Source organism: Talpa europaea, assembly GCF_964194135.1.
Source record: "Talpa europaea genome assembly, chromosome: 7".
Classification (NCBI taxonomy): Eukaryota; Metazoa; Chordata; class Mammalia; order Eulipotyphla; family Talpidae; genus Talpa; species Talpa europaea.
The window spans coordinates 32,274,477-32,418,655 of NC_140074.1; the positions used below are offsets into that span (position 1 = coordinate 32,274,477).

The following is a 144,179-nucleotide window of genomic DNA, read 5'->3' on the forward strand; positions in this document are numbered from 1 at the left end:
GGTGGAAAACCAAGGATAACGCTTCAAAAAGTTGATGGTGACCACCAAGCTCAACTCCTTCAAATCAGGTAGAGTAATGAGCTCTATTTTTCAGGTGTCCTAAAGAACGGGGAAAGCAAAGAAAGAAATAGGAGACCGTAATGTAGGCAAGTCACAACAGCTCTCTAGCTTCTTTAGTAGAATTTATGCTAAGCTTTAAGTAGCTTTAAGTATATAGCTGGGGTGCTTTTCCATTAGCCAAATTGTCACAGTAGGACTGTGAGACAGCCAAGGGTGTTTTGGGCTTGTTAGCCTCTTAAAAGTTATACCTAATATATTTAAACAAAACAGTATGCACATTTATTGGATGAGCCATATTATTTAAAAGTGAGTTCTAAAACTATAAACCCTGCCTACCCTAATTGGAACAAAACAAAGAAAAAGATCCTACCCATCTGAAAATGGCTCAGTACTTTGATTGTAACTACTCTAACTGACTGAATATGATGAATGCAGTGAAAAAGCTCATCTTTCAAGCTGAAACCTAAGAGACAACCAGGTACTATCTATGTCCCACCTTCTGTATCGCTTATGAAATAGTTGCCAGGAAAAAAAAAAAAACAACAAAAAATCCAAATCTGAATGTGGTCATGCTTGAATTCTAGCTATTAATTAATAGAAAATAAAGACAGGTTAAGGTCTATCACATGGTTACAATCAGCAAAATCTATTGTCAGAAAAGCTCTAGACCAATTTCAACACACAAATTGCAAAAGGTAAAAGAAATGAAAGAGTTAGGTGATACAAACAGATGAAAAGATCTTTAAGAGCTAGCAATAATAATGTATGATCCTTATTTGGATCCTAATTCAAATTTAAAATACAACATCCATGTATGATGACACAATGACAATATTTATGTAAGGAAATTTGCTTAAAAAAGTTTAAGAGTAACAGCATTATTTAACTTTGGGCCATTCTTGACATTTCTGAACATGTTAAACTTTAATCAGCTTTCTTTCCTAATCTATCAAGTTATAGCAATGACAATATACAACATAATTGTGGGAATCATTTTGCTAATAAAAGTGATAGAGCTAAATCAGTCAAAGTAGTTGAAACTGGAGCCTATTGCCCACCCTTCATGCAGAGATATGGCCAGTGCTGGAGGGAAAAGATGATGCAAGAAAGCCCTATTTAAATTGGATTCTTCAAAATAAAAATGATTGCAACATCTCTGACTAGCCCCAAGCGACAACAGTTCTAATTGTTATGTTATGTGTTCCAGAAGCTGACTTTGAATTTAAGTATACATAAGTAAAGCAATACTAGTTAGGCTTATAAATTCAAATGTGAGAATATATAGCATAGAAGTAAATATTGACAGTTTTGGACTCAAATTGTTTCAGCATAGGGCATAGCTGTTCCAGTTGCTTTGCATATGATCTTTGACAAGTTTTTTAACCTATATGTGCCTTATGTGTTGATCCATAAGATGGGTAATAGTACTTGCCTCTTAGGATTGTTAGTACATAAAAATGTACAAGTGACTATTGCAAAGCAAATATTTAATAATATTGGCTATACACAGCTCTGAATTCAGAGGTGACAAAACCAATTCAATCATAGTAAAACAGGTCTGATGAAAATATAATCATTTGATGTTTAAGAACACATATCCAACTGAAACACCCAAGATCAATTTTTAAAAATGTCGAGCAAAACATGCAAATAAAAAGGTAAAAATTGCAGCTCTCTAGAACCGTTACTATAAATAGCTGAGTTTCAGTGAAATAAGCCAGAAAGAAAAAGAAAAATACCGGATGATATCACTTTAGCAGGAATTTAGAAAACCTAAATAAGTGACCAGGAAAAAGACTGATTATAATAAAGTAAAAATCAAAATCAACAAGCAATTATAAACCAGAGATATACTACAGGGGCAGAGGGGAGGGGAGGAGGGATTAGGGTGAAAATAAGGGGGGTGGGAATTGTATGGGGAATATAACCAAAATGAAAATGCATACATTGTACAAAAATGAAAAATCATGTAAAAATATATAAAATAAAATTTAAAAAAAGCTGAGTTTTCCAGGTAGCTAAAATGTTCTCCTTTAAGTAATACAATTTTAAGAGTTGTAAACTTAATACTGCAGGAACCATGTGGGTAGAGTATGGCTGAAGTTTCGGCAGTTATTTAATGATTTATTTGTTTTGCTTATCTTTATGCTGTTTGTTGACGCATGAAGTGCACATAGTAAAAAGCACAAATTCTAAGTTTAGAGCTTAATATATATAACTATTACCAATCTCAAGATAAATAATTCTAGTATTTTCTCAATAGTTTCAGAGACTAGAATAATGTTCTATAATATCATGTCTGTTAAGTAAAAAGTACCACTGATTATGCTAAAATTAAACATGACTGAGTTGTTACAGAGAAAAAAAATCATTAGGGTCTTATTTGGAGAATGCTTCCCAACTAGCTAAAAAAAAAATCAAATACAGGGAGAAATCTGTCTTTAGCTGCTTAAGATTTCATACTAGAGCTCATTACCAAAAATCAATAGTAAAAATTGTACAAAATGTTTGTTTCAATAAAAACATACAATGAAATACTCTGGGAATGACTGATTCTTAAAAATACATACTATAAGACAGACAAATATTAAAAAAACTGAAGCAAGATGAGCTATTTTTCTGGTCATAAAATATTTATTAAGGTATACTTTAGGGAATATAGTGAATATAAAATTTAGGATCACAATTATGAAGCAATTTCAATCCTCTCAAAAGTCAGCCCAGCCCTCAATGCTCTGCAGATGTAAAATCACTGGTGAGACTCACTAAAAGCAGTTTGACTAGTACAGAAGAGGCTTTTCATGAACATTTACAACTAGAGCATCTGAATACCTCTTTTAAGTGCAAAACCACACCACATTACACTAATGCAGCAACAATGCATTCATATTGTTCTCATTAGTCATTAGTAGTCAACTTGCATAAAACACCAGAAAAAAGCACAATGGAGTTCACAAAATGGGCTAAAAAACACACATTGCCATGGAAGAAGAGACATTAAAAAAAGTATGCACATTACAGAAGCTGCGTTCATTCCAAAGATCTCAAGTGTCATTTCCTTTTCTGTAAAATCAAATTAAATGAACCAGGCACAACTAATAATTGAGAGGCAGTGTGTAGCTAAAATTTCATTTAACTAATTATTCAATGATTTAAAAAATTCCCATAAATCTTTTCTGTCCTGAGGTAGTTGCAAAATAAATCATAACTTGGATATCAACTAGAGCTGAGGCTTTGACTTTTTACTCATTAAAACTAGTTGTTACTGACAGGAACTACCTTTTGATATTTAAAAGACAGCTGAGAAATGGGCCTCTTACTACACACACAAGATGATGGCTACGTAGGAAAGAGGATTAGCTGCTTCAGAATGTGAGAGATATGGTCTGCCTTTGCTTCCATACTCCACCCATTCCACCCATTTTAGATTCTTTATTGTCCAAAAAGCCAACCAGGAGCAACATGGTAGAAGCAGAGAGATCATCGTCCTTTGCTGTAGCCAGGGAAGAATAGGTCAAGTAGAGTCTGCAGAATCTCATTGGGAATCATGATGTAATTCTGGCCAAGATCATGCCGGCAAGCAGGGCAGGAGAAAACTTGAGCCTTAAAAGAGCGCTGTAAACAATCCTAAAGTGGAGAAAAAAAAAAAAAAAGACATCCACTTTCATCTGAAGATAAAGCATGTAGAAAAGTACTCAACAAGATATGCTTTTAAATTCCAATTAAAAACTTACTGTTTGGTAATAAGAGAAGATTTAAAATGAAATAGCCTATACACACAGCTTTAGTTCCACCTCCAGCACAAACCATGAGAGTTCAGGTAAATGACTTAACCTCTGTGCACTTTAATTTCCTCATCAAGTAAAAGGAGGGTGGGAGATTATTGTCTAGGTTGGACTTTAATCCTTTCCTAAGAGTACTAAAAAAAACCTTATATTCTCTTGCTTAAGACTATGTTACATATTCCATCCAATCATTTAACATACTATGTATCTTCCAAAAATATAGACTAAGAGTTATACAAAAAAATTTAAATGAAAATGTAAATCATGTAAAACATGATTTGTTTCCATTTTATAAAAGAAACTAAAAATCAGAAATTGGGTTAGGGTACACGGCCATCATCAAGCAGTAGCACAAGATTCCAATCTAAGTTTGACTAAAACTCAAATTTTTCTTTTATACTACACTGAAAACTCAATAATCAATTCCTCTGGACATGTTGCCAACATAATATATATTTTAGATTCCATTAAGTGCATAGAATGGTTTCAGTTTAATACATAATATTTGTAAGCTATAACTTAGTTTATATCTTTATAACTTAGAAAACATCAAATGATACCTGACTCTGCTCTTTTCCATTTCAACACCAACAATTCCCAACATGATAGAACACCATATACATCAACCATATATATCTGAATTACTATTTATAAAATTAAAACATAAATTTATCACCAAGATGTAAGTAAATGCTTCTTAATCAACAAGGTTCCATACCTATTCTGGTTTCATGGAAAAATGCTTCCTCACATCCTAAAAGATTTGGAGTTACACTAACTTTTAGTCTGATAATGGGAAATGAGAGTGGAATTCTACTTACTTTGCAGACATTGTGGAGGCAATCTGTTGTTACAGGCTGGTAAACTAGCTCCTGGCAGCAAACACACATAAAAGATTGTTCCAATTTTTTCAGAAAATTCTAAAATGATATCAACGGGGAAGAAAAAGAATTAATATTCTATAGTATGCTAATAAAATTCTAATTAGAAAAAATTGCCAGTCATATTTAATATTTTTTAAATCAAGACATTAATTATTACTTATAATTAATACAGGATCTGGAGGGGCTCAGTATAGTGAGGAACTATAGGTGCCTTGGTCGTGGGCGTGTTATGGTAACACATCTGAAGAGATGTGATCCTATAACTCTGAATTATATACAGCGTTGTAATCCAATATTACCTCAACAGAAATACAAAGACACAAACAGATGGAAGGCTATTCTGTGTCCATGGATAGGGAGAATTAGTATTGTTAAAATGGCCATCTTATTTAAAGAAATATACAGATTCAATGCAATACCTAACAAAATTCCAATGACATTTTTTAAGGAAATAGAACAAATACTAAAATTCTTATGGGAACACAAAAGACCCCCAAACAGCTAAAGCAATGTTGAGAAAAAGAATACAAATGGAGGCATTCTGTTACTCAAATTCAAACTATACTATAAAGCCACATTTATTAAAGCAGTATGATACTGGAGTAAAAATAGACATATGGAAAAATGGAATAGAATCTTTATGCCACCAAACAAACTGACACATATATCAACAGTTAATTTATGACAAAGAAACCATACCCAACAATAGAGAAAGGGAAATCTCTTCAACAAGTGGTGCTGGGAAAACTGGACTACCACATACAAAAGAATGAAATTAGATCACTCTATCTCATACACAAAAATAAATTTAAAAATGGATCAAAGACTTGGCTGTAAAACCTGAAGCCATAAAATACATAGAGGAAAACAGGCAATACATTCCAAGACATTGGCCTTAGAGACTCGATGCTAATGGCAAGGGAAATGAAAGCAAAAATAACAAATAGGATTATATCAAATTAAAGTTTCTACAAAATGAAAGAAAATATCAGAATGAAGAGACAGGCTATTAAACAGGAAACGATATAATATCCATCAGGGGGTTAGTACCCAAAATATGTAAAGAAATCAAATCCAATAAAAAAATGGGAGAAAATTCTCAATAAAACTTTTTCAAAGAGAACATACAGCTAGCAAGAGACACAAGTAAAAAAATGCTCATCACCACTTACTATTAGAAAGATACAGATCAAAACCATGAGATATCATCTTACACCTGTGAGAATGTCTTATATCAAAAAAATTTAAAAGCAAGTATTGGTGAGGGTGCAAAGAAAAAGGAACCCTTGGACACTGTTGGTGGAATGTAAACTGCAGCAACCATTTTGGAAAACAGTATGGAGTTCCCTCTAAAACTGAAAATAGAACTATCATATAATCTAGCAATCCCTCTTCTGAGTATCCAAAGAACATGAAATTATTGACTTGAAGAGATACATATACTCCTATGTCTCGTGCAGTATTTTTCAAAACTAAGATATGGAAACAACTTAATCGTCTCGTATATAAATGACTGGATAAAGAAGATGTGGTATATATACACAATGGAATTCTATTCAGCTAGATAAAACATGAAATTTTTCTATTTGCAACAAAATGTGATGAACTTGAGCAGATTATGCTATGTGAAGTAATTCAGAAGGAGGAAAACAAATATTGGATGATTGTCCTAATCTATGGAGTATAAGGAAACAAAGCAAATGAACAGATAAAACAAAAATAGTTAACTAGTGGATTTAACATCGGTATTGAAGTTATTAGAGAGGAGTAGGGTGAAGGGTAAGAGCAAAGAATGTAACGCATAATGGTGTTTTAAAAAGGAAAAAAAAATTATGATAGTAACAGAAACTTGGCAACAATAAAAGGGCCATTAAAAAAGAAAAAAACACATAAGAAATCTAAAATCAACATTATAACATTTTATATACTTCCTCAATTGATTTCTGAAAGGTGGTGGCACTGGACAATGGATAAAAAGTAAATTTTGACTGACTTGTGAAAATAACGCTTTAAAGGGAAATTATTTTTCATTATTTGTTAATATAGAACATTCTTACTAAAAAAAAAATCTGTACATACTGGTCCTTCCACAAGAGATGCAAGTACTTCATCCCATAGCTTCTGGTTTTGATGATCTTCCTTGATTAAGTTTTGTTGTTGAGGAGTTAGTTGGAAAGCTTCAACAGCTTCCGATGAATCTGATGCTTTGAACACTTTGGAGGCACTTGGACAATCATCTAGATTTATTTAAAAATACATCAGCAGGGCCTCCCTGGTGGCACAGTGGGTTGAGCACAGCACTGTGAAGCCACAGCCTTTGCAGCGCTGGTTCGATTCCCGGCTGACCAGTGAGAAATCCACATGGCGCGGCAGACGTCTCCTGCCTCACCCGCTGCTCCCCTCAGCAGTGTATTTTGGTCTGTCTGCCTGTTCTGCTCCCTGCTCTGTCTCTGGCGAATCCTCTTACCCTCCCGCGGTTCTAGCCTGTACCCTAGTTCTTGCATAAATAAATAAATCTTAAACAAATAAATAAGAATACATCAGTAGACTTACAAGAGATTCTAAGTAGAACTATGAAACAAAAGCATTGACTGGTTTAGCATGAATATAATCTGCTAAAGCAGCAACTGATTCACCCTGAGTGTAGGATACTATTTGTTATTTTGACTCTGACACTTAAAATACAAAAAAAGTCATTCCCCTCTCCCTAGGAAAAAACCTTTGACTTTACATTTACTTTCTTAGGAATTTCAATTTATTCTCCAAACATTTTATTAGAAACTATGTTATCAAAATTTATGTTCTGTAACCATTACTTACCATCTATATTTGACCTTTTGGAGACTCCACTGGTCTGTTTCTTTGACTGTCCTTTAGCCTTCTTCCCTTCCTTATCTGAAGGGTAACCTACTGGATACTGAGGGAGAAAAAAAGCACAATGTAGACTTAAGGTTCACAGAGATGTGGATGGGTTCTAGATCTTGGTGAGAAATTTTTAATGGGGAGGGTGGGGAAGAGTCTTTATTTTCCCTGAACTGAAAGACAATATAAAGGAAACAGATATTTAAAGAAATAAAACTTAAAAAATCTTAAGTTCAGTATAAAACCATGTGGTTTTGACTATTAAGATATTTCATTTTGTAATACAATGATCTTAGTTTCAGATCTAAGAGGGGGGTTAATAAGTTTTCAGGAGATGTGACTAGGTGGCTTGAAAGGTCTGAGGAAGAAAGGAAAGTACAATCTGGATAGGAAGGTAAATGAAGCCAACCACAGAGCACAATAGATGGTACCCACATATATGGGATTACACTAAATTGTGGAGTCAATCTTAAAAACAAAAAACTCCAACAAAGCCAAATTAAGGGTCAAAACATTAAGGGTCAAATTTCTTATCTTCTAAAATTGGGGTGTGAAGCTTTTAGAAGGACTAAAGCAACTAAATTACTTAATTCCTTATCAGCCAAAGGGTAAGCTTCAAGGAATAAATTCTACCTATTATCCTTGCATTTTACTGGCTACTTTTCCTTCTTTTTGGTGGGGGGCGGGACATGTTTTGTGCTAGTATTCATATTTAAATCTCATTGTATTTCAGGCCTCATCAGTAATAGTACTAATTCATTATAGTAGATGGGCTTTTATGATTCTGCTCAGTTTTAAATCTACCTACACTGATCTGCTGAAAAGTAGATCTGAAAAAAAATCTTATGACAGTTGGCTTTAATGGGCTTTAATATATTAAACTTTAAAAAGTATTTTGGTGGTTATTTTAGTAGTTGATGGGCATCATTTAAATAACTATGAGTTTAAAAAGAAAACAAAAAGACAGAAACAGACTTGCACTAGAAGACACACACTCACCTGCCTGGGTGGTCAGACACTTGCCCATAGTTCAGCCCCTACACATGCAGTGTGGGCAGAGCCAGGGGAAATGACAAAGCTGGCAGTCTTTACAGGAAGCACAGTGATGGGGAATGGAGGATGAACTGAACCATGCTCTGAAGTCAGTGTCAGGGATAAAGTCTAGCGTGTACAGTGGAGGGGGAATGCAGCCATACCATACAGTATATGCACACAAAACCAAGAAAGTCTTATGTGGGTTAATAGCTGATTATGGACAAAGGAAAAAAAAAATAAGGCAAAGCACTAAAGGTGGTGACAGGACAGGGAAGCAGCTTGAGGGGGAAGAGAGAAAAGGGGTGAGGAAAAGTGAGAAGGGTAGAAAGCAGACCACTCTTACAAGCCACCTCCCCCCCATTCCCTACCAGAGACACAACCCATGCCCTCTAGAATAAACTTCCTTTTTCAAAGTCTCCGGTGCCTAAATTATATATATTCCTTTTCTTCATGCTTCAAGTCATTCCAAACAGAATTGAAAGCATTTTACTTTCATTGATAAGCCCAGCTTTTCCCAAGCACAACTTTTGGTCTTAGGCACCTAGTAGAATGCTATCTTTTTACTTTTGTCCTTCTATATACTTGCATGGTCTCATTCCTCACCCCTTACAGTCCACTGATCAATTGTGTGGGTTATAGACAGTGTTAAGGTACATAAGATTGTACAGAGGCGTATGTTTTTATGAAATGTACAAGTAGTGTAAACAAATGTAATCTAACCTGTAAACGTAGACATAATCTTCTTGACCGTTCTATTCCTTCTGAGGTCCAAGGAGCAGGTTCAACATCGTCTCTTCTTAAAAGGTAGCGCCAAACCAAGAATCCATGACTTGATGAAATCTCTGGCCAGTATTTCACCACCTAAATCATAATATTTCAGTACTACCTTGAGATTTAAAAATTTAGACTTACTCATATTGCCATATTAGTGGTTTAAGTAACCATGGTAGAACCAAAATGCAACTTCAAAAGATACTTGCTTTACTGTAAAAATAGTAAATAAATCAAGACTACTCACTAAAATATTGTTCTGAACATATTTCCCATGATTATGTTTATTAATGTTTCAGTAAGTACAGAATGCTACCCATTTGAAATAATGACAAGATTATGCTCATTAGTTAATGGAAATGTGCATAATGGACAAAATGTTGGTAGTAGATGCTTGTTTTAAACAAAGAACACTACCTATTTTAAAAATTATAATGTGTTCTGCTTTGAAAACTATTACAAATAAAATCATTCTGAAAGATATATAAGAATAAAAATATATAATGGCAAAGTTATTTAATGGTTTTATCAGAGAGAGTATATACTTGTAAAAAGCTTAACCCAAAATATGACCCTGCCCTTAGGGACTTCAAATAAGCCTTAAAAGTATACATGTTAAGAGCTCACTTGTGCATCTGCTACATTTCTAGAAAAAGTAGAAATACCAGTGAAAATGGCCTGTTTCCTCAAGCCCACCCACAGTAGAGCAGTTCCCTGTGGTAACCCTGTCTTGAAAGCCCAAGAAGAATGACTAACAAGATGTCATGCCAGATAGAGCACCTTATAAATGCCATCATATCTGTTGCCTTCTTCAGGAGCATATTTGCTGATCTTCCTCCCTTTAAAACTGCGTATCACTCTGACTGGCTTACCAGCTCTCCAATTCCGAGACTCTGCTCCAATTTTATCATCCAATGGAGCATCACAGTTTAGGGCCAACGCCCTAAAAAATAAAACAAAGTCTTTATACCAAGTAATCTTTCTTCAAGTATATAACGCATCATTAGCTCAATTAAAAGGTGAATTATGCCTTACCTGATGGTTAAGATTCTATGATTCTTTCCATATTATTCCAGATAATAGGATTATGCTTTCCCCCACCAGCAGAGAAGACAAATCAGTTTTCTGATGTCACCCCCAAGCCAGGGGATTGGTTCTCAGATAGCCTGTAGGGTTCTTCTGAAAGTAATAACATCTGTGCCACGTATAATAGAAAACAACTAGAAATACATGGAATTTTCTTTAAATAACGTTTGTTGAGGGGAGGGAGAAAGTTGGAAAACTAAAGCAAGTGATTTTGGTAAGTTATTTCTGATAAGGGAGTGAAGTAAAATGCTGGAATAATGTAGAAAGAAATCCAGAAAAATAAATTTGGCAGCAAGGTACAAATGACCTTCCTATGTCTACTTTGCACATTCCATACAACAGATACTCCTTAAAGTTTAGAAGATATTCAGAACAAGTTCAATATGAGAATATCCTTTAAAGACCTCCAGTGAAAAGATAAGTTTAAATAAAACTGAAGCATTCAAATGTCTGTGCTAAATCATGACAATAAAGATTTTGGTTGATAAGATCACTACATTTTATTGATGATACATGAAGAAAGGGGAAACACTGAATTGGAAGCAGCACCTGATTTAGCTGAAGCTTCCTTAGTATATACTCTGTTAGTAGCAAGTAATCAGTAAGTTTAGTAGATGTTAGAAGACCTTTCTTGGCAGAACTTAATCCTGCCAAAAAAACCCAAAAAAACAAAAAAAAAAAACCACAACAACAACAAAAACAAAACGCAAAAATCCCAACCCAACCTAGAATTTGTTTAAAATTAGTATTTTTTCCTCTAAGACACCTATTTCCTAAGTTAAGTGAAAAGAAACCACTGAGAACATATAAAGTTACATGCACACACACACACAATCTGATAAAATAAAATACAATACAAAATACTTCTGAATATAGATTCTTTCTTGCAGGCTCAATTAAGCTTAAATGACTAATCTGTTGAAATCTCTTGATCAGTGTTATGTTGTTAAAGTAAATGAATTTAAGAAAGTGATTGTTAAAAAAAACATAGATGTAGTCAAAGAGTTAAGGTTTGCCAAGTTATCTTTTTTTATTTCAAAGGGAGAAGCATTGAAATTCTGGGGAGCAGAAGAAAATATAGCCATCACCTGTAGAGTTAATTTTACATCTTATTTATGGAACACCTATGAGATATATATATATGTTTATCTTCTTGAAGTGTTAGCATAAGGTTTAGTACTACCTTCCTATTAATGAGTGGAATGCTTTGGTGCTCACAGGTACCTTTCAGTCATAACGACTGCCACCACTATCTGGCATTGTTAACTCACTTCTAGTTTCATGTAGTATGCAGGGAGTTCAAATATGTGAAGAGTCCAAGAGGATAAAATGAGTCAAAACAACAATAAGCCTTTCCCTTTCCCTACAGCTCAATGGGTTGCTTCTAAGTCCCCTGATAAGGATAGTCAGGTTACCTTGGTACTCTCTTCACTTTCATAAAGTGGAAAAGTTGAGAAGAAACAGGAACAAACTTCTTAAAAGCAAGAAATAGGTATCAGTATGTCTTAGAGAGGCAAACATGAATTGAACCATATACTAGTTAGGAAAGATTATGTCATGGGCTGGAGCTAAGGCCCTTTTACCTCAGTTTTCATGTTCATAAAACATACAGGTAGATTTGCCCAAGAGCTTGTTCCAATCACAAGGGTACTCACAGCTTAGTGTAAAAATTAACTAAATGGATGTTAGTCTCAGTGATGTCAATTCTAATGGTTTTGAGTTAATATTTCAATTTTACAATTTTCCTTTTAATATAAACATTTTTACTGCTTGTCAATTACTTTCTGACATGATTATAATAGATGGTAAACAGGGTGTGCCTATTAGAGTGCTCAATAGCTTGAAAAGAATCTACTCTGTACTTTATAAGAGCAAGTAGTAATCAGAGAAGTTTCATGCAGGCAAAATAATCTATTATTATTAGAAGGAAAATAAAAGTTTCAGATTTGACAGCTTGAAAAAACCCTTGTACAAATTCAAGATACATTTTCTTAGATGAAAACACATCCAAATACTTCTAACTTAAGATCATTTCTACTGAAGAGCTGCTTTCTTGTTACAAAAAGACTAGCTAAGGACAGGACTCCTGACTCAGGAATGTTTTCACCAGCAAATCTGACCTGTCTCCTCTGCTGGTTCAGTAAAATAATCCTACTGTCAGAAATAATATAGAAGGAAGACATAAAAACAGAGTCTATGTAACTTGGTATGCAACAAAGTCTTAAAATCATACTGGTATATTCTTTATTTCACATAGTAATAAATTAAGGGCACACTATTTAAAACTGATTTAGACTCAAGAAAGCAAAAAAAAAAAAAAACTTTTACTCAATAATTCACAAAAACACTCTTAATGGATACAAAACTTCTCAACTTTATGAAATGATCACAAAAAATTATCAGTATGACCACGTTAAAATGTGATTGTTGCTATCTAATTGCTTTGGTTACTTAATTATTATTGGTATTGGCATGCATTCTTTTATGAAATAAAACACTTTAGGAGCTATAAAATTTTATGTTCCCATGAAAGCTGGAATGTCACTTAATATTTCTGTAGAATAAAGGTCAGTACAAGGTGGCTCTTTGGTAATGCCTTACAAGCATTTAGTCAGAAAAGGTCACTTTTGTAATGAAAAGAATGTTCTCTTTTATAACACTTAAAAGACGTCATATTATTATAAATCCTAAAATCACCGTGAGTGTAGTTCTGATTGAGTTATCTGGTGTTTTGTTTATACACATACATGTGACCTCTCAGACACAGGCATATTTCTAGAGTTACCTCTAGAAAGAAATTTGTCACTTTCAAAGATAAATCTGTTATGAGTAGAACATAACTTTAACCTAGGGGTAGTAAATAAGCCACCTAGTTCTCAATTTCACTTCTATTATGTAGATTCCTTTCCTTCAAAATTTTTAAATGCAAAGCACAGGTATTAAAACCAGGAATTATGCCATTTTAAAAATAATGATACAAAGAAGTAAGTCAGGATGCTTACAAACAGTTATATATTCAGTAATGGAATTTTAATTTTACTTCTTTAATTATTAACTTAAGATGTTCCTCTAGAGTCTAAGTTACAAGTTGTAGTCCTGTAATCAAAGGTCACATTTCAAATAGTCTTTACAAACTCAAGAATACCTGTTCATGTTTGTTAATGTTTGATCAGCCGATGGTGCACCAATTCTTTTATTACCAGCAAGATTTTTACCACCACTCCCAGTGTATGTGAATTCATCACCTCGGTCCTGCAGGAGAAGATTTTTAGCAGTAAGACACCTAAACCCAAGTATAATTTCACCAATTCTTGTTTTAGATTCAGAATATTTGGTTGGGGTGTTAGGGGTGTTGCCTTACCAAAAATAAGGGAAAATTTCAAATACAATATTGTATTTTTTCTATTTCACACATGGAGAAATTGAGGTTTAATGGAGTTAAATAATTTTGGCAATGTTTTACATACAACAAATGTCAGAGCCCAGACCAAATATAATTAGCTAGCTACTAAAAATAAATGTTAAAGAGATTCCATTTTCTGTTGGCTTATTTTCTTATAGAGCCTTATTAAAAAAATGCTACGTGTTGACTGTAATAAACTATATAACATCCTTGCATTCTATAAAATATTTATTTATTTTAAAGATTTATTTATTTATTTATACAAGCACTGGGGACAGTCAGAAGCGCAGGAGGGTGAGAGAATTCACCAGAGCCAGAGTGGAGAGCAGAACAGGCAGACTGATGAAGTACACTGCTGAGAGGAGCAGTGGGCGGCAAGAGAAGTCTGCGTGCCATGTGGGACCCTTGCCTGGCGGCCGGGGATCCAACTGGCACTGCAGAGGCTGCAGGCAGCTTCGCAACCCAGTGCTCAACCGCTGCACCACCGGGGAGGCCCTCTATAAAATATTTAAATATATAGCTTCAAAATATGCGTGCTATAGGAATACTCAAAGGATTAGCCCGAATATTTCAATTTTAAATTTCTTTTTCTATGCTAATAATATATATACCAAATTTGCCTTTCAGAAAGAGGGCAAACTTTTCTACCTCTGAAGACATACTACATCTTGTGCTCTCCATAGCTACTCTAATTCATCATAACATACGACGGAAGCTAGGAAACAAAACAGACTAGGAGAAAATACCAGCAAATCACATATCCAATAAACAGAAAAAACAAACAAAACCCAATTAAAAGTGGGCAAAAGACCTGAAGAGATATACCCCTAAGAGGCTATATGTATAGCAAATAAACAAATTAACAACATCATCAGTCACTGGGGAAATGTTAACTAAAACCAAATGTTAACTAAATAAGGATCCTCCCTGGTAGCACAGGGGTTAAAGTCTCAGCGCCATCAACCTATCACCAGCAACTGCAGCATGAGTTCTATCCCCAGCCAGGGAGCTAACCCATATAGGGCAGCAGACCTCTTGTGTCTCACCTGCTGCTCCCCTGAGCAGTGTATCTCAGAAGATCTGCCTATTCTTCTTCCTACTCTGTCCCTGGTGACTCCTCTCACCCCCCAACCCTGCATCTCTGGCCTACACCCCAACTCTTATATGCATAAATAAATAGATCTTAAAAAAAAAGAATTCCATAGAGAATGTGAGTATTTTCATTGCAATAATCAGTTACTACATATATATATAAATCAAACCAGTACACACAAAGACTGATGATTGATTTTGTAACTTATGTGCAACTAACCACTTGAATATTTCCTGAACAAAGCCTCCTGTAGTTCACTGAATGATCAAGATAGGTTTTTTCCCCCTGTTTTAAATTAAATTTAAAAGACTGTTTTTTTTTTAAGATTTATTTATTTATTTATTTATACAAGAACTGGGGTACAGGCCAGATGCGTGGGAGGGTGACAGGATTCACCAGAGACAGAGCAGGGAACAGAACAGGCAGAATGCCGAAATTCACTGCTGAGGGGAGCAGCAGGCGAGACAGGAGAGATTTGCCGTGCCATGTGGGACCCTCGCCGGCCAGCCAGGATCAACTGGTGCTGCAGAGGCTGCGGACAGCTTCACAACGCTGTGTTCAACCACCTGTGTCACCAGGGGTGGCCTAAGACTGTTTTTTAAAGGTCACCATCTGACATGGTAAAATAAAGCTCTTTATAAAAATTTTTTATTGAAGTAACACTGGTTTATAACATTATATAAGTTTCATGTACACATCAACATCTGTATATATGACATTAAGTTCACCACTTAAAGTATAATGCCACCTGTCATCCAAACAAGTTCTAAGGAACAAGATTATATCAGGACTTACTACTTCATCTGCAAATCCACCAGCCAGGACAAGAGAATAAGCTCCGTCGTTACTTCGACCATGAATTCCACCAACATGGGGCCTATGGACACCTGCTTCGCTCACCTATAAAATAAATGAGAATCTTAAAATATGGTTGAAATCTTGGTTAAGTTAAATTTACAATATGCTTTAATATATATTCTTGAACCTTAAAGCCTCCACCTAAAATCTGAATGTTACCCAGAGTTCTATGTTTTGTTCTCTGACTTTAATTCTTCCCAAGTATATATCCCTAGGTACTGAGCTGATCATTCTTCAAACTGCTCAGACTTAGAACTCTGATTTTCAAAATTACTATGATATAACCATCATATATTTATTGATAAATTTAGCTCAAATGAGGTAAAAAGGAGTTTACTTTCAGGAATCCAGATCTCTTCCTTCTTATTTTTACATTTGATTATGGCAATGTTCCCTAGCCAAGTCAGAAATGCAATAATCATATTAGTGTCATTCTTCTCTTTTACTCTTTAAACCCATTTGGTCACAATATACTGCTGATTTGATTTCCCAAGTCTCTCACTACCATTTATTTTAATATTTTTTACTAATGTTGGTATACAATATTGTATATTTAAGGAGTACAGGTTCACACCTCTCTGAATGCAAGTGACCACACCATGCCCACCACCAAAACACCCATAATCCTCCTTGACAGTCTATTGGTCCATTGAGCTTACTCTATCCTTTGCTCTCTCCTCCAGCCAACTCTGGTTGCCTCACTTCTGCAGTTAGATTCCAAAGGGTTGCAAAATCACCATTTCTACTTCTATTTTCACTGCTATCAACTTAGTTTGAGTCACAAATGTTTAAAATAGACCTCCTTTTCTCACTGCCTCTAATGTTCCTTTAAGGCCATTCTACCCATCAAAAACTCAGTGATGGTTTTAAGGGGGAAAAAAATCTGCTTTTAATGTGCAACTGCTTAAAATAAATTGTCTTACAGTATCAAGCTTAAATTAAGTATTACACATTACCCTCTCTCAATCTGGCTCCTGTCTACTTTCCTGTCTTATCTCCAGCTTCTCCTTCAAGGATCCTATACGTTTGAGCCAAATGTGCCACCCTTTTCCTTAAGCTCATGCTAGTCTACTATTTTTTTAAAGATTTAATTTATTTATTTATGCATACAAGAGCTGGGGTGTAAGCCAGAAGTACAGGGCAGGGGGTAAGAGGATTCATTAGAGATAAAGTGGGGAACAGAACAGGCAGATTGACTTAAATACACTGCTGAGGGGAGTAGTGGGTGAGACAGGAGAGGTCTGCTGAGCCATGTGGGTCAGCTCCCCAGACAGGGATAGAACTTGTGCTGCAGTGGCTGCAGACAGCTTCATAGTACTGAGACTTAACCCTTTGTGTCACCAGGGAGGCCTGTATTCTACTATTTAAATGCCTCTGCTTTACCCCCCATCTTCAATTATGACTCATTGAAACAAGTGTCACTTATTTGGATTCTTGAGATTTCCTGAGAGAAGTTTTATAATTCATGTGTTTGTCATACATTTTTCTTAACAAAGAAACAAAAGCTGAAATCCAAGTCTGCATAGTAGGTTAGGGAAAGAGGCACATTAGAAACAAACAAGAAGCTGGTAAGAACAGAACTCAGATTTAGGCCTTGGAAATACCAGTACTTCACATATAGGATCACTTTAATTCCCAATCTCACCAACCCTTATAAAAATCTGAATATTCCCCACTTTCTAAATGGCAAGCGATTTTTCTAGTTACTCAGACCAACAATCTCAAAGTCATCTTAGACCACATTAAAAGGGTTTTTAGAGTTTGGAAATTAATTAGTTAAAGGTACAAAAAAATAAATAAAAAATAAGGCAATTAGCTCATATAAAATACCACATGTATTTTCACTGTATAGATTTTTTTTTTTTAAGATTTATTTATCCACGCATACAAGAACTGGGATACAGGCCAGAAGTGTGGGGGGTGGTGAGAGGATTCACTAGAGACAAAGTGAGGAGCAGAACAGGCAGAGCAACTGAAGTACACTGCTGAGGGGAGCAGCAGGCAAGCCAGGAGAGGTCTGCTGCACCATGCGGGTAGCTCCCTGGCCAGGGATTGAACTCATGCTGCAGTGGCAACAGATTAACTTCAAAGGTTGCATCCCAACCCTTGCGCCACCAGGGAGGCCCGTATAGATATTATTTTAATACACTGCATTTATAGAGCCAAAATCACACAATATAAACATCAACTAAATAAACATTTAGCCAAAATTACAATAAAACCTTTGCAAGAATGGGGGGACAAAATCTATTAAAGTAAATGTTAACCTTCCATAGAAGGAAGTTAATACAACTAAATTATGAAGATAGAAGCAATATAAACATGTCACGTAGAAATGAGGTAAATCCAGAAGAATTGACTATGTAACTCTGGGTATGTGTGTTACATTATTTAAAATAAAATTATAAATTTTATTAACATTCTAAACACCAAGGACACTTGATGTTTATTTAAAGTTCAGAATCCTGAGTGACTTTAATTGGAAACTGCTTAAACAAAGAGATTTTTTTATATTAAATTTTCCATAATAATAAAACTACCTTTCTAAACAAGCAATCAGACTGAATATAATAGAGCCTTCTTCAAGGTAAAAAGAGAAGTAATTTTATCCTTGGATTATATGGCACTCCCTTTGACCAATATCTATGTTAACATTCATTCAAGAAGAGAAACTCCAAAGAAAACAACTGAAATGAATTTTCTTGGTGTTCAGTGACATCAATGAGAACTCACCACATGACTTAAAAAAATTAATATTTTAGCCAGGTGGATGGGAATAAAATAGAAAGAGGGCCCAATGGCTTAGAATAAAGGACTATGGGTACTTTTAAGTAGGAGTAGTACGGTAACATATATTTAAACATATGCCCCTAAATCAGGTACAGTGTTATAAACCAATTTTACCTCAATTAAAAAAAAAAAAGATTAACGTTTTAATTTAATTTTTGAATTACTTCTACTGTGTTTAAATTTTAAAAAAAAAAATCTTTATTTATTTATTTATACAAGCACTGGAGCACAGGCCAGAGGCACAGGAGGGTGAGAGAATCCACCAGAGACAGAGTGGGGGACAGAACAGGCGGATCGACTGAAATACGCTGCTGAGGGGAGCAGAGGGCAAGACAGGAGAGGTCTGCCGCACCATGTGGGAATCTCCCCGGCTGACCGGGAATTGAACTGGCGCTGTGGAGGCTGTGGACAGCCTCAGAGCGCTGCACTCAACCCACTGCGCCACCGGGGAGGCCCTGTGTTTAAATTTTTTGGCAAGAAAATTCTTTGGAAAGTTTAATATACTACTAATATTAACTACCATAATTAGTGGTGGGAATTTCATGGGGACTATAATCGAGATGAGAAAGCATACATTGCACAAAATTGAAGTATGTTGTATATAAAATAAAAAAAGAAAAAAACTACCATAATAATAACAGAAGAGTAAGTAAAACAGTGATGAAAAGGCAGAGTGATGCCTAATTCCATGATGACCGTTCCTCTGGATAGAGTCTACCCATACTACAGAAAATCTCATTCTAACAACTGAAGGCCATTTGATACTTCCTAAATTAGTCCATTTAATCAACAGACACTGATATTGTCATAATTTGAACTGTACCAACTTTCACCCTTTCAAGTAAGCCTATTTAAAAACATACCTGAACTCTAAATCTCCAAGTTGATCCTACAGGGATCCCAGGAATAGGTCCATAATGATTGGAAGGAACAATAGTACATTCTTTAGTGCGACCAACACAGGCCATTCCCTACAAGTCACAGAACAAGCTGCTTGAGAAATAAGTTGTGTAAAATCTTAAAGAAAGCTCTTAATTCTTACAAAATGGGAATAAAATAGAAACCCAACTATTTACATGCTAAACACATGACAATTTACATAGTCATATCAACTTATAATTAATAATTATGGCATAACAATTTATGTCTAAATAAAATTATTTGCTATTATAGCTGATATTTAAATAACACCTATACCTTTGCTATTATGGGTACTACAACATTCTAACTTGAATTATGGTAACAAATTGTATAACTAGGAAGAAGAAACTTTCTTCTTTACCCTGCCCCAATCTCTCCGGCTTTCTGTACTTGCTGATGGCATTTTTGCTTTCTTTTTACTCATCTTGAGTCTTTCACCAGCCTTTACAACTTCACTGGAATCAGTTTTACAGGAAGGGCAATACCTTTAGAAGAAAAAAGGAAATTTGTTAATGCCATATTAAAGTCAGTAATAGATTAATGGCATTCCTAGCTTAAAACAAATTTTAAAATGTATTTCTTAGTGTATATTACAAAGCTCCTGTTGGCATTTACCTATTATTAAACTTTTCAAAAATATTTACAGGGTAGATTGACCAAAACAAAAATGTTGTCATTCTTTTAGAAAATTTAAGATTTTAATATAAATTCTCAAATTCAGTTCAAAAGTCAGACAAAGCTGTCTAATTCAAATGACATGAACTGATCTTATCACTAACCCTGAGAATGGAAATCATTAAAAGTAGCAAGAATAGGTGATTCTTGACTGAAAACTAGATTATGCAACTGATATATCTCCCCATCTAAACTGGCAATTAGAATTTTCAAAGTCAAAAATGTATAGTCTATTATATAACAATTTTACAGGATTTCAAGGATGTTTGTTTATATTTGCCTTATCCCTAGTTCAATTTTATTTATTTTTTAAAGATTTATTTATTAACACATATAAACACTATGGTGCAGGCCAGAGGTGCAGGGGGTGAGAGGAAACACCAGAAACAGAGTGGATCTACTGAAATACACTGCTGAGGGAGCAGCAGGCAAGACAGAAGTCTGCTGTGCCTTGTAGGTTACATCTCTGGCCCGGGATCAAATTCATGTTGCAGTGGCTGGAGATAGCTTGATAGCCCTGTGTCTTTAACCTCTGTGCCACCAGGGAGGCCCACCCTAGCTCAATTTTATTTTTATAAATTTGTTTTGTCTTTTAGCCTATTTGTGGTTAGTTACCTTATTGTAGTTTGTATAACACTATATACTGTCTTAAGTAATTTTTAAAAAGCAAAGTATGTCTATAGAGTGAGATGTAATGAAAGCTTTGGAAAATATCCTAACAAAGACTGAATGGCCACTTCTCCCAATAATCTTCAGTTTGTCCATATTATCCATTTCACATGGCCAACAGAGCAAAGACAATACCCGTGCTCCTAATTAATTTTGACTGCCTAATTATAAGATCTTGATTTGTATTAAAAGAAATATGTAAATTCAGTCCTTGATACTGAGAAAAAGAAACAGTGAGATACATGTACAAACTCAAGACAAACCCACATATGCAGAACCAAATACTACCAAGTAAAATCCTTTCTGAGTAAGGCAAGCTTCCAAAATTAATTTTTTATAATCAACATTGTATTTACCTGATGTGCTGTCCTTTATAACTATGACTTTATCAAAGACCTTACAGTTAAAGAAACTATTTTTCTGATGAGAAATGGGTTCAGAAATTAAATATAAAGAACACATAATTTTGAGAGCTTGTTTGGAGGTTCTAGCAGGGGAGCGCAGCTACTCGTATACCCTCGACCGAAGACCGGTCCGTCTCTATTCGGGGAAGGCCGTCCTCTTCGACCGAGCGCGCAGCTTCGGGAGGGACGCACATGGAGCGGTGAGGGAGGAAGGGGACACCCGCCTAGCCAGCCAGATCAGCCGAATCAACCCTGGCGATCAATGGGGTGACAGATGTCGCAGCCAGATCGCCCTCACATCCGAACACATAATTTTGAGTAGAAAAGAATATTTAAGGTAAAGAAGTTCAGGTGAAGTAAAGGACTTCATATGAATATAGAGATATATTCCACAGAGTAAACAAAGACAGTCTTGTACATGCTAAAGTAATCCCTGTGATTCAGACCTCCATCAAGTTTGTTCAGAATCTCCTATATGCCAGTTGCTAATCTAGTGCTGAATCTAAATGTTTGTGATTAAAATGTTTGTAAGCAATAGTTAAAGAAAATTAATAGATTCAATGAAAATTTCAGAAAGCATAAGTGTGCAAAGAAAATACATCAGAGTTTTGTGGTAGTAAGAGTGGTTAGATGTGGTATGCATTTTTTATCTATCTATCTATCTATCTATCTATCTATCTATCTATCTATCTATCTATCTATCTGTCTATCTATCTTTCATTCATTCATTCCAGCACTGGGTACAGTCAGAAGCACGGGAAGGTGAGAGATTTCACCAGAGCCAGAGGGCAGAGCAGAGCAGACAGACTGACGAAACACACTGCTGAGGGGAGAAGCGGGCGGGCGGCAGGAGAGGTCTGCGCACCATGTGGGACCCTCGCCCAGTGGCTGGGGATTGAACCGGTGCTGCAGAGGCTGCGGGCAGCTTTGCAACCCAGCGCTCAATCGCTGTGCCACCAGGGAAGCCCTGATATGCATTTTTAGATAAAGATTCTGAGGAGGTATTCTAGCTGAGGCCAGGAGTCATCATTTGTAGAAGCTAGGGAATAAATTCCAGACAAAAAAACATTTAAGTGTAAAGGTCCTGAGGCATGAGAAAGAATGGTATACTTTGAGGAACAAAATGATAGATGAAGTTTATTAAATAAAATGATAGTAAAAAGCAATGAGATTAGGGCCTCCCTGGTGGTGCAATGGTTGAGGCTGGGTTGCGAAGCTGCCTGCGGCCTCTGCAGGGCCGGTTCGATCCCCGCTGCTCCCTGGCCTCCGGAGGAGGGTCCCACATGGCGCGCAGACCTCTCCTCCCGCCCGCTGCTCCCCTCAGCAGTGTACTTTGGTCCTTCTGCCTGCTCTGCTCCCCGCTCTGGCTCTGGTGAATTCTCTCACCCTCCCGCGCTTCTGACTGTACCCAGTGCATGTATAAACAAACAAACAAATAAATAAAATTAAAAAAAAAATGCCTCTTAAAAAAAAAAAAAGGAATGAGATTAGAGAGTAGACAGGCTTTCAATTTTATTCTAAGTGGAGCAGGAAGACATTAGGGGTTTTTCAACAAGTGTGTAACCTGATTCAATACTTAGTAAGATCACAGGAGAAAGGATAATTTGCTCTCATACTGGATATAGATATGTGAGAACAGGCAAAGAGGTGATCAAAGTGAAGTTTAGCTTTTCAGCCTGCAAGAGTGAATAAGATGATGATATTATTTAACAGAGATTGGAGGAGGAGCAGAATTTTAGGCGGGTGCTCATGGAAATGAAGGTCTTCATTTGAACTCTCAAATTTTGTGATTCCAGTAAGGTGAGCAGTTGAATTTAGGAATATAAAGCTCAGGGGATTAGGTTTCGAGATGTAAATTCAGAACTATTAGGTTGGTATTTAAAGTCACAATTGGATGAAGTTATCTAGGGAGAAGCAAGAAGAAAGAAGTGAGTAGTACTTTGGGAAACTGAAATCTGGTAGTTGAGAGAAAACCAACAAAAGATTAAGAAGGAAAGGCCAGTCAAGGAGGAAGAAAATTAAGTCATATGGTATCATACAATCTATAAAGCCAGCTATCAACTGAGCAGCTCAATAACCAGTGGGCTTGGCAACATGGAATGTGTCTAATGAGACTGACATAAACAGGGAGAATACGAGGAAAAGCAGACTGAAAGACTGAGTTATGGACGGGAGGAGAGAAATATAAATAAACAGTGGAGACAGCACTTGAGAAATTTTGCCATAAGAGCAGAGAAATATGATAGGCAGCTGGTGGGAGAAATGGGATCAAGAGAGGGCTGTGTGTACCCTTTGAAAACCAAGAGTCTAGGATACTAATGAGAATAATCCAGTAACTTAAATGTAGGAGCAAAGTTTCTGAAAAGGCAAAAGGACATGTAACTGAGAGAGTAGGGAGAAGGGTCTACATTTTATAAAATAGGAAACAGATCCAAACAAACACAAGGTGAGAAAAATATAACAAGACTCGAGAAGCAATAGTTACTGGTGTTGGTAAAATTCAGGTCATAGTGGTTGTGAGTAAAAGGAAAAAAGTGTACCCCTTCCCTTCTCCCACCCCTACAGCCTCTATTGTAATACAGAAACAACCTTCTCAACAAATGGGGAGAGATGAAAAGAATGGAGAACAACCCAGTCTTCACAATAATACCACCTATGCAATTGTGTATTAGTATTTGAGCATGTTAAAGTTAAAAAGTTCTTTTAACTTTAATAGGGCATATTTTTTCCAACCTCTTTTCTATTTTTTTGTAGTTAACATTACTCAATAGAGGTATAGATACTTTAGCATTTGACCTTGACACCTGGTTCTATTTATTTATTTATGCATACAATAACTGGGGTATAGGCCAGAGGTGTGGGGGGTGAGAGGATTCACCAGACACAGAGTGGGGAACAGAACAGGAGGATCAACTGAAATAACACTACTGAGGAGAGCAGCGGACGAGCCAGAAGAGGTCTAGTGCACCATGTGGGTTTCTCCCTGGCTAGGGATCGAACTCATGCTGCAGTGGCTGCGGACCGCTTCACAGGCTGCATCTTAACCCCTTGCTCCACAGGGAGGCCCCCTGGTTCTATTTATTAACCTCACAGGATTAAGTCTATACATCTATATAAAGCACTTTGCTAATATATAGCATACATAACCACTCAATAACTACTAAGTACCATTATAGGACATAATAAGTACATCCAAAATAACCAGGTGATAGAGGGGACCCATCCATAAAGCTAACCAGATGAAGTCATCTTTAAGTGAAAACCTGAAGGACAGATATCACCCTAAAGTTATGCAAAAAGGGAAATGTTCCCGAGAGTATTTACATTTCTGTCAACTGCAATACCTCACAGGAGAGAAAGAACATGATTTATTTAAGGAATTGAAAAATACTTAATTTGGCTTGAGTATAGACTATTTGGAGAGACGGAAGAGGAAAGTGGTAAGAGATACTGCTAGACAAAAAATAAAAAATATTGTGCTGGGTCCTATAAGGTAACATAAAACCTTTGAAGTAAAGAAGTAACATAATCAAATTTGCATAAGAACACAGATTCTGTATGGGAGAAGTGACTAGAGGGACTACAAAATGGAATTTGAGATCATATCAGAAACTACTGTAATAATCAAATAAAGGCATCAAAATCAAGTAACCACTGGCTATAAAATTTTAAGAACTTTAATGCACAATATTTGTTAAAGTTGTTTGGATCTAAAAACACTATGTATTTTTAGAAATCTATTTCTGAGGCCTGGTGGCCTAGGGGCTAAGTCTCAGTACTATCACCGCTGCGGCCTAAGTTTGATCCCCAGCCAGGGAGCTAACACACAATATGGTGTAGCAGACCTCTCCTGTCTCGCCTGCTGCTCCCCTTAGCAGTGTATTTCAGTATATCTGCCCATTCTGCTCCCTACTCTGTCTCTGGTGAATCCTCTCACCCCCTACACCTCTGGCCTAACCCCCAGTTCTTTTATGCAGAAATAAATAAATAATTCATAAAGAAAAAATAAAACTTACTTCTGGTAATTCAAGTACATATTTTATATTCAATTCTTAAGACGGTAACAACAAAAAGCTCCTGATAGTCATACCAGTATTCCTCTTCAGGGATCTTGTCCAATGGTGGATTCAGGCAGTAAATATGATAAGCCATATTACATTCATCACACAGAAGCTGCATGTTGGGTTCCTGTTTTCCACCACATATATGACAAGAGCAAGAATGACATTGCTTGTCTGGGTCTCCACCACAAGAGTCACATTCAGGGTCATTTTTCCCTTTTAAGAACAAAATTATAGAAAGCCAGTCTTAAAATCATTTTTGTATCCACAGATCTTATAAAGAAATGAAAACAATCACTGAAGTCAGTAGCCCTTTATTTCCCCCCTCTAATTTGTCAGATACTGTTCCTCATATACCATAGTGATTTCAGTACTAACTTTCTGAGTGATTACTGCCTAGTTCTTGCTAACAAAAAAACTTTGTTCCAATTTGACTAAGGTACTTGACAGCATGTAAGTAATGGAAATATAATAGACCTAAAATGTCAAAGACTGATGTTTAGATTTTTGGTTTGGAGAATGATGTGATCAGTGATAGTCTGGCTATAGCTCTGAAATAGTTTCTTCACACATGAGCTTAAAAGTGAAGCTATAATGTGATGAGCATTGGGCAAAAGAGAAAATAACAAATAAATACAGATATACTGAGAGTGAGAGAGAACAGAATGACACAAGAAAAACCTAGTCAATTTTGTTTTTCTACTGTGGTTTACTGACAGCTCCTAAGCCACATAAACTAGGTTTACTTATCAACTTACCTTTATTTCTAGGATCTAACCATACAAGTAATCACATAAAGTGGGCCCTTAATTCAAATATAGATATATTAGCACTGATGCCCCAGAAAATGAGAATGGCCACACTGGTAACATGGAAATCTATTTACTGATTTGTTAAAGGCTTTGTCATATCCTAATCTGTACAACTGTGGTAAGAGGTTTGGCAGAGTTTTATAATCTTCAGTATTTATTTTCAGAATACATTAGATTGACACATGGCATATAATCAATGGATTATTCTCTGCAAAAAATTCAGAACTAAGAGTAAATAATGTAATTCGTTTGGAAAGATAGCAATAAAAAGATGAATGAAAAAAAAATCACCCTGTTAGATTAGCTCTGTTACCAATTAGCTGCATGCTATTAAGCAAGTAAAATGTGTACAATGAAGAGGCAAGGGCTACATGCTAACATTCTTATGATCAGATAAACTTTATTTGTTACCTCCCCAAAATTCAAGGCCCCATCAGCAATATTATTTTGACTCGATGGTATAAAAATAAGTCATATTATTAAACATTAATTTTATTAAGGTCACAAAATTATTGAAATGGGTCTTTTATTTGGACAGAACCTGTAACAGGAAATAGCATGAAAATGGCAATAAAACACCAAGTTGAGAAAATACATCTTTGAAAACAAATGTTATCATATGAGAAAAATCCATTAAACAAAAAAGATCTTAGATCAAAGCTGCTGTCTTGAAAATAAATTTGCATGGTGTACAGTTTCACACTTTTTCAAAAGTTAATCTCTGATCAGTTAAAATGCAAATCATGTGCAATACACACACACACACACACACACAGTCTCTAAGTTTATAAGAAATATACATACTTAAAAACTTTCCATCGGCCAATGAAAGAGGATGGGCTCCCGGTTTCTCGATCTTGAAGATTTCATTTACAAATGTTATTTGGCAGTCATTTAATTTTCCTTCTGAACCCCTGTTTGAAAAAGGAAGAAAGGTCAATGTCTGCCAGAGAAATCTAAACCATGCAGCTAATAATTAAAAGTCAGTTTGGAAATTCCCTGAACATTGTCTTTAAATTCGGAATATAGTTATTCCAATAACAGGAAAAGTTCAATAGTGATTAGGTAATAGTACAAGGTAAGTGTAACTTTAGTGCAGTATTAGGAAAAAAATTTTGAGACTTTTGATTGTCTGGTAAGAAGATAGTTAAATAATTTAAATTACATTTAAAGAGAACAAAATGATACTGTCAATTAAAAGGAAAAACAAACATATTTCCAATAAATATAGTAAGTTTCTGGGTGCAAAATAACTTTTATTGAAAAACCTCTCAAATACTAAGCCCTATTTTTTATGGAAACAATTTATACCTGTGGCATTATGCTTCTAAGTGCCTTTCTATTATTATGGATTTGCATATTTGTCCTTTTAATCTGTCAACTTTGGATTTTTATATATATATATATTTAAGATTTATTTATTTATTTATTTATACAAGCACTGGGTACAGTCAGAAGTGCGGGAGGGTAAGAGAATTCACCAGAGCCAGAGCGGGGAACAGATCAGGCAGAATGACAAAGAAATACACTGCTGGGGCCTCCCCGGTGGCGCAGCGGTTGAGCGCTGGGTTGCGAAGCTGCCCGCAGCCTCTGCAGCGCCGGTTCGATCCCCGGCTGCTCCCCGGCCACCGGAGGAGGGTCCCACATGGCGCGTAGACCTCTCCTGCCGCCCGCTGCTCCCCTCAGCAGTGTCCTTCGGTCCCTCTGCCTGCTCTGCTCCCCGCTCTGGCTCTGGTGAATTCTCTCACCCTCCCGCGCTTCTGACTGTACCCAGTGCATGTATAAACAAAACAAACAAACAAACAAATAAATAAATAAAGAAAAACATGCCTCTATAAAAAAAAAAAAAAAAGAAATACACTGCTGAAGGGAGCAGCAGGCGGCAGGAGAGGTCTGTGGCGCCATGTGGGACCCTCACCGGTGGCCATGGATCAAACTGGCGCTGCAGAGGCTGTGGGCAGCTTCACAGCCCAGCACTCAATTGCTGAACCACCAGGGAAGGCCCTGGATTTATATTTTTGATGCTGTTATTGGAGGCATACAGATTTAGGATTCTTAAATCTTTTAATGAAACGTCTATATCTTTAATAATGCATTCTGAATCAAAAATGTGCCTTTGTTTTTTTGGTTTAGCATTTGCTTGATATTTCTATTCTTTCATCTTTTCTTTGAAAGTTTTTAAGGTTATATATACACCAAAACAGACATGCATAGAAGTATATACTTCAACCAATTACAAGGTACACATTCTTGTAATCACCAACCATGACAAAAGATAGGGCTGTCAATTATCTCTGAAGACTATGACATCCTCCCTTTCAATCACAAACCCTTCTCTTCCTCCCAAGAGTTACATTATGTTAATTTTCCTTCAGTTTTACCACCTGTTTATCATCCTAAACATATGGTAATTCTGCCATGTTTTAAAGACTCTCTAAATTCCCATTTTATCTTTCTTCCTTGCAATTTGTTGGGGAAAAAATAAACAACAAAACCCTCATTATTTGTACTATAGTTTCCCTACAGTCTTGATATTGATACCTGCATTCCCAAAGTATGTTTAAATAGTTTTTTTTCTGTCATCTGTATTTCCAGTATTTTAGTAGTTGGATGTGGAGCAAAGGTGAAGAAATCTTGATTTGGCATCTGCGTTTCTAATTAAAATTTTACTGGACTGTAGCAGCTCTTAGTCATTTATGTATTGGCTATGGCTACTTTTGTGCTACAAAGGCAGAGTTGTAGAACTGTGACAGACCACCTGAGCCCCAAAGTTAAAAAAAAAAAAAATTACTGTCTAGGGGCCTCCCTGGTGGCACAAGGGGTTAAGCACTGCACTGTGAAGCAATCCACAGGCTCTGCAATAGGAGTTCGATCCCTGGTCGGCCAGGGAGAAACCCACATGGCACAGCAGACCTCTCCTGTCTAGCCTGCTGCTCCCCTCAGAAGTGTATTTCGGTCAGTCTGCCTGTTCTGTTCCCCACTCTGTCTCTGGTGAGTCCTCTCACCCCCTGCATCTCTGGCTTGTACCCCAGCTCTTGTCTGAATAAATAAATAAATCTTAAAAAAAAAAAATTACTGTCTAGAACTTTACAGAAAAAACAAAAACAAAATCCTTAATCAAATCTAACTTCATTTTTTGGTAAAAGTATTTATTTATATGCCTATTTCCATTAGGAAGGACCAAGTTATATAATGGCTTTTCCTATGATGACAGCAATCATACTCAACACCTTTGTTTATATTTATTAATTCACTGGGGATATTCCCTTCTTATTTATTGTTGTAATTCTATAAAGAGAACCAGATTGAACTATTGGTGACTCAATAGCATAGCTCACATAGCAAATACACATTTAATTCTTTCTTTAGAAGTTTTTAAAATAAATAATTCTTTAGTATACTCTGTAGGTGACCAATGATTTTCTACATAACTAGGAATTCATGTATTTGAAGTGTTTCAATTCCACTGTATTTTCCTTATCAATGTTCAAATTGTCTCTTTTAGCCATATGATCTTCCAGTTGACCTCAAATTCTTGTCACAGAACTTAGTAGTCTTTGTGGACTGCCTTATTGTCCTCAATAAGACAAGAAGTTCCAAGTTTATCTTGTACATTATCTGCCCCCGGTCTAGAGTAAAGTCTCCAAGGAAGCCTGATTTCTTTCAGGTGAAAATGATTTATTTTAAAACCACAATTTAAGCATCAGAAAAGATTACAGCAAGTCACTATAGGTTTTGTCAGTGGACAAAACAGCAAAATTTAAACATACATATTAATACATGTACAAAAGACCTCGTAAGTTCACAAATAATTTGTTCAAATTCAGGGATCCTTGAGTCCCTTTCGGAAACCTAATTCTCAAATACCAAGAATGTATGAAATTAGAATGCTTAAGTACTTATTTGCTTTATCTCATATTACATACAAAACAATCTTACTAGTTGTCTTTATGATTACTTTAGAAAGGTCAGTTTTTGTGTACCTTATAGTTACATCTATAGTGTAGATCATGACCATTTCATGCTGTACTTTCCCCTTCATATATCACCCTCTTTCATTCAAGTTCTAAATGTATAAACTTTTTTTAAAGTGATAAACATGAAACTGATAAAATGATAAAGTTCTCTTTATATCATATTCTCTTCATCATTTTGATGGAATACAGTCCTCTAAAAGATTCCTCAAGGAAGGGTTCCTTGGGAGAGTTAACTCCCAATTGGGAGAGTAATTCTCCCAATTCTTAAAATTTAATGATAATTTGTCTCCAGTCTTATATTGAAGATCATTATGGTTGAATCTAACTCATCTTTTCTTGACTCATGCACATCTTTCTGAGATGCTTTCTTTTTAAAAGTGTCATCCTGATTTCTCATTTTTCTTCTAATTTTGTATGGAATTAATATCAAAGTTTTTCTTTCACTTGTTTTAGTATTAATTTTCTTGAATCTTTAGAGGGTAAAATTTTACTTAGTTTTGTCAGTTCACAGTCATACCTCCAGAGTTCATAATTTTTTGCTGCTTTTTGGAAAAACATTAAAAACTATGAAACCAACAGAAAGCAGCTAAGTCACTGAGGCCATGGCTGAGAGTAGTGGTGCAGACTATAATAATGTTGTGCATGGGAACTTTTTGGGGGTGATGAAATGTTCTTTATCTTCAATATAGTGGTAGCACAAATATATACACTTGTCAATATTCACTTAAAATACACAGTATATTACTGTATGTAAATTATAGCTCAAAAATTACTGAAAAAAGACACTATAGAAGCTTACTTTCTGAAATCTCCTGGCACTATTCCCCTCCCCTATTTTTAACTGGACACTTTCCCTTTGTCTTTATTGTCCCTGTTCTACCGTTTGGATTGTATTCCCAGTACTTACTACTTTAAATGGGGGCGCTTTTCTGGAATGGAGCTTTAGTTGACTAAATTTGAGAATTCAGAGGGCTCTAATTCTCTCAGTCCTTACTGCAAGCTCCTTGTACTCATGCAAGGATATCCCTTCTAACTTTAGCTGCTATATTAATTTTCTATTAATTTTCAAATCACCCAAAAACTAGCAGCTTAAAACAAAAATTACCTCAGTTTTTGTGGATCAGGAAATTGGGTGCAGCTGAGCTGGGTAGATCTGGCTCAAGATCTCTCATGAGGTCTCAGTCAAGCTGTTGACCAGGGCTGCAGTCTCATCTAATGGCTCAACTGGGGTAAGGTAGACAGGCTGTCTGAATCCTCACAACACAGCTGATGGCTTCTCCCAGAGGAAGTGATCTGAGAGAGCCCAAAAATGGAAGCTTCAATGTTTTATAAACTCAATCTCAGAAGTGGTATACCATCACTTCTGCCATATTCTATTGATCACATAGACCAACTCTAACAAAATGTGGAAGGGAACTATGTAAAGTACAAGTACCATAAGTAAGAATCACTGGAGGTCATCTTGAAAAATGGCCACCACAGCATTATACTAAAAATTTCTTGCTAGCTAATTTATTATTTTGGAGTTCTTGGATTCATCATATATTCCCTAGGACTTTCTCCACACTCTTGCACAATTGCTGATATCACAAACGTCTTTAGCTTTTTGCTTATTCCACCAGCTATTTTGGCGTTAGTGGGGGATACCACATCACCTTAAATGGTTGTAGATGTTACTCAGGAGTTTTTGGATTAGATATTTTATTTATTCTGTTTTATATGAAAATCTAGGGAGAATGGAAAACTGTACTTTTGTCATCTTCCCAGAATTCCATCCATCCTTCTATTGTCAATGTCAATGATTTCATATTTAAAGAGTCCTTGTTGCAAATAGCGTATGGATTTTGTTTTTACTTCAGTCTATTATCTTTGTTTTTAATTTTAATATTTAGTCCACATATAGTTAATATAATGGCTGATATTTACATTTATTCCTGTCACTTCACTGTTTTCTATTTTATCTATCTTTTTGTTTCTTTTCTTTTGTCTTGATTGCCTTCTTTTGGATTATTCTAATATCTAGTATTCCATTTCCACTTGACTAATTTGCAAGTAATTTATGGTAGATCTAAGAGACTGCATCAGGTAAAACTAACAAATCCGTCTTTTTAAACTTTATTTTCATTAATTCCTTCAACATTCTAGAATAGCATAGCTCAGCTTTAAAACCTGATATTTTTACATAGCTGTCATGCATTTTTATTCTAAACACATTTTAAACTTCACTCTTAACATTTTGGGGAATCTATTTGCACTTACTCATATATTATGCCTTCCTTTGTTCTTAACTCCTTCCTATATTACCATGTTTCTGAGATCACCTTCCTTCTCTTAGAGAAGTCCCTTTAGTATTTATTTTCATCCTGGTCTTGGATATTGAATTCTCTCAGGTTTGGTTTATTTTGGCTTCATTTTGTAGGATATTTTAATTAGAAGTACATTTCTAAGCTGAGTATATTTTTATCTTTGTTTTCAGATGCCATTTCATTGTGTTCTATCTTACAATATTTCTGATGAAAACTCAGTAGTCTCCTTTGACTTGTCTTTAGTTTTCAGCAGGCTTATTGAGATGTCACTGTGTTTTCTTTATATTTACCCTGCTTAAGTTTTACATTCAATCTTGGCTGATATCTTTTATCTGTTTTCAAAAATTCTAACTATTCTATTTGCAGGTACTGTTTTCATCCTACTCTTTGAATAACAATACATATCTTTCACTAAATCCCACTATCTAACAGTCTTCTCTGTTTTTTCCCATTGTTTCCCCCATGTTTCAGTATGGATATTTTCCTAAACTTGCCTTTCAGCTCAGTAATCCTATCTTCTGTTATGTCTTTTGCACTGTTAAACCACTTTTCTGAGGTATTAGTTTCAGAAACTGCATTTTCCAGTTCTATAGTGTCCATATGATTACTTCATAGATTCTAATCCTCAGTTAAAGTTCTCCCTGTTTTCAACTATTTTCTTGAGTTATTATTAATCACAATTAGTCATGTATCACTTAACAATAGGGTTATGTTCTGAAAATGCATTGTAAGGAGATTTTATTGTACAAATATAATAGAATGTAGTTACATAAACCTAGATGGTATGGCCTAGACTATATGCCATAGCCTATTGGTACTACCCTTGTATATGCAGTCTGAAATCGATCTATGACTATACTTTAAAGTCCCTGTATGACAACTTTAATTATCAATACTACCTATGAATCCATTTCTATTGTTTCTTTTTTTGTTTTGTTTTTTCTTCTTGTTCTTGATTATGTAGTCTGCTTTTTTCCCCCTTTTCTTCACAGCATAGTATTTCTGGCACTATGCAGGACAGTGTATATAAAACATTAAATGATTCAGATGTTATAGAAGGCCCAACATTCCTCTGCTGAGGAGATACTGTGGTGGTTTACACTTGAATCAGTAACTACACTCTGGGAAGACTCATTTACAGCCTTGGTAAGGTTTTGCATACCTGTTTGCCTTATTCATCCACTGCTTTCAGCTAAGAGCTTTTTTGTGTGCAATCTGTAGAATCATTTCACCAGTAATTGTAAAATCTAAATTTGCCCTTTCATACTGCTGAAAATTCCACTCTGCTTCTAACTTACGCTTTTAGCTTCCCACCTAGTAGCCCAGTATTCAGCCAAAGTCCTGACAGGAAAACAGGCCATATGTTTGAAGCATCCCAAATATCTGCCAAAAGTTCTTATTTCTGTCCCCATCTTGTCCCCAGTTGATCTCTAGGTTTGCACTGCATCCATAATTAGCAAAGTCTCCAGGGCAAAAAGCAACTACAAAATCCAACTGCCATCTAACATTCTTCCCTTTCCAGAGTCATAACCACAGTAGTCCTTGCCTCTCTGCTAATTTCAAACATGATAACTACACTTAATATGGCTATTTTAGTTCTTCTGGGTAAGAATACTGATCTAATGCCAGCTATTTATTCCATCCTACCTGGAAACACAAGCCTTCCATGCACTTAAGTGTTTCAATAAATGTCACAAAATAGCTTCAAAACAAAAATACCCTTTCACCCATTTATTTATTATTTTAGTTGAAGAGTCACTGTATCCTCTACATAAAAACTAGTGCCAAACATGACAACCCAAACACATAAGTAGTAAATTCCTTCAAGAAATACCATTTTTCACCGAGTCCAATACACACACAATTGTAAAACACATTGTTTTATATACTGCCAAAACATAAATAGGCCTACTATAGGACAGTCTAAAAAGAAAACGCAAATAAAGTTGAGACACCAAATGAAAGCCAACAACTATAAGACACATTACTTTATAAAATCCCAAGAAAAAAAGCCGGAGATGAGGTGTTTAAAAAGGACCCTTAAATAAAGCCAAATGACTTCTTTCATAGATAAAGATAAAGGGGAAAGATAAAGATATAGACCACCTTGCAGAGAGAACAGAAAATATATAAGCCTCTTTCAATAAATAGAAAATATATCCCCTAGGAGTTGAACCACAAGGGATGGTTTACTCAGGTTTGCAGATAAGATTTTACACTACCAGCGTGGTCTAAAACAGTTCTAGCAGATAATTAATTCTGATTTAGATGATTATCAGGTGATTATCAGAAACACACTCAAGTCTTTGAGAGAATCCAACTTCAGTCAGTCCATTATCAATTTTAAGATACAACTTCAGAGATATTAAAATATGAAAAATTGTTAACATCAGATTCTACAAACTATTGTATTTACTGAATTCTCATTGTAACCAGTGTCCAGACAGGGTCTGGCAAAAGCAAAAAAACAAAAATTAAGGCATTAATTTTGTTATATCACCATTCCAGTGATATAACAGATAAATAATGGACCTAACAGATGCCCATATCCTGGGCCCAGGAACCTGTCAATGTATTATCTAATATGACAAAAGAGACATTACAGAAATGATGACTTTGAAAGAGGAGGATTATTCAGGAAGGCTGATATATTGATAATCACAGAAGACCTTAAAAGTGGACGATGGAAGAAGTTTGATAGAGTTGTAACTACAAAAGAATGATTCAGAGATGCAACACTGTTGGTTTTGTAAATGGAGAGGGGCCATGGGCCAAGGAGTTGAGAGGACCCTAAAATCTGGAAAAGGCAAGGAAAGGGATTCCCCTTTAGTGTTCCTCTGCTCACATTTTGATTTTAGGCCAGTGAAAATCATGTAAAACTGACTTACAGAACTGTAAAATACTATGTTTTATTGTGCAAGTAACTAAATTGTTGTCATTTGTTGCAGCAACAATAGGGAACTAATATAAATGGGGCAGGAGAAATAAGTCAAGTGATAATAGTGTAAGGAAAAATGTCAGAGAAAAGGAGAATTCAACTAATCTATGCCAGGTATGTGGATATGACTTTAAGTAGTGTAATCAAGAAAGGTCTTTCTTGAAGTGATGTTTGAACAAAAAATTGAAACAAACGAGACAGAAAAAGCCAATGAGTATCTGTGCAGGCCGAGGGAACAGCAAATGCAAAGGACCTGAAATACCAACATGCTTACATAATTAAGCAACATAAGGAGGCCAATACAGTTGGAAAACAGTGAGTTTTGATTATAACTTGATATGGATTTCAAATTTGTACTCTGTAAGAAAGTTGCATTCAATATTACTAAATATATTTCATGATAAGCAAGCATGGATAAAATTTAGTAAGTAGATAAAATCCTATAAAAGTGACCCTGAAACTAAGAACACCAATAGCTTTAGTAAGTTCAGATAAATTATCTTCTTGCCATACGATTATTTCAAATTCTATTTTACTTATGAACATCTAAACATGTATAACTTCAGGTGGTACTGAATATCATATATATTACAGTAGTAAGTAAACAAATTATTTTGAAGACTTGATTTAAACCCAAAACTTTTGTTTTGAATTTTCTTGAAAGCTAATGTACAAGTAGAATATGACAAGTTATAAAATAGAATTTGATAACTAGAATTAGACAGTTCAAGCATAGTCACTTTTTGGTACTCACAAATTAAAAACAGAAACAAGCATGAACTTTAACTCCAAGTTCCCTTATCAAATCTCCAAGGCAGATAAAAAATCATGTCCTCTATTTGCTTCTTCCTTTGTACCTTCAATACAATAGAGAGGGTCAAAGCTGAAGATTAGTACTTTGCAAAAGTCTAATAAAACTGATAAACCTCTGGTGAGATTGATTAAAAAGTCACAAACTAAATTCAGGAATAAAAAAAGGAACATCACAAGAAAGACTACACACATTAAAAGATGATGCTACCCAACTAACTTATGACAATAAATTAAAATTTAGGTAAATCCACAAGTGCCTAGAAACTTAATCCTATTTCAAGAAGAAATAGAAAATCTGAACTATCCCATAATCATTACAGAAAATGAATCACTCATTAAAAAAAAAAATTTCTTCCCACAAAGAAAACTCAAATCCTAGAGGATTTGACTGGAATGTTCTACTGAATATTCAAGACAAGGGCACAAAACTCTAACATAAGACCATAAGAGAATATTCCACTAAATTATTTTATAAAACCAGCATAATTTTTGAAAGGTGGACTGAGAGTAAATTTACATGCAAATTTTATTCATTAACACAAATGTGAAAATCTCATACAAAATACTATCTAGACAATCAAAGCCATGAAAGCACATCTAAGAAATACTTGTATCAAACATTATCATTATCAGTAAAATTTTCAAAGTGTTTTTCTTAGAGATCAAAGGGAAAAGAGATGCCTGCTATTATCACTTCCTTTCAACAATGTACTAAAGTTCAGCTGGTGAATAAAGACAAGAGGAAGAAATCAAAAGAAAAGACAGAAAATATTTTAATTCACAGATGATTATAATCATAAAAATTCCAAACCACCTAATGTGAATTAAAATTAATAAATCTAGCAAGCCTACTGGATCCAAGATCAAAGATTATTTGTATACCAATAGCAAAGAGTAAAATGAAATAAAAACAACATATACAGTGTTGCCTAAGGTTAACAAGTGTTGCCTAAGGTTAAAAAAGATAACAGACACATAAGATCAGCTCTCTGAAAAGAATTATATCAGGTTGAATTATATAAATGACAACATTCAAGTATTTTGAACTTACAAAAACATTTTGTATCATTCCAGCTAAGAAAAACATGAAAAAAAAAAAGGAAACTATTAAAGATGAAAATAAGTGAATCACATTCATGGATTAGATTCAATGCAATACCTATCAAATTCCAATGATTTTTTTATGTGGCAATTACAGATGACTAGAAAATTCAAATGAAAGTACACAGAGCTAAGAACTGAGAAGAACAAGGTAGAAAGATCTGCTCTTTCATATTAAGAAAGCATGTAACTGTTTATGACACAGAATAGAGATGAAATATAAAGATACTTGACATCTGAGGCGATATTGAAGGTCATGAAGGAAAAATGGGCTTCTCAGTAAAGTGTTTAAAAAACAAGATTATTCATATGTATCAAACTCTTACACTGCACACAAGTCAAACTCTTAGCTTATATTGTATACAAAAACCTACCAAGTGGATTAAAGACCTAAAGAAAAGCAAAAACACAAAAATTTTCATAAGGTAATAAAGAAGACTATTTTCTGAGTAGGGAAACCTTCCCACCAACCTTTATATTTTATTGAGCTATAATTGATATATAATAACAGTACAAATTTAAGGCATACAACATGATATATGAATAAAAACAAATGATTGCCACAACTAATTTAGTTAACATCCATCACCTCAGAGTTACATTTTTCTTTCTTGGGACCTTTTAAGATTCACTCTCCAAGAATTTTTTTCATATATACAATATAGTATTGTTAACTATGATTACCATGCTATACACTATACACCCAGAACTTATATGTCTTACAACTGAATGTTTGACCACTGTCATCCATTATACACACACACACACACACGCACAAGCACACACACACAAGATTTCTTAAACATGACATAGAAAGTATAAGCATAAGGAAAAAAATGTGATAAATTCAAATACATAAAATTAAAAATACCATTCAAACATAAAGAGAAAATTCATAGAATCAGAGAAGGCATTTTCTCCACATGAAAATACATTGGTCAAATTTCTACAATTAGAACTCCTGAATATCAGTAAGAGAGACTATCTAACCAACAACAACAGAACACCAATGTTTGCTACACTAAACGGTCCTCAAAAAATTATCCAAATTGCCAATTAATTAAGAAAAAAAGCTGTCAATCTCATTAGTTGTCAGGAAAATGCAAATAAAAGCCACAAAAGTATACATACTATTTTATTAATACCCACCTGATTTTCAAAGGCTTGAGACTAAAAATTAAGTATGCATGAGAATTCAGAGCAAAGGAAACTCCTCATACTGTTGTGGAAATGTAATTTGTCTGAACCACTTAAATATTTGTGCTAGCTACTAAAATTGAAGATGCATAGATTTTACAATCCAGCAATTCTACTCCTAGATAGTAGATGCCCTGTAGTAACAAATAAGCACTGGGACATAGGAACGAGAATATTGTGGCAACACTGTTTATAATGGCCCCAAATTATCCCTCAACAGCAGAATACATTTATACTTTCTCTGATTATTTAACTACTTTTTCCAGTCAGGGATAAAGGATTCTAATCTTAAAAAAAATTCCCACACTGGCTCCCCTTTGGCTCTTGTGTTCCTAACATGTTTAACAAAAAAATTAAATGACAGAGAACATAATACCTTACAGGACAGTGTATTTTATAGTTGGAATAGCTATCAAAATATCATTTGAGTGAGTCAATATTTGCCTATCTAAAATTTCCACTCACTCTTAGTTCTAGTCCTGAAAATCAGGGTAGTCCAATCTAACTGTACCTCCGAACACTTTCAAAATAGTGTGTGTGTGTCTGTGTGTGTGTTTAGGTCAATGATCTGAGTCCAGGTGTTTTTTTATATGTCCTATATTCATGTATCTAAGATACAGATTCTCTAATAACCAATTTATGTAGGTGCTCTCTCCTTTTTTGCTTCATGATTTATTTATCAGAATTTCAAGTGGCTTAGAAGTCTGAAATTCAGTTACATCCTTACGTCTGGCAAAAGCATCACACTTGTGTTGGTAGCAAGTTCAGAAACTTTTCTAAATTATAAGCCATTTTCAGCATCTTACAGCATTCTTTTTCGTAGGAGTCAGTAAACTTTTCCCCCTGAAGGGTCTTAGAGTAAACAGATTAGGCTTTACAAACCAGATAATCTCAACTACAATAATTCAACAATGCTATTAAATGCAAAAACAGCTGCAGATAAAACAAATGAATAGGCATTGCAGTGCACCAATAGAACTTTCTTTCCATAAAAAACAGGCAGCCAGTGGGCTGTAGTTTACTGATCCTTGCTTTATATTGTTAACTTAAGCAGATGCCTAATCTCAGATTTATCACTATGTTATAATGGTATAGTATAATTGATATACTATACCACATTATATACATATATATTAGATTATATATATGCATTATATGCAATAATCCAGTTATTCAAAACTTGACAATAATATTAGTTGGGCTGCTTCCCTTATGTAAAATTAAAATGTCAGGATCATTCTAAAATCAACAACACTCAACAAAACAAATGTACTCCTAAGAATTCATTCTAAAGAAAATGCCTATGGACAAAGTTTTTAAACATTATTTATAACAAAGACCAGAAACAAGTTAACGGGCTTTCGTAAAAAAGTAAATTAATGACTATTCATCAAAAAAATTCTATTCAAAAGATTCAGACCCAGAAAGAGGGTGATAATATTTACCTAAGTATAAAAAGATAGCTGTGAAATAATACATAGTATTATATATAGCACTTGAGGGAAACATCTGAAAGAATTACTTAAACAATCAATTAAATAGCTGAGTGACTTGGTATTTAGGGCAAATATTTCACATTTCCTGAATGTCTTCTTTAAGTTTATTGAATTCTGTAAATTAAAATTATGTTAAAGAAAATTATGAAGGAAAAGTTCAGCTAGTCATGTAAGTTTAACAGACAGCTCATTAGGTAGACATTCACTGCTATATAAGCGGTATTATTTCCAAGATGCTTCCAAACAGTATTTTCAACCTTAAAGCAGCAATGGAGATTTTATGACTACTTTTAATAAAAAATTCCCAAGAACTTATTAAAAAGTTCTCTTTCAGTATGAAAACTTCAATCTTTGATATATTACATTTTTTTTTACTAATAATCATGTGTTTAATGCCCCAAAATTACAATCCTTGATTAATTCAGAAATTAAGTGGTATCAGTGAGGTGACTCTCTTACCCCAAGAAAATATTCACGTGAAGTTCCTTTTTAGTCCTTGAGATTGTCTTCAATGAGGTAATTTCTGCATCAAACCAAAATCCTCTGTCTTTAGGACTTTCTACATTGTAATTAACCATTACCACATCGCCGATATTTAATTCACTCCATTTCAAATTGGTTCTAGCTCGTGGTCGAAGATCCTTGACATTTATTTCTACAGTACCACTTTCTGGATATCTGAGGAGAGACAAAGAGAATAATCACAGAACATTGCTTATGATTATCGTCAATATATAATAAGTTAATTTTCAAAGTTAATCACCTAGGAGAAAAAGTACAACAAATTGCAAAGTCCTTAAATAGCAGGAATACTTCATTCTAACCTCTCCCCTGAATTTTGATACCACAGGTTGTTTTCTAAAATGTGAGCAAGAACTTTCTAAACATTCTCTCTAAGCCTTGGAGATGTGGCTCTCTTCATGGCTTGCAGAGGACAGTGACTAGCAAGTGTTCACCCCTATACTTAACAATCACTACCCTATCTACTTTCAGTGGACTATTACTTTAACTCTAGAACATACTATGTGTAATATCTATTCAGGTAAGTATTATTGCTGTCATTTGGATATTCTCAATGAAATTATATAATTATATGGACATACTTGCGAATTATATAATCCACAATGAAAAGTAAATGATATACATTCATTACCTTTAACTGACAGAGTGAACAACTCTTATTTCAGTAAGCCATTCTTTTCTAGCTTAAAGTAGTTAAAAAACTAAGTTCTTTTTGCTCTTCATTTTCTTAACCCAAGTTTAAGAATGACTTTCTAGGACTAGATAGTGACCTTTCTGAATTTTGAAACCAGTTCATAAAGTTTTGCCATTTGCTCTATGCACAATAACAAGAACCTGGTATGTTTTAACAGCCTCCATTATTTCAGGAAGAGAAAAATAAGATTCTGATTCTGATTCTTACATGCAAACAACGCCCTAGCAATGGCAAAAAGACATAAATTAAAAAATTAAACACTATCCAAAAGTAGAACCATGTGAAAGAATTCTAGCTGAAACTTGTATTTCTAAAGTAAACTTAGATAAACCTAAACGTGAATAGGACCTTAAACTTTAGAAGGTTCCTTAATTTTAGGAATAACTCCTTGGGTCAACAGGCCAACAACAGCAATGTAACAGTCCACACTGGTTTCTATGAAATCAAGACATGTTGCTTTATGTTTTGTTTGGTAGTAGGGGACAAGGAAATGAGTTATTTACTATCTGATTACCACACTTAGAAAGCTGAATCTATACTGGGGTAGGTCAAACTACAATAGAAGTGGTTCTCAAGTGTGGGCTCCAAACCAGAAGCATCAGCATTATCTGGAAACAAGTTAAAAAAAGCAAACTCTTGTGCTCCACTTCCAATCTACTGAATCAGAAACACAATAGCAATCTTTGTTTACAGATTCTCACAGTGATTTTAAATTATGTTCAAGTTTGACAGTCCACAATATTAGAGTAACACAAGAATAATTATCACACCCTGGTATGTCCATATTAACAAGGTAGAAGCTAAAGGAAGACACCATTAACCACTAACCAACTTTGTTGCCTGCTCAAAATCTAAGTGGGTCTAACACTGGAATCTGCTCTAGCAGTTAGCCTTGGCTTTTTCTCAAGTCAAACAAGAACTACGAAAAAGCCTACTTTTCTCAGTGTATCTAACTCATTTAGAATAAATGAATATTAATATCCTGGGTGGGATCTTTGTTCAACCACCCAATTTAATCAAGTTTCTTTAAAAGTTAGTGGGAAAAAAATAAATCTCAGGATTGTAAAGGAGCCTGAAAGATTTACCCTGTCATTGCCACAATTCCCTTCTACTACGAGTCTTCCAAATTACCATCCAAAGCCTGTTTGGCTAGCAAGTGATGAAAGGGCAGTTTTAACACTAAGAAAAGACTTCTGTCATCACATAACTCTGACACAGAAAAATTACTTGATACTGGTTCAAAGGTAAGCACTGGAACCCATTCTATTCCTAAGTTCTGTGAAAAAAATACACCTAGGAAAGACCCAATACTTGACAGTCTAAACGTCCCTGCTATCTTCAATAGTCTCAAATAAAAATTTTTTTAAATGCATTTCCTTCAATTTTATATGACAAAGTTTTAAATCCTTTATTATCCTCATGTCTTCACTTGAGTTATGTTTTATTTTCAGTCAGTCTGGATTTAAATTCCTTTTAGCTTCTTGATACTGTATATCCTTAAGGAACTTACTAACCTTCTGTCTCTTGTGTGTAAAATGTATCTAATGGTTACTAATTGTACCTAATGGTTACTAATTGTATATGTTTTCATAATTAAAATAAGAAGACTTGTAAAGTGCCTGAACAGCATATGATGGGGTAAAAGTCAGTTAATATTTCGTCATTGCCACAGAAGTAATCTTCTAAAATTGAAAATTTTCTAATCTAAAGTTGTTTCGATTTTCTTAGGGCCATGTAGGATAGATAACTTTTTTTTTAGAAAAGATTCCTTTTCAGCTATAATGTGAAATTACATTTTGATATGACATTACGTATTACTATATTTTAATACAGTAAAATAATGGTAAAATATTTTCTATTTATTTACCCAAGTTTATCAAAATTAGATACCAAATATGGAAATATATTTAAAAAAGTAGAGAATTTGAACAAAGTTTTGAAATTGTGTATAAAACCATGTTTATTGGAGAGAAAACATAATAAATCATTTCATACATCAAAACAAGGGAATTTAATCTATGTTACCCTGGAACTAAATCTGTATGATTTCAGAACAAAATTATATAGCAGAGTATACATGTATATACTTTATGTATACAATAAGTCTGTACAAGATAAGCCATAAAAATGAACAACACTATCTCTAATTCTAGCCAAAGAGATGTTCAATTGCATGCAAGAAAACACAAAGGTTACATAAAACTACTATTACCAAAGTCAATAACATCTCAGGGCCACACATGTAACTGTTATTCTTCACCTATACATCTTACCACCACATACAGTGACAACACAAAAGCTCCACTCCAACCCAGATTTTCCTCTTCTTATTTGTATATCTTTGTCTCAGAAACACCTCAAATTCAAACCTTTAAGATGGAATCCTTCTCTGCCTTAATCTACTGATTTTCAGTATCCTCTAAAGAAACTTCATATTCTCAGAAATTTATGCATCATCCCCAATTTCTCTTCTAATGCTTTTACCCAGTTATTTAGCTCTCCTTATGCTATATCTTTAACACTCCTTGGATGTAACTATATAGTGAATATCTGCATTTCTGAAACTATTGTTAAGGTCCAACACATCTCTAATAACACACCTTATGATCCATATCATACTTTTGCCAAAGATTCTAAAACACAGATCTAATAAAATATTTTGTGAAATAAGATAACTATCTGCTTGCAAGTTGTGGGAAAACAAGTATTCTCATACATTGTTGATAGGAATACAAAGGGGTACTGTGTCTTTTAGAGAGGAATTCAAACATAGTCATGAAAATTGCCTACAAATTTACCTTTTGATCCAGGATTCTACTTCTGGGAGTCCATCCCAAATATAAATTTCAAAAGCCCCATGAAAAGTCACATACATAAGCCTATTTATAGCTATATTATTCATAATAGCAGGATTAAGGAACAAAATCAAGTGTCCACAATAGAAAACCACTTAACATAGTGGTACAACAATATAATGGAATATTATGCTCCTATAAAAAGGAATATGCTATATGATACATGCTTGGAGTGATATAAATGAAGAGATATTAATTCAAAATGAGCAAGAGGAAAACAGGGTATATAATGTGCTACATTCTAATGAGTATGCATAAATATGCATACATACATTGTATGTGTAACTAACATAGTAACTATATATATATTAAGAGGTAAGAAATGAGGTAGAAGGAACAAATGGATGCTCAGTTTCTCTTAATGTACCTCATTTTAGAGATTTAACAGTATAATCATATAATGCTTCAATTAATTATCAAAAAAATTAGCAAAATATAAGACACCCCCTACCCTCCAAAAAACCCAAAAACATAATCAAACAAAAGTAGTAAAACATAATTGGTGGCATATAGAGAGGAGAATTATAACTGACTTCAAAATACATTAAATTAACTGTATATTCCTAACATAGTTTTTCCTAAGAACACAAATATTTTTAAAAACTGCATCAACTTTTCATTAACCATACCATTTGTAATATTTAGTAATACTAGTCTAAAAGTACCAGATAGAGTAAAGGAAATCAGTGGTAATGTAATGTAAGTTATCATGGTTTTCAATGAAAGAAAAAATAGACTGAATTTTAGCCCTTTACATTATATTGAAATATCAATACAAATCTATGGTGCATTTAAACATATCTTAGACATGTCCAATGAGGAGATCCAGAAACAGAATCAGTGAGCAACCCAGATTATGACTAATAAATAACGTTTTTAACTAAAAAGACTAAGATTACTTGAAGCAATGGCTGGAACCAGGCTGAGGGTAATAAACAGAAAGTTTGGGATATCCTGTTGGACCTGAAAGAAGTCCTCAAAAACGACCATGTCAGATTCAACCTAAAGGAGACTCATAAGCCAGAGATTGGATAATTTGGGCACCAGAAAGAACTGAGTTGAATTAAAGTAAGTGTTAAAAATCCCTTAGTTCATGGCCTCCCCGGTGGCGCAGCGGTTGAGCGCTGGGTTGCGAAGCTGTGCGCAGCCTCTGCAGCGCCGGTTCGATTCCCGGCTGCTCCCCGGCCGCCAGAGGAGGGTCCCACATGGCGCGCAGACCTCTCCTGCCGCCCGCTGCTCCCCTCAGCAGTGTACTTCAGTCCTTCTGCCTGCTCTGCTCCCCGCTCTGGCTCTGGTGAATTCTCTCACCCTCCCGCGCTTCTGACTGTACCCAGTGCTTGTATAAACAAAACAAACAAACAAATAAATAAATAAAATAAAACATGCCTCTAAAAAATAAATAAATAAATAAAAATTAAAAAAAAAATCCCTTAGTTCATAATGACACTTAAAGCAAAAATCTCACAAGGGTACTTAAAGTTGCACAAAACCAGCAGTTCCAGTTGTCACAGTTCTGTCTTAACTTCACATGTTTCTCCTTGGCCAAAAAAGCACTAAACTGTCTCCACGTTCAAAACATTCAGCAACCTATAGTAAGACAGAGTCACTAGAAACAGCAAAAATACATTAAAGTAAAATGGAACCTACCCCTTTCGGTAGTCACCCTAAAGGAACAGAGAGGCCAGTAATTATCCCAGCTGGTATAATACTAAATTGTTTCAAAACCAACTCATAATTGATGCCAAGTAAAAAGCATGCACTACTATTAACATGGTACTCTTATGGAAATAAAGTATATTTGAAACTAAAAAAAATATATAAAAGCAAAATTATCACTAGCCAACCTTTGAAAGATGCTAGAAGACTTAACTATTTCTGAACACAGAAAACATTCAAGAATCAAGTTCATTCTACCTTTCAGTATTCAAAGCTCTAAAGGTAACAAGCTCCAACAACAAATTCTGACAACACATGTGAAGGATCACAAACCAGAGACATGCAGTATAGAATATTTAAGATTTTTATTTGGTGTTGATCATATCACTCAATGCCTAGCATATAACAAAATTTCAAACTCCCTGGTGTTCTGCAAAAACCTTATTTGTACAGATTAGTTATTTTTATCTGGGAATGATGAGACTCCTCCTGAAAGTTAAGTCCTTAAATACCAGTAAAGTTCAGCCATACTAACAGACCTTTTGAAGCCTTGGGTCTGATATTAATTTATGCAAACATTAAAAAGAATCCTTTTACTTTTTTTTTGTCAATAGAGTGATCTGAGAAGCAGATGTTAAAATGAACATAAGTCTATGAAAGATAGGGAAAAAGAATAGAACTCGGTAGCAAAAGCCCTTAGACCATGATGATGGCCTGTCATTTGGAAAGAAGATTGGCAGGAAAACATTAGAGCATGATAGAACTCTGACAAACTCTTGGTGAGCCTAATGGTACATTCTGGTTCAGAGTGACCAAAGGGTCCCACATTGGCAGAAGTTGTCAGGAACTTATGGCCAGTCCTCCCACACTTGGTCACTGGTTGGAGGATGCTGGGAACGTGTGGTATTGGCTGAAATACAGTAGCAGATCTCAAGTGTTGTGGCTAAATTTTCGGTTAAATACATTCATTCCTTGCTACTGGTAAGCAAGTTCTTCCCTGAATGGAGAACTGAGTAGAGCACGCACCACAGCAGCTAAGGTCATATGTAAGGCCATTTTTGGTTGAAATGATCCAAAGTTTGGCCTTGCTTCAAAATAATCTGGTGATTCTTAGGGATGCTAGTATAAATAAGATTGGTCAGATGCTCACAGTGGTTGAAACTAGGTAATAGACTCATTACACTTTTCTCTCAACTTCTACATAGGGTTAAGAATTCTGTGATAGAAAATGAAATGCTCTGTGGTTCAAGTTAAGATCTTTTAAAAATTTTTTTTTAAGTTTTTTAAAAAGGTTTTCCCCCAGATGTACAAAATTTAAAGTTAACAATCAAGACATACAATTGGGTCAAGCAGTCTTTTGGCCTAGTCCATCACACTCCTGTTCCCCAGATACAATTTCCAATTGCTAGTTATTTTTTATAGATTTCTGTATTTTTAATGAGTATTTATATGCTGCTTTTTACTTTAAACTGTTACTTGATCCAACCCTCATTTACTTCCATCCTCTTCTTATATTGCTAAACACAAGACACTGCTCTAAGAGTCACATTTATTTACAAAAACTCTTAGGTGTAGGCACTATGCTATCCCTGTTTTACAGATGGGAGACAGACGTTATTTGGACAGGAATAAAGAGCAGAGACACTATACAACTGGTTATCTTGGCTTTATACTTTTGCAAGGACTAAAAAACTTGCTTGCTCTCAAATAAATTATACAAACTAAGTTCTCTGTATTTCACACACAAAACAATGTTTACATGTTGAGCAAATATTATTCACAGTTAAGCAACAAAGTATGATTTAATTATGTCTTTTCTTTTATAGTTCTGTTTTCCATTGACAGTTAAACTGCCCTTTTTGGTTGCTACTTGCTTAGTTTTGCATGTACCTATCATTAATTTTCCTCCATTCTGCTAGATGTAAAGCTCCACCATGTTCAGACATTTCAGGTTACTCTACTAATCTTTTAGAGACCTCCGTTCTATTCTGATCTGGACAGTTTGTTCTGTAGGCCTAGGACTGTCCCATAACTAATATGCTGGCATCTTTCATTACTAACAGTATTAAATCCTTTTTCCTGAATACCACATCTTTCATTCTTTTTTTTAATTGTTATTTATACAAGGACTGGGGTACAGGCCAGAGGCGTGGGCGGGTGAGAGGATTCACTCAGAGACAGTGGGAAGCAGAACAGGCAGACGGACCAAAAGCACTGGTGAGGGGAGCAGGGGGTAAGACAGGAGAGGTCTGTTGCGCAATGTGGGTATCGACCCCATGCTGCAAAGGCTGCGGGCAGCTTCACAGCGCTGCGCTCACCCACTGCACTACCAGGGAGGTCCAATCTTTCTCTTTTATAAGTCATGAGTGGGGTGGGAGTAGTTAAATACTCATTCATATAAATTAAGCAATCCTCTTGTTCTGAGTTTTATTTCATATGCCTACCTCCAAAGTACCTGATGAATCCAAGGCCTGAGCCTTCCAAAGGTTCTTCAGTGTTGATTTAACTTGCTTGCTTGTTGTTGGCTTCTCATCCTTAGGTTTCAGCATTTTTGTTCTGGTCAGTTAGGTATCATATACCCATTAGCTTCTTACCTTCCAAAATGTTTTTGCCTTCTCTTACATGTCTTACTTCTATCCCATTTTTGTCCTTGGGGATTTATATTTTTTTTAAAAATTGTCTTTCTAGGAGGATTTAAGGAGACAAACATTCATCTTAATCTGTCATGTTTAACTTGAAGCCTTTATTCACTTTCAGTTTCATTTCTTACTATTCACCATACACACCCCCTACATTTCTGAAGATACTAGTTTATTCTCTTACAATCCCTCATTTCCTACTTCTTAAACATCAGTAATTATCTGTTGTTCTCTTTCAGGAATACAGAAGTAACTTCTCTACCTTGTACTCTCAAAACTCAACATTAAAACTTCAGTGTGCAAATTTCTATCACACTGGTAACAGCAATTTTTCATTGAGGAGCAGGTACTATGTTCAAACTTCAGTGTATTTGGGATATACTAGGTATACAAGTTTTTGAAAGCATGCAACTCATTAAATAAAAAAATCTGTGTTTATATAGCTAAAACTGTTAATCAAATGAACTATGATGATGGTATTTAAAAAAATTCCCTTGATTCTATGTGTTTGAGAAGAATCTCCTTGAACCTATGTCTCCTCTCCCTTTCTTGATCTAGTTATATGCGAACATAGAATTCTATGCAATGTTAATAAAAAACATAAATGGCCTTTTGAAGACTATATTTTTAGTGTTTGTAAAAACAAGAAACATGTAGTCAGCTCAATTACTATAGCAGTACTAAAAAGAAGGTCAAGAGTACAGGTTGTCCACAACACAGCTCCACTTCCAACTTCTAGCATTTTCATGGAGGAAAACTTCAGGGAACCATATGAAACATTTTTGGAGGTGTTTGAAGTTTTAATAATTTCTGAAACAGGTCTATTCAATGTAGGCATAAAGACAGAGAGATAGGACTTTATCAATACCAACTTTACATTGTGCTAAGGGCTAACCCTTACATATGAAAGGATTTAAACTAGGGTCCCTATTTCTCTTGTACTATGTAACCACCCAGTCTCAAAATCTGAAGTCAAGATATCATTCTATTGCTATTATAGGCAATAAGATCAATTAGCCACAGATTCCTTGAAGGTTGAGAACCACTTTGGTGTTAAAAAGTTTGTATCTCCGGTAAGCCTTAAATACCCCTAAGTTGAAGTTTTCCCATCATTCAGATTACCTGCTTTTGATTATTCTTAGCTATGTGAATATTAACAAAAATCAAGTTGTCAACTGGCAAAACAACAGGTGTTTGAAGTCCAGAGACTAAATTTCAGGGAAACTAACTAAACTCTATTTTCAAAACATAGATTTTAACCTAAAGTAGAAAAATTGCAGTTTCTTTGGTAACTCTTAAGATAACTAAATTTTAAAAGATTCAAGCTGCATTAAGTGAAGTAATACAGTTGATACTTTCTCTTCCTTCAAAACATGGCTTCCTGGGGTTAATATGCTTAAATAAGGACAGCATTCATCTGGAGGCATATACTAATTTAGTATATCTTTAATGTCATACCACATATAAAATAAAATGCATTTCTTATTCTAGTTGATAACATTGCTAAATCTCATACCTTACATGTAAAGCTTACTCACAAGAATAACTTACTTAAAACCGCTTACAGAATTGATATGCTACATGGAAATAAGTCTCATTTGTAGACATATTAACAATTGTAGATTAACTACTTTGATAAGAGTAGAAACAACATAATTAGGTTTAAAATACCTATGCCAAAGATAAATTTGTATTATTTAAATACAAATTTAAATTTGGAGAAAGGCTTTTGGTGGCCCTTAGGATTCTGAATTTTAAACACCTCAGTTAGATGCATCTGCAGTGTTTCTGACCATATTTATGAGAAATACTAATGTAAAGGGATTATCTATGAATTTGAAATTGTTATTTATAAAGCCATTCTTCTAAGCAATAAGTGATCTTACAACACAACAAAAGAGCAAAGATAAGGTCACAGACCTTCTAATTTATTCTACTCTCCTTGCGATTGTCATCTATCCAGAACACTGCAAATGATATAAACTTAGAGGAAATATTCTAAGTCTTCCATGAACATGTTAGTAACAACCAAGAAACAGTGGGTCAGGCTGGTTACTCTAACAGGGTTTTCAAATTAATCCTCTCATTTTAACTCCCTGTATGCAAAGGCAACACAATGCTTTGACTTAATTGAAGAAAAATCTCATTCCTTTTCTCCCATCAAAATCCAGAAATCATTACATTTTGATATTCCTGAAAACATTTTTGAGACTCCTTTAGAAATAGATTACATCAATACATTCAAGAAAATAAGTTTTTACTTAAAAAAAACCTTTCTTTAAAAATATCACTTGATTTTATTCAGAATTGGCTTACTAACTTCTATTTGCAATGGCTATAACTAAAAGGCTAGTCAAATGCATGCACCAATCTGATAGTTAAAAAAAATCTTAAAGAATGCTGGGAGAGGGCCTCCCTGGTGGTGCAAGGGGTTAAGCACCACACTATGAGCAATCTGCAACCTCTGCAGCACGAGTTCGATCCCCTGGCCAGCCAGGGAGCTGCCCACATGGCATAGCAGACCTCTCCTGACTTGCCCACTGCTCCCCTCAGCAGTGTACTTTGGTCAATTTCCCTTTCTGTTGCCACTGTCTCTGGTGAATCCTCTCACCCCCCCACATATCTGGCCTATACCCCAGCTCTTGTATGCATAAATAAATAAATCTTTAAAAAAAAAAAAAAAGGATGCTGGGAGCAATGACATTATCCTAAGAAGACATTTGCCATATGAGCTTTTAATTATAGCCTAGCATAAGTTACCCTCCAAGTCCTAAATGATGCTATGACATTTTCATTTTAGCTCAATGCCATGGTAATAAAGCAGTGTAATCTATTCAATTTAAGTACCCTTTAATACTAATGAGCTATGGATTTAGTTCACAGAAAAAAGCAATTAGACTTTTTTGGACAGGTTAATAACCTTTGGTTTATGTTATCTGTTGTGTGAAAGCATATTTGAATGACAGGAAAATTTTAATTATGTAAACAACCCTACATTCTATATCTCTGTGTGTGTGTATGTGTGTGTGTATATTTTATAAGCATGCTTTTGTGAAAATAAGAGGCAGTTAGTTTGAATGTACAAGTATGTGCTTTTCTGAATCCACCACGTTTTTCATATTAGCTGTTCAATGTTGGACAAGATTCTTAACTTCTCTAAATCTCAGTTATTTCCCACTTTATAAATGTCCACTTCACTCAGTTTTTATGAGGACTACATGAGATGATCCAGATAAAATTATTTATATAGTGTCCAGCACATAGTGTCACTTTAAAAAGAGAATTATTAAATTACTATTTAAAAAGGGTACTCTTTTAATCATTCAAGTCAAAACAAAAAGAATCTTTGCTTCCAAGTAACTGACATTTTTGTTTTAAATGTGAACACTACAGAACATGGAAGATCATGCTCTGTTAAAGAACATTAATGTTAAAGAAAACAATAGCTAACAAGTATAGTCTTCTCTGTAAGACTGCTATATGCCTGTAAGACTAACTAAAGGTGTAATGCTGAGGGCCACCCTGGTGGCGCAAGGGGTTAAGCACAGCACTAAGAAGCTGTACGAAGCCTCTGCAACAGGAGTTCAACCCCCAGCCAACCAGGGAGCGACCCACATGGCGCAGCAGACCTCTCCTGCCTCGGCTGCTGCTCCCCTCAGCAGGGTATTTCAGTCAGTCTGCCTCTCTGCTCCCCACTGTTTCTGGTGAATCCTTTCACCCCGCCCCCCACACCTCTGGCCTGTACCCCTGTTCTTGTATGCATAAATAAATAAATCCTTAAAAAAAAAGGTATAATGTTGAAATCTTAGTAACAAGTTATGAGGACAGATTTGGAGATAAGAAAACTTGTTTTAGAAAGATGGGAAACCAGGATTAGAACTCACAATATTCAACTATTAGAGAGTGTCTCCACCTCACTCAAGAATTTAATAATATAACAAATTTCTCATAAACAAACATGTAACAGACAGTCTTCTATGCAGTTAGTACAAGTGAAGACTGCATAGCGGAAAATGGTTCCCCATTTACAGTTATAAACAGGTTATTTTGCTTAAATTAAATGAGTTTTTTTAGAAAATATCTTTGAACTCCAGCAGTCTTGTCTATTTGACTTGTCTATTTGACTATTTGACTTGTCTATTTGACAAAATGGGGGGAAAATCAACAAGCTGTAATCTAGAGAAGTATTAAAATAAAGATGAACACTCAGATTTCTCAGTTCATAATATTTCCTTTAGCCTTTACTAAAATATATTTCCTATATTCAGTTAAACTGTCAATATCAACCTCTTCCCCTATATATCAGGTACCTGAGAGCAAAGATAAGGTGAGGCCAAAATCAATCACAAGTTTGAGTGGTTCTCAAACTTGTGTGTTCATCAGAACCACTGCAATGACTTAGGAAAACACAAAATGCTTGCCAATTCAGAGAATGATTCATTATGCTTGGAGTGAGCCTCAAAACTTGAATTTCTAATAACTGATGCTGATGCTATTGGCCAAAAAGGGCTCTAAGAACTGCAGGTCTAAAGCGGTGGTTCTCTATCAATCATGGCTATAACAGTAGAGTCGTGGAGAATTTTTGAAAAAGCCAGTGCCTGAAGGTCCCTCAGATCAGTCATATGAGAAGTTCTAGTGCTAGTTTCCAGGCACTGATGCTTAAACACTTCCTAGACAACTAATGTGCAGCCAGGGTTAAAAACCCACTACTTTACTTACAATGAATGTAAAGCAAATCCACTGTTAACAGGTATTTCTTAACACAAAAGCAGGGTAAGAGTTTTATTTTTTCTTTTTAATTTTATTTTTATTGTGGTTAATTATGCTTTGCAACACTGTATGATTTGGGGGAAAAGGTTCTTCAGATAACACCCATAGTCCTTCACCACAGTCCAGTGGGTCGCCTTCCTATTCTGCTCCTCTCGCCTAAATCTGGTAGCTTCAGTTTTATAGCCAGATTTCTAGGGTTTGTTTTGGTTTAGTTTTCCTGCTCCTTTGTTTTGTTCTCTATATTCCACATGAGTAAAATCATCCCGTAATTTTGTCTTTCTCCTTCTAACTTATTTCTCAGTTCCATCCAAGTTGTTACAAATGTCAAATTTCATTTTTTCTTTTGCTGAGTAGTATTCCACTGTGAAGATGTATTCACATCTTCCTAATCTATTCATGTTGTTGGGCATTTAGGTTATTTCTATGACTTAGCTGTTGTAAATAAGGCTGCAAGGAACACAGGAGTGCATACATCCCTTCAAATTAGGTGTTTTTGCACCTTTCGGGTAGATAAGTAGGAGTGAAATTGTGGATCATAAGGTAGATCTGTCTTTAAATTTTTAAGAAACTGCCATATTGTTTACATTCCCACCACCACTGCACAAGGGTTTCCTTTCCTCTACGTCCTCACCAACACTTATTGTTTCTGGTCTTTTTTGATATAGGTCATTCTCACAGGAATGAGATGTTACCTTACTGTGGGTTTGATTTAAATTTCTGTGATGACAAGTGATGATGAGCATTTTTTCCAACTGCGTGTTGACCATCTGTATATCTTTGTTGGAAAAGTGTCAACATAGGTCTACTGTCCACTTCTTAATTTGGTTATTTTTCTTCTTCTTGAGTTGTATGAGTTCTTTGTAGATCTTGGACATTAGCCCCTTGTTGGATTTCGATGCCAAATTTATTCTCTGACTCAGTTAGGTGTCTATATTTATGATAGTTTCTTTTCCTATGGTGAACTTTTTAATTAAATGCAGTCCCATTTGTTTATTTTTGCATTTGTTTCCCTTGTTCTTTGAGTTGGGTCCCCAAAACATCCCTGAAGTCAATGTCATTAAGTATTTTGCCTATGTACTTTATGGTTTCAGATATTCCAAGTTTTTAATCCATTTTGAGTTAAATCTTTATATGGTAAGATATAGTGGTCTAGTTTCATTCTTTTGCATATGGCTGTTCAGTTTTACCAACACCATTTGTTGAAGAGACTTTCATTTCTCCAGTTTATACTCTGTCATAAGGTTAACTGTCCATGTAAGTACTGATTTATTTCTGGGCTCTCATTTCTATTCCAGTGGTCAGTGTATATTTTTATTCCAAAACCTAACTATTGCATTATTGTATGACTTGAAGTCTGGCTGGGAGTGTGATGCCTTTTTCTTCATTTTTTGGGTCAACTATTCATTTTTTGCTTCAACTATTCAAGTTCTTTTGTGGTTCCAAATGATTTCAGTAATGTTCCCTCTACTTCTTTGAAGACTGTCACTGAAACTTTAATAGGAATCACACTGAATCTACATATTGCATTCAATAAGATAGCCATTTTGACAATGTCAGTTCTTCCAGTCCATGAGCAAAGAATATCTTTCCATTTCTTTGTGTCTTCTATTTATTTTAGTAATGCTCTAGAGTTTTCATTGTATAGGTTTTTAATCTCCTTTGTTATGTTTATTCTGAGGTATTTAATTTTTTTTGATGTGATTGTAAATGGGATTGTTTTAATTTCTTGTTTTCTAATTTCAAAATAATTTCACTCTTTTGCATATAGAATACCACAGATTTTTTTGCAGCAATTTTGTGGTCTGTTATTTGGCTGTACTGATTTTTCTTGTTACTAATTGTTTTTTAGTGGAGTCTTTATGGTTTTCATGTATATTATAGGGTAAGGGGCTTTACTGTTTATCTACTGATAAAAGTAGCCAAGTGATGAATAAAGATTAAATCACCAGGGCCTCCCTGGTGGTGCAAGCACACCACTGTGACGTTATCGGCAGCCTCTGCAGCACGAGTTTGACCCCACGACGGCCAGGGAGATACCTACATGGCACAGCAGACCTCTCCTGTCTCACCCGCTGCTCCCCTCAGCAGTGTATTTCAGTCAATCTGCCTGTTCTGTTCCCCACTCTGTCTCTGGTGTATCCTCTCACTCCTTGCACCTCTGGCCTGTACCCCAATTATTGTATGCATAAATAAATAAATCTTTAAAAAAAAGATTAAATCACCAGTCAGGTGATCTCAGTTGCTTATATACCTTGATTTAATGAAACAGAATTCATGTGTGCTCTTTTCTTTAAACCCCAGGTAAATTGTAAAACCAGTCTTTAGGTCATACTTCCTGTATATAAAATGGCTGACCTATGAAGGTACTGAAGTATAAGCTACTACCAAGTATGCGTACCATGCTTAGGCTAAGTGGCAATATTGCATATTGTTGTTACGCTCTGGAGTCAGACTATTTAAATAGATGTGTCCCTTGACAAGTAATATAATTAAGTCACGGTCTCTCCATATAAAAATTAATAATGTAAGTAACATTATAGTTATGCTAAAGATCACATGAGAATCTAACCCATTTAACAAGTTAGCTCAGAGCTTGGCCCTAAGAGTTAATGTAATCTAAACTGCTTATAAGCTATGCCATTAACATATAAACCTACTAGAAACCCCAAAAATGACTGTCCTCCAGCCTCCTTCTGCCCCTTCAGTAAACTTCATGACTCTTTATCAATAGCTTCAGGGTCTCTTACCTTATAAATCCATAGTCATAGCTTTGTGAATTTAAGTATTCAATGCCCTTAACACATTAAATTTTTAATGTCTTAACTACAGAGGAGATAATTAATGGGAATAAACATACCTTTTAGAAAGTTATTAAAGTATATAGTACAAGTTTACTATAAAATAAGGTAAAACTTGATATAGTCTTCCTTTATTATTGATTACTTTATGCTTATATTACCTTGACATTTGTTCAAGTCTAAATTCCTTTCCCTTTTGTCTTCAGTAAGGCAAAATATCTCCCCAGCAAAACAGCTTTGGAAGGGAAAAGCATTCCTCCCTACTAATGGGACACATTTTAAAAAACCTTAAGGATTTAAGGATCCCATGGAATCTAAATCTCTGGACTCTGATTAAATTCAGCATTCTCACTGCCAACTTTTTCTTGCCAAGTACTTGCTAGGTTGGTTGAGCTATCAAAACACAAAGCCTTTGCTGAAACAAGGGTCACAAATAAACAATCAAGGGAAAAAACCGACTTCATACCAGACACTTATGTTAACTGCTTTATATTATTTGCAATGAAATGTATCAAAGCTGGCAAGCCTAATTTGGTCTTAATGATTGACAAACAACATCTTTAAGAAGCCCCCAGAAATTCAGTTTATATCTATCAAAGAATCTACAGAAAAGACTTTTATATATAGTAAAGGTCAAATTAAAACATTTCAAATAGATTTCTTAACATGACCTGCTTTTTATGAATTCATCTGTATTTGATTTTGATAAGAAAAACTAGAGAATGATTATAAAACAAATGATTTCTTTTACATTTTAGAACAATGTCCACTAATTTTATTTGGCTGTTTTTGAAACCTTCTATATAGTATCATAAATCTGTAATATCTTTCCTCATAGGTATTAAAAATATATTAGATCTTCAGTTCATTACAAAAAATAGCTCTTAACCAACACTATTTTAACTGACAAACACTGTATATCCCAAAAGAATCCTGAAGGCAGGTTCCTTGGTCCTATGTATGGTAACCCCTCATCTTGGCTAAATGACAGTGTGTTCAAATTGCTCTGCCACAGGGAGGTTTGTAGATATGATAATGTATAGATTTGCCAAATAAGCAAATTACTTTCAACTTACTCCAGTAAGAGAAAAACAAATCTTTCAGTATTCAGTATTCTTACTTTTAGTAAACGTAAATACCAAAAAACAGTATTAAATAGAAATACTCTATTTGAATTAAAAGCTATAGAGGAGATAAAGGTCATCTAATCACTGCACCTTATATAAATTTTCTCTGCACTGTAAATCTCTACTAATTCTACTTGCCTATGTTTGAAGATGGTTAATACTTATTTATCAAACTCTAAGGCAGACCATTCACCACATTTAAAGACCTGACTGGAAGAAGAGCACATATTTATTGGGTTAAGCTCTCAAGATGCCTCAGGTCCTGCTGTTGTTAAAGCATGGAATATGGACGATTAAGTAGAGAATAACCAGTCCAGTGCAATAGTACCATCACTTTACTTACTCTGCTGCCTGACTTGAAGCTTAAAACTCAATAACGATCCATGAGTGCTCCTAAGTCATACATTCCAAGGGCTCTCTTCAGTGCATCCACTTCATCTCAGCGGAACCTGTTTAATAACTTACTGAAATCAACATGTACTTTAAATTCATCTATTTATCTTTTTATTTTATACTGTTCTTTTTATTTGTATTTTCATTTTGTACTATTCTTTTTTCTTTTTTAATGATGTAAATGACATTTACCTACCACAAGTTTGTTATCTTATTTCTCAATGAAAGTTCAGCTAGCTTAAGTTGTCAGGGCTGAAATACTTAATGTCATGTAAAATTATTTAGAGCAAATAAAATTTTAAGTCCTCTAGTATCTGTTTGATTTAGACCCCTCTTTACCAACATTCTTTCTAAGAAAGACAAATGTCTCCTTCATTTAAATAAAAAACCTAAATAAACACCAAGGTATTGTGATTTATGCTAACATTACACCAGACTCAGGCCCACCCCTTAGAAAGTCTTACTCCAAAAATAACTTTAAGAACTCATTTATAGGGCCTCCCCGGTGGCGCAGCGGTTAAGCGCTGGGTTGCGAAACTGCGCGCGGCCTCTGCGGCGCCGGTTCGATCCCCGGCTGCTCCCCGGCCACCACAGGAGGGTCCCACATGGCGTGCAGACCTCTCCTGCCGCCCGCTGCTCCCCTCAGCAGTGTACTTCGGTCCTTCTGCCTGCTCTGCTCCCTGCTCTGGCTCTGGTGAATTCTCTCACCCTCCCGCGCTTCTGACTGTACCCAGTGCATGTATAAACAAAACAAACAAACAAACCAGCAAAACAAATAAATAAAGCATGCCTCTATAAAAAAAAAAAAAAAAAAAAAAGAACTCATTTATAAGTTAATAAGTCTTACTATTTAAAGCCATGTCATGTACTATTTCTAGGCCATGTTATTCCATACATAAGTTTTTGCTCCTTTTCGGTCAGAATAATATCTCAGATAGCAGTTTTCCTATTATTTCTTCTATACAAAACTCAAAGCAAAACTAGAACTTACTTATTGACAACACATAAGACAGCTGAAGTCCCCCACACTAAATTTATCTTGTTATAGTATTCATAACCCAGACACTGACTACAATTCATATACTAACTCTAATCCCTTTTTACCTCCCAACCTCGATTTACCAGTATTGCCAACCTTGGTCAATCCCATATCTTAATACTCATTCTAACCGCTGATTCTATTACCATCTACTAGGGTAAAAAGAGTACAATGGCTCATTTGAAATAAGCCATGTTGGCAGGGTAGAGACAATCAAGTATCAGAAGTAAATATTATGTAGGGATCTACTTTTGACCCTTTCCAAGTAACATGGAAATCTGAGTTTCATATTGTTCATATATAATATAAAGGTATCACTTGAGTGATGACTTAATTTATTTTAAGTGTACTCAATAAATTTGTTCCAATACTATCTTCTGTACTAGGATTTTGATAATGGGTAAAGAAAATATATTTTAGCATTAGAATATAGGCCCTTACATTCTTAAGTTTTCAAATGAACATTTAAAAACATTTCGTTAGAGGAGGAGGACTGATGGGTTTATTTCTGAAGAAATAAAAATGTTCTAAAATTAGTTTTGTGGTAATGCCCAAGCCTGTGAATACACTAAAAAAACAGTGAACTGTATCCTTTAAATGGGGAAATTGTATATATGAATTTCTAACAGTAAGTTGTTTAAAAACTATTTCAACCTCATTCTAATGACTATTACACTACATGTTACTATACTTTCTGAAATATTAAAATACGCTAAAAAAAAAAACCTAACATAATCAAAAGACGAGGAGAAATCCTTGTATAGTGAATTAAGCCAGGTATGATGACACCAAAACAAATATACTACTTAGGAGCCAGGGATGACTGAGCACTACAGAACCCTTATTATTTTACAACCAGCAAATAAAAGAAAGGTACTATAGACTTAAGGTAAACATGGCACCTGAATGACTTTTCCAGAAAGACTATTATTCTAAAACAATCTTGAAAAGGAAGACTTTGCTTCTATAAATAAAAACATGAAGTCCTCAATAGCATGACCACTTACTCATCATACTCGATATGATAAATAACGTCTTCATCAGCAGCAACAGAATCTGAATAAGACGTAGAGGGTACATTGTCCAATTTATTTGTGTTGTCTTTGGAATTATGATTTACATTTCCATTAGTCCTTTTACAAGAACTGCCATTCTTCAATGGAGTTTTGCCACGTGAATGTCCATCAGAAGCTCTAGTAACACTATGTATACGTGCTTCAAACCAAGCACCAAGGCCGACATCTCTGGCATCCACCAATTCATTTACCTAAAAAAAGTTTAAAATTAGTTAATGAAATGTCATTCCAGCCACTGCTTCAAAGAATCTTTACATAACTCAAGTTATCTGAGGGTTATCATGGTTTGCAACATTTGCAGCTACGCATGTTTAATTTCAAAGATTGGATGTAAAAAGGCATTCTTTTTTGATAATGCTATTTTTAATCTATTATTACTAAATACAAAAATTTATTTTCCTCCCAGGTTCTTTTCAATGAAGTAGGTGTTTTCTTCAATTAATCCTTCTTTACCCTTTTTTAAGGGTAGACTTAAAAAAAAAAAAGATTCTTATGTACACGGAATCATTCTGGCAAGCCACTCAATAAGAAATACTGCTAACAAAAAGCCAGGACTTGAAAATATTATGACTAAAATACTAATTTGTTTCATTAATTTCTTCAAAATGCCTAGCACAATTTACAGAGTCCAACAAGAAAACAGTAAAGTAGTAAACAAAACTCAAAAATTTGGGAAATATGCACATGAAACAAAAGAATCTAGTGACGCCACCTATACAAAATGGGGTAAGTTCCAGCACCAGTTAAGAACTAGTGTTAAGAAATGTATTATTGGGGGGCCTCCCTGGTGGCACAAGGGGTTAAGCTCGTCCTATGAAGCTGTCCGCAGCCTCTGCGGTTTGATGCTGGCCAGGGAGCTATGCACATGGCTCAGCAGACCTCTCCTGACTCAACTGCTGCTCCCCTCAGCAGTGTATTTCAGTCAATCTGCCTGTTCCCTACTCTGTCTCTGGTGAATCCTCTCACCCCTTGCATCTCTGGTCTGTACCCCAGTTCTTGTATGCATAAATAAATAAATCTTCAAAAAATGTATTATTTTGTACTTCAAAGAATGATGATAAAACATAAAAGAATAGGCTACATGATACAAAAGATACGTAGTCACGTCTAGCGAATAATTCTGGAGTAAACAGCGCAATGTGACAAATGAGAAACAGTACTAAAAAACAGGTATAGCTAAGAATTTAAGAGTCACAGTATTTACGATGATTCAAAAAATCACTCCTAAAAAATTTGAGGAAATTAAACTAAAAGTGAAAACCCTTACACAGCTGAGATGCTTACAGGAACAATAACTAAGGGACATCCCTTCAACCTTTTATTTCACCCCTAAAAAGAGAAAAGTGATAAATACAAAATCATCACCTAATTAAGGAAGATCTGAGGGTTTAAGAGACAACATAAGGTGGCCAATACAATTCTAACAGGATAGGGTAAGGGAAAATAGTATAAACTTAAATACCTATAAGCCAGATATTATAGGAGTCTCCTTACTTAGGCTTGTCTAACTCTTTAACAACCTTAATTCCTATTTTAAAAGATCAAAAACAAAGGTTCTGACAAGTTAACTTTCTCCAAATGAAAGCTAATGAAATGCAAGCTAGGGTTTTAAAGCATCTTGTCTGTGAAGCTTCTAATTGATGGTGCTTAATGACAAGATTACAATATAAATAGGAACTTCAAAGGTTAAGCAATGAACTTAGAAATACAGCACTAAAAATACAAAAGTTTCAAACCACCAAACTAACAAAGAAGGTAACAAAAGTAAAGACCTAACCAAATGTTTACTGTCACTACCAGAAGAGGCACAACATTAAACCTAAAACACTATGTAATGAACTTTATAGCAATAAAACTACTTGAAAGACTTCAGATTCAATGTAACACAAGAATGAAGTATTTAGGAGAAGAAAAAGACCTAAGGGCCATCCTAACTAGACATAAAGATTCAGAGACGGAAAATAGTATAAACTGCATAAACCAATTCACATATTAAATGGACACATACTCTTTTCCATAATAGTCACTGATGAGTTCAAAGACAGTTTCTTACAGGCATCAGGGCTAAAACAAAAACAATCAATGTCTACCATACTTGGGAGAATAAGCTGTGGCTACTATTTTCACAGCAAATTAAAATGCCAAAGTTTGACACAGCACTATACAATTACTACTCTGGCAGAGAATGGGGTACACAATTGATATTAAAAAAGTTACAGCAAAAAATACAGCTAGCAATATAAATCTTTTTATTTATTTATTTATTTATTTCAATATTAGAATAGAAGACAAAATCATTTATATTTTCAGACTGCTTAAACCAAACTAGTATTAGCATGTCTTAGCTAGATAAATTACCATCAGTATATGTTAAGTATTCAATAAATAGGTAGTTTTCTTAGAAAACAATTAAATAGCAAGTGATAATAACTTGAAAATAAGTTATCATAGAAGTAAATAAAAGAGAAATTAGCAATTACATACAGGAATTTTTACAACTGTACACACAAAAAAACCTTGGATATCTTATAGTGGTATAACCCATTGTGATTTTTTTTTCCTGGTATTTATAATTTTTTTATTATTATTTTTTTAATATTAAATTTTATTTTTATATTCCCCCATACAATTGCAAACGCCCCATTCTGACCCTAATCCTTCCCCTCCCGCCCCCCACCCCCCAAAAAGTGTCTCTGGTTCATAGTTTTTTGTTGTTTTTGATTTTCACTTTCTTATATTCATTTTCCTGGTCCCTTATTTAAGTTTTCTAGATTCCTGCTATGAGTGAGACCATCCGGTATTTTTCTTTTTCTTTTTGGCTTATTTCGCTGAGCATGATCCCTTCCAGCGCCATCCATGTTGCTGCAAATTGCATGTGTTTATCTTTTTTGAATGCTGAGTAATATTCCATGGTATATATGTACCACATCTTCTTGATCCAGTCATCTATTTTTGGGCATTTGGGCTGTTTCCAAAGCTTAGCTATTGTAAACAGTGCTGCTATAAACATAGGGGTGCAGGTGCTCTTTGGAATTGATGTTTCTGTGTCCTTTGGGTAAATACCTAGGAGTGGAATTGCTGGATCATATGGAAGCTCTATGTTTAGTAGGTCCAGAAATCTCCACACAGCTCTCCATAGTGGTTGGACCAGTTTGCACTCCCACCAACAGTGCAGAAGAGTTCCTTTTTCTCCACACCCTCGCCAACATTTGTTGTTGCTAGTTTTTTTAATATGTGCCATTCTCACTGGTGTGAGATGGTAAGCAATATAAATCTTATTGTGGAACAGTGAGATGAAATACTGAATTTGCATATCAAATATAAGAAACTAACAGGCAGATCCAGTACCTAGATACCTCAATAGTTGTTATTACAATTGGAGTTAACAGAAAATAAGTCAATCTAAAAATCAATGCTCAAACATCATTCATAATAGCACTTATTTGCCCATAAAAGTAGGGGGCAGCATTCTTGAGTAATATTAGATTTCTGAGTGACAGACAATGCTGAAGTCTGCAATATCTATTGTTATATATTAAAATGAAATTAAAAGATTTTTTTTTAAAAACACTGGAGATTATAAATAGATACAGATTAGAAGCAATGATTGCCAAAGCAGTAACACTGCAATAAAAAGCACAGATCTGCTAAGAGAAGTTTCCCATTATATTTTTCTGAATTCTATTGTGGCAAGAAAGCAAGAAAGGGTATTGAAAGAAAATTTAAATTTAAATAAAGAACTGCTTGATTTGTCTCATAACTACAGACACATAAGCTGCCCTGCCTATTAGTAAAAATGAATTCATACTTTCACTGCCCAAAACAAATCAAGTCAAAAAGTAGCAGTTTCTAAACTATTATTCTTAAACAAAAGTTAAAAAGTAATAATGTAAGCTTAATATAGATACAGATGGTTACATAAGTACTTATCGGTATGTAGATATACATTCCCTAGCTCTGTCAGTTGAAAGCCCTAAAAACAGTAATAGCTCAGTAACAAGAAACACATCCAAGGCAGGGATCTTGATTTCAAATATCATTCTCCAATTAGAGAAACCAACACTCCTTGGAGAAGCAGTTGATTTCAGGACGGGGACAGGAAATACATAAAATGAACCTGGAGCACCTTCTCCAGAGTGTTTAGAAAAGAAATAAATAACCACAGACTAACAATGATGGACAGTTGAGACAAAATATTCAGTCATATAAATGATTGAATATATCAATGAGGGAGAAGTGACACATTTCCCACATAGAAAAATTCCCAATAAATTTTGTAGATAATCTGCTTTTAAGGAAATGAAATATGCAACCCCCCACTTCTCAAGTGTTGGCTGAATACAGTCACTTCCTCTCAAAAATACAGTACGGAAGAAAGGGGGAAATAACCTCACACTTGATAAACCACTATCTTATTTCAGGGGATTAAGGTTCACTTCACCAATAAGTACTACTGACATAAAATCTAAGTTATAGTTAGCAAATAGAATGTTGACAGCACATGCCCGAGATACGAAGTGATGAAAATAAACTACTGCTGATCTTTCTCCCCAAAATAAATAAAATCAGTCTGATGATGACAAAGACAACAGATGAATACTCGTGAAAGGACATTTTACAAAATATCTGAGCAATCCATCCCAAAACTGTCAAGGTTTATCAAAAACAGAGTCTGAGAAGCTATCACAGTTAAGAGTAGACATGACAATAATTTAGTACAACACTAAAGTAAATGTAAACGTATTTTCTAAAATAAATGTAACGTGTATCCTAGATGGGATTCTCGAACAAAAAAAAAAATGTATAGGTAAAAGCTAAGGAGAGACAGTTCATTAATTGTAACAAATGTAGCACACTAATTTGAAATTATTAATAACAGGGCAAACTGGGTGTGGGATATATGGAAACTTTGTATTATCTTCCCAAGTATGCTGTAAATCTAAAACTGTTCTAAAATCACAAGTACTGGTATCTGAAAGAGGGGTGAAATCAATGGATGATGTAGATAACAAAATGGAAAGCTGGCTTTCAACACTAACACTTCTGTGTGAATTGTGAGCGTCACATAAGGCACTGTTTAAACTAATGTTGTCTTGTCCATCTCCAGACTTTACCTTTTAGTAATACAATTGTTTCTTTTTATTAAATGACTATAGTAAGAACTATAGGTATTTAAATAGTCATTTTACTGATTGCTTACAAAGTTCTAAGATATGTGTTTACTAAGTTTCTCCAGGTGTCCATAACAAATGACTTTGCTTTTCCAATATTTACACTTCATTATCCTACTGCCTATCTGTATTATCTAGCACTTCTATAAATACGTTAAACAACAACAGCCTTAACTGACTTCCTTGTCTGGCTCCTGTATTTAATGGGAATGTTCTGGCTTTTTTCCACCATTAAGCATGACACCGGGTGTGGTTTAACATATTCATCTATTCCATCTGTTCCTTTTACCAAGGATTTTTTATTTAATCAGAAATGCATTCAAAGTTTTACTTAGATGCAGAAAACATTTTAGATTAGGTCATTTGTTTATTCTGGTTTATTAATGAGATTATACTAAAATATCTCATAATAATGAACTAGTCCACTTCCTTACAAACCATACTTGGCCAAGCTAGTTATGTTCTTTCAGTATGCAGTCAATTTTATTTGTGAAATATAACACAGGATTTACACAAGATGTAGGGATACTGGTGTGTTGTCTGTCATCTCTTAGTATCAGTGTTATATTAAATTTATAAAGCAAAAGGATACTTTCCATTTTTTAATGTTGTGGGTCAATTTAGGTACCCTAATTATCTTTTCATATAGGTTTAAAATAAATGATCAGTGTTACCACCCACCAGTCCAGGTACTTTTAAGATACAGCTCTTTGCCAGTGTTCTTCATACTTTTCACATATAGGGGTCTGTTTGCATTTTTCTATCAATCCAAAAATTATATTTACATTTTCTTAAATAATTCACACCTTATCAATCAATTTTTAGGCTTAAAATTGTTATGGGAAATTGAAACTGGTACCAATTTATTCCCACTGATAAGAATTAAGAAAAGGGCCTCCCTGGTGGTGCAAGGGGTTAAGCACCGCACTATGAAGCGATCCACAGCCTCTGCAGCACGAGTTCGATCCCCAGGCCGGCCAGGGAACAACCCACATGGCACAGGAGACCTCTCCTGCCTTGGCTGCTGCTACCCTCAGCAGTATATTTCAGTCAGTCTGCCTGTTCTGCTCCCCACTGTCACTGGTGAATCCTTTCACCCCCCACACCTCTGGCCTGTTCCCCAGCTCTTGTATGCATAAATAAATAAATCTTAAAAAAAATAAAGAAAAAGTAGATTATAAGGATAGGAAAGGAAGGAGCAAAATTGTCAACTATTTCTACACAATTTATTAAAAGTAGAATTTGAAAAAGTTGCTGGATACAAAGGTGAATATATCAGTTGTATTTCCTTTAGTGCAATGCCTATCAAGGCTTCAATGGTATTCTTCAAAAATACAACAGTGTTTGCTTCGGCAGCACATATACTTAAAAAAAAAAAAAATACAACAAACATTATTGAAATTCATATGGAACCACAAAAGACCCCACACAACCAAAACAAGCCTGAAAAAAGAGGAAGAATGATGGTAACACACTCCCCACTTCAAACTACACTACACAAAGCTATGGTAATCAAAATATGGTACTGCAATAAAAAGACATAGACCAATGAAATAGAACTAAGAGCTCAGAAATAAGCCCACAACTACATGAACACTTAATCTATGAAAAAGGAGCCAAGACTATATCGGGAGCAAGGAAAGTCACTTCAACAAATAGTGTTGGGGAAATTGGGCAACCACATGCAAAAAAATGAAACTAGATCACAATCTTGCACCTTATATACAAATTTACTCAAAATGGGTTAAAAACATGGATGTAAAACCCAAAACCATAAATAAATTGTGATATCTTTGTGGATTTGTCTCCAACAGCAAAAGAAACAAAAGTAAATACAAAAAAATGGGACTACAAACTAAAAAGTTCTGCACAGTAAAAATAAACTCTCACCCTTCTGAATGGGAGAAAATATTTCCACATCATACATCTGACCAAAGGCTGATATTCAAAATATATAAAGAACTCATAGAACTCAACAAAAGGAAAACAAATAATCTCATCAAAAAACGGGCAGAAGAGCTAACTAGACACTTCTCCAAAGAAGACATACAAATGGTCAACAGACACATGAAAAAATGATTATCATCACTATCATCAGGGAAATGCAAATCAAAACCATGAGCTACCATCTCACATCTGTGAGAATGACACCCCATAAAAAAGGCCAGAAACAAGTGTTAATGAATGTGTAGAAAAAGGAACCCTTGTACACTGTTGGGAATGTAGGCTGCTGTCTAGCCCCTATGGAAAACAGGACAGAGATTACTCAAAACAGTGAAAATTGATCTATCACGTGATCCAGCAATTCCACTCTTAGATATCTACCTAAATGATGCAAAAATGGGGGCCTCCCTGGTGGCACAAGGGGTTAAGTTTCGGCGCTCTGAAGTTATCCTCAACTACTGTAGCACAGTTAGATCCCTGGCCAGGGAGGTGACCCACAAGAGGCAGCAGACCTCTCCTGTCTCACCCTCTGCTCCCCGCAGCAGTGTATTTCAGTCAATTCACCTGTTCTCTTCCCCACTCTCTCTGTGAATCCTCTCACCCTCTGTACCTCTGGCCTGTACCCCAGTTCTTGTATGCATAAATAAATAAATCTTTAAAATAAATAAATAAATCAGAAGGAGGAAAGACAGATACTGGATGGTTTCACTAATATGTGGAATATGGAGACCCAAAACAAAGGGTCAGACAAAACCAAGCCAATTAACAAACCCTAGAAGTCTGACCCTAGAATTGAGGCTATAAGACTTGGGGTGGGAGGGAGGGGGGAGAGGCAGGGGGGTAACAAGGGGAGGAGGGAACGCAATGGACTATGTTGGAGGGCTGAGGGTGACTTGGTGCTGCATGTGACGTGACCTATGTTTTTGAATTACATACAGTGTTATAAATCATTGTCACCTCACTCAATGAAAACATAAAATTTTTAAAAAATCAGCTGCATTTCTATATAGTGGCAAACAAATTATAATTTTAAAAGATAATCATTTATAATAACATCAGAAACAAAGCTACTAGAAATAAATCAAATAATATATTTTTACAAAGAGAAAACTGAGAAAGATAACTAAAGATCTAAATCAACTAAGACAACTATCATGTTCAGGAACTAAAGGACTCAACACTATAAAGATGCCAGTTCTCTAAGCTGATGTACAGATATAATCCCCATTGAAATCCTACCATATTATTTATCTGTAGTTATTCTAAAATTTTTACTTGCAAGTGTTAAAAGACACTCTTGGAAAGGGCAAAAGAAAATATCAAGTCTACAAGGCACAGTACTTTGACAAGTGTGGGCACAGGGACAAACACTGGAAAACATAGTAGAGAGCAGTTTGGCAGTACCCTGCTACCCAACAAGCAGCACTTTTATTTCTAGGTAAAAATCAGGAAAGAAATTCTTAAGCATATGCATGAGGATACACACAGAAGGCTCAAAACAGCACAGCGCTGTTCAAGAGAGCTAAAGACTGGAAAAAGCCCAAAAATCTAGAAAGCATGGGTCAGATAGCTGTACTGTGGCATATTAATAAAATGTAATGTGCGAGTGAAAAATAGAACCACATGTATGAGAATCTCAAAAAAAGAATTCCATTCAACTATTGGGTTGTCGGAAAAGTCATGATGCATTTTTTTCTGTTTTACATCATGACTTTTCTGACAGCCCAATATATAAAATTAAAGGCAAAATGACAATTTTAGATATATACATTAAGTAGTAACACCAAAGAAAAATGTTTTCTCTGACTTGTTTTGAAGTCAGAAAAGGTAGTTAGTTACCTCTTAGGCTGACAATAATTGCTAGCAGGGGCATACGGTAGACTTTACAAAGGAACCAGCATCATTCTACCTCTTAACCTTGATGAAATTACACAGGTGAGTACTTTATTATTCTTGAAATTGTATATATTCATTTAATACATTTGTGTATATAATGTTTCACAATTTTAAAAGTTAAAGTACTAACAGCCCAATCTTTATTTTCAAATGGCAATGCTTAACTTATTCACAACATCCTAAAGACAATAGAATCCATCTGTATTCTCACAACTTACAAGTGTGAAAAAGACAACATACCTTATATAGTCCAATGCCAGGATCAATAAGAAAATCACGAGTTGATGTAGATGGCTGACTGGAAGGCCCAACTCTTGGGGCTTTCTTTGTTTTAGGTGGACTATTAGAGCAGGGTTTGGCCTGTATATCAGTCTGTTTAGATGTGCTTGGAAGATCAGAATCTGGGCGAACTAGTAGCTGAATTATGTCATTTAGCCCAACATCATAGTCAAATAGAGTATATCCGTTTTCCAACTAGAAAAAAAAAAAAAGAGAAAAAGATTAAAATGTGTTTCTCAATCTGATCCTTCTCTTCCTCTTTAGTTACTCAAATTTATAGAAATAAAATCGACAGTATTGCAGTCAATCTATAGCCTATGATTTCAGCATCTTCTCTGGACCTCAATAAATTTTTAAAAATCACTCCATATTAGCTACACTTACAGACATTAAAATCAAAAACATATTGTGGCTGTTATAACCTCACTGCCTGGGCAGAAAAACTCTAAATAAATAAAGAAATAAAACTTCTGGTGATACAAGGGGTTAAACTGCAACACTTTGAAGCTATCCACAGCCATTGGTGCAGCAGAATGCTCCTGTCTCACCCACTGCTCCCCCAGCAGTGTTTTTCAGTCAATCCACCTGTTCTGCTCTCCACTCTGTCTCTGGTGAATCCTCTTATTCCCCCACACCTCTGACCTGTACCCCAGTTCTTGTATGCATAAATAAATATTTAAAAAAATAAAATTCTTATGAAGTTGTTTATTAAAACATGAAATTAACCATTTTATCTTTGTGAAAGCATTGCAATTTTTTAAAGAAAATCAAGCAAAAAATTTAATCAGGAACAATTACAACTTTTGCTCACACTATTTTCATTTGCTTAAAGTTCTTTAATGCTACTCATCTGTAAAGGTTATCAAGTTGTGCCATGCAAATTCTTCCAGGATGAATAATGAGCAAATTACTTTACAACTCACTCATATTTTAGCAAGGTCATGTAATGAATTGAATTGTGTCCCCTATCCTTCTCCCCAAATATCTCGGAATGTGACCTTATTTGGAAATAGGGTATTTACAGAGATAATGAGGTAAAATTAGGTCATATAGGGGGTTCCTGACCCATTGTGATAGGTGTCTTTATAAAAAGTTAAAATCTGGACAGATAGGCATACAGAAGTATACAGGGAGAAGAAGATAGCTACCTGATTGGAGTGCTGTATCTCAGGAATTGCTAGTAAACAATGGAAGCTAAGGGAGCAAGAAAGGATTTTTCCACTGGAATTGTCAGAGAGCATGAGCCTGTTTACACCTTATTTTAGATTTACAGTCTAAAGAACTGTGTCTCCAGAACTGTGAGACAATAAATTTTTGTTGTTTTAAGTCACCTAGGTTTTAGTACTTTCTTATGAAAGTCAACATTTTGTTTCTTTATAAAATTCAGTTGGCCACTTCACTATGACCAAGTAAGAAAACTAAGCTCCTTGAAGATCAGAACTATCATTTCCCCAGAAACATTATCAATTTAAACACGGTTCATTAGTCCCTCTGTTTATCTAATAGCTGCCACCATCCACAACTCTCTAACACAGTAAGACCATATTTGAAAAGCTGACCAAAGGAAAAGCATGAGAATCTGTCCTTGAATGATAAATTTCTAATATAGTAAGACCATATTTGAGAAGTTAGCCAAAGGGAAAGAATGAGAATCTGTACTTGAATGATAAATTTACTAATGTGGGGGCCTCCCGGGTGACACAAGGGGTTAAGACACAACCTATAAAGCTGTCCGCAGCCACTGCAGTACGAGTTCAATACCCCAGCCAGCCAGGGAGCAACCCACATGGTGCAGCAGACCTCTCCTGACTCACCCGCTGCTCCCCTCAGCAGTGTACTTTGGTCAATCTGCCTGTTCTTCTGTTCCCCACTCTGTCTCTGGTGAATCCTCTCACCCCCCCACACCTCTGGCCTATACCCCAGCTCTTGCATGCATAAATAAATAAATCTTTAAAAAAATTACAAATGTGTTAGATAAGTAGTTCAAGTAGTTCAAGAATACAGCTAGCACGATTCTGTATATTATAGGTATTCACAATTGTTAAACAGAACACAGAGGATCAAGAAACCTGCAAATTTCCTAGAGGGGAATCAGATGCATCTCACCAGTTAGTTAATATCTATCTGTATTCCAAATAACCTAGTCAGTAAGTGAAGAAATCCTGATAGAGGTAAGAATGTTACCAGTGCTTACCTTATTAAAAACAAACAAGAACTCCCACTAATCCTTAACTCTTGGGGAAAAAACTAGGAGCAAAGAACTATACACTCACACCTTCATTTCAACATTCTCCAAAAACCCATGCCCCACCTTCAAAGAAAGTAGAATGCACTAATCCTACTAAAACCACAATGTAGTTAAACATAGAACTGTTGCACATTATGTTTAAAAAATGTAAGTGTTCAATGTCAAAAATAAAAATAAACTCCTAATAGCATAAAGCATGCAATTAATTGACAGGCCTTGCCCCAAAATTAAGACAGCTGTTATGGTGGCAAAATCTGAAATTCAAAATGTCTGCATAAACATTTTTCCATTGAAATCTGAAGCGCAAGAATGAGGGACTTTGAGGGCATTCTTATACTCAACCCCTTTACTAATTTCTACCAAGTGATCATAGTAAATAATAACTGCTTCAAGAGGTTTTTTAGTTTGAAAGGAAAAGCAATGTCTGAAGTCAGAGTGAAGCACAGAAGTATATAAAAGCATTAGGCCCATGTAGAAGTTGGGCCCACAATCACCTTTCCTCCAATTATTTATATTTGTTATGATAGCCAGTTTAAGCCAGATTATCCATTTCTTTCCTAATTTATGGGTCTTCCTAAAACAGTGATTATCCATTGCATAAAAAGCTCCACACACTTGTGAAGAGTTGTAAAGAAAACTGAGGAGTTTTGTTACTAGAAAAGCACTTACGTTCTTCCAAATTTAATGAAACTAGAGAGTAAAAGTTTTTGTCATTTAAATTATGTTCTAAGTGGGAGAAAGGGATTGGGTCATTTAGAAATTGCAGACATGAATTTCAGACATATAACTATAGTCCATCCATGTCTCATAGAAGAAAATATCTGGAAGGATGCTGGCAGCAACAGCAGAAGTGCCAAGAAAAAGAAGCTGTCAAAAATACCCCAGAAAGATTAACAGGGACATTTTCCCCTCATGGGATGCACCCCATAGTGACATTTCCCACCCCATCACATGTACCCCAATTAAACCCAAAAAATTCACAAGAAAGAAAAGAAAATATTTGAGAACAGCCATGCTAGAATTCGTTTTGTCAGAGGCCACTCTTGAATTTTTACTGGAATGAAGAAATTTTGCAGACCAGCAGGAAGAAGTACTGCACTGATGTAAGGATAAAAAGAAAGCAGCAGCAAATACCAAGTGGTGAAGACAGTGAGGAAATCATTACCAAGGGCTATTGATAGGGATGTATTAACTTAGTAACTTTCTTATACCTTTCACATCATAGACATAAATCCCATACCTATACTGCTTTTAAACAAATACCTTTTGTTTTTCATGTGAAAATGAAAAGTCTAGGGACAAAATTTTGCTTCAAACTCAATTTTTCTTAGCTCTGGTTCATGCCCCAACTTTGCAAACTATTCTAATATTATCCCTACAGTGATACAAGGGAAAGAATGAGGAACGAAGCTTCAAAAAGGAAAAGCTCTGGATTCTGAAAAGATTTAAATTCACCAATATAACTCTTCCTTAAACTCAATCCCCAGGTGCTTCAAACCCAACCTCCCAGGTAAAAACATCCAAACCAGGTTACCCTACTCTAACCAGAACTTACAGTCCTGAATCACTGCTCTCCATAGGAAGCTATTACACAATTTCTCAAATTTAATTTGCCTACAGATCACCTGGGGAATTTGTAAAATACAGATTCTATACCAGTAGGTCTGGCACGAGACTCCCAGTGAAGCTAATGCTGCTGGATCTGCTGACCCTGTGACCATACTTTGAAAAAAAAACTCATAGGAGACAAACTATCCTTTCACATTCATTTTCAAATTCTGGTGTACAGCAGAACCTCTCATGGGGTCTTGTTAAATTTCACTACTACTTGTAATTCTGGACGTGAGCTGGGCATTCATAGCAAGTATCCACAAGTGACTCTGATATACACCAAAGATTAAAACAGCAGCAGACCTAACATGTTAGGAGAAAGGAAAAGGGTACCATTTACCTCAAATACATCATAGTCACTGTAATTCTGTTTTTATTTTATTACTATGTGGCAGTAATGCATTCTGAGGAAGGGGTGCCTTTTTCTAATAAACATGAAAGCATTTTACAGGAATGGTGCAACCTTATACCACCTTAGTAGTTGTAAGCTCTATACACACTACCTTGGAATGGGAATTCCAAAGAGGAAAAGAAATGGACAATAATCACTGCCATGGCTATTCCTTAGCTCAAGAGGAAGCAAATACAACTCAACAGTATCTTCCTACTCTCTCTCCAACTCAGTGAGGGTACCAAGGGTTCCCACTGGATTATCACGAACCTGAAGAAAGGGACAGCACTACAAAAGTTGTTATTCTCAAAAGTTTTTCCAGAACTTACAATCAGTTTCCTGGTCTATTAAAGTCTACCTTATTGCCCTGAATTTCAAGCAACCACAACCTTTTCCTCAAGACAGGTGCACACATTCTTTTCTTTTAGCATATTTGACAGACTTCGAGGAATTGCCCAGGAGTGCATTCTCAAGCTTCATTTCTGGAGCTCCAGCTACCTCTGGAGCTGAAGTCACCAAAGTATCCTAGGGTTTCATGTGCTACTGTCCCTAAATAGAAAATAAAATTCAGAAGACTTCACTACATGCTCTTCACCTTGATCAACAGATACTTTCTACTGTAGGTCAACAGCAATATAAAACCAAAAAGAAATACCTGTATAATTATTTCAAAAACAAAAGTGTACAACTAAACCAAACACCTCTTTTTACAAATCAAATTCAGGAATCAATATGAAATTGGCTGCAACACATATAAAGGGTACCATAACTTATTTAAAAGCGACTTAAATCAATCCTAGCACTTTCTTTTTCACGCTGGAGTTTCACTCCGAAGTTTCTGGGCAATCTTGGTAGGGTAAGCCTATGAAGGAGAGAAAAATATCCCTTTCAAGTCCTTTGTGGCCCTAGGGAAACGATTACTTCTACCAAATCAAAGAACAATATTTATTTTAAAACCACAGGATGTGAGCCAAACTGTGGTCTATCAATTGAAGAAGGCCAACTTTTAAAATGAATCTGAATTTTAAAAATGGATTAACATTTCTAAAAAGAAAAAGGCAAGAGAAATAAAATGGGTTTAGGGGGCTAGGTATAGACCACAAGAGACTTGTGGGATAGGAAAAACCTTCCGTGGGCCAGACCATGGCCATGCAATACAAGTACCAGAGACGCCCACAGACACCCTCACCGCCAAAATCACTTTCAAGTATGTACCCACGGGCTATGTTCCAACTGCTGTGTTAAAAGCTTGGGTAAGGGCAACATTAGATGGTGAGAAGCAATGAGAGCCAAACAATCTTTTAAATTCGTTTCGCTGAGAATAAACTCTCTGGCCTACACTAGGCAGTTTAAAACCGGTCGGGGATCTATGAATAGCTCTTTCCGTCTAGGTCTCTAAACGCTCCCGAAACAGATCACAACTCTAGGAAAGACCGGGGATTGCAAGGGGGGGGGGGAGGGTGGAAGTGCAGAAGTTCTGGAAACCCTTTGAACCTCCAGTGTTTACAAACCCCTTCCACAGAGAGGAAGCAAAGGAACAGTTCTTCTGGTAGATTAGGAGTTGTGGGTAGGATTTCCCCCTCCCATTTGGAAACCCGGGGTGCAGAAGAGACGGGAAAGCGCAGCGAGCCGTTAGCCCGATCAGCGCTGCCAGAAGCCAGCGCCGCCGGCCCTCCACACCCGCACTGTGGCATGGCCGCCAGAGCCCGCTGCCCTCCCTGCCCGGCAGGAGCCCCAAGCCCTGGCGAGCGCGGGAAGTAAGCAAAAACCAGGCACTTGGCGAATTGTCTGCCGGTGGGGCACCTCTGGGAAAGAGCGGTGAGATCCCCGCACTCCCGACGCCGCCATCTCCAACTGCGCCTGGGGCACCTGCACTCGGGGCTGGCGGGGACCCCGGTTGGGCCCCTTGGCTGAGTCCAGGCCCGCGTTCAGCGCCTCGCCCGCTGCCCACCCGAAGTGCAGCCAGGTGCCCTCCGCGTGCGCGCTGCACCAAACCCTCGGGCCCGCCGGGTCTACGCGTCCAAGAGATGCCCAGATGCCCTCATCATGGGCTTCGCGAAGGGTGCGGCGAGTGCGCCTCACCTGCTTGCCCCGGTAGAACAGGCGCTGGCACTCGGGCCGCACGTCGAACAGCGCCCACACCCGCTCGCGCAGCTCCTCAATCGTGGCTTTGCGAGACACGTCCTCAATGGTGCGCGTCTGAGAACCGTCGATGGTGCGAACCTGGATCCACATCTTGGCGCAGGGGAGGGGGCCGACTCGGCTTTGTCTCCCCCTGCGCTCGGGGCGCCGCGCCCCGCCCGGCCCGCGCCGCCTCCTTGGCGGCTCCGGCTCTCCGCGGCCGGGGGGCGAGCGAGCGAGTTCACGGGCGAGGGAGACCGATCGGATCGGGCTCGACAGGCGGCAGCTACTCTAGATCGCGCGATTGCCCAGCAGAGCTGAGGAAAAGAAACCGGAACCAGTTCGCGGCTCCGGCGCTCTGCAGCCGCCGCAAGCCCAGCCTCGCGAATTGGAGGAAGCCTGGTCGGCGCCGCGCGGAGTGTTTACTTATAGAGCTCTAGCTCCCACATGGAGGTCACGGCGCCAACCCGGATCTCGCGAGATCTGGGCCGGCTCCGCCTTAAAGAGGAAGCGATCCGGGAAGTAGCCACAGATCTGGGAGAACGAAAATGGGCGGGTGCGGAGAGGGCGGGGCGGGGCGGGGGGCGGGGCTACCGCGAGCCGTTATTTGCCCCTTCACCTGCACCTGGGCCCAGGACACGCCCTCAAGCCTTCGGGTTTCGAGCGGTTACCAGGCTGCCCACAACACTTGCCATATAAGTCCTGGTTTCAGAACCCGGGAGGCGAGGGACTCCTCAGGCCTAGCGGATACGGTTCTCTGCTCTCAAAAACACACCAAAAATAAGAAACCCTGACGTGCATTTGTGTGACCATGAAAAGGGGACTGCGGGCGGGTGCGGCCCATATTTCTGAGAAAGCAGAGGAAATGCGCGCGCTCCACGCTTTTGGCCGGACACCGCCCGCCACGAGGCCTAGTGGGGCCCGCCGCCCGGCCAAGGCCACGGGGAGCCTTCTGCTTCTCGAGCTCGTTTCTCGCCCGTCCCGAATGCTGCCTTCGCGCGGAAACCTGCGCTCCCTGGGGTTTCCCGCCGCTAGGCCGAGGTGGCCTCAGGCCCACGGGGCCGCGAGTCCTGCTGGGATTGTTGATGCAAACGCCTGGAGGACCGCGGGCGGGAAGCGAACGTCACCGTGTGGGGACCCTTCCTGTTCGTGCGCCTTTGACCTAAGGTATTGAGGGGTCACGAGAAACACCTTTACAGGATGTAGCACCACACACCTCGAAGAAAGAACTCCAAAGGTCCTACTAGGAATACATTGTCAGAAACAAGCCCGATGCAGTATTTCCTAGCTTGTTTAAAACGACAATGTCTTCATGAAAAGGAAGAAAACATATCAGAGTAGAAAAATACCTATAACTTGAACTTTGTTTTGTCAAAATCCATAACTTGAATATTCAGACCAGGGCTAATTATTGCCGTAAAGCTGGAGCAGCATTTTTGTAGTGACCAGTTAAAGTAATTACAAGCACGGAGAAATTTAGTAGTATCATTTTAAAGAGAGAGATGGTTCAACATGGGAGGGACAGGAAAAATAAAATGCATATACGTATTTAAGATTTCTGCCCTTACTGAACATGTCCCGTTCTAATATATCCTCTCAATATAATTCAGCATATCTGCTCCTGGTTAAAGTAAAGCAAGCATTGAATAATGTGAAAATGAGAGGACAGAGATGAATTTGCTTATAACCTGCCCCAATAAGGGGTAGCTATGTGCATTATAAGCTTATTCTGTGCTCTGATGGAAGTGTTTTAAGAATTTCTCCCTAAAAATTTAGATTTAGAAAAATGAATATATTTTAAAATAATTGATATTAAACAATTTGGTATTAGTTAAAATAGGAATTAAGAGATGATGGGAGGACTAAAATGATCTGGGAGCTTGAAGGTAGGGGTATAACTTGACCTGAGTTTGATGATATCTGTAATGGGGGCAGGCAGCATTTAAATGTTTACTTCATGGATTGAGGTAGATTTGAATTGTAATCCCAGTTCTACTGCTTACATGAAATGTGATTTGGGGCACATTACTTTTTACAGTTTCCTCAAAGTAAAATGTGCCTTTAACATCTAATGAACGTGAATTGTTTAGTCATAATACAGATCCTTGGTAATACACAATAAATTATTTTGATGCTATTATTGTGGAAAAGATTTAGATAAGGAGAAAATGCCCAGAGAGGTGAGAGTGTTTAAGCAAAGACCTAAGGTATGCTTTTCTTTTTTTTTTAAAACGGGTCTGAAGAGGTTGCATATCAAAGAAAGGTTGAGTCAATAGAAAAGGGCAGAGCGTGAAGATTAGCATTCAAAGCAGTAGGTTTTGTAGGCCCCAGGGAGAAACTAAGATTTTAAAAGAGTTGGCTGACATGATTAAATATGCATTTGGAAAGACTGTGGAAGGATGCCTTAGGGGAAGTGTAAGGGATGGCAGAGGATGGGGAAATGTTAATTTTAGTGAAATTTGTGGTAGGGGTAAGAGAGGACTACTTTAGAAAACGGAGCCTATATGACTTAGAGAATTGTGGATATGAGGAATGAGACAAAAATAGAATGCTGAGGGCAATTCCCATATTCCGAGTTTGAGAGACTGAAATGGATAGTTTGGGTTGATGGTGATGATCTTTACTAAACTAGAAAAGGAAACAAGTTGGGGGGATGTGGTGAGTTGAGCTGTATTGCGTTTGAAATGCATCCAAAATACCAAGATGAGGATTTCTAATTAACAAACACACATCCAAAGTTTTGAAGTCAAGTAGAAACTTTCTGAAAAAGGAACACCTCTTTTACTCTGATGAGGTGATTTTTCTCTCTAAATGTGGTACAGCTTTAATGGAGAACCCTTGAGGAAATAGAAAGTTTACTGTCAAAAAAGGGTATCTACTGAGACTGTAGGGGATTTATGTTAATCTAGTTACTATTGTACATCCCTAAGGATGGGCGAGGCAGGGTTTAGAGATGAGACCCAGAAATGATATATTTGTTCTCTGCACACCAATTTAATTACATCTGGTAACCTGATTTGTGTGGTAAGTTACTTAGTATGCAAGTAAGTAATTATAAATAGATCTATATGTAACAGGATATATCCTTTTGTGTTTCCACATAGTATACATTGTAACTAAGTTTCTCTTTCCCTAAAATAACTTTGTTTTCTATTTAGGAAGCTACCCAGTTGTAAAAACAAGACAGAAGTTCTCTGACAACACCCAACAACATTAGACAGTTCTGACATGCCATGCCTTATTACCAGATCTGTAGCTAAAACAACTTGAATATGAATAGGGAAAGAAAAGGGAAACTATTTAGGGCCTCCCCGGTGGCGCAGCGGTTGAGCACTGGGTTGCGAAGCTGCCCGCAGCCTCTGCGGCGCCGGTTCGGTCCCCGGCTGCTCCCCGGCCACCAGAGGAGGGTCCCACATGGCGCGCAGACCTCTCCTGCCGCCCGCTGCTCCCCTCAGCAGTGTCCTTCGGTCCTTCTGCCTGCTCTGCTCCCCGCTCTGGCTCTGGTGAATTCTCTCACCCTCCCGCGCTTCTGACTGTACCCAGTGCTTGAATAAATAAATAAATAAATCTTTAAAAAAAAAAAAAAAAAAAAAAAAAAAAAAGAAAAGGGAAACTATTTACATGGATGAAGAGCAAATACTAAAGTTTATGCTTGGGGGCTTCCTGTTGGAGCAAGGGGTTAAGATGCAACCTATGAAGCTAGCCACAGCCACTGCAGCAGGTGTTCGATCCCTGACTGGGGAGCTAACCCATGTGGCGCAGCAGACCTCTCCTGTCTCACCTGCTGCTCCCTTCAGCAGAGTATTTCAGTCTGCCTGTTCTGTTCCCCACTCTGTCTCTGGTGAATCCTCTCACCACCACCCCCCACCCCCAACACCTCTGGCCTGTATCCCAGTTCTCGTATGCATAAATAAATAAATGTTTAAAAAAATTAAAAAAAATAAAGTTTATGCCATCAGTCATTGAACAATATTTGTTCAAATCAAAAGAGGCAAAACAGGAAAAGATTGAATAACTAATTATTCTAGTATCTTATTACATCTCAGATTTTACTCCAGTTTTCTCAATTTCTCAAACTCATGAACTTGTGTGTGTATAAAATATGTAATATATAAAATGAATTTCAATCTGCTCTCTGAAGCTATTACCACCTTTTCATCTGTACTTCCTTTTGCTCCTCCAGGGCCATTCTTTCTATCTGCTTGCTGTCCTGGAATCCAAGAGCAGGTAGTACACCACATAGTCAGTACTCTCAGGCTGATTTCTGAGAAATCACAACTTTTAAGTAACCTGTTCTACGTGGCACACATCCATGGGTAAGATAACCTCTCTCTCCTCTTATTGCTTTTGGTGTGGGGATTTTATCCTACTTATTGTTACTTATCTGAAATCATACATATTACTTCAGTTCTCTATACTTTGTTCCATACCCTTTTAATTTGTCCTGGGGGGGGTGAAGTTGTGGGACATTACCTTAATAGTAGGTTTTCTGTTATGATCTCTATTGCTATTTTTAAAAGAACTGCATATTTTAACATGTGAGCTAGAATTTCTATTGACTAAAATGTACTTCATATTATGGCTTATTACTTAAACTAGCCATATTTTAAAAGATGCAGTCCTTCTTTTCAATAGAATCTCCAGATTTTTACTGTGGAAATCTAGAGGTCATTCCAATTTAACCTGTTTAACAAATATTTATCATAATCACCTTAAGATCCATCTGTTTTGTCCCAAAGTGCCCTGTCATTTCTTTTATCAGCTGAGTAGTATTCCGTTGAGTATGTATTCCACACTTCTGAAATACATATTCAGTTTTCTGTCAGTGGGCATTTAGTTGGTTCCGTGACTTGACTGTTGTGTATAATGCAGCTATGAGCATAGTATATAAATCCTTTCATATTATTTAGGTGAATGCCTAGAAGTGCTATTGCTGGATGTTATGGTGTTTCCATTTTTTATTTTTTGAGGACTCTCCCTATTGCATTCCTACCAACAATGGATGAGTTTTTCTTTTCCTCCACATCTCTCCCCCAACATTTGTTTTTGCCATTCTTTTTGACATACATTCTTACAGGAGTGAGGTGATATTTTATTATGGATTTGATTTTCATTTTCCTTATAATAAGTGATATTGAACATTTTTTTCATGTGCTTATAGTTCATCTGTATGTATTCTTGGAAGAAGTATCAATTTAGGTCTTTTGTCCTTTTTTGATTGGGCTGTATCTTTTTTTGTTGTTGAGTTTTATGAGTTCTTTCTATATTTTGAGTCCTCAAATCTTGACATATTCTATTAGTAACACTGCACACTAATATTCCCGATATAATGATGCAGTTGTGGGGAAGTGGTCAACTTTAGATGGCTGGCTCTGGGGGAAGTAGCGCACAAGGTAGATGCAACAGATACAACACTGGTTCAGATACTACACTCCCAAAATAGGGGGTAGAAGCCTTCTCAAGTAGGATGAAGACCACACTGTTAAAGCCCAAGGAGGAACTTTCTGGGGCAGAGTGAACTTTTAAAGAGCTTGGTGGAAGCATGTCTGGAAGTTATGGTAGTCACCCAAGGGGGCCCTTACCTCTGTTTGTTTGGACCTGCTATATCTACTTCTATATATTGTCCCTATATTGTAATTTACGCTAGCATTTCCTCAATTCTTTAAAAAAGCATATTACCCATTTTGCAACTTTGTATTAGTGGTATGAGGATGGCGAGCAGGAACTAATAGATAAGGCACTAAATGAAAGAAACAGTTTTACCACCTCACCTGTCTCTGATGCCAAAGTAGCAGGAACCACAGGGTATAGAGAAGGAAGATGGTGAAATTAAGGTTCACAAGACACAAAGAATAAAATAAACAGACCCCCCCACTGTGGAGATTGTGGTTTGGATGGTGATTAGGCTCTATGAGAAAACAGAGAAGCTGCTGCAGCATGGACAAATGAAGAAAGGATGAGAGACCACCCCCATGAGGTGAGGCAGACATGGAAAACAAAGGGGAAAGTGGGCAGCACTTGGCCTATACTATGGTTTAGGATCTATGATAGATAGAAGGAAATATGAATGATAGGAAAGAATGAAACTGATTTTTTTCCCCCTGTGTTGAAATATCCCATGTGTCAAAAAGTCCAAATAAAGAGTTACAATGCATTTGCATGTAGCTTCTTGATATCATGATGTTATGGGAACAAATTTAAGCAAGATGGATTTTTTTTAAGTTTTTTAAAGTTTTAAAGTTATATCCAAAATATATTCTTTGAGGGTTTCAATGATTTTGAATTGCTTGTAGATCAGTGGAAGAAAAATCATGGGTTAGATATGAATGTGGTTGAAATTTATTCACATATTCAGCAACTTTATCCAAAGTCAGCAAATATGCTATGTAAATTTTAATTGTCAAAAATGTCAAAAGAAACTCAAGGAGAGTGATGTAGTATGTTCTTGTTTTATTTTTTATTTAATAACTTCAGCTAAGCAATTCTCAAAATACTACTATAAGATTTTTATATGCCCCATAGTCATGGATTGTAAGTAGATATAAAATATATACCCCTGAATGTCTCCTTTGAACAGAAAGTTCAAGCAAATCCTAGAGGTATTAGTGATGCAGAGAGGAAGTATGATTTCCTTGTATCTTTCTGGACTCAGTCCCAGTCCAAATATGGGAGTAAAATAATTCTGAATGTGACCCAGTTCTGAGACAGTCAATTCAACCATAAATTCAAACTTCCAGACCCACATGGTCATTCTATTTTATTGTGTATAGAACGAGTTTATTATTTTCTGCTAAATTATTTGCAAGAATCCTGAAGCATTTTCCCCCCAATTCTCATCAGTAGGCATTTATCTGTGGTTTAAAAACATTCGGCGATTTAAATGCTTTAGATGTTGTGTTATTTTGCTAGAGTTGCTATTAGCAAAATACCACAAAGTAGGTGACTTAACAGAAATTTATTTTCTTACATTTTGGAAACTGGAAGTCCAAGATCAAGGTGCAGGTTTTGTTTCTCCAGAGGCCTCTCACCTTGATTTCTTCTTTTCTTCTCGCTGTGTTCACACATGATCATATGTGTGTGTGCTTGTGTGTGTCTGTGTATGTTCTTCCTTCCCCCTCAGGCATACTCCCCATAGAGTTTCCTTCACCAATGTACTCGTGCACTATCACCACAGTCCCCTGTGCACCTGGTATCCTTCTTCCTCTGATACCCTCCAAGGGTATCAGTTATATTGGATTAGAACTCACCTGTAAGCTTATTTAATATAGCTTATTTAGTCTTAATCACTTCTTTAAGGGCTCTGTTTCTAAATACTTTGGGGGTTAGGGCTTAATACGAATTTTGAGCATGGGGGAGATAAAATTCAGTCTATGGGTATTGCTACATTCATGACCTTGAAATTCTCCCATTCACCACTTTTCTTATACCTATTTGCTATAAATAGCAAAATACCATAAGTAGAGAATGAAATGTTATTAGAACTGGGGAGAGCCCCCAGAACTAATTTAGAAATTTGAAATGTACTTCAGTCTACTAGAAGCTCAAATTATTAAGACCATAATAATTTTAACCACATGTTGACTACTTATCATAGAAAATTATCTAAAAAATTGGTATTACAAATCAGAGACATCCTGCAAGGGAGGAGGAGGGAGAGGCATCAGATGGAGGGAGGGAGAGAGGAGCACAGGGGACTGAGGTGATGGTGCACAGGTGCATTGGTGAAAGAAACTCTATGGGGACTACACCTTAGGGGGTGGGGAGAAACAAATATTGTTTAAAAATGAACAATGATGTACAAAAATATATTGGTAGATCACTGGCAAATAAGTAACACAAAACAGCTGCATAGAATAAATGGTACTCTGAAAAAGAATACTATGATCTAATCTTTTTGACTTTGCAAATTAGCAAAAAGATGTAGATGAGATTTTTTTCAGAGCTCTTTTTCCTTTTAATGGATTATATTTAATCCTAAAATGACCAAAGAGTTTTGATTTCTAAAGCTAGTCATTAAAAAAAGAACCCAATAATTCAAATTAATAAGTTCTGAAAATACGTAGTGAGACAGAAAGTACTTTGCATATATAACCTGAAGTTATAGAAAATCTAAGTTCTTTTGGTTTTAAGAATAGTTATTTACTGTAGAAAAAGAAGAAACTATGTATTGAGATAAATAGCTTTGAAATATGATTGCTGTTCTTATTTGGCCTCCTACTTTTTAAATAAACATGGCATGGACACAAGCTATGGTAGCTTGGTTGGTTTGTACATATATCTATAGTGACTCTTGTGTGCTGACAAGTTATGATGTGCTTGTTCTAAGAAATCCTGCCTATTTCAAAAGCCTAAGCAATTCATTAGACTTTAAAATACAATACGACCCTTAAAGTTATAGATAACAATATCTTAATTTTTTAAAATTCAAGTTAAAAAATTCATGATCTGTTCCTTTCCCTCGCTACTCTAATCACAGGTATGACCCATTGAAAAATTATTTGAAAATTCAGATAAGGGGGCTTCCCCGGTGGCTTAGGGGTTAAGTCTCAGTGCTATCACCTCTACAGACTGATTGCCATCCCCACAGGGAGCTAACCCACATATGGCTCAGCAGACCTTTCCTGTCTTGCCTGCTCTTCCCCTTAGCAGTGAATTTCAGTAAATCTGCCTGTTTTGCTTCCCATTCTGTCTCTGGTGAATCCTCTTATCACACCCGCTCCCCCCCACCACACCTTGCCCCACCTCTGGCCTACACCTCAGTTGTTCAATGCAACAACAACGAAAGAAAATTTAGATATTTCTGCTATTGTTACTCTGATATTTTCTGAGAGAAAAGACTGATTTTTAAAAAAGATGTATTTATTTATGCATGCCAGAACTTGGGTACTGGGCAGAGGTGCAGGGAACGTGGCAGGGGGGTGGTGAGAGGATTCACAGAGACAGAGTAGGGAACAGAACAGGCATATTGACTGAAATACACTACTGAAGGGAGTAGCAGGTGAGACAGAAGAGGTCTGCTGTGCCATGTGGGTTAGAACTCATGCTGCAGTGGCTGTGATAGCTTTGTAGTGCTGCAGCTTAACTCCTTGTGCCGCCAGGGAGGCCCTGCTCTATGATATTTTCTTAGAGAAAAGACTTTTTAATTATATGCTTTACCTTAACATTTTCTAGAATGGCATATAAAAATCAAAAAAGAAAGTCATTTCCCTTTCCCTTTTCCCCTCTGACACTTAAAAAATGTGCTTTGAAAGCCTATGAAACAATGGTAAATGGGCCTCCCTGGTGGTGCAGGGGTTAAATACACAGCACTATCAAGCTATTGCCAGCCACTGCAGCATAAGTTCAATTTCTGGCCAGGAGCAACCCACATGGTGCAGCAGACCTGTTCTGCCACGCCCACTGCTCCCCTTTGCATTGTGTGGATCTTCCTGTTCTGCTCTCCACTTTCTCTGATGAATCCTCTCACCCCCCCATCCTCTGGATTACACCCCAGTTCTTGTATGCATAAATAAATAAATCTCAAAAAATGATTATAAAAATCTTTTCTAATAGTTCAAAAAAGGCCATTACAGCAAGATGTTTCTTTCCCCGCCCCCTAAAGATTTATTATTTTCTTATAGGGATGAATTTTTCTCAACTTTCTTTGCCAAGACTCTGAGTTAGCCTGAAGAGTCAGGGCTAACCTTCTGGAGTTAGGGGGTGTCAAGAAGAGATGCCCAGAGATAAGAGCACAGTTGAAATCTTTAGTCTATCTGTAGCTTTAGGAGACTGAAGCAGGGGGTTTATTAGAAGGTGCCTGAAGTTTTCATTTGTGAAACAGGTAGGAACTATTTTAAGTCTCAGCCTTCTCAGAAAAGTATGGAACTAAAAATACATGAGCATCAGTTTGAGATGTTTATGTCCACTGAAGAGGACATTTGGTAAGAGAATTACCCTTGAGAACAAATAGTTGGTGTCAGAGTGTCTCTTAGTAAAATTTAAGAGATAAGAGAACTTCTACTGAACGCTTTCTTACATACATCTCCTCTTTTAACATTATCATCATTCCTTTAAAAATTTAAAATTGGGGGCCTCCCCTGGTGGCAAAGCAGTTGCGCTCTGGGTTGCAAGGCTGCCCGCAGCCTCTGCAGCGCCAGTTCAATCCCCGGCCATCGACGAGGATCCCACCAAAAAAAAAAAAATAATAATTAAAAATTCGTTGAAATAAAAGGTAAAAGTGTTATAGTGAAAGATACCAGTTCTATAAGACTTGTTTGTGTGGTATAGAATGAGACAGTCTAGACAAGAGAATTGACTGATGTCAGATGGTGATATGTATCAAATACTGTAGTCCTTAATTCATGGATTTACAAGAAAAGAGTCCTTGATTAGATTCAGGTTTGCTGAGCTTAATCCTTAACCTTGTCCTATAAAGACTGCATACTCTGAGAAGAAACTATTTCATTTACCTCCCTATCCCTTCTCCTCTAGACAACAAACTTGAACAAATTCTTGCATGGTTTCTAATGTTCAAGGCCATATCCCTGGGAATGACCTACCCCCACCATTATTTCCTGCCTAGGAAAGCTGAAGTCTGCCAAAAAAAATTTAGTGTTTGTTTTAGTCAACACCTGACTATAGGGCCTCTGTCTCCCAGTCTCTGTGAGAGGGTAGAAGCCTTTGATAAGTTCTAGTGAGTGAACTCAGATGTCCTAATCTCATTGACCAACCTCCCTATCCACTTTTTGTAATTTTCCATTTCCCTGATTTATTCAAGCTCCTGCATTCCCATTGATTCTCACACCATACTTCTTCTTTCTACCTCTTTAAATACCTAGTCACTTCTACATGGATTAAAGTTATTGTTTTTTTAAGATTTTTTTTTTATAAACTATAGCTGGGGTACAGGCCAGAGGCGCGGGAGGGTGAAAGGATTCACCAGAGACAGAGTGGGGAGCAGAACAGGCAGATGGACCGAAGACACTGCTGAGGGGAGCAGCGGGCGAGGCAGGAGAGGTCTGCCACGCCGTGTGGGAATCTCCCTGGCTGGCTGGGAATTGAACCCATGCTACAGGGGCTGTGGACAGCTTCACAGCACTATGCTCAACCTGCTGCGCCACCAAGGAGGCCCTGGATTGAAGTTAAGCTACAGAAGTTACTGAGTAAATCTGTCCTATTTCCTTTCAATGGTGTCCAACTTTGTTTCTCTTTGGCAGTTTTCATTACAAGCATGGCTCATTATATTACACTTTGTGGTAATCCTTCATCAAGTAAATTTATCAGTGTTATTTTTCAATAGCATGTGCTTAACGTTGTGTCCCTATATCACATTTTGATAACTCTCACAATATCTCAGACTTTTTCATTATTGTTTCTATTAGGGTGATCTGTGAACAGTGATATTAATATTACTATTGTAATTGTTTTGAAGTGCTACAAATCACACACATACAAGGTGGAGAACTTAGTAAATGTTATGTATGTTTTTTTTTTTTTTAAAGTTTTTTTTTTATATTTATTTTATTCATTTATTCATTTATTCATTTGTTTGTTTTTGTTTATACATGCACTGGGTACAGTCAGAAGCGCGGGAGGGTGAGAGAATTCACCAGAGCCAGAGCGGGGAGCAGAGCAGGCAGAAGGACCGAAGTACACTGCTGAGGGGAGCAGCGGGCGGCAGGAGAGGTCTGCGCGCCATGTGGGACCCTCACCCAGTGGCCGGGGAGCAGCCGGGGATCGAACCGGCGCTGCAGAGGCTGCAGGCAGCTTCGCAACCCAGCGCTCAACCGCTGCGCCACCGGGGAGGCCCAGTAAATGTTATGTATGTTTTGATGCTCCATCAATCAACTGTTCCCCCATCTCCTCAGGTCTCCCTATTCCCTGAGCAATTAACAACTCTATAATGGCCTCTAAGAGCTCAAATGAAAAGAAGAATCACATATCAATTTAAATAAAAAACTAGAAATGATTAAGTTTAGTGAGAAAGACATGTAAAAAGCAAGTCTTGTGCCAAGTTGTGAATGCAAAGGAAAAGTTCTTGAAGTAAATTAAAATTGCTGTTCAATGAACACATGAATGATAAGAAAGCAAAACAACCTATTCCTGTTATGGGGAAATTTTTATTGCATTGGGTAAAAGAGCAAAGCTGCCAGAACTTTCTTTCCCTTAAGCCAAAACTTAAACCCATGCAAGATCCTACCTCTTTTCAGTTCTGTGAAGACCCAGAATGGTAAGGAAGCTTCAGAAGAAAAGTTTCAAGCTAGCAGATATTGGTTCATGCAATTTAAGGAAAGAAACCAACTCTGTAACATAAAAAGTACAAGGTAAAGCGGCAAGTGCTGGTGTAGAAAGTGCAGCAAGATACCCACAATATCTGCTTGGGGAGAAACAGCCTACCTATCAAACAAATGACAGGATCTGCCCATTATATACCAACAGGAAATAAGGAATGTGTGTAGGAGTGGATTTTGAGGATATCAGATTGGGGGAATATAAGGTTAGATAAGGGAGACTTCATTAATACGGGGAATATTCTCCCATGATTCAGGATTCAGTGTAATAGTACTAGAATAGTTTGAGCACAGTTTGGTTGGATCCTTGAAACTTGTTCATGACAATGACTTAGAGTATGAGAGGTGAAGTTGCCAGACGTTTTGCCATTATATTAAACAAAGAGGACATATAGATCAGTTAAGCAGGGATGTTGAAACAGATTTACTATGTACAAACCTATGTTCCCTGAAAAGACCAAGAACTCACTTCCATCTCTAAAGCAATACAAAATATACTAGTGCTGGAGACACCTTTCTCTCCCTACTTCGAATTTTGTCAGTCATTTACATAACTGTATCATTGTTGGGGTACATTTTCACACCTCCATATGTGCATGTTTCACTCACCTTGCACTAAAACACCCATTAGAGATACCAGTTGTTGTTTGTTCTCTACAGATCATGCCTAATTATACTGCCTAATATAAGTGAGGACAATGGGATTCTAGAATGACAGATATCAGTGGCAGTACTTAATTCTCAGGGGCAGGTTGAACATAATTACAATGGACATCAAAATAAGTGTCAATTGAAGTCTTCTTACATGAATCTATAGTTATTTTATGTTTTTTTTAATTATTTTTATTTATGCATGCAAGAACTTGGGTGTAGGCCAGAGATGCGGGGTTGGGGGTGTGAGAGGATTCCCCAGAAAGAGTGGGGAGCAGAATAGATGGATGTACTGAGATACACTGCTGAGGGGAGCAGTGGGTGAGCCAGGAGAGGTCTGTTGTACCATATGAGTTAGTACCCTGCCAGGGGATCTAACTCATGCTGCAGTGGCTGGCAATAGCTTGAAAGCACTGAGACTTTTAGCCCCTGAGCCACCATGGAGGCCCTATAGTGATTTTATGTTTTTAATTTAAAAAAAAAATTTTTTTTGAGGACCTCCCCTGTTGGTGCAGCAGTTGAGCGCTGGGCTGCTAAGCTGCCCGCAGCCTCTGCAATGCCAATTCAATCCCTGGCCACCAGCAAGGGTCCCACAAGGTGCGCAGGCCTCTCCTGCCACGCCCGCTGCTCCCCTCAGCAGTGTATTTTGTCGGTCTGCCTGTTCTGTTCCCCGCTCTGGCTCTGGTGAATTCTCTCACCCTCCGGCGCTTCTGACTGTATCCAGTGCTTTTATAAATAAATAAATAAATAAATCTTTAATTTTTTTTTTTTTTTTTTTATGGGACCCTCGCCGGTGGCCGGAGAACGAACTGGCGCTGCAGAGGCTGCAGGCAGCCTCGCAGCCCAGCGCTCAACCACTGCACCACCAGGGGAGGCCCAAATAAAAAAATTTTTTTTAATATAATTTAAAAACTTCTTTTATTCAGGTAATATTGTTTTACAACATTATATATGATTTAGAGGTATAGGATCATTCCTTTTATGTGTATGTTACCACACCACACCTACCACCAAGACATCCATAGTCATCCACTATAGTCCATTGTATTCCCACCCTGCTTTACTCTCTCCCCCCCACCCCACCCTTATCCTCTAGTGGTCTCAATTGCACAGTCAGATTTATAGGGTTTGCTATTAGTTTGGTTTTATCTGAACCTTTGTTTTGTTTATCTACATTCCACATATAAGTGATACCATCCAGTATATTTTTACTTCTGACTTATTTCACTTAGCATATTCCCTCCAGTTCCATCCATATTATCACAAATAGCAAGAGTTCATCTCTATTTATAGCTGAGTAGTATTCCATTGTGTATTTATACCTGATTTTTATAATCTCTGTTCTTGGGCATTCAGGTTGTTTCCATAACTTGGCTATTATATGCAGTGCTACAGTGAACATAGGAATGCTCACATCCCTTCAACTCACTGTTTTTGCAGATACCTAAGACTGGAATTGCTGGATGACATGGTAGATCTATTTTTAATATTTTGAGAAATCTCCATACTGTTTTCCCACCAACATTGTATAAGAGTTCCTTTTTGTCCACATCCTTACCAACACTTGTTGTTTCTGGTCTTTTTGATATGGGTCATTCTCATAGGTGTAAGGGGGTATCTCATATTTGGTTTTGATTTTCATTTCCCTAATGATAAGTTATAATTTGCATTTTTCAAGTGTCTGTTGGTCATCTCTATACCTTCTTTAGAGAAGTGCCTATTTAGCTTGTCTGCCCATTTTTGATTGGATTATTTTTCTTTTTATTGAGTTGTATGAGTTCTTTGTAGATCTTGGATATCAGTCCCTTGTCAGATGTATGGTGTGAAAATATTTTTTTCCATTCATTTGGGTATGTTTCTCTTTTAATGGTAGTTTTATTTTTGCTGTGCAGAAAGTGTTTAGTTTGATGTAGTACCAATTGTTCATATCTTCTTTTGTTTCTCTTGCTGTAGGAGACAAATCTGCAAAGCCAATGTCATGGAGTGTTTTGCGTTAGTTTGCTTCAGTGTTTTTTATGGTTTCACACCTTACATCCAAGTCTTTTATCCTTTTCGAATTAGTTTTTTAAAATATTTATTTATTTATTTAAGAACTGGGCGACAGGCCAGATGTGTGGGAGGGTGAGAGGATTCACCTGAGACAGAGTGGGGAACAGAACAGGGAGACTGACGAAATACACTGCTGAGGGGAGCAGCAGGTGAGACGGGAGAGGTCTGCTGCGCATTGTGGGATTCTTGCTGGCCGGCCGGGATCGAACCCATCCTGCAGAGGCTGTGGACAGCTTCACAGTGTGGCACTCAACCGCCTGTACTACCACAGAGGCCCCATTTTTAATTAATTTTTGTGTGTGGTGTGAGATAGTGATCTGGTTTCATTTTTTTGCATGTTGACTGTTCAGTTTTCCCAGCACCATTTTTTTGAAGAGAACTTTCTTTCTCCAATGTGTACTCTTCACTCCTTTGTCATAGATTAACTTTGTCCATATAAATCTAGGTTTATTGGGCCTCCCCTGGTGGCGCAGTGGTTGAGCGCCGGGCTGCGAAGCTGCCCGCAGCCTCTGCAGTGCTGGTTCAATCCCCGGCCACTGGCGCTGGCAAGAGTCCCACATGGCGCGCAGACCTCTCCTGCCACCCCACTGCTCCCCTCAGCAGTGTATTTCGTCAGTCTGCCTGTTCTGTTCCCCACTCTGGCTCTGGTGAATTCTCTCACCCTCCCGTGCTTCTGACTGTACCCAGTGCTTGTATAAATAAATAAATCTTTAAAAAAAAATCTAGGTTTATTTCTGATCTCTCATTTCTATTGGCATTGTATTTTTGTTCCAATACCATATTGTTTTGATTATTGCAGCTTTATAGTATAAAGTCTATAAGTGTGATACAATAATTATTTTCTATGTCACTGTATTCCATGATATTGTGTAACACAGATCTGGAGATATACAACTTGTGGGAGTGGTCCTCTCAGAAGGATACTCCTGAGCAAGACATACTTGCACGCTCTAGAAGCAGGCTTAAGGCTATTTGATAAAGTCTCTTTGACCTCAGAAATCTCAGATGTGATCTAAAATATTAGGAGGTTCTGGGACCTAATAGGCAGGTCTTGTCCTATGAAGTTTACCTTGTAGGGAGGGGATAAAGGATAACTAAATAGGACCCTGTAAAATGCATAATTTGGGATAGAATCTGGGTGTAGAGGTAGTACAGGAGTTTGGTATGATCAGGGAACAAAAAGTTTGCAAAAATGTGTAAGCATGGAAGATTATGACAATGACATTGATGAAATAAGCCTTGAAGATCATGACAAGGCATTACACTACCAAGCAATAGACTCATTGCCTGATGTGTATAGAAACACATTATCATTACGACACCCAGGTTTTAGAAAAGAAAGTACTTTATTACATGTCAGCTGCCAAAGAAGCAAGAGGAAAACCTCAAATTTGTTTCCCCAAGGATGAGACTTAGGGCAGTATTTAAAGGGTTGGTGAACAAAGAAACTATAAAAATAGGTCACTTGGTAGAGTCTGGTTAATTGCTTTTTGCTGAATCACAAACTCAAATTTGGGTACAGAAATGCAACAAAACTTGGGGCCTCTGTTAAGATGCAGAACTCGAAGCTGTCCATAGCCACTGCAGCACGAGTTTGATCCCCGGCCAGGGAGGTACCCATATGGTGCAGCAGATCTCTCCAGAATTGCCCACTGCTCCCCTCACCAGTGTATTTCAGTCAATCTGCCTGTTCTGTTCCACACTCTGTCTTCAGTGAATCCTCTCACCCCCCCACACCTCTGGCCTGTACCCCAGTTCTTGAATGCATAAATAAAAATAAGTCTTAAAAAAAAAAAAGAAATGCAACAAAACTGAGCACTCCTTGCTTCTGAATCTTGTCCATTTAACCATGAGTCAGGTATTATAATTCCATTTTACATTACTATTTCTCAGTCTAGGTAGTGTAAGGTTACCTCACGATCAGAGAAAAGTCTTCTGGGCCTGCTCCCCAAAACACAACTATCCATTTATGAAAAACCCATTTTTCCTTATTTAAATGGGTTAGAGGTATTTTTGTCCCATTTTGTAATCTTGCAAGCACACCCTGCTATTTTTACAAGATAAGCAGAACTAGGAAAAGACCACCATGAGCATAGCCTTACTTGGATTTTTGTTTTATTGTCCTTGTTTGCCAGTTTGACATTCTGACTGCTCTTAGATCTTCAGAGCCTTAATTGGGAATTGATTAGGACCTTTGAGACAGGAGACTTTCTGAAAGAAGAGGATTGAGATTTCAGCTAATCTGTGGTCAAGCAGAGGCCAAAGTAGACTAAAATGTTGGGTTAGGACCACGATGATATCACAGACCTGAAGGAGGAGTTTTTTCTACAATATTATTTACTGATGCACAACCCTAAGTCTGGAACTGAAATAGGACCTGTTTAAATTCATCTAAGAGCTGGACAGGAGGTTGCATACTTTGCTTTGAAATATGGCAAATATGTTTCTTATGTTTCTTAGTGACTCTATTTCACATACAAACACACTGAGAATTTTTACAGCAGTATCTGTGGATGCTTCATATGAATTGAACACCAGTTTGCCTGATTCTCAAGTCCTGGTTCTATAATTCTAAATTCTGGTGTTTGGGTTCTCTGTTAGCTCTTTGCCAGATTTTCAATATAAGCTTTTCCTAATAGTTTCTCACTTAGCAAACACTATTCTGTTTCTGACCACTTGGAATGTAACTTCTACTCTAGCTAGAACAACCTCTGCCTCCTAGCAAGAAGAGATTGAGCATTTTGTTATGAACCACTGGATTCAGAGAACTTGCTTGGTTGCCCTGGCAACAAGGCAATGACTGCCTTTTTTTTTTTTTTTTTTTTTTAAGTCCCTGGATCTGGGGAGTATGACATTGTACACAGAAAATTCAGGGCCCAGAGGAAAGCTTCCTGCTGGGTCCACTCAGTCATTGGAGGTTGGAATGCATATATAGATCCTACTTTCACAAATACCAGGACTAGTAGCTGCTATAGGGCAGCTTAGTCTATCCCTGTTCGCTCATCTGGAGAAATTTGGAAGCAATTGACAGAACTCTCTGACATCAAATATCCAAAGCTTTGACGGGGAATTCAGAGGTGGAGGGGAATAGTGGTGGGAGCAAGCAGATTGCATTTCCAATATTTTACATTTTAGAAGATATGGAGGATGGCATTTCTATTCCTGAAGCCCAGCAGTTATTTCCATAGAAGGAGAGAGTAAGGAAGTTCCACTCACAAGAACTCTAGGCATCACCCAGTTGCAAGGAGGACTGACACCTTCAGAGCTTATGGATAATCCTGAGAGAAATTGCGGGGAATAATCTAAACTTCTACCACAGTCCAGTCAACATCTCAAGAGAGGGTAGCAATAACTAGCCCAGGTAATAAACTAGCCCAGGTCACCAGGCTTGAGTGTCCCCAAATTAACAAGCCTCTATATAAAACTAGAGATGGAACTACCTCATACCTTGGCTCCCTCTTTCTTGAGTAGTAGCAGGGCCACTCCCCAAGGTACATAATGTGCACCTTGTGTACATGAGTGCATATATCTGTGGCGCTCTGCCTGGCCCCCTAAGAAAGGCACAGTTATCCCTACAAGACATTATGCCTGTGAATTGCTTTCTTTTAAAGATTTATCTATTTATTCATACAAGAACTAGGGTACAGACCAGGGGTGTGGGAGGTGAGAAGATTCATCAGATACAGAGCAGGGAACAGAACAGGCAGGTAGACTGAAGTACACTGATGAGGGGAGCAGTGGTCAAGTCAGGAGAGGTCTGCTGTGCCATGTGGGTAGCTCCCTGGCCATCCGGGGATCGAACTCATGCTGCAGAGGCTGTGGACAGCTTCACAGCACTGCACTTAACCCTTTGCACCACCAGGGAGGCCCTATGCCTGTTCTTTATGTAGACTATTATTCTATTTCTAAAAGATACCTGTTTAAAGAACTTCTATTGCACATATATTACATTAATTTTAAGGATTTGTTATTGTTAATTATATTCAAGAATACCTTTTTTGGCAAGTATTCTCTTCCCTACAGAAAAAACATCTGGGAGTTTTTTACACATGATGTTTGCACTATAAAGATGCCTCAGGACGATCCTTGGTAATAGCAGCTAATGTTTATCACCAGCAGCAGGACTTCGGCCATTTGGAAGGCAGCATATTAGCTGAGACCCTGGCTGAATCAGATGCACTGGCTTCAGATGTCCACTTTGCCATTTGTAAGCCATGAAGGCTTGGGCAAATGTCTTAATATCTCTGCCTTAATTTTCTCACATGTAAAATGGGAGTTAATTTCCTCAAAAACTTTTAGTGAGAATTAAAGAAGATAGTGGGTATAAAGTTCTTAGCACAGAGCAAATGTTCAAATGCATGATATCCAGGCTTCTAATTTTTTTTATCAATTATGAATCCTTTTTAAATAATTGAATGGCATTCCATATATGTACAAACGCTCATTATTGAAGTATCATGAAAAAGCCTGTTTCATCTCTTGCTAGTTTCAAATAATGTTGATTTCATGTTTGTCCAGAAAAAAACTTCAATGTAGAAATATTTCCATATACTAGAAGTACATTGCATTGTTTTGCTAAGGGCTCCCCAAAAGGATAATATCACTTGGTGGCTAGCTTGCCTATAAACAGTGAGCTACAACTCACTTTGTAATGGCATCTTTTCAGAGTTAATTAGACTTTCTGCTTCACTGAGACCAGATGAGTCATCTTCTGTCTGTTTGTCCATCTCTTCCCCCAACAAACTTACACTAAATTGGCTAAAATACAGTTTAATAATCTCCATTTAGATGGACTTCATTTAGCAAAGAAGTACACTTTTGTCTGATACGCTTTAGTAGTTTTTATGATCAAAATGCTCAAGGAGGTGAAACTTAAACTTCTAACTTTTTAAATAAATTAATATATATTACATCTTTGTTCATTTTTGTACAATGTATGCTTTTTCTTCTAGTGTAGTTCCCGTAAAATTCCCATCAGCAATTCACCCATGAACCATCACCATAGTCCCTTGTGCTCTTTGTTCCCATGTTTTGATCCCTACCCTTCCCTCGCACAATGTCTCTGATTTATGGTTGCCTACAATTTTGTTTTTTATTTATTATTTTTTTCCTAATCCCTTATTTGGTTCCTCTGTATTCCTCCTTTAAGTGAAAGCATGTGATATTTTTCTTTTTTTCCTTCTGGCTTATTTCACTGAGCATAATCCCTTCCAGCTCCATCCATGTTGCTGTGAATGGCATGAGTTTATCTTTTTTGATTGCTGAATAGTATTTCATTGTATATAGATGCCACATCTTCTTGATCCAGTCATCTGTTTTTGGGCATTTGGGTTGTTTCCAAGTCTTACCTATTATCAATAGTGCTGCAATAAACATAGGGATGCAGGTATCCTTTTGAATTAATGTTTTTTGTCCTTTGTTTAGATACCTAGGAGTGGAATTGGTAGGTCATATGGAAGGTCCATTTTTAGTAGTTTGAGGAACTACCACACTGCATTCCCACCAGCAGTGTGGGAGAGTTCCTTTTTCTCCATATCCTTGCCAACATTGCTGTTTTTTAAATATGTACCATTCTCACATTTTTTTGACTGGATTATTGACTTTGTTTTTGTTGAGTCATGCGAGCGCTGTAGATCTTTACAATCAGTCCCTTATCAGTTTATGGAGTGCAAAAATTTTCTCCCAGTCAGTAGGGTATCTCTTTGTTTTGGTTAATGTCTCTTTTGCTGTAAAGAAGCTTTTTAGTTTCATGTAATCCCAGGTATTTATCTTTTCCTTCACTTTCTTTGCTTTAGCGATGAGTCTTTAAAGATGTTACTGAGATGTATGTCATGTAATATTTTACCTGTATTTTCTTCTGTATGTTTTATGTTTTCAGGTGTTTTGTCCAATTCTTTTATCCATTTTGAGGGTTTTTTTGTGTATGGTGTGAGGTAGTTACTTGGTTTGATTCTTTTGCATGTGGTGGTCCAATTTTCCCAGCATCATTTATTGAACAAACTGTCCTTTTTCCATTGCATATTCTTTGTTCCTTTGTAAAAGATTAATTGTCCAAGTATGTGTGGCTTTATTTTTGGGTTTTCTATTTGATTCCAATGATTTGTGCATTTTTTTTGGTTCCAGTACCATGCTATTTTAATAATTACAACTTTGTTGTATAGTTTCAAGTCTAGGAGTGTGATACCGCCATTCTTCTTTTTAGTCAGGAGAGCTTTGGCTATTTGAGGTTTTTTGTGGCTCCATATGAATTTCATCAATATTTGTTCTATTTCTTTGAAGAAATAGAATGTAACGTAATTGAGATTTTTATTGGGATTGCATTGAATCTGTAAATTGCTTTCGATAGGACAGCCATTTTAATAATGTTATTTCTTCCAATCCATGAACAAGGGATGTCTTTCCATTTCTTTGTGTCTTCTATTTCTTTTAACAATGTTTTATGATTTATTTGTATAGGTCACTCACCTCCTTTGTTAGGTTTATTCCCAGGTATTTGATATATTTTTTGTTTCAATTGTTAATGGGATGGTTTTTTAATTTCTTCTTCTTCAGACTGATTGTTTGCGTGTAGGAAAGCTACTGATTTTTGTGTGTTGATTTTGTATCCTGCTACTTTACTAAATTGGTTGATTATTTTGATTAGTTTTCCTGTGGAGTTTTTAGTGTTCTCTAATATATCATATCATCTGCAAATAGTGATAGTTTTACTTCTTTTTTCCCTGTTTGGATTCCTCGTATGTCTTTTTCTTGTCTTATTGCTCTGGCTAGGACTTCCAGTATTATATTGAAAAGCAGTGGCAAGAGTAGAGATCCTTGTTCCTGATCTTAAAGGAAAGGTTTCCAGCTTTTCACCATTGAGAATAATATTGGCTGTGGGTTTGTCATAAATGACTTTTATTATGTTAAGTCATATCCTTCTATCCCAAGAATTTCGAGGGCCTTCATTATAAATGGTTGTTGAACTTTTTCAAATGCTTTCTTAGCATCTATTGATAAGATCATATGGCTTTAATTTTTCTTTTTGTTGATGTGTTGAATTACATTAATTGATTTTTGGATGTTGAACCATGCTTGTACCCCTGGAATAAATCACATTTGGTTGTGATATATTATCCTTTTGATGCATTGCTGTATTCTGTTGACTAGGATTTTATTTTTTTTATTTTTTTTTAATAATAAATTTTATTGTTATATTCCCCATACAATTGCAGGCCCCCCATTCTGACCCCAATCCCTCCCCTCCCACCCCCGCCCCCCTAAAAGTGTCTCTGGTTCATAGTTTTTTGTTGATTTTGATTTTCACTTTCTTATAGTTATTCATTTTCCTGGTCCCTTATTTAAGTTTTCTAGATTCCTGCTATGAGTGAGACCATCCGGTATTTTTCTTTTTCTTTTTGGCTTATTTCGCTGAGCATGATCCCTTCCAGCGCCATCCATGTTGCTGCAAATTGCATGTGTTTATCTTTTTTGAATGCTGAGTAATATTCCATGGTATATATGGACCACATCTTCTTGATCCAGTCATCTATTTTTGGGCATTTGGGTTGTTTCCAAAGCTTAGCTATTGTAAACAGTGCTGCTATAAACATAGGGGTGCAGGTGTTCTTTGCAATTGATGTTTCTGTGTCCTTTGGGTAAATACCTAGGAGTGGAATTGCTGGATCATATGGAAGCTCTATGTTTAGTAGGTCCAGAAATCTCCACACAGCTTTCCACAGTGGTTGAACCAGTTTGCACTCCCACCAACAGTGTAGAAGAGTTCCTTTTTCTCCACACCCTCGCCAGCATTTGTTGTTGCTAGTTTTTTTAATATGTGCCATTCTCACTGGTGTAAGATGGTATCTCATGGTAGTTTTGATTTGCACTTCCCTGATGGCAAGTGATGTTGAACATTTTTTCATATGCCCATTGGCTATTTGCATTTCCTCTTCAGAGAAGTTTCTTTTTAGCTCTTCTGCCCATTTTTTGACTGGATTCTTTTCTTTGTTGTTGTTGACTCTCATCAGCTCTTTGCAGATTTTTGTGATCAGTCCTTTATCATTAGTGTTGGGTGCAAAAATGTTCTCCCAGTTGGTGGGGTTTCTCTTTGTTTTTGTTATTATCTCTTTTGCTGTGCAGAAGCTCTTTAATTTGATGTAGTCCCAGCTGTTTATCTTTGCCTTCACTATCACTGCTTTGGGTGATGTGTTTGTAAAGATGTCTTTGATGTGCAAATCACGTAGTGTTTCGCCTATATTTCCTTCTATATATTTTATGGTTTCAGGTCTTATGTCTAGTTCTTTAATCCATTTTGAGTTGATTTTTGTGTATGGTGTGAGGTAGTGGTCAAGCTTCATTCTTTTGCATGTAGCGACCCAGTTTTCCCAGCACCATTTATTGAACAAACTTTCTTTGCTCCAATGCATAGTCTTTGCTCCTTTGTCAAAGATTAGTTGACCATAAATCTGTGGGTTTATTTCTGGATTTTCTATTCGATTCCATTGGTCTGTATGTCTGTTCTTGTTCCAATACCATGCAGTTTTGATGATTATGGCTTTGTAGTATAGTTTGAAGTCTGGGAGTGTAATGCCTCCATTCCCTTCTTTTTTTTTCAGGAGAGCTTTGGCTATTCGGGGTTTTTTGTGATTCCATATGAATTTCATCAATAATTGTTCTATTTCTTTGAAGAATGACATTGAAATTTTGATTGGAATAGCATTGAATCTGTATATTGCTTTTGGAAGGATGGCCATTTTAATAATGTTTATTCTTCCAATCCACGAGCAGGGGATGTCTCTCCATTTCTTTGTGTCTTCTTCTACTTCTTTTAACAGTGTTTTATAGTTTTCTTTGTATAGGTCCTTTACCTCTTTTGTTAGATTTATTCCCAAATATTTGATTTTTTTTGTTTCAATAACAAAAGGGATGGTTTTTTTGATTTCTTCTTCAGATTTATTGTTGTGTATAGGAAGGCTACTGACTTTTGCGTGTTGATTTTGTATCCTGCCACTTTACTGAACTGATTGATGAGTTGAATTAGCTTTTCTGTGGAGTTTTTGGGGTTCTCTATGTATAATATCATATCGTCTGCAAATAGTGATAGTTTGACTTCTTCTTTTCCTATTTGGATTCCTTGGATGTCTTTCTCTTGTCTTATTGCCCTGGCTAGGACTTCCAGTATTATATTGAAAAGCAGTGGTGAGAGTGGACATCCTTGTCTTGTTCCAGATCTTAATGGAATTGCTTTCAGCTTTTCACCATTGAGAATGATACCGGCTGTTGGCTTGTCATAGATGGCCTTTATGATGTTGAGGTATGTTCCTTGTATCCCAAGAATTTCAAGGGCTTTTATCATGAATGGGTGTTGCACTTTGTTGAAAGCTTTCTCAGCATCTATTGATATTATCATATGGTTTTTATATTTCTTTTTGTTGATGTGTTGGATAACGTTGATTGATTTTCGGATGTTAAACCATCCTTGTGCCCCTGGAATGAATCCTACTTGGTCGTGGTGAATTATCTTATGGATACATTGTTGGATTCTGATGGCTAAAATTTTATTGAGGATTTTTGCATCAGTGTTCATTAGGGAGATTGGCCTGTAGTTTTCCTTTTTTGTGTTGTCCTTGTTCGGTTTTGGTATTAGTGTAATGTTGGCTTCATAGAACGTGTTTGGTATTGTCCCTTCCTTCTCAATTTTTTGGAAGAGTTTGTGAAGGATAGGCACTAAATCGTCTCTGAATGTTTGGTAGAATTCATTTGTAAATCCATCAGGTCCTGGGCTTTTGTTTTTGGGGAGGTTATTGATTACCATTTCAATTTCGCTAATTGTAATTGGTCTGTTTGGGTGTTCTATTTCTTCTTTATCTAGCTTTGGGTGATTGTAGAGTTGTAGGAATTTGTCCATCTCCTCTAGATTGTTAAACTTGTTTCCATATAACTGTTCATAGTAGTTACTGATTATTCTTTTGATTTCTGCTGTGTCCATTGTGATTTCTCCTCTTTCATTGATGATCCTGTTTATTTGTGCTTTCTCCCTTTTTTCCTTTGTGAGCCTGGCTAGGGGTTTGTCTATTTTATTGATTTTTTCAAAGAACCAGCTCTTGGTTTCATTGATCTTTTGGATTGTTTTTTTAGTTTCAATTTCATTTATTTCTGCTTTGGTTTTTATTATTTCTTTTCTTCTACTGGTTTTGGGGTTTTTTTGTTGTTCTTTTTCTAGATCTTTGAGCTTCGAGATTAGGTTGTTTCTTTGAGTTCTTTCTTGTTTCTTGATGTGAGCTTCTATTGCTATATATTTTCCTCTTATTACTGCTTTTGCTGCATCCCATACATTTAGGATATTGGTGTCCTCCTTGTCGTTCAATTCAAAAAATTTTTTAATTTCCTCTTTGATCTCCTCATTAGTCCAGTGGTCTTCCAGTAGTGTGGTTTTTAATCTCCATGAGGTAGGAAAGTTCCTTGCCTTCTTTTTATGGTTTATTTCTAGTTTGATGCCTTCATGGTCAGAAAAGATGGTTGATATGATTTCAATCTTGGTGTATCTGTTGATGTTTGTCTTGTGCCCCAGTATGTGATCGATCCTGGAGAATGATCCGTGTGCGCTTGAGAAGAATGTGTACTCCGTTTTTTTGGGGTTTAGTGTTCTATAGATGTCTGTTAAGCCCAATTGCTCTAGGTCCTTATTTAGAGCTTTGGTTTCTTTACTTATTTTTTGTCTTGTTGATCTATGCATTGTTGATAGTGGTGTGTTGAAGTCTCCCACTACGTATGTGTTTTCTCTGATGTCTGTTTTCAGAGAGGACAACAGTTGTCTGATATATTTTGGTGCTCCTTCGTTTGGTGCGTATATGTTAATGAGTGTTATTTCTTCTTGAAGTATTGTCCCCTTGATCATAATGTAGTGACCATTGGGGTCTCTTTTTATCTTTTTGAGTTTGAAATCTGTTTTATCTGATATAAGTATAGCTGTTCCTGCTTTCTTTTTTGGTCCATTTGCTTGTAGGATTGTTTTCCATCCTTTAACTTTGAGCCTATTTTTATCTTTTGTAGCTAAATGTGTTTCCTGGAGACAGCAAAAGGTTGGGTTTTGTTTCTTAATCCAGGCTGCAACTCTGTGTCTTTTTATTGAAGAGTTTAGTCCATTTACATTTAGAGTTAATATTGATATGTTAGCATCTGTATTTGACATTGTGTTTGTCTTTCCTTTGATTTTATTTATTTATTCTTTTAATAACTTTTTTTTTTTGGCCTTCTTTCATTGTTATTCGTCCCTCTGAGGTTCTGGCTTTAGGACTCCTTGTAGTATTTTTTGGAGTGGGGGTTTAGTTGCAATGAAATTCCGGAGTTTCTGTTTGTCTGGGAAGGTCCATATTCTTTCTTCAAAGAGGAAGGAGAGCTTTGCGGGATAGAGTATTCTTGGTTGGCATCTGTTTTCTTGGAGTCTGTTGACTATGTCCCTCCACTCTCTCCTTGCCCGTAGTGTTTCTTCGGAGAAGTCTGATGTCAGCCTGATTGGCTTTCCTTTGAATGTTATCTGTTTCTTCCCTCTTGCCAGCTTCATTATTTTTTCCTTGTCCTGGGTTCTTGGGAGCTTTACTATTATGTGTCTTGCTGTATTTTTTCTTTCGTCGTGGAAGTTTGGTGTTCTTCTTGCTTCTTGTATATCAATTTTCAGCTCCTTCTTCACTTTTGGGAAGTTCTCTTCAATTATCTCTTTGAATATTTTCTCTGTTCCTACTTCTCTCTCCTCTCCTTCTGGTATTCCTATAACTCTTATATTTCCTTTCCTCATGGAGTCAGATAGTTCCCGAAGTCTTTCTTGTGTCTTTTTCCTTCGTACTTCTCTTTCCTTTTCTGTTTTGGTTCTTTTTATTTCTGTGTCTTCAAGAGCACTTATTCGTTCTTCCATTTCATCAATTCTGCTTTTATTGCTTTTCCCAGAATTCTTTAGTTCTTCCACTAATTCTTTGATCTCCTGCATTTCTTTTACTTCCCTCTTTAGGGACTCAATTTCATTCTTCTGATCGTTGATTATTTTTCCCTTATCATTGTTTTCCTTTATGACTTCTGTCAGTTTTTTAATCACGGCAATTTTAAATTCTCTTTCTGGAAGGCTCAGAAGTTCTTCCAAGTTACTGTCGTTGCAATCTGAGGGCTGGTTTTCTTTTTGTGGTGTGCTTTTTCTCTGGAGAGTTGCTAGGTTGCGTGTGGTTCTTCTCCTCCCTACTGTCTGTTTTCTAATTTGCCGTATGCGTTGGGACACTGTGTAGTTGGGACTGGCCGGCATCTTGGGTGAGCTTCTCTGCTCCCCTCTGGTTCCTCCAGGAGTCATCTGTCAGTTTCAAGCAGTCTTTATTGGAGAAAGGTCCCTGTCCTAAAATGTCGATGTGGGGACACACTCCCCTGTGCGCCTGGTCTGCCCCGGCGGTGGGTTCCTGCTCCCCCTCTGGGCTTGGACTGCAGGCCAGAGGGGGTCTGGCATGGGCGAACTTCCCCCACTCACCTCTGGCTCCTGAGGAAGCCTTCTGCAGGTAGTCTTTAGTGAAGAAATGTCCCTGTTCTAAAATGGTGATGTGGGACACACTCCCTGCGTGTACGGTGTCAGGCACACTCTTCTGCGTGCCTGGTCTGCCCCGGCTGTGGGTGCTCACTCTCCCTGTGGGCTCAGACTACTTGTTCGGAAGGGGCCGGGTGTGGGCTAACTCCCCAGCTGGCCACTAGCTCCTTCAGGAGCCTGTGCTGGCTTCAAGTCGCTAGGTGGCGCCAGAGATCTCTCCTAGAGCCCTTGGGGAGCTGATTTTCCACCCCGTGGGACAGGGAGCAGAGCGGGGATGGTAGGGTACACCTCAACGGCTTTGGGGTGCTGTGTCTGCCTTGTGCCCCACCGTCGTGGGGAACCCACGCCCCTTATTTCGTGCCCCGGGTCTCAGTTCCAAAGCCCTCAGTTCCAGGACGCGGGCTGTAGCCCAGTTCAGTGGCGCGGGAATGGCGCCTTTTGCACCGCTCCCGTGCCTGGGCGCCTGGTTCCTGCTTACTCAGGGAGGGACCTTCACCTCAGTGAGGACCTCCGAGCGTCTCCCCGCAAGCCTAGGTCTTCTCCCAAGCCTAGGTCGCAGGCGCGGGGACCTGGGCAGCTGCGATCCTGGTCTGCACTTGCTTTTCAAGCGCGCCGAGCGCGCCACTTTCCGCGCAAGCTAACTGGCAGCCCGGGCTGTGTGTGCGTCTCCCGGGGTCTTTGTTCTTCTCTAATGGCTCCCGGAGCCGTTCGCTCACCGCCGCGGCGAATCCTGCAGGGTTCGCCTCAGCTCCCGTTCACGGGGTGTGGTGGCTGCAATAGTTCCTTTCCACTCACAGTCCCACTTGCTGCGTCCGTTTTTCTTGTTGGCCGTTTTGGTTTGTTGTTTCCCTCCTCTCTGCAGGTCGGAGAGTGCCGCCTCTGTGGGCGGGGGAGGGGAGCAGGGTTCTGCGCTTCCCTCCCTTCTGGTCCTCTTTTATGGCCACTTTCTTCTTCGGGCAGTTTGCTGGAGTCGTCCGTTTATCTTCCGTGTCCCAGTTCTCACTGGGACCTGCCGCTTTTCCTCCCTATTAACTTTTTTTAATGGGAGATCTTACTCGCAGCGTCTCCTCGCCGCCATGTTGCTCCTGACTAGGATTTTATTGAGGATTTTTGCATCAGTGTTCATTAGGGAGATTGGCCTATAGTTTTCTTTTTGTGTGTTGTCTTTGTTTGCTTTTGGTATTAGTGTAATGTTGGCTTCATAAAACATATTTGGTGGTATTCCTTCTTTCTCAATTTGGAAGAGTTTGTGTAGGATGGGCACTAGTTCATTTCTGAATGTTTGGTAGAATTCATTTGTGAAGCCCTCTGGTACTGGGCTTTTGTTTTGGGGTTTTGATTACTGTTTCAATTTCAGTGCTTGTAATTGGTCTGTTTAGGTGTTCTATTCTTTATCTAGCTTTGGATGATTATATAATTCTAGGAATTTGTCCATCTCTTCTAGATTGTTGAAATTGTTTGTGTGTGTGTGTATATAGTTTGTTTATATATATATTTATATATAAATGTTCATAGTAATCTCTGATTATTCTTTTGATTTCTGCTGAGTCTGTTGTAATCTCTCCTCTTTTGTTTATGATCGTATTTATTTGTGTTTTCTCCTGTTTTTTCTTTGTGAGCCTGGCTAAAGGTTTGTCTATTTTGTTTATATTTTTTAAGAACCAATTTTTGGTTTCATTTATCTTTTGGATTTTTAAAAATTTCTTTTGTTTATTTCTGTTTTGATTTTTTATTATTTCCTTTCTTCTTCTGGCTTTTGAGGGTTTTTTTTTGTTGTTGTTCTTTTTCTAGTTCTTTGAGGTGTGAGATTAGGTTCTTTCCTTGAGTTTTCTTTTTTCTTGATGTGAACCTGTATTGTTATATACTTTCCTCTTATTACGCTTTTGCTATGTCCCATACATTCTGGAATGTTGTGCCCTCATTGTCATTCGTCTCCAGGTATATTTTAATTTCTGCATCAAAAAAGAAACAGGGAGTGAGGTAAAATCCAAGTGGATGGCAAGTGGATAGGCAATTGGATAGTGGGGGACAGTAGGTAAAAGCAAGAGATTGGACTGGGATGAGGTGGAAGGGGGTAGGGAAGCATAAGTGTGGGTTAGGGGAGACTGCCTTGCTGCTATGAGCATTTTGTCACCAATCCTGACTAGACTAAGGATAACAGTGCCAAAATATAAGTGAGACGCTTTTAAAGCTTTCTGGAGGCAGGTATCTGAGCAAGTGAAGCAAGCAGAAATAAAAGCCACAAGACTTAGGAATTCATCCTTGACTGCTTATACACCCTCCAATTTTTAGTGACTTCAGATACTCCCTTGGTTTGACTTAGTTTACTTTTTTTGACTCAGGTTATTCTGAACTTTCTTTGAAGTTGACCATCATTATGCTGATCCCATTATCAGTATAGATCAGGTTTCACTTATTGGCCTACTTTATTGGTTCTTTCCGAAACTGTGCAGTTTCATGAGATATGAGGGGTACCTAGTAAGTTTCTGAACTTTCTTCCTCCCTCTTATATATTTTTTGAGAACTTTCTATGTTTCTGACATTGCATCTGATTTAATAAGGACTCAATTTTCATAAGGCTGCTTTGATTTTTTTTTTGATTTAGCTTCTGGTAAATATAGCTATCATGGTTCGTAAGCTGTTTGTTGGACACATGGATGTTTGTTAATACTTAATTCCTCCCCCGATGTGAATGTAGGTCTTACTTAATTTTTGCCTGGCATATAGTAGGTGCTCAATAAATAGTTGTAATAGAAAAAGTATTTTTTAAAGATTTATTTATTTATGCATACATGAACTAGGTACAGGTATGGGTGGTAAAAGGATTCACCAGAGACAGAGTGGGGAACAGAACAGGCAGACTGACTGAAATACACTGCTAAGGGGAACAGTGGGCGAGACAGGAGAGGTCTACTACTCCATGTGGGTTGCTCCCTGGCTGGGGATCGAACTTGTGCTGCAGTGGCTGCGGAAAGCTTCATAGGTTGCGTCTTAACCTCTTGTGCCACCAGGGAGGCCCAGTAAACAAACTCTTTAATAATTAAAAAAAAAATCAATGTTAGGAGCAGAGGTTCCTCCTCTTCCCTGGCTAGGCTGCTCAGGGAAGCCAGTTTCCCCAGTGGTTCCTAAGACTGCACCTATAACTCATAACTTCACTAGTGAGAAAAAGTGATTTCTATGACCTTGAGAACTCAAGTGGCTCTTCTCCTTTTTAGATATGATACTTGAGGAATATCAAGGGAGGATTTCTGTGGTTTATCAGTTTTGGTATCACAGTCTTATTTACATTCACTCCTTTGGAAGAGTAACCAGCCCTCAGCTCATGCTAAGATAAGAGCTTGGATAGTCTCTGGAAACCATGAAAACTAGGCACGTGTTCTCTGGTCTCTTTTCAGTAAATTACCTTCTCTGCATTTCTATCCTTCCTCACTCCCCAACTTCACATCCATATGACTGTACAGATGAGTTCCCATCCAATTATTTTTATCTCTTAATTCTTTTTTTTTCTCATTGAAAAAATGATGATGTATTTGGAAACTAAAAAGATGAACCTATCTAATGTCTTCTCTTCTTTTTTTTAAATAATAAATTTTATTTTTATATTCCCCATACAATTGCAACCCCCCCATTCTGACCCAAATCCCTCCCCTCCTGCCCCCCACCCTCCAAAAAGTGTCTCTGGTTCATAGTTGTTTGTTGATTTTGATTTTCACTTTCTTATAGTTATTCATTTTCCTGTCCCTTATTTAAGTTTTCTAGATTCCTGCTATGAGTGAGACCATCCGGTATTTTTCTTTTTCTTTCTGGCTTATTTCGCTGAGCATGATCCCTTCCAGCGCCATCCATGTTGCTGCAAATTGCATGTGTTTATCTTTTTTGAATGCTGAGTAATATTCCATGGTATATATGTACCACATCTTCTTGATCCAGTCATCTATTTTTGGGCATTTTTGCTGTTTCCAAAGCTTAGCATTGTAAACAGTGCTGCTATAAACATAAGGGTGCAGGTGTTCTTTGCAATTGATGTTTCTGTGTCCTTTGGGTAAATACCTAGGAGTGGAATTGCTGGATCATATGGAAGCTCTATGTTTAGTAGGTCCAGAAATCTCCACACAGCTCTCCATAGTGGTTGGACCAGTTTGCACTCCCAACAGCAGTGCAGAAGAGTTCCTTTTTCTCCACACCCTCGCCAACATTTGTTGTTGCTAGTTTTTTTAATATGTGCCATTCTCACTGGTGTAAGATGGTATCTCATGGTAGTTTTGATTTGCATTTCCCTGATTACAAGTGACGTTGAACATTTTTTCATATGCCTGTTGGCCATTTGCATTTCCTCTTCAGAGAAGTTTCTTTTTAGCTCTTCTGCCCATTTTTTCACTGAATTATTTTCTTTGTTGTTGTTGAGTCCCATCAGCTCTTTGCAGATTTTTGTGATCAGTCCTTTATCATTAGTGTTGTGTGCAAAAATGTTCTCCCAGTTGGTGGGGTTTCTCTTTGTTTTTGTTATTGTCTCTTTTGCTGTGCAGAAGCTCTTTAATTTGATGTAGTCCAGCTGCTTATCTTTGCCTTCACTATCTCTGCTTTGGGTGATGTGTTTGTAAAGATGTCTTTGATGTGAATATCACGTAGTGTTTCGCCTATATTTCCTTCTATATATTTTATGGTTTCAGGTCTTATGTCTAGTTCTTTAATCCATTTTGAGTTGATTTTTGTGTATGGTGTGAGGTAGTGGTCAAGCTTCATTCTTTTGCATGTAGCGACCCAGTTTTCCCAGCACCATTTATTGAACAAACTTTCTTTGCTCCAATGCATATTTTTGCTCCTTTGTCAAAGATTAGTTGGCCATAAATCTGTGGGTTTATTTCTGGATTTTCTATTCGATTCCATTGGTCTGTATGTCTGTTCTTGTTCCAATATCATGCAGTTTTGATGATTATGGCTTTGTAGTAGAGTTTGAAGTCTGGGAGTGTGATGCCTCCATTCCCTTCTCTTTTTTTCAGGAGAGCTTTGGCTATTCGGGTTTTTTTGTGATTCCATATGAATTTCATCAATAATTGTTCTATTTCCTTGAAGAATGACATTGAAATTTTGATTGGAATAGCATTGAATCTGTATATTGCTTTTGGTAGGATGGCCATTTTAATAATGTTTATTCTTCCAATCCATGAGCAGGGGATGTCTTTCCATTTCTTTCTGTCTTCTTCTATTTCTTTTAACAGTGTTTTATAGTTTTCTTTGTATAGGTCCTTTACCTCTTTTGTTAGATTTATTCCCAAATATTTGATTTTTTTTGTTTCGATAATAAAAGGGATGGTTTTTTTAATTTCTTCTTCTTCAGATTTATTGTTTGTGTATAGGAAGGCTACTGACTTTTGCGTGTTGATTTTGTATCCTGCCACTTTACTGAACTGATTGATGAGTTGAATTAGTTTTTCTGTGGAGTTTTTGGGGTTCTCTATGTATATTAACATATCATCTGCAAATAGTGATAGTTTGACTTCTTCTTTTCCTATTTGGATTCCTTGGATGTCTTTCTCTTGTCTTATTGCTCTGGCTAGGACTTCCAGTATTATGTTGAAAAGCAGTGGTGAGAGTGGACATCCTTGTCTTGTTCCAGATCTTAATGGAATTGCTTTCAGCTTTTCACCATTGAGAATGATACTGGATGTTGGCTTGTCATATATGGCCTTTATGATGTTGAGGTATGTTCCTTGTATCCCAAGAATTTCAAGGGCTTTTATCATGAATGGGTGTTGCACTTTGTTGAAAGCTTTCTCAGCATCTATTGATATTATCATATGGTTTTTATATTTCTTTTTGTTGATGTGTTGGATAACGTTGATTGATTTTCAGATGTTGAACCATCCTTGTGTCCCTGGAATGAATCCTACTTGGTCGTGGTGAATTATTTTATGGATACATTGTTGGATTCTGATAGCTAAAATTTTATTGAGGATTTTTGCATCAGTGTTCATTAGGGAGATTGGCCTGTAGTTTTCCTTTTCTGTGTTGTCCTTGTTCGGTTTTGGTATTAGTGTAATGTTGGCTTCATAGAACGTGTGTGGTATTGTCCCTTCCTTCTCAATTTTTTGGAAGAGTTTGTGAAGGATAGACACTAATTCGTCTCTGAATGTTTGGTAGAATTCATTTGTAAATCCATCAGGTCCTGGGCTTTTGTTTTTGGGGAGGTTTTTGATTACCATTTCAATTTCGCTGCTTGTCATTGGTCTGTTTAGGTGTTCTATTTCTTCTTTATCTAGCTTTGGGTGATTGTAGAGTTGTAGGAATTTGTCCATCTCCTCTAGATTGTTAAACTTGTTTCCATATAACTGTTCATAGTAGTTACTGATTATTCTTTTGATTTCTGCTGTGTCCGTTGTGATTTCTCCTCTCTCATTAATGATCCTGTTTATTTGTGCTTTCTCCTTTTTGCTTTGTGAGCCTGGCTAGGGGTTTGTCTATTTTATTGATTTTTTCGAAGAACCAGCTCTTGGTTTCATTGATCTTTTGGATTGTTTTTCTAGTTTCAATTTCATTTATTTCTGCTTTGGTTTTTATTATTTCTTCTACTGGTTTTGGTTTTTTTTTTGTTGTTGTTGTTCTTTTTCTAGATCTTTGAGCTTTGAGATTAGGTTGTTTCTTTGAGTTCTCTCTTGTTTCTTGATGTGAGCTTCTATTGCTATATATTTTCCTCTTATTACTGCTTTTGCTCATCCCATACATTTAGGATATTGGTGTCCTCCTTGTCATTCAATTCAAAGAATTTTTTAATTTCTTCTTTGATCTCCTCATTAGTCCAGTGGTCTTCCAGTAGTGTGGTTTTCAATCTCCCTGAGGAAGGAGAGTTCCTTGCCTTCTTTTTATGGTTTATATCTAGTTTGATGCCTTCATGGTCAGAAAAGATGGTTGGTATGATTTCAATCTTGATGTATCTGTTGATGTTTGTCTTGTGCCCCAGTATGTGGTCGATCCTGGAGAATGATCCGTGTGCGCTTGAGAAAAATGTGTACTCCGTTTTTTTTGGGTTTAGTGTTCTATAGATGTCTGTTAAGCCCAAATGCTCTAGGTCCTTATTTAGAGCTTTAGTTTCTTTACTTATTTTTTGTCTTGTTCATCTATCCATTGTTGATAGTGGTGTGTTGAAGTCTCCCACTACGTATGTGTTTTCTCTGATGTCTGTTTTCAGAGAGGACAACAGTTGTCTGATATATTTTGGTGCTCCTTCGTTGGTGAGTATATGTTAATGAGTGTTATTTCTTCTTGAAGTATTGTCCCCTTGATCATAATGTAATGACCATTGGGGTCTCTTTTTATCTTTTTGAGTTTGAAGTCTGTTTTATCTGATTTAACTATAGCTGTTCCTGCTTTCTTTTTTGATCCATTTGCTTGTAGGATTGTTTTCCATCCTTTAACTTTGAGTCTATTTTTATCTTTTGTAGCTAAATGTGTTTCCTGGAGACAGCAAAAGGTTGGGTTTTGTTTCTTAATCCAGGCTGCAACTCTGTGTTTTTATTGAAGAGTTTAGTCCATTTACATTTAGAGTTAATATTGATGTGTTAGCATCTGTATTTGACATTGTGTTTGTCTTTCTTTGATTTTATTTATTTATTCTTTTAATAATTTTTTTTGGCCTTCTTTCATTGTTATCCGTCCCTGTGAGGTTCTGGCTTTAGGATTCCTTGTAGTATTTTTTGGAGTGGGGATTTAGTCATAATGAAATTCCAGAGTTTCTGTTTGTCTGGAAAGGTCCTTGTTCTTTCTTCATAGAGGAAGGAGAGCTTTGCGGGATAGAGTATTCTTGGTGGGCATCTGTTTTCTTGGAGTCTGTTGACTATGTCCCTCCACTCTTCCTTGCCCGTAGTGTTTCTTCAGAGAAGTCTGATGTCAGCCTGATTGGTTTCCCTTTGAATATTGTCTGTTTCTTCCCTCTTGTCAGCTTCATTATTTTTTCCTTGTCCTGGATTCCTGGGAGCTTATGTGTCTTGCTGTATTTTTCCTGTCTATTATGTGTCTTGCTGTATTTTTCCTTTTGTCATGGAAGTTTGGTGTTCTTCTTGCTTCTTGTATATCAATTTTCAGCTCCTTCTTCACATTTGGGAAGGTCTCTTTAATTATCTCCTTGAATATTTTCTCTGTTCCTACATCTCTCTCCTCTCCTTCTGGAATTCCTATAACTCTTGTATTTCCTTTCCTCATGGAGTCAGATAGTTCCCGAAGTCTTTCTTGTGTCTTTTTCCTTCGTACTTCTCTTTCCTTTTCTGTTTTGGTTCTTTTTATTTCTGTGTCTTCAAAGAGTACTTATTCATTCTTCCATTTCATCTATTCTGCTTTCATTGCTTTTCCCAGAGTTCTTTAGTTCCTCCATTAATTCTTTGATCTCCTGCATTTCTTTTACTTCCCTCTTTAGGGACTCAATTTCATTCTTCTGATAGTTGATTATTTTTCCCTTATCATTGTTTTCCTTTATGAATTCTGTCAGTTTTTCAATCATAGCAATTTTAAATTCTCTTTCTGGAAGGCTCAGAAATTCTTCAAAGTTACTGTTGTTGCAATCTGAGGGGTGGTTTTCTTTTGTGATGTGCCTTTTTTTCCTGAGGAGTTGCTAGGTTGTGTGTAGTTCTTCTACTCCCTAATGTCTGTTTTCTAATTTGCCGTATGCATTGGGACACTGTGTTGCTGGGACTGCCCAGCATCTTGGGTGAACTTCTCTGCTCCCCTCTGGCTCCTCCAGGAGCTATCTGTCAGTTTCCAGCAGTCTTTACTGAAGAAAGGTCCCTGTTCTAAAATGCCGATGTGGGGACACACTCCCCTGTGCGCCTGGTCTGACCCGGCATTGGTTTCCCGCTCCCCCTCTGGGCTTGGACTGCAGGCCAGAGGGGGCCTATGTGGGCAAACTTCCCCCGCTCACCTCTGGCTCCTGAGGGAGCTTTCTGCTGGTTTCAGGCAGTCTTTACTGAAGAAATGTCCCTGTTCTAAAATGGCGATGCGGGATGCATTCCCTGTGCGTCCGGTCTCAGGCACACTCTTCTGCACGCCCGGTCTGCCCTGGCCTTGGGTGCCCGCTCCCCCTGTGGGCTCAGACTACTGGTCAGAAGGGGCCTGGCGTGGGCTAACTTCCCAGTTGGCCACTGGCTTCTCCAGGAGCCTTCTGCTGGTTTCAAGTCGCTAGGTGGTGCCAGAAATCTCCCCTAGAGCCCTTGGGGAGCTGTTTTTTTCACCCCATGGGACCGGGAACAGAGCAGGAATGGTAGGGTAAACCTTAACGGCTTTGGGGTGCTGTGTCTGCCTTGTACCCCACTGTGTGGAGAACCCACACCCCGAATTTCGTGCCCCGGATCTCAGTTCCAAAGCCCTCAGGTCCAGGACGTGGGCTGTAGCCCAGTTCAGTGTCTGCCAAAATGGCGTCTTTTGCACCCCGCTCCCGTGTCTGGGTGCCTGGTTCCTGATTACTCAGTGAGGGACTTTCACTTCAACGAGGGTCCCCGTGCGTCTCCCTGCAAGCCTAGGTCGCAGGTGCGGGGAGCTGGGCAGCCGCGATCCGATCGGATCTGCGTTTGCTTTTCAAGCACGCCACTTTTCCGCACAAGCTTACCGGCCGGCCTGGGGCTGTGTGCAGGTCTCCAGGGGTCTCTGTTGTTCTCTAATGGCGCCCGGAGCTGTTCGCTCACCGCAGCAGCGAATCCTGCAGCGTTCTCCACAGCTCCAGTTCACAGGGTGTGGTGGCTGAAATAGTTCCTTTCCACTCACAGTCCCTCTTGATGGGTAGTTTGTTCTTGTTGGTCGTTTTAGTTTGTTTTTTTCCTCCTTTCTGTTGGTCGGAGAGTGCCAACTTTGTGAGTGGGGGAGGGTAGCAGGGTTCTGTGCTTTCCTCCCTTCTAGTCCTCTTTTATGGCAGCTTTCTTCTTGGGTAGTTTGCTGGAGTCGTCCGTTTATCTTCCGTGTCCCAGTTCTCACTGGGACCTGCCGCTTTTCCTCCTTATTAACTTTTTTTTAATGGGAGATCTTACTCACAGCATCTCCTCGCTGCCATGTTGCTCCACCCTCTATCTCGTAATTCAATGTTCTAGGAAGAAAAGTTTGCTCAACCAAGAGTGTGAATTGTTCTCCCAAGTTAGGTAATCATTTCTTCCTCAGCTATATGTAAATTATTGGGATTAGGAGAGAGAGAAGAAAGTCTTCTTAGAGAGGCTATCTATGTTGGATCCGTCAATTTTGATGTCAGTGGTCTCATATCTGGATAGCCGGGTAAAGGTGAAAACTTTCAGCCCCCAGAAAAACCCACTTCACCTATTTGAGGTGGTCCATTATTTAGTATGTCAACCATTATTTGATATTTTGTAGTATTTTGAAATGAATTTTAAAATAACATGGCGCACTTTCAGGAATTGGTAGAAATATTTTTGATGGTCATAGAAACCTACTAGAGATTTCAGGGAAGCAATGCATTGCAAGAGTAGAGGCAAATGAAAGGAAATCTGTAGGAAATCTTTCATCATGCTCATGTGACATTTTATTTGGTGTCTATGTCTTTTGAACCAGGTCTGCTGGAATTCAGTAAAAGAGCACAGCAAGATGAATGAGCTCCAGCATAGTTAGTACATAGCTTTTTCAATTCTATATCTTTATCAGTGCACAATCTATCCATCCCTCTCTCCCATGCATCTGTTTCTAAAGTCTTATAGATGCTACCTTTTAAATATCTCTCAAACTGTTTTTGTAGTGACCAAAGTAAACTAAAGCACAAAATTTTTATAGGTGCATTTTTCATTAATCATATTCCCCAAACTTTTAGCTGAATTGCTTTTAGACAGTTGTCCTTTAAATATACTGAGAATAGTATAAAAAATAATAACATTATAAAACACAACAAAGCAAAAGCAGACAATTATAAATCAGAGATATCCTGCAGGGGAGTATGTCACAGATGTTTATTGTCATTTGCTTGAACCTGTCAGTCTATTACATTTTTTCATGACTTACCCTCTGAATATTGTTTGGAATATTCTACTCTTTTCTGTCTGGCAAACTCCTACTAAATGTGTAGACTTTCTGCCTCTCTGAATTCTTTTCTGAACTACCAAGGCAGAGTAGAAACATCCCATCTTCACAGATTTCTTTTGTCTCCAGCACACAGTTCTATTTTAGCACCCACTGCAGTGAGTTGTAATGACTCAAAAATATGTTTCTAGAGAGCATTGACCATGACTAACTGATTTCTGTGCCTTTAGAGCTTGGCATAGTGCCTGATACATAGTAGGGTTTCTTTGAATAGGGAAAATGCTTTGTTTAAAAGCAGGAGGAACTTGCCAGCTAATCTCTTAGATTCAAGTTTTGATGTCTGAAGTGTGTGATATTGATTCCTTCATTAATTCAAGATGTATTCATTAACTCTACGCTAAGCCAGGCATGGGAATACAATGACAAGCAAAAAACAGATATGGTCTTTATTGCTCTTAGGAGTTGAGGATTTACCTGGGAAACTTACTACATTTATTTGAATTATTAATTAAAATGGAATGTATTCTGGGTTTAGCCATGGCATTAGTCTGAGATTTTCCCTATCACAAAATTTTCTGCCATATTATATCAAAGCCTTTGCCTATTGAACTACTTTGACTTTATACCGACTGCCAGTTTATCTCTAGTTCTTCATCACAGAAAACCATATTAGTTGATAAATACAATAAATTAAAAAACAAACAGGTAAACTAGTTGAACATTTTGTTTTAATGTAAGTGAAACTTTGTCTTTAGAAACTTGTGGAGGGTTGGGATACATTAGTGACTGCAGTTTACCAAATATCACTATTTATAGTGATATAATATGGGAAAATTAAAGGAATATAGGGGGTCATTCAAGAATCAAAATAAGATCACCTTGTTAGGCAGGAGGACTACCTTTAGGTAGTGAGATATTGATATATATGTGTATATATATGTATGTATATGAATACACACACACATACAAATAAAGGTCCTACTCTCCCTGCTAAAAGCCAATTAGAATACGAGCTTCCACCTCAACAATATGGCCTGGAGGAACAAAAGAATTTGCCAGGTCCCAGCATATGAAAATGGAAATGGAAAAAAAAAAAAACAAACCAAACCAAATCATCACAGCACCTGTGAAATTCAGATATCATAAAATTTGAACAAACCCACACCTGATTCTACCAAACTGACATGCTCTGAAGGTTGGTTGGTTTCTTTCTCACTTGGAGTTAGCTAAAACAAGGACAGTTGGAGACAAGCTGACCAATGATGTATAATCATTCAGATCCATTCAAAGGCATATCAGCCATTATTACATGGGATGGGCATTGTTTTAAATGGTACTTAAGTTAGGGTTATCATTCTTGAATTTAGCTAAGCTGTTTTTTCTCTAGCTCCTCAGCTGGAGATGCCAACTAAATAAGAACTGTTATAGAATAGAGAAGCAATTTTCTTCTTTTTATGTGGCATGTTGCTGAAGCAAAGGTATGCTGTCATAAGAGATACACAGAAATTACAAAGTAGAGACAAAGTAAAGTTTCCATTGTAGCTGACTCCAAAATAGTTAAGTCTCCAAAGTTAGTTATTTTGCTTAATAAGCTTTAAAAAATGAAGTTTTATAAAAGATATAGTTTTTTTAAGATTTATTTTTTATTTATACAATTGCTGGGGTATAGACCAGAGGTGTAGGAGGGGTGAGAGGATTCACCAGAGACAGAGTGGGGAGCAGAACAGGCAGACAGACTAAAAGCACTGCTTAGGGGAGCAGTGGGCAAGACAGGAGAGGTCTGCCACACCATGTGGCAATCTCCCTGGCTGGCTGGGGTTCGAACCTGTGCTGCAGAGGGGAGGACAGCTTCATAGTGCTATGCTCAGCCCGCTGTGCCACCGGGGAGACCCTAAAAAATATAATATTAATGTAACAATTTGTCTATGAATACTTTTTTCCATTTCTGTGGGCTTTAGAGAAAAATGACAGTTTTCCTGATTATATTTTTTAAAATAAATTTTATTTTTATATTCCCCATACAATTGCAACCCCCTTATTTTGACCCCAAGCTCTCCCCTCCCCGCCCCCCACCCTCCATAGAGTGTCTCTGGTTCATAGTTGTTTGTTGATTTTGATTTTCACATTCTTATGGTTATTCTTTTTCCTGGTCCCTTATTTAAGTTTTCTAGATTCCTGCTATGAGTGAGACCATCCGGTATTTTTCTTTTTCTTTCTGGCTTATTTCGCTGAGCATGATCCCTTCCAGCGCCATCCATGTTGCTGCAAATTGCATGTGTTTATCTTTTTTGAATGCTGAGTAATATTCCATGGTGTATATGTACCACATCTTCTTGATCCAGTCATCTATTTTTGGGCATTTGGGTTGTTTCCAAAGCTTAGCTATTGTAAACAGTGCTGCTATAAATATAGAGGTGCAGGTGCTCTTTGGAATTGATGTTTCTGTGTCCTTTGGGTAAATACCTAGGAGTGGAATTGCTGGATCATATGGAAGCTCTATGTTTAGTAGGTCCAGAAATCTCCACATAGCTCTCCATAGTGGTTGGACCAGTTTGCACTCCCACCAACAGTGTAGAAGAGTTCCTTTTTCTCCACACCCTCGCCAGCATTTGTTGTTGCTAGTTTTTTTAATATGTGCCATTCTCACTGGTGTAAGATGGTATCTCATGGTAGTTTTGATTTGCACTTCCCTGATGGCAAGTGATGTTGAACATTTTTTCATATGCCCATTGGCTATTTGCATTTCCTCTTCAGAGAAGTTTCTTTTTAGCTCTTCTGCCCATTTTTTGACTGGATTAGTCCAGTGGTCTTCCAGTAGTGTGGTTTTCAATCTCCATGAGGTAGGAGAGTTCCTTGCCTTCTTTTTATGGTTTATTTCTAGTTTGATGCCTTTATGGTCAGAAAAGATGGTTGGTATGATTTCAATCTTGGTGTATCTGTTGATGTTTGTTTTGTGTACCAGTATGTGATCAATCCTAGAGAATGATCCGTGTGTGCTTGAGAAAAATGTGTACTCCGTTTTTTTTTGGGTTTAGCGTTCTATAGATGTCTGTTAAGCCCAAATGCTTATTTAGAGCTTTAGTGTCTTATTTTTTGTCTCATTGATCTATCCATTGTTGATAGTGGTGTGCTGAAGTCTCCCACTACGTATGTGTTTTCTCTGATGTGTTTTTTCAGTGATGATAATAGTTGTCTGATATATTTTGGTGCTCCTTCGTTTGGTGAGTATATGTTAATGAGTGTTATTTCTTCTTGAAGTATTGTCCCCTTGATCATAATGTAATGACCATTGGGTCTCTTTTTATCTTTTTTGAGTTTGAAATCTGTTTTATCTGATATAACTATAGCTGTTCCTGCTTTCTTTTTTGATCCAAAATGCTGATGTGGGGACACGCTCCCCTGTGTGCCTGGTCTGCCCCAGCGCTGGTTCCTGCTCCCCCTCTGGCCTGGGACTGCAGGCCAGACAGGGCCTGGTGTGGGTGAACTTCCCAGCTCACCCCTGGCTCCCCCTGATCATATTTTTAAAATAAATATCATTGGCCAGCTGGTGCTTTCAAGGTGACTACATTTCTTCTAAGATTAGGGAAGGAAATGAGGAGCAGATAACATTACAGATCCTTTTAAACCTTTTGCTACTTCTAAACAGAAAACTTAGAACTTCTGATAGTCTAGTTAACCAAAAAAAAATGTTTTGGCTTCAGACTATGATCACTGGAACCATTGTCCTGTCTATTTAAATGTAAACCTATGAAGGCTAGTATAGTGCTACATTTTATTTACAAACTTTAGTGTAAAGTAACTGGGCACAAAACATTGGTTTCTCTATCTCAATAGCAGCAAATGTCTGTATACAAACAAGCATTATTTTTCTCAAAACCATAATCTGTCCATTCCCTAATTTAAATTTGCTATTGTGGTTTGATTACTTGTTTTTTGATGGGCAGAGTTGCAATTTGATAATAAAAATGAATCCTTGTGCTAGTTAGGAGGCCAGGCATGGTTACCACGGGCTCATTCTGGCTCCATAAAGGGTGATATGTCATCACTACTCCCGAGAACCGGATCATCTCCTCATAGAACCGGATTATTCCCACTCTCTGAAGAGAAATGATCCCAAGAGAGGGGATGATCCATAGTCCCTGAAACTGGGAGCAAATCATTCCTATTCCTCTCTGATATAGAAAGGCAGTCACTGCCAAGTTCTTTGCAACCTGCCACTCTGGACTTGATTGTCCCCATTAGACCTTCACAGGATCTGAATGTGGTTGACTTCTTATCTACAAGCTTTCTGCAGATGGCAGAGCCCATCGTGGACAGCTGACATCTTTTGTTTCATGAATGCATTGGACATCTGAGCATCCTACCAGCTCTTGGACAGATTCCCCCTCAGACCTACCAAGACTGTGAGACCCAGCTGCCTGTGGAGCTCCACGCAGCATCTCTCTTTGGCTGCCAGAGCCTGATGCAGGCTAACAATTTATGCTTTCAATTTAGTGAGCTCAGATTTGAGCTCGTTTTGGTTGGCCTCTGTAAGAACCCCTAGTTTAGCAGTTGGGTGGGATTCATAAGTGCCCTCAGAGGTCTCTGTCATGGACTGGGAAAAAATATCTTTGTTAAGGGAGTCCAGGTCTAATTCTTGGTAGGAAGACCCTAAGTCATGACTGGTGGAGAAATAATCTTGACCTGCAGATTTCAAATCTGGGCCTATGTGAACAGAGTCTCTCCTGGTGTGCTGAGATACTAGCTCCAAAGAATCCATGTCATGGCTGGTGGAAGAGACACCTTTGCCAGTAGGGTGCTACATGAGTGTTTGCACATGCATGGTGTATGCCTCAGCCCCTATAATGGCTGATATGCCTTTGAATGGACCTTCTGAGTGGAGGTGCAATGGGTGGGGGTGAGGGTGGGGCCGAGTATGTGAGTGAGTGCCACACTCGCATGCCACCCTACCTGGATACTGCTTCAGCGCATGACACACTGTATTGCTATTTCCACATCACAATAACCCTGTGAGGTAGGTGGTGCAATGATTACTATCCAAAAGGACAGGGTTTTTCTCTCCTGCTGTTGTAGGTAACAGGTCTTGGCTTCAAGGTAAATCTGATGCCACTTATGGCCATTTCCCTACATATTTAAACCCTTGAAAATCAGTTGAATCCTTTGCACTAGCAAAAACTGGTGAAAAAGCCCAATACAGTAAATAAAAACTGTCCCAGAATGGGACAGGGAGTCTAGAACTCCTGGAATCCTACCCTTCTCATTTTTCCATCCCAAGTTTCTAAAGGGGTGCTGAGAAACTCCCACTAAACTGAAACTTCCACTAAAGTAGATTTACAGGCACCTTAGAACTTGATCCCATCAAGTACCAACAGTGCCAGATGCTTGGGATTGTGGAATTCAGAAAGAATCTGACCAGTCACATTTGTCTGTTATTTGAAAGGAGGGAGGCAGTGAGGCAGAATATAATTTTGCCAAATTAAAAGCACAGATTTTTAATGGTTTTATAACACCATATAAGTTTTGGGAGTACAGCTTCATATCTTTATAAATGTATGTACCACACTACAGCCACCCTAAAGTTCTAGTCAATTTGCCACTATCCAATTGATCCCTCCTACACTTTGCTCCCACTCCCTTCCTCTCTTGAAAACACCATGTTGTCACAGACTAGAGGATTGAGTTTTTTATTCACTCATGTGGTTTGCTTCTTGATATTCCACATATGTGTGAAATCATATGGTATTTGTCTTTCTAACTTATTTTGGTTAGCACAGTCATCAGAAATTCCATAAATGTCACAAATGGTAAAATTTCACTTTTTTAATAGCTGAATAGTATTCCATTGTATATGTGTGTGTGTGTGTGTGTGTATGTGTGTGTAAATGTATACCACATCATCTTTATCCAGTCATACCAGGACGACCACTTGGGTTGTTTCCATGTTCTCACTGTTGTGAACAGTATTGCAGTGAACATAGGGGTAACTTTTTGAATTAGTGTTTTCATATTCTTATAATAGAATACCTAAGTGGAATTTCTGAATTATATGGTAGTTCTGTTTTTAAGTTTTTGAACCACCATACTCTTTTCCATAAAGGCTGCACTAATTTATATTCCCACCAACAGTGTACAAGAGTTCCTTTTTTCCACACCCTTGTCAACACTTGTTGTTTCTTTTTGACATAGGCCATTTTCAGAGTTGTGAGGTAATCTCATTGTGGTTTTGATTTGCATTACCTTAATTATAGGTGATGATGAACATTTTTCATGTAGCTGTTCAAGTTGTGTCAAATTTAAGCTTAATAGAAGCCAAAACCATTGTGAGAATTTGGGAGAAAAGGTATACCGTGCATGGACAGTGCATGTGTTTTCAATATTTCTTTTGAATTTTCTTTCTTTGAATCCACTCACATTTCTGAAAGCATGTCTGCCCACATACATGGTTATCAGTTATGGGAGGTGGTCTGTACAGCAAAGCAGAAGTAGTCGGAAAGAGCCTGTTAGTATGTCAACCCACCACATGCCCTATTTCTACTTAGAGCTTATAATGTATATAGTGGAAAAACCAAGATTTCAATCCCATAAGGATAGCTGGTCAGGAGTCACTTAGCTCATTGTCTAGCTGTTCATTTCCAGGGAATAGCCTTGAGTAAGTATTAGACTCTAGTGATTTTGTTTTATATTTTGGTAATTTTTGTAAACATGATCTTGGGAATATAATATGATCCCCAGCAAATTTTGGCAATTTGCCATACTCTTGCTTGCATAGCTATAGTGAATAATTTAATGCATCAAAAACAAATTCAGCCCTCCTTTGACTTTATATTCAATAACCTTGCAATATATTATTGTCTTGTTCTGAAGTGTGTACCTCCCTAGATTAAAAAATGAGAATTATTCTTTTTGAAAACTTTAAGGCAGATGAGGGATTTGACTTTATGTATAAAGGCCCAAAAAGGCAGCAAGGACTGCCTAAAAACTATTTCGTGCAACAGAGTCAACTTTCCCTACATTGCCTGCAGAAACTGTAGTTGTCCAAAATACTCTCAGACTGAACCAGAATTCCTTTTTCAAAACTGATGATGAAGGATGAAAGAAGCCCTAAATAATCATCTACTCAAAACTGAGATGCCATATCCCTAGATTTGAACTTGCATTTGATTGATCTTCTCTGAATTGTTCAGCCACCAACCTCACTAACCTCACTGCCTTGATTGCTTTTGGTAATTATTACTCTCATAGTAAAATTGACCTGACCTCTCTTAGCAACATGATTTCTTGATCCGAAATCAAAACATGAGCTCTAGAAAGGGACCTCCTAGCTAGCAATGCTCTGTTCTCCTGAGTATACTTGGACAAATAAGTACTGCAAAGGAACTATTCATTTTATTGAGCTTATGCATAACTACACATAAAACAAGACATATATTGAAAACATAGATCTATCAAATGAGATTTCATTCAATTTGTAGTGATTTTAATCAATTGTCTGAATAAACTATCATTTTAAGATGTAAAATACTAAATTATTGCCCTAGGGTTTTAGAATTTCATCTCTAGATTAGACAATGAAGTAATATATAAAGAACTCATAAAACTATCTGAAACTGAAAGCTTTTTAATGCTCATTAGGCAGTAAAAGTAGTTAAAATATATGATTCATAACCTATGAAGAAAGAATTTGAGATTTATTTTTAATCCTATGATGGTTTGCTTTTTGTTTATAAGGGCGATATCACTTACCAATTTTTAGTAAATAATGAACTTTAAATTATTTCTCTAGTAAAAGTGATGGATTTATACTAGTCCATTGTAAAGGTAAATGATTTAAGATGATAGTATTTTTTTCTCTTAATGTTTACAAGCCTGTATAGATTATGCTTTATGAAAAAGTTATTAAAACTTGAATGTAAAAGCAAAGCCATACCTTTCACCAGGTCTGGGTTGTTTGGGGATGGAAGAAATGAGAGTCCGGTAATTGATATGTTAGTTTGAAAATGATTAGGGACTTATACCAATGTTAGAAAGTTTAACTTTTCAACTTCTTTTGCAGGACCCTCCCTGGTAGCCTAGAGCTTCAGTCTCAGTTCTACCACCATGATGTGACAGCCCACCACTATGGCCTAAGTTTGATCCAGGCTAGGGAGCTAACCCACATATGGTACAGCATAACTCTCCTATCTTGCCCACTGCTTCCCTTACCAGTGTATTAGTCATTCTGCCTGTTCTGCTCTCTACTCTATCTCTGGTGAATCCGCTCACCCCCCTCCCCCCAACATCTCTGGCATACAACCTGGTTCTTCTACACAAAAATAAATTTAAAAAAAAGATGAATATGATATATTGACTTGAAAAAAATCCACTTTGATGGTTCAGATTGCTTCTAAAACACTGACAGCTGATGCTATAATCTGATCATTTGCAGTGCTAGATTTAACCATAGTAAATTCTCTAAGGCTTTATTTCTATTAATACAGAGGTACTATTATAAACATTTTGTATGTTTTACTAGGAAAAATGTTTAAATATCTAACAATTGAGCCTAAAAATAAGGCATATAGTTGAAGCCCTAATCTAGTCAGAATTTTTTAAGAGTAGGAGAAAATTGGTAGTTGGCATTTTTTGTGGAAAGCCAGAGTATTATATTTTATTTCAATTTGTAAGCTAGTTTCATTTACTTTACATCATAGCCCAGACCCATCATCAATAATATATGCAATGAGTTATCTTTCCCATAGATATTCTCTGGCATGAACTGGAACATTTTCTGTAGTTTTATAGTACAAGGGTTATTGCTAGCAATCATCACATTTTAGTAGTTGAATTGATCTTTATTTAGGACTAGGATGACCTTTCAACAGCCCTCCTTTTTGGACAAATTAACTTAAAATTTTTCTTTTAAGTGTATTATAGAATAGGACTTTCTTTTCTGAAGTGCAAATATACTATCAGGATATTAAATTGGTCCTTATTACTAATTGTTATTCACTCTTTGATGCTGTGTATAATTGTGGCGGGGGGCCCAGAGGGATTCTTAATTTTAATTAGAATCTGATTATTTGTGAACAACCAGTGTCCCCTCCCCCCTCTCAAGTATTCATTTGCATTAGTTGATATGTATGGGATATGTGTTAGGAGGAATTTTGTGCACAGATCCTTAGAGGTAGAAGAGGAATGACAGTGAGATGATGTGATGGAGAAAAGAGAAAGGACAATGACCAAAAGATGTAGGAGCATCCCTAGAAAATATGAGGGTTCTTCCTTTTTGGATACATATAGGCTGTATATACAAAGGCTTATAAAGAGTAGTTAGGGTGGGGGGCCTCCCGGGGCCTCCCTGGTGGCGCAAGGGGGTAAGACGCAACCTTTGAAGCTTGCCTCAGCCACTGCAGCATGAGTTCAATCCCCAGCCAGGGAGCTACCCACATGGCACAGCAGACCTTTCCTGCTTCACCCCCTGCTCCCCTCAGCAGTGTATTTCAGTCAACATGTCTGTTCCGTTTCCCACTCTGTCTCTGGTGAATCCTCTCACCTCCCCCCCCCCCCCACACACCTCTGGCCTGTATCCCAGTTCTTATATGCATAAATAAATAAATCTTTTTTTTTTTTTAAAAAGAGTAGTAACGGCTACTTAAATAGTGTATTTTATTCTAAAGAATGGTTTTTTTCTCCAATGTTTGCAGAAAACTGGCGATTCCAAGAATTTGCCCAGGCTCTGAACCAGAACCAGAAACTATTTTCTTAATGCTAAAGATGAAAGGAAAAAAATCCATGAACTAAGGTAAATAAAGGGCAATATGGTAGACTTTGAAGGAAATTTACAATGAAAGGAATTCTTACTCTCTTTTTTTTTTAATTTGAATGAGGAAGTTGGTGGTAGGGAACAGATCCTTCTTTCTCAGAGGTTTTGACTTTTGTTTTCTTTTTACAGAGAAAGATAGCATGTTGAGAGATAAATCCCAGGGACAACAGCAGGGAGTTAGTTATCTAAGAGAAAGAAGAGGACAAAGCTGATACATGAGCTAGAAAAGCCTTGATTAATTACTGATTGGTGGATATAGGTCATAGTTACTCTGGCAAAGAACTAAGGTCTTGATATGTTTTCTGATCAGGATCTAGAAATTCAGAGGATGGCTTAAAAGGGAGTGGGGGTTGGTAAAAAGACAAGATTGACATTTCTCACAAACATCCTCTTCCCTAGCCGACACATCTCCTGAATTACATGCAATTCCAACAAAGACATAGACTATTGCTAAAATGTTGGCCGGGGACCCATATTATTTGAAGATGATGTTAGGTTTCTCTATACATGACCCTAACTAAGCAGTAACATTTGTCTGGAGGATGTACAGATTTTGAGTACCAGGAGACATACCTCCTTTCAAATGACAGAGCACAGAAGGGACATCTACAGAGAAGACAGAGCAGAAAAAACATGGAGGGGCTGGCCCTGAGGGTAGAGGACTCCTAAAAATAACTGGGGAGGTTGGGGCTGGGAAATCTGAAGACTTGAAGCTTGACACCTAAGATTTAGAACTAGCAAACACGGGGGCAAACATATTTTGACTCTAGTATCCACAGGCTGTAGATGCCTGGTGAATAATCAGGGTTTAATAGAAAACTTAGAATCTTTCAAAGGTTATGACCACTATGGTGGATTTTCTGCAACAGCAACAACAACAACAACAAAAACAAAACACCTAAGGCCTGGACCCTACTCCTTAGTTACTTAGTTATTCTTGTCTTAAAATTGACACGCCTTCTATGCAACAGCATAATTACTTTATTTCTTCCATTCTGAGACACAATCAATTGAAGATGCAGCTTTGTTTTAATAAGAGGTTTTTAGGAGGAACAACCTACTGTATTAAGTTGTAATTCACTTTAAGATAAAACCCCAATTTTAGAAACATTAAAATGCCACAAAATGTGCATCTTAGAACTGAATACTGGAGTAGTGCAGCAGGCTCTAAATACTGTTGGCTCTGCTAGATTCTTCTATTGGAATTCAGAATGGACCTTCATCTGTACTGGTTCCTTTCTCCATTCTGAAAGAAAGCACAGATGGGGACTTTATATAAATGGGATCATATCTCAACCCATTACAAAAACTCAAGCTAGGTGAAACACACCCATGTCACAGAGAGCAGCAGCAAGGAGGCAGGGCAGGAATTTAGAATCCCTGAAACATACATTAAATTATTTGCTGTGATAGTAAAAGTAATGGAAAACATGTTTACTGACACTTACTATGTGCTAGGATATGTTCTAAGGGTTTTCACATGTTATTTCATTCAATTCTCATAATATTTTCAAGAAGTATATATTAGAAATACTATTAACCTCTGTGAGACTCAGTGTCTCCATTTTTGCAGGTTAGGAAACCAAGATATCTGAAGGAATAGCTGGTCTGAGGTCATGTAGTTATTAAATAGAAAACTTGAGATATTAATCTAGTCTACTTAGGGTTTTTTTAAAGCTCATTTTTTTAAACTTTATGTTCTCTTTTTTTTTTTTTTAGAGTGATCGGAGTCTTTTATGGAGTAGGTGACACAAGAATTATGCATACACTACACATTGCATTTTTAATTACTATTATAATACCTTTGGATATATTACAACATTATAATGACTAAATTTCAGTATTTTCCCTAAATTATTAAGGCAGTCTTTTTTTTGCATGTACTTATATGCATAAATTCAAAATTGGGCTCTTAGTCCTAATCTTGTAGGTTGTGCATGAACTGCTAGTCTTTTGTTTTACAAAGTAGATTTATGGGGAACAATTTTGATTCTCCATTTTATCCACCAAACTTAATGTGATACCATGTGTCCTATAAATCTTATACATCCTTGTTCTCATTTGGTCAATTTCATTCTCACCATATCAATTGCTAGAAATAGTTTAGACCTTAGCATTCTTTTATAGCACCTTAACCAATATTTTCAGTCTTATCTTTTATTTATTTTTTATTTAAATTTTATTTTTATATTCCCCATACAATTACAACCCCCTTATTTTGACCCCAAGCTCTCCTTTCCCCGCCCCCCACCCTCCATAGAGTGTCTCTGGTTCATAGTTGTTTGTTGATTTTGATATTTTCTTTCTTATAGTTATTCTTTTTCCTGGTCCCTTATTTAAGTTTTTCTAGATTCCTTCTACGAGTGAGACCATCCGGTATTTTTCTTTTTCTTTCTGGCTTATTTCGCTGAGCATGATTCTGAAATACACATATAAATATATATATTTATAAATAACTACCACTAACCTCTCAACTAAGAAATTTATGTTTCCAGTGTTTTCAAAGCTTGCTTCATATCCTCATTTTCTTTCTTTTCCCTCAGGCTGTACTCTAAACTTTGGGGAAATAACTCTCTTTTCCTTATAAATTTTTTGCCACATATGTGTATATATATATATAAACATGGATTATTTAATTTAGCCTATTTTTGAACTCTATATAAATGGGATCATACCTCACATTTTCTTCTGTGACTTTCTCATAGTTTTAAGATTTATTTATTCATTTTCATTGCTGTATAGTAGTCCATGGTATATATATACCACAACGTATTTATACAGTCTATCTGTGAAAATTGTTTACTGAGACAATGAGTGACCTGTAGTCAGTTTCTCTTGTGTACCAGCCCAGGCTTTAGGCCTGTTAGAAGTATTTTCCTGTATATATCCTTAATATTGTTTGCTTTTTTTTGCATATTGACTTTATATTTGTTCATAGTAAATTTTTCCTTCCTGAAATATATTTTAAAGTATATCTGAGGTATGTTTTTCTAGCCTTATTTCTTCTAGTTCCCATTATGCATTTCATATTCCAGACCTACTGGGCTAAACAGCACACACAAACCCTAAGCGAGGTGTGCCCTACCAGGCAGTGCCCCACAGTCTGTGTCTTGCAGCACCAATAAGGCCTATATTGCCTTATTTCTTTTGAAGAGTAGGGGCAGTTATATGTTTAGGTTAGTTTGTTTATTTCCTTTCTTTATTTACTGTAATGGCAGGTGGGGTAGTGAGTGGAAGCTGGAGATCAATGACTTAGTTTCAGTCTAGTGAGGAAGAAGGCAGTGCCAGGCTAATAGATCACTTTTGTCTCCTCTTTTCTCTCCCAAAGCCAGCTTGGTTTGGTGCTTCAGGGATCCTAAATTCCTCCCCTGCCTCTCTACTGCTTCTCTCTTGGTATGGGTGTGTTTTACCTAGATTGAGTCACTTTGTAATGGGTGCCAGGTGAGATATGCAGAGTAGGAGCTACTAGACACAGACTGTGGTACTGCCTGGTAGAGGATACCGGGCATGGGATTTGTGTATTGTTTTGCCCAAACTGCTAGGTGGTGTGGATCACTCACATGGATCTTTTTGCAGTGATTCTGGCGAGAAGATTCTTATACCTGTTCTACTCTGTCTGAGTCCAGATCAGATCCACATGCGTGCTTGCGCTGCATTGCTGCCAATTTTCCCTTTTGTCTGACTTATCCCTGCTACCAGGCACTAGTGACCCTATGGTCCAGCATGACTGCTGAACTCCTGGTGATGCACATTCCTGGCAATAGTGTGCATAACTGTCTGCACCACTTTCTTTCTGAACAGTTCCTCTGGTAGTATTCAGCATGCCCAGTGGGACCAGTGCCCAGTGCCCAGCCTGTTCTACTGCCCTTGCCTGTTCACTCACTTCCCCCACCAATCTTGTAGCATAAAACCTTCAGGAAAATTCTGATAATGAATCTCTGCATCTTCCTTTGAGCTAATTTTACTTTCTTTTTATTTTTTCATTTTAGTGGAGTGATCCAGATCTCTTTATTGTACCCTGTTGTCCCATTTGATTCTTAAAATAATCCTATGAGTTAGGAACTACTGTTCCTATTTTTACATATAAGGAAATGAGACAGAGAAAAGTTAGGTAACTTTCTGAATTCACTGAGCTAGTAAGTGACAGAGCTAGAATACAAACCAAATCTTTTCTGGCTCCACAGTCTGCCCTCTTTACCATTGCATGTTCCCTATGGGTAGCATCCCCATTTATTCTGTTTTTGAGATATGGCATTTAGAACTCTCATAATTTCTTTGTGTGTATATATGTGAAAATATATCCTTCTGGGCTTAGTATTTTAATTCGAGATATAGCATATATAATGTGGTCAGATCTTGAGTGTATTACTCAAGATACTTGTGCACATATACACATTCATGTAGCCACCTCCCGGATTAAGACATGGAGTATTTCTAACATTCCAGAAGGCTATTTCATACTTCTTTTCAATTATAACCATTCTGTCTATACTTGCAGTTCCTAAATGGCCTCTATCAGAATAAATTTGGCCTGTTCTTGAACAGCCAGTAAATGGAATCAAACATTCTTTTTTGTGTGGCTTCTTTTATTTAAAAATAATGTGAGATACATTTATGTTGTTATATTTTTATTTTATGTTCTTTAATTACTATCTATTATGTCCTTTTAAAGCAAACATTTCCTTCTGTCTGAAAAAGTAATACATTGTCAAAGCAGAGAATTAGTAAAATAGGGAAAAAACAGAAAGGTAAAATAAAAATGACTGAGATAATTATTGTTAAAGCTTTTGATTATGTTTTGCCAGACTTTTAAAAATGCCTATGCATATGTAATTGCTGGATTTCGATTACATGTAAATTTCTGTTTTACAACACTTTCCTTCAACAGTTTAACTTGAACATTTTCCATGTCATTAAACATGCATTCTTTTACAATGATTTAAGTACTTTAAAAAGCATTTTTATTTTAAAAATTGGTTTATTTTTGGTAGTGATGGGGGAATATGTAAAGCATTAACAAGACACAAAATTCATAATTTGCATAAAGGAATGCAGTGAAAGGACTCCTAGCTCCTTACCCTAACTTTCCATGTTCTACCCTTTCCCCCCAGCTCCTGTGATCCAGTGCTACCAGTTCTCAGCATAATCTTCTGGAACTAACCTATGCATATCTAAACAAATATGTATGCATGTTATTGCTTCCCCTTCTTATGAACACATATTGTCTACTATACTGTTTTGCCCTTTACTTTCTTTGTTTCTTGGAGATTATTCCACATCAGTATGTCAAGAATTTTCCTTAATTAGCTGATTAAAATGCTTATTTAACACATACTAAGTGAAATCAAATTATAGCTACATTAAAGGACAATTTTAGGGCCTCCCTGGTGGCGTCGGGGTTAAGACGCAACCTATGAGGCTATCCGCAGCCACTGCAGCATGAGTTCAATCCCTGGCCAGGGAGCTACAATGGTGCAGCAGACCTCTCCTGACTCACCTGCTGCTCCCCTCAGCAGTGTATTTCAATCAGTCTGCCTGTTCTTTTCCCCGCTGTCTCCAGTGAATCCTCTCACCCCCCGCATCTCTGGCCTATACCCCAGTTCTTGTATGTATAAATAAATAAATCTTTTTTAAAAATTTATTTTTTTTAAAAAAGAGACAACTTTAAATCTGATTGGCAAAAATAAAATGACTTTTTGTGTTATCAAGGATATAAGAAAATAACAACAATAGCAATAATAATAGTCAAGCATTATTCTAAACTGCTAATCTGTAATAAAGTCATTCTGCTCTCACAGAAATCCTGTGAATTAAGTTCTGTTTTTAAGTCCTCTTAACAGAAGAGACTGATGTACAGAGAGTTTAATTTACCCAGAGCACTCTTATATAATGCTGGAGGAGAGTAATCTGATCCAATATGTATGAAGAGAAATCAGGCAATAGCAATTAAATTTATATATTGTGTTTTTCACTAGAATTACCCTTCTAGGAATTTATTTTACCATCTACTCCCATATATGAGAGATTGATTATACATATATAAAGTTATTTGTTGTAGCATTGTTTATAGTAGGAAAGTGCTAAGAGCTGAACTAGAGAAAGTTGAGCTGCCAAAATGAAAGTAACAGTTAAAACTTTCACAGGCTCTTGTAATAGAGGGTAACCAAGAGAAAGCATGAGCATCCCTAGTGTTCCATTTTGCACCATGAAACAGCACCCAGCAAGGGTCAGGTGGATCAGTGCAGATATAAAGATCTCATTATCAAAGAAACCCTGAACAAAAGGCTCCTGCCATTTTAGGGACTTGGGCTGGAGGGGAGGGTAAGAGGGTAAGGGCTAGAAATGGAAAAATAGTACCTAAGTACTGAATCAGAATGAAGAAAAGTGTCTTCAAGATTTCTCTTTTACCTTTCATAAGGAGGTCTCAGTGGAGGTGTCTGGGAAAGGGCCCTAATATAGAGGTCTCCAAATGGAGGTATCAGGGCTGAGGATGTATATATGTATAAAAGCACCCGGGAGCCTGAGACCTTCACTACAATTCCCTTTGAGACACACTGCATAGGGTGTGCACCAAGTCTGGTGAGGGTGAATGAGGCAGCTTTTCCCTAGTAGTTTACTAGGTAAAACCTTTAAAATTGCTTATAATTGAACATGAAAGATTATAGATAGATTTGGGGCTAGAAATCAAACTCTCCACTGAAATTAGAAGATACTTTAGATGTTCTTCAGTAGGGTATTAGTTAAATGAATTGTGGTATACCCATGCAGCGTCTTACAATATAGCAGTGAAACATGATTTTTAATGGCAGCAGAAGGGGATCCTATCTAGAAATAGATGATTTTCTTAAAATCAATGAAGGGAATTTATGAGGAATTGAGTGTTAGTTGAGTGATAGTCCAGCAGTCAGGGCTAGCAACATGGAAGCCAGTACTATCCCTATGCCTGAATGGGTTCAGGATGGAATGGGTTCAGAAAACCCTAACTACCACCAAACTATGGCCCAGCAGAGAAGTAGCAGGAAGAATAAGTACCCTGACTTCTCAATTTCCATCCTTTTATCAGAATGTCCATTTTTTGCTAATGCTTTCCATTTGCCAAGCCTAACCATATGCCAAAGGTTAAGGGAAGCTGTTCATGAACTCTATAAAAATTAACTTTCCAGGGCACACAGTAGGGTATAACAGAGTACAGAAAAGTAGAGAAAGTAGAGATTAAAGTTGTACATGTAAACAAAATATTCAGCTCAATAATATTTCTAAAATATATAATTATTTAATCATTTATGGTTGGGCTTGTCTCCAGATTTCCTTCTTATTTATTGTAAACATTCCTTTATTTAAATTTTCACATTTGTATTCTAATTTCCACAAGGTACATTCTTACAAGCGTGACTAGACCCCACTTTTTAACATCGCTGTTATATGTAACATTCTGAAAGATTTTTAACAATTTATTTAATTAAAAATATTTATTTTTGCATAGAAAAACTGGGGTGTAAGCCAGAAGTGGGGGGGTGAGAAGATTCACCAGATATAGAGTGGGAAGCAGCAGGTGACAGGAGAGGTCTGCTGCACTGTATGTGGGTTAGTTCCCTGGCTAGGGATCAAATGCAGGTCATGGTGGTGCTAATGCTGAGATTTAACCCTTAGGGCACCAGGGATGTCCAATAACTTATTTTTTTATTAGTTTATTAAAAAAAAAATTTCTTATATTGGTGTAGTCCCCAATGTTCTCCTGCCATTGTATCACCTGGAACCATCACAATATTCCCTTGTGTTCATTCCTCCCGTTTTGTCCTCACATTCCTCCCCCTCCTTTGCTGTATGCCTCAGTTCTATGGTCAACTTGCTAGTTTTGACTTTATCTTGACCTTTTGTTTGCTTTCTTTATATTCCACATATAGGTGAGACCATCCAATTTCCTTCTGACTAGTTTTGCTAGCATAATCCTTTCTAACTCATCATGTTGCCACAAATGGCACAAATTTGTCTTTTTTGATCACTGATTAATATTCCATTGTATAAATGAACCACAGCTTTTTAAAATTATTTTTTATTTTTTTGTACCACAGCTTTTTGATCCAAAGGTTCTTAATAATTTAATCTCTACCATCAGAATATGCAAATTTGTTTTCCTGCATTTCAACACTAGCTATTATCCTTAGTCTTTACCAATTTAATAGGGAAAAAAAGCTACATCTTACTATTTTAACTTACTTTTTTTATTACTAGTTGAATTTTAAAATAAAACAATATGCACTGATCATCTGTAACTTTACTGTTTAATGTTAATCTCTGACTATCAATAGTGATGCTATTGACTATGAATGCATGGGAAAACCACAGATAATTCCCTGACCAGAGCCAATGTGTGGCTGGACTGGCCCCTTGTGGTTTTATTATGATTACAGGATGCATCTCAGCAACAACCATCAGGAAACTTAGAAAGGTTTACTACCCACAGGTCCTGGAGGCTATCTGTTATGCCTGGAGTCAGATAGCAAGGTTGTATAGACAGAGATGGAAAGAAAGGGGGGAAGGAAGAGAACGTGGGAGGGAGAGAGAGAACAGTGGACATGAAGTTCTGCCTTTATGGCTTAAGATTGGTGGGGTGCTGACTGGGAGAACATTTTTGCACACAACACTAATGATAAAGGACTGATCACAAAAATCTGCAAAGAGCTGATGAGACTCAACAAAAACAAAGAAAATAATCCAGTCAAAAAATGGGCAGAAGAGCTAAAAAGAAACTTCTCTGAAAAGGAAATGCAAATAGCCAACAGGCATATGAAAAAATGTTCAACATCACTTGTAATCAGGGAAAAAATGCAAATCAAAACTACGATTAGATACTATCTCACACCAGTGAGAATGGCACATTTTAAAAAAACTAGCAACAACAAATGTTGGCGAGGGTGTGGAGAAAAAGGAACTCTCCTGCACTGTTGGTGGGAGTGCAAACTGGTCCAACCACTATGGAGAGCTGTGTGGAGATTCCTCAACCTACTAAAGATAGAGCTTCCATATGATCCAGCAATTCCACTCCTAGGTATTTACCCAAAGGACACAGAAACATCAATTCCAAAGAGCACCTGCACCCCTATGTTTATAGCAGCACTATTTACAATAGCTAAGCTTTGGAAACAACCCAAATATCCAACAATAGATGACTGGATCAAGAAGATGTGGTACATATACACCATGGAATATTACTCAGCATTCAAAACAGATAATCACATGCAATTTGCAGCAACATGGATGGCGCTGGAAGGGATCATGCTCAGCGAAATAAGCCAGAAAGAAAAAGAAAAATACCGGATGGTCTCACTCATAGCAGGAATCTAGAAAACTTAAATAAGTGACCACAAAAAAGAATAACTATAAGAAAGAAAAAAATCAAAATCAACAAACAACTATGAACCAGAGACACTCTATGAGGGATGGGGGGCGGGGAGGGGAGGGCTTGGGGTCAAAATAAGGGGGTTGTAATTGTATGGGGAATATAAAAATAAAATTTAAATTAAAAAAGATTGGTGGGATGCCTGAGATTTTGTGGGTTCACTTTTTGTTGGCAGATTTAAAACATAAGAGTACAAATGTAGGAATTAGGGTGCATAGTAAAGGAAAAGCAGGGTGACTCAAGTGGTCAGTTATCTATTACCAGGGCTTTTTAAAAAGAGGATTTTCATGGGTGAGGGTCGCTTGACTTCTCTAGTTGTTTAACTACTAATTGTACCATGCAACAAGCATGCTTATTCTAGATAGGTGTCTTTGATATGGATGCCTCAACAATCAAAAGCAAATTGGATTTATATCACATTCTAAAAAGCAAATTGTTAGGCACTTACCCTATTATTGTTCTACTACACTATAATACAATATTATTATTGTTGAATTATCCCCCAGATTTAGTACAAAATCCTTGCTCTTATTTTTTCTTGGTGTCCTTTAATCTATAGATAATCTGTTTTACCCTCTTCAGAGGGTAAAACATATGAAGATATATGAAGATATATATCTTCAATATTTTATGATGATCTTTGATATGGTTACTTCAGTAGAGTTGGGGGAGAGTAGTAATGGTATCTAACTCCTTCACCAGTTTTTACCAACTTTCTTACTTATGTACCATTTTCACTCTCTTCCTACTTACAGAGATAACTCGTAAAACCAATTCTGAAACTTTTGGTCATTTTGCAGTATAATTTCCCCCCCTTCCATTTTTCTCATATGGACTGGACCAGTCTGTTTTCCCACCAACATGAAAAAATGATCATCATCACTTATCATCAGGGAAATACAAATCAGAACCACAATGACATACCACCCCATACACATGAAAATGGCTTATATCAATAAGACCAGAAATGATAGGCATTGTTGAGGGTGTAGAGTATAAGGATTTTTGTACACTGGTGGGAATGTTAACTGTTCTGACCATGGATCTACCATAAGGCAATTTCACTTCTGGGTATTATCTGAAGAATACATAAACCATTTCAAAGAAATATATGCATTTCTTTGTTCATTACATCATTATTTATAAGAGCAAAGTTATAGAAACAACTTCTGTCCAATGATAGATGAGTAGATTAAGAAGACGTGGTATATAAGCACAGTGAATTACTACCCCGCTATCAAAAAATATGAAATCTTGCCATTTTTGAAAACACAGATGGAAATGGAGAGGATTATGTTAAGTGACACAAGTAAGAAAGAAAAAGACAAATACCAGATGATTTTATTTATATATACAATAGAGAGAAACTAAATCATAACAAATCCTAGAAATCTAACTGTAGAATTGAGGTTACCAGAGGGGTAGGGTGGTGGATGTGGAGCAAAGTGGAGAGGGAGCCCAGTGGACTGTGGTGAAGGATTATTGGTGCTTTGGTGGTGGGTGTGGTATGGTCATGGATCTCTGAAGAGTTGTGAACCTATACCCCTAAATCATGTAGAGTGTCATAAACCATTACCTCAATTAAAAACATACAATTAAAAAAAGAAAAATGCAATTAAAAAATATTTTATTCCCAGAATAAAAGATAATTTTCCTCACAAAATATCTTTTATTCTGAGAGAAAACATGCTTAGAGCAATAAAATAAACAACTTAGTGGACAGATCATTAGAGAAAAATTCTAATTATATTTATAGACTAGTTTGCGTATTTATTGTAGTTGATATATTTGAAAAGGTTGACTGTCTTTTCCCCAAATGAACCACTAGATGGTAGTGTAAAGTCGTCTGACAGTGGACTAGTCAACTGAGCCAAGATGAATTCAAATGTGTGTATATTTGCACCCTTATTTTACAATGCTTTATAGATTAGTGTTTCTTTTGGGTATGTTGAGCTTTATGCAGATCCTGAAGAAACTATGTTACAATATTTTAAAAGCATGATCTATTTCGTTATTTGCTATTTCTTTTTTTTTCATTTGTGTGAAAGAGAGATGTAAAAAACAGAACAGATATGCTTCTGGTATACTCAATAGGGCCCTTGTTTTGTTATCTTTTCTATATTCTTATTTTTTCTATATTATATAATAATAATTTTCTGTTACTTCTGTTATTCCATATAGAAAACCTTTTTTTTTTTTTTTTTTTTTTTAGTGTAAGATGTTTGTGTGGGCCTTTTTGGGCTTGAACTACAGGTGACTAAAAATCCTCACAACTTTATATTTATCACCTCCAAAGAAACAGTTAATACCCTGCTTTATAAGATTTTTTTACTTAGCTTCAGCGTTGGCAGTGTAATTTATATTTGTACTGGGAGCTTCTGAGGAAGGTAAGCATAAAGACAGTGTTGGGGCTTCAGGGTTAAACAGGCTTAACAGTTGAGTCTACATCACAGCATAAGCAGGAAGAAAAGGAGGACTCATGACCATCCTCAGCACTTGTTCCTTCTCTCTTTCACTTCTGCTATTCAAGTTCTCCTTTATTTATTTATTTATTTATTTATTTATTTATTTATTTATTTATTTATTTATTTAAAAGCTTTATCTATTTATGCATATAAGAACTGGGGTGCAGGCCAGAGGTGCGGGAGGTGAGATGATTCACCAGAGACAGAGTGGGGAACAGAACACGCAGACTGACTCAAATACACTGCTGGGGGAGCAGTGGGTGAGCCAGGAGAGGTCTGCTGTGCCATGTGAGTAGCTCCCTGGTGGGGGATTGAACTCGCTCTGCAGAGGCTGCTGACAGCTTCACAGTCCTGTGCTCAACCCCTTGCACCACCAGGGAGGCCCCTCAAGCTCTCCTTTAAACAAATGAATTCAAGAATATATGGGAAAGAAAGGAAAGGAGACAAAATGTGATTGTTTTTTATGTCAAGTTTGCTGGGATATAATTCCCCTATATTTGATGGAACATTATTCTGTATGCTTTTGCAAGAGTATATTTTAAATGAGATTAACAGACTAATGCCTGAGCAGACTGCTTTTTCCTTATAGCTGAACTTACTTGATTAATCAATGAAACAGCTGCTGAAGGAGTGGTTCATTTCCCATCCTTCAAATCATAATGGTTTTCTAGTGAAGGCAGGAATGCCAAGATGAATGTTTTCTCTCTGTAAATCACAGTTATGAGTATATTTAACAATGCCTTAAGAAAGTCTGATTTTAGGGCCTCCCCAGTGGTGCAGCGGTTGAGCGCAGGGTTGCGAAGCTGCCCGCAGCCTCTGCAGCGCCGGTTCGATCCCCGGGCACCGGGCGAGGGTCCCACATGGCACACAGACTTCTCCTGCTGCCCGCTGCTCCCCTCAGCAGTGTATTTCGTCGTTCTGCCTGTTCTGTTCCCTGCTCTGGCTCTGGTGAATTCTCTCACCCTCCCGCGCTTCTGACTGTACCCAGTGCTTGTATAAATAAATAAATATTTTTTTTAAAAAAAGAAAGTCTAATTTTACCAGCATAATTTTATTATTTGAGTCTTACCTCATTCACTACTTAGGCAAGAACTATTTTTTTTTTTTTAAGGAAAGGAAACCTTGTGGGGAAAAGTGATACTTTGGAAGGGGTAAGGAGATACAGTTCAAATTATAGGTAAAGAAAATACTGCTAATATTTTAGGTTGTCATGCTATGCAAAATAATTACCCCAAGAAAACAGCGAAACACTTAAAGGGTCAAACACACCTGGTTTCTAATGCCAGCTCCATTACTTAAGAGGCTTTGACACTTAGAGAATTTAATTTTTCTGGGTCTTAGTTTCTTCATTTGTAAATCAGACAAAATAATAGAGCCAACTTGCAGGATCAGAATCCCAATTGTATAATTATACCTGATGAACCAATTAAAAACTCCATGTAGAAATGCAAAGGACTGAAAGTCATAAAGTTTGGAAACTAACTTTTCTAGAAGACAAGACACAGAAGTTATAAAGATAGGCAAATAGATAATGGGACAGAATAGATAAGAAACAGACTCATGTCTTAATGGAAATTTGTTATGAGAATATGGTAAAGCATGTAGCCTAGCACAAGGCATGTGCATAATGAACCCTAGACTGGGGCATCCTGGGTCCTAAACCCAGTGACCCAGTTCATTTTTCAAAGGTTACTTTGAAAGTGCTTTTAGTAAAGAGTCTTTTAAAAAGCCTCCACACTGCCAAGTTTATTCTCAAATTTAAACTGATAGTTTGTGGTGACTGGCTTTGGAAAGAATAATGATGAAATTTATCCCTCACTGAAAATGGGATTAGGTAACAGAACTATGTTAAGGAAACCATGGAAGTGATGTGGTGTGCATGTTCATACTGCCTGGCAAATATACTACCAATAATAGAAAGTTAAGAAACAGCTGTAGTCAGACATAAACTGTCTGGACTTTGGACTGAACCCCTAATTCCTGAGCCTGCTCCCAGGCCGCAGTTTCTTTGGAACCATCCACCACATCCATGATCCTGCATAGCCTTCAACTTCGTTTATTGCCACAGGTGCTGCACACCCACCTAGGCTCCTTCCTCATCACAGCAACTTCCTCAACCCTGCTGCTCACCTACAGCCTTTTAATTAGCCTGTCAGCAGTTGGTGGCAATGTCTTCAGAGGACTTAGAAATCCTTCAGTTACACCCAAATCAGTGTTCAGCCACAAAGATGTCCTCAGTGTGCAGAACTTTAGCAGCCCTCAAGAAACTTGGAGACTCTCATTTCCAACCCCTCCACCCTGTCTGAAGCCAGGGTTGCTGAAGCATAGTATGTCTGCTGCAGATTGTGACAGAGATAAAGGTAAATAAGAATCATCTGTTAGTAAAGATGATAAAGAAAGGGAAAGCATTGAGAAAAGACACTCCAGCCACCCTTTACAAGCACCTATTCTCCTGGTGAGTACCCTGGGACATAAATGCAGCTCCACTGAACATATCATTGGTCTTTTGAACACAAAGGCTGCAGATAAAAGACAAATCTAAAGAGGATGAGAAACCATTTAAGATCTTTTAAGCACAAGACAAACTAAACACAAGACAAAGGAAGGCAATCTGACCAATAAGGACAGGCACAAGAGGGAGCAGTGTGTAAAGAGGGCAAGCAGCTGGTCTAGGTGCTATCACTCTAGGCCCAGACCACTGTAGTAGAGAGTGCCAAATGTAGCTCCACTGAACACATCAGTTGTCTTTTGAACAAGAGGCTGGAGAGAAAGACAAATCCAAAGAGGAAGAGCACTGCAATCCTCGAGGCTGAGCAAGGCAAGAATAAGCCACCTATGAGAAACCTAGGAACTCTAGAGAACAGTTTCCTTTTTCTTCTTTCCATTGGGATCCCTTTGAGAACTTGATATTCATTGGCGAGACCCACAGGACAAGGACTTTCTGCTAAGAAATGATTCTCTCCCCCATCTCTTGACTCCCCTGCTGTATGGAGATGTTTGCTCCTTCAGGGACAGGAAGCTTCATGATTACAACCACCACTACCACCCTGTGTGTGGAGGGAACAAAATTGAGGGGATCCACCTTGATAAACAGGAGTGCTTGCACACTCTCAGAGAAAACTATTAGCACATTTGGGTCCTTTCCATCCACCTAGCCTCCCTCAATGGATATCTCCCCCACCCAGCCTCATAACTTCAGTTCTCCCCAGCATGCACTATTCCCCAAATCAGCCCTACAGCAGAGCATCAAAACAGATTCTTCAATAAGACCCCTCCAACAGCAGCCACTCATTTTTACACTAAAGGGTGCCTGTTCTCTCCCAAAATGAATACTCTTCTGTCAGCAGAGATAAAGTAGAAGCTTCCTTCCCACATTCTGAAGCATATGGAAATTCAATAAGAAAAAGTAGGACAGGAAAGAGGAATAAGCTCCTATCCTAACAAAATGTGAGAGTTGCAAAAAGAGAAAGCATGAGAAAACTACATTATCAGATAGACTGTGGGGGTGAGAAGCTTCTAATTCCTCCATTTGTAGAAAGTGTATAGATGTGGAACAGATTTTGAAATGTGTTTTTGTATATTGTATGTTGGAAATTTTGAGCACTTTAAGCCAAGTCATAGATTCTCATGTTTCCCACTCTTTTGATCTTTCATATAAAACTTTTCAGTTCATACCAAAACAGTAAAGGTGATGACCCACACTAATTTTGTGATAGTTGGTGGTGGGGGGAATAGTCCACAGAACACATCAGGCAAAACTCTGTCAGACAAGAAGGGATGGAGGCCATACATACAGTTCTGTAAAAAGAGACTGCTTTGTGAACTAGTGGTTCATTTGTACAAAAGGGTAAGATGAAAGCTTTACTTTGTACAACTGTAAATAGATTAAGTAACATAATACATTAATAATTCTTAAAATGTGCTATTTGCAACTTAATATCAGTGAACACATCCTGCCACAGCTGTTTCCCCATGTATTGTTAACTCTTCAACTATACAATGAATATTAAGCCTTTTCACTTACCTCAGAGGATACATTTCCAATCCATTTATAGTATACTTGAAGTCATAGTTTCCCTGAATAAGTGCTTATGTGATATGACTCTATTTTCCTTACTTGTTTTTTGAAATGGAGAAATATCCAGTCTTGGAAATTGGATGCCAGGCAGAAACTTTGCTCCTGAAGTTGCTCTTTGTGGGGTCTTGGGGGGGAAAACTAGAAAGGTAGCCAAGGACATGACAACCAGTGCTAGGGAGGACAGAAGTTACCAGATGCCAAAATCAAGAGACATAAATAGGTCACCAGCATCTCTTCACCACTTGTGATTTCACACATACTTCTTTTAGGAGCCATGCCTTTTTGTGTGTGTCCTATCTCATGTCTGTATATACCTCTTGGTTTTGTAATGAGATTTAATTATACCCAAACAGGTCCTGAAATAAAGCCTCAAGTGTCACAGATGATGGATATAGTTTCATTGTATTCAATACCTGATGAAATCTAAGGCACACATTTCCTAATATGATTCATCATATTCCAGTTGGTAATAAAGTCTGGAAATAGCTGTAATAGGTCAAACTTGCAGAGTCATGAGAGTTAAAAGAGGAAAAAATGGGCCTCCCCTGGTGGCGCAGCTGTTGAGGGCTGGGCTGCGAGGCTGCCCACAGCCTCTGCAGTGCCAGTTTTTTCCCTGGCCACCGGCGAGAGTCCCACACACACACACAAAAAAAAAAAAAGAGGAAAAAAGGTGAGAGAGACAAGTCTCATATATGTGCATTTTTAAGTTTACATACATCAATCTTAATGTCTCTTTATAATTTATAATACATTAAAGCTTTGTCTACATGTTGGAGAATTACTTTACTAGCAGAGAATTACAATATATCTTGTCCACTAAACTATATGGAATAAAATTAGGTCCATTTGGTCTTCTGGTATATTAAAGTACTATCGGACATTGTTGCCCTTTTTTTGCAAAAACAAAGCAAAACAAAACAAAAATGTGTAGTACACATCATTGATTCTAATCAGCAGAGAGAATTACTTTAGTTGTAAAATGAAGGGTTAGTTGTGGGCTTCTGATTTTGAGACCCCCCCCCCAGATGTTATGCAGTATCTTTTTTTAAAAGACAACAACTTAAAAAAAAAATCCATGGAGTATGTATCCTGGAACTGTAGTAGTAATTTTCAGTATTGTAAAGAGATCATTCTACATATACCTTTTGTTATTTATCCTATATGTAGTAAAGTTTTTCTAGATCATGTGTGAAAGAAAAATGAAATGACTAAACCGTCAGTATGTTCTCATTGATAGAAGCTTCTTGTGCAATGTGAACTGTGCCATTTTACTAAAAAATGTGAAAAAAATCAACAAAATGGAACACTTGCAAGGTCATCCATAAATCTGCTTCTCTTCAGGCTTCCATGTCTCAGTAAACAGTGCTTTTGTATGCACTTAGCTGCTCGAGTCAGAGAGCTGAGTCATTTCAAATCCTTTAATTCCTCTCTTCTTTTTTTTAAATTCTTTTTTTTAAATTTAAATTTTATTTTTATATTCCCCATACAATTGCAACCCCCTTATTTTTACCCCAAGCCCTCCTTTCTCTGCCCCCCATCCCCCATAGAGTGTCTCTTGTTCATAGTTGTTTGTTGATTTTGATTTTTTCCTTCTTATAGTTATTCTTTTTCCTGGTCCCTTATTTAAGTTTTCTAGATTCCTTCTATGAGTGAGACCATCTCCAGGAAACACATTTAGCTACAAAAGATAAAAATAGACTCAAAGTTAAAGGATGGAAAACAATCCTACAAGCAAATGGACCAAAAAAAAAGGAGCAGGAACAGCTATAGTTATATCAGATAAAACAGATTTCAAACTCAAAAAGGTAAAAAGAGACCCCAATGGTCACTACATTATGATCAAGGGGACAATACTTCAAGAAGAAATATCACTCATTAACATATATTCACCAAACGAAGGAGCACCAAAATATATCAGACAACTATTGTCATCATTGAAAACAGACATCAGAGAAAACACATACATAGTGGGAGACTTCAACACACCACTATCAACAATGGATAGATCAACGAGACAAAAAATAAGTAAAGACACTAAAGCTCTAAATAAGGATCTAGAGCGCTTGGGCTTAACAGACATCTATAGAACACTAAACCCAAAAAAATCTGAGTACACATTTTTCTCAAGCACACACGGATCATTCTCCAGGATCGATCACATACTGGGACCCAAGACAAACATCAACAGATTCACCAAGATATTGAAATCATACCAACCATCTTTTCTGACCATGAAGGCATCAAACTAGAAATAAACCATAAAAAGAAAGCAAGGAAATCTCCTACCTCATGGAGATTGAAAACCACACTACTGGAAGACTAATGAGGAGACTAATGAGGAGATCAAAGAAGAAATTAAAAAATTCTTTGAATTGAATGACAAGGAAGACACCAATTTCCTAAATGTATGGGATGCAGCAAAAGCAGTAATAAGAGGAAAATATATGGCAAAAGAGGCTCACATCAAGAAACAAGAAAGAACTCAAAGAAAGAACCTAATCTCGAAGCTCAAAGATCTAGAGAAAGAACAACAAAAAAACCCCAAAACCTGTAGGAGAAAAGAAATAATAAAAACCAAAGCAGAAATAAATGAAATTGAAGCTAAAAAAGCAATCCAAAAGATCAACGAAACCAAGAGCTAGTTCTTTGAAAAAATCAATAAAATAGACAAACCCCTAGCCAGGCTCACAAAGGAAAAAAGGGAGAAAGCACAAATAAACAGGATCATAAATGAAAGAGGAGAAATCACAACGGATACAGCAGAAATCAAAAGAATAATCAGAAACTACTATGAACAGTTATATGGAAACACGTTCAACAATCTAGAGGAGATGGACAAATTCCTACAACTCTACAATCACCCAAAGCTAGATAAAGAAGAAATAGAACACCTAAACAGACCAATTACAAGCAGCGAAATTGAAATGGTAATCAAAAACCTCCCCAAAAACAAAAGCCCAGGACCTGATGGATTTACCAAAGGTTCAGAAACGAATTAGTGCCTATCCTTCACAAACTCTTCCAAAAAATTGAGAAGGAAGGTATAATACCAAACACGTTCTATGAAGCCAACATTATACTACTACCAAAACTGAACAAGGACAACACAAAAAAAGAAAACTACAGACCAATCTCCTTAATGAACACTGATGCAAAAATCCTCAGTAAAATTTTAGCTATCAGAATCCAACAATGTATCCATAAGATAATTCACCATGACCAAGTAGGATTCATTCCAGAAACGCAAGGATGGTTCAACATCTGAAAATCAGTCAACGTTATCCAACACATCAACAAAAAGAAAGATAAAAACCATATGACAATATCAATAGATGCCAAGAAAGCTTTCGACAAAGTGCAACACCCATTCATGATAAAAGCACTTGAAATTCTTGGGATACAAGGAACATACCTCAACATCATAAAGGCCATATATGACAAGCGAATTCCTCTCTTCGTAATCCAATTTATCTCTAAGTTCTCCTCCACATATATCTCCTTCAATTATCACCTCCATCTCTACTGCTCTCACCCTAATCAAAGTATTTTTTTTTTAACCTGGAATTCTAGCAATAGCTCTCCAGTATTTTATTTCTACTCTTATTCTCCCTTCAATGCATTGGATGTTGTCGTCTTCCTTCCTGCTCCAAGCTTTGGTGAATTCCTGTTGTGACAGGACCTTTGTTGATGCTTTGCGGTGGGAACTCAATGAGGGACACAGCAGTCATGGAGCAGGTTTGCAAGGCAAGACACTTCTAGTTGAGCAGAAGTTCTTGTGCCATTTTTTGAAATCATACAGGCTAGTAAAAGCTGATCATTTGACAATGGTAAGAGGAATAAGGTCCAGAGGATGGGATAGGAAAGGGGGACAAAGTTTTATGAGGAATGGAGTAGAGGACATCATGACCATACATCAAGAGAAATTTGCATCAGCAAAGTATTTGATATTATCACAGACAGAGTTATCCCCAGACCATCATAGAAATAGTCACATGATCAGGTCAACAGTGGCCTAGGCTTTCCTGGGCCTGCCTCTTGTTACGTGCTATACTCTGTAGGTAGTCAAGAAATGCTCTGCTGTGATTTGTAGATAGAAAATATATCAGTTACCCATGAGCGGCCAGCTAGTAGTCAGCTCATAGGAACCCACAAATTCCCTTTACTCATAAGATTATCCAAACATTTTAACATGACTTTATATTGATCATTACCTACTTTTGTTATTTCCCTACTTACACGAGCATGAGCAAGTTATTTATGAATAATATGAATGATGAAACCCATGCCTATCTTTCCAGCCTTATCCATCACTAATGCTCCCTTACTCCATTGGGATTAAGGGACCATTCCCTTAAGTAACATTGGAACTTAATTTTCTTGGTGAATTTAGCATCACTAATATGGTAAACTTAAAAAGACTTTACCAAGATTATAAGCATTATTTAGGTCATTAGTAGCTGTCTGAGAGTAGAATAACATAGGATCAAGAATGTTGAGGTTTGGCATATTTGCTGAAATTTGTGCTCTAACAAAATTTTGATGCTATTCTACAATGAAGCTGCAAATAAGAATAATATAAAGTTAACTTATCCTAGTTATAGATTACTGTGTATTTCATAGAAAGATTAAAAAAAGAAAAAGTAACATACACACCCTTGTATGGGAGATAAATCATGCATACATACTAAAGCTCCAGCTTATT

At 37.1% G+C, this 144,179-nt stretch overlaps 1 protein-coding gene across 2 annotated transcripts; it reads right to left on the reverse strand.

The window, feature by feature from the left end:
* Window positions 1–3,410: 3,410 nt before the first annotated feature.
* Window positions 3,411–75,341, reverse strand: UHRF2 (ubiquitin like with PHD and ring finger domains 2; the record flags this gene model as incomplete). 2 transcript variants are annotated; one of them, XM_084237169.1, is made up of 16 exons in its annotated part: window positions 3,411–3,687; window positions 4,667–4,765; window positions 6,809–6,966; window positions 7,550–7,646; window positions 9,347–9,487; window positions 10,178–10,340; window positions 13,629–13,735; window positions 15,775–15,879; window positions 19,491–19,598; window positions 19,910–20,033; window positions 25,387–25,573; window positions 26,974–27,083; window positions 40,457–40,675; window positions 59,498–59,757; window positions 68,818–69,051; window positions 75,189–75,341. In XM_084237169.1, the coding sequence occupies 16 exons, from the start codon at window positions 75,339–75,341 to the stop codon at window positions 3,541–3,543; spliced, it is 2,412 nt and encodes an 803-aa protein (XP_084093295.1). In that variant the 3' UTR covers window positions 3,411–3,540. The 2 variants fall into 2 exon arrangements, with proteins under 2 accessions (XP_084093295.1, XP_084093296.1); XM_084237170.1 differs by lacking the exon at window positions 19,491–19,598.
* Between the last annotated feature and the right edge of the window lie 68,838 nt (window positions 75,342–144,179).